This window comes from Acomys minous (genome assembly GCF_964271855.1).
Source record: "Acomys minous genome assembly, chromosome: 12".
In the NCBI taxonomy this organism is placed as follows: domain Eukaryota; kingdom Metazoa; phylum Chordata; class Mammalia; order Rodentia; family Muridae; genus Acomys; species Acomys minous.
In genome coordinates this window covers 91,157,235-91,289,891 of record NC_140493.1, presented here as the reverse complement: position 1 = coordinate 91,289,891, position 132,657 = coordinate 91,157,235, and the positions used below count along the sequence as shown (strand labels likewise).

The window sequence follows — 132,657 nt, the reverse complement described above, 5'->3', positions numbered from 1 at the left end:
AGAAGAGAGTGACGTCCCTGAGGAGCTGGCACTTAAGGGGCCAGGCCACAAAGCTGCCTCCAAGAAAAACATCCAGGTGGCAAGTGCCAAAACCCTGAGGAGGAGATGTGCCAAGGCCAACAAGGAGTAGTGTGGCTGGAGTTGAGCGAGCAACGGGGGTGTGTGCTAGGGAGTAACCTACAACCTAGAAACCCTTGTACCTTTCTTAATTGCTCCATCCCATTACTGCCTCCTCCATCCCGAGTGGCCACCTCTGCCAGCTGTTGTCCTGCCCACCTACAGACCACGTTCTACAATTCAACACTCACTCACACCTGCTCCGGCTACCCTCCGCCGAGGCCCCGAAGCCTCACCTTCTCCATATTCACTCACAACCAGACTTGAGCTGCTGAAAAGTTCTGACCATGAGCTGGGTATGGTGGCCCACGCCTTTAATCACAGCACCCGGGAGGCAGAGGCAGGCGGATCGCTGTGAGTTCGAGGCCAGCCTAGTCTACAAAGCAAGTCTAGGACAGCCAAGGAAGGCTACACAGAGAAACTTTGTCTTTAAATATATATATACAGGGCTGGAGAGATGGCTCAGAGGTTAAGAGCACTGGCTGCTCTTCCTAAAGGTCCTGAGTTCAATTCCCAGAGCCTACGTGGTGGCTCACAGCCATCTATAATGAGATCTGCTGCCCTCTTCTGGCCTGAAGGTGTACATGCAGGCAGAGCCCTGTGTATATAATTTAAAAGAATTTTTTTTTTAATGCGAAAATTCCAACCATGACAAACCCCCTAATTACTCCCACAGTCCTGGGGGAGGAGCAGCTCATCCACAAAGATCCCTGAATCTCGATGGGGAAATGCCTCTGACTTGGATCCAGTAGGATCCTCTGAGTCCCCTTTTATAGATGATGAGTCTTGTCACAGTACAGAGCTCAGCTAGGGGGGTGTGTCTGCCCCCACGGCGTATTACCACAGCCTTCGAGGAGGCATTCTGAACATCCAAAGAGTGAGGCTGGCAGGTGGAATTCATTCTGGTGGCGTGCTTGTCAAACCCACAGAAGACCGTGGGTTTGATCCCCAGGCATGGGGGGCAATTGGCTGTTTATCCTAGCACTTGGGGTGGGGGGCGAGGATTAGGATTTCAAGATTATCCTTACTTGTATGGTGAGTTTAAGGTCATCCTGGGATACCCTGTCTGGGAACCATAGAAGTAGGTGGGGTGAAGTGAACTTGATGTGGAGGCACACAACTGTAACCTCCGAATTTGAGCCTGGCATGGTGGCGCATGCCTTTAATCCCAGTACTCGGGAGGCAGAGGCAGGCAGATCGCTGTGAGTTCGAGGCCAACCTGGTCTACAAAGCGAGTCCAAGACAGGCAAGGCTACACAGAGAAACCCTGTCTCAAAAAACAAAGACAAACAAAAAACAAAAAAGAAAAATTTGAGAGGCCACAGCAGGAGAATCTCAAATTCCAGGCTCGCCTAGGCTACACAGCAAGACCAACATAGATCAGGAATGCTATTACCATCATGAGGGCTCCAGATGAACTCTCATGGCAAAAAAAAAAAAAAAAAAAATTATCCCACTCAAAATGTCACCACTAGGACTGGAGAAATGGCTCAGAGGTTATGAGCGCTGCCTACTCTCTCAAAAGTTCAATTCCCAGCAACCACTTGGTAACTCAAAACCATCTATAGTGAGATCTGGTGCCCTCTTCTGACGTGCAGGTGTACATGCAGACAGAACACTGTAAACATAAATAAATGTTAAAAAAAAAAAAAAAAAAAAAAAGGTCACCACTAGACCTGGGTTACATAAAGAGACAATGTCTTAAAATAAAATTAGGCCAGAGGTGGTGATGCACACCTTTAATGCCAGAATTTAGGAGACACCGCTCCATACACAACATCTAAACCAGTCAGGACTCTGTAGCGAAAGCCTGTCTTGAAAGAAAGAGAAAGAAAGAAAGAAAAGAAAGAAAAGGGGGGCTGGAGAGATGGCTCAGAGGTTAAGAGCACTGTCTGCTCTTCCAGAGGTCCTGAGTTCAATCCCCAGCAACCACATGGTGGCTCATAGCCATCTACAATGAGATCTGATGATGCCCTCTTCTGGTGGGCAGGTGTACATGCAAGCAGAGCGCTGTATACAAAATAAATAAATATAAACCAATCTTTAAAAAAAAGAAAGAAAGAAAGAAAGAAAAGAAGGAAGGGGCTGGAGAGATGGCTCAGAGGTTAAGAGCACTGTCTATTCTTCCAGAGGTCTTGAGTTCAATTTCCAGCAACCACATGGTGGCTCACATCCATCTATAATGTGATCTGGTGCCCTCTTCTGGACTGTAGGCACATATGCAGGCAGAGCACTATATATAATAAATCTAAAGAAAAAAGAAAAAAAGGATGTCACAGCTTGAGCAAATGCTTCACAGTGATAACTGTGAACAGCGAAGACAGCTCATGCCCAGGGATTCACCACAGGAAAGACACTCTGTCCGTCAAGAGTAGGAGCCTCAGCCAGGCATGGTGGTGCAAGCCTTTAATCCCAGCACTCGGGAGGCAGAGGCAGGCAGATTGCTGTGGTCTACAAATTGAGTCCAGGAAAGCCACGGCTAACACAGAGAGACCCTGACTCGAAAAAATAATTAAATAAATAAAAATTAAAAGAGTAGGAGCCTCTACAATATAGAAGCCTCTTCGACATAGGGCCTCGGTTAGGTTGCCATAATAATGACATCCTGTCAGCATTCTGTGGAAAGAGACTATAAACCTCACTGTATCATCCCAAAGTTAAATTTTTTTTTTTTTTTTTTTTTACGTTCGAGGAGCCTGGGGAGGCAGTGTAGTCTGTGGTAATATGTTTGCCTCGAGGGCACAAGAGCCTGAATTCAGCTCCTTAGCATCCACCTAGAAATGCTGGGCCCACTGAGGCCCACTCTAATCCTAGAGCTGGGATACAGAGGCAGGGGAATTCATGTGGCTTGTTGGCCAGCCAGTCTGGCTGCATTTGTGAGCTCCAGGCTCAGTGACAGAGCCTGCCTAAAATATAAGGTAGACAAACCACCACAGTCCCAGCATGGGTCAGAGACGGGGTCACCACATCCCATCCCCGCTGCTAAGGAGTGAGTTTTCTTTGGGGATACCCCAGCAGGTGGCCCCATACCCACGAAGGCAGCACAAAGTAGGCTCAGTGGGTTTTTAAAAGGGTACATAGGGCTGGAGAGATGGCTCAGAGGTTAAGGGCACTGACTCCTCTTGCAGAGGTCCTGAGTTCAATTCCCAGCAACCACATCGTGGCTCACAACCATCTATAATGTGACTTGGTGCCCTCTTCTGGCCTGCAGACAGAGCACTGTATACATAATAATAATAAATAAATAAATATTTTAAAGGGGCACATAAAGGTGGGGGAGAGATGGGGGAGGAGCTGAAAGAGTAGGAAGGGAACTGGGGTGGATTTGATCAAAATTCATTATACGCAAGTATGAAATTCTCAAGAGAAAAGATAGTGGAAGGCTTCAAATACACATAAGTTGTCATATAAACTTGAAAAAATATTTCATCACCTGTTTGTGTATGCAGGTGAATTGTGTGTCCACAATGTGGATGTGGAGGCTGGGGGGCAACTTTTTGTGGGAGTTGGTTCTCTCTTTCCACCGCGTGTGTCAGGCTCGCTCCTTCCCTGCTGAGCTGTCTCACTAACTCACACACAAGTTTTGGCATGCACCCCTGGACATTTACACAGTGGAGACGCACTCACTCTGAGGGCCGGGGATGGCTGAGCAGCTCAGAACGCACCCTCCCCTTCCAGAGTGCTCCAGTTCGGTTTCCAGCACCCATGTCACATGACTCACAGCTAACTTCATCTCCAGGGGATCTGCCACCCTCGTCTAGTTCCTGACGTTATCTGCACCTGCACGTGCACATGTGCTCACACACACACACAAATTGTATTGAGTTGTCAGTTTACCTATTTTGTCTGTGAAACACTGTTCCCTATTTTGTATTTTGGACATTGGATGTGTCAGGGTTTTGTTTTTTTTTTTTTTAGATTTTTAAAATTTTTGTTATTTATACAGCATGCCAGAAGAGGGCGCCAACTCTCATTATAAATGATTGTGAGCTGGGAACTGAACTCAGGACCTTTGGAAGAGCAGCCAGTGCTCTTAACTTCTGAGCCATCTCTCCAGCCCCCAGCTTTTACATCTACCCAGTCTTTAATTTCCCTGGTTTGTTGTTTGTTTGGTTGCTTGGTTTGTTGGTTGGTTTTTCAAGACAGGGTTTCTCTGTGTAACAGCCCTGGCTGTCCTGGACTTGCTCTGTAGATCAGGCTGACCTCGAACTCAGAGATCCGCCTGCCTCTGCCTCCCGAGTGCTGGGATTAAAGGCATAATTCCCCTGGTTTTTGTTTTGTGCTGGGACAGACTCCAAGACCTACAAATGCTGGACAAATACTCTGCCATTGTTAACCCAGTCACCTTGCTGAGCTTCTCTCTCTCTCTCTCTCTCTCTCTCTCTCTCAAGACTTTCTTATTTATGTCTATAAGCACTCTATTTGCAAGTATGACCACATGACAGAAGAGAGCATCAGACAGAAGAGGGCACCATATCAATCTCACACAAGTGATTGTGAGTCATCAAAGCGGTTGCTGGGAATTGAACTCAGGACCTCTGGAGAAGCAGCCAGGGCTCTTAACCTCTGAGCCATCTCTCCAGCCAAGTTTCTTCTCTCTCTCTCTCTCTCTCTCTCTCTCTCTCTCTCTCTCTCTCTCTCTCTCTTTTCCCCCTCTTTTTTTGTTTTTGGTGGTGGTTTGGTTTGGTTTGCTTGTTTGTTTTTCAAGATAGAGTTTCTCTATGGGTAGCCCTAGCTGTCCTGGACTCACAGAGAACTGCTTGCCTCTGCCTCACTAAGTGTGTGTGCTCCTCCCCTCCCCCTTGCAAGTTGGGTTTCTTCTGTTTTTCAAAACATGTTCTTTTTGTTGGTTTGGTTTGGTTTGGTTTTTCTGAGACAGGGTTTTGTAGTAGATGTACCCACATTTTTGTTTTGATCCCAAGCGTGGGATGGGGAACGGACTTGTGAGAGAACAGGTGATGTTTATCCACTAGAAGACGAACCGCCTTGTGTGGGGGCTTGGCTTTTGCCAGCTGAAACACATCTTAATACAGACTCTGAGAGGAGATTATATATATGAGCCCAAAACAGGAGGCGGGGCTTTTGGGTCTTGGTGGTGTTTGGCTGTTTATCGTTTCACTTTGAGAGAACTGCTCCAGAGAATACTTCGGGGCTCCGAGTTTTGGCTGCTGTTCCAGGTTCCAGCAGCAACTTTGGTTGAATTGCTGGTCTGCTGAAATCCTGCCAATACACCAGAGGACTTGTTCCCAGGAACTAAGGTCAAAAAAGGTCTACTTCTCCTGTTCCCATTAACCTCTTTTCTCTCCTATCTAGGGTAGGTAGGTTGGAAGGGAGGTCTAAGAATTAAAGAATCGGGGGATGGAGAGATGGCTCAGTGATTAAGAGCACCGTCTGCTCTTCTGAAGGACCCGGGTTCAATTCCGAGCACCCACATGGCAGCTCACAACTGTCTGTAACTCCAATTCCAAGGGATCTGACACCCCATACCAATATACATAAAATAAAATTAATTAAAAAAAAAGAATTAAAGAATCAGGCCAGGTGTGGTGGTGCACGCCTTTAATCCCAGCACTCGGGAGGCAGAGGCAGGCAGATCACTGTGAATTCGAGGCCAGCCTAGCCTACAAATCGAGTCCAGGACAGCCAAGGCTACACAGAAAAACCCCGTCTTGGGGAAAAAAAAAGAAAAAAAAAGCTCCATCTGCTCTTCCAGAGGTCCTAAGTTCAATTCCCAGCAATCACAGGTGGCTTACAACCATCTATAATGAGATCTGGTGCCCTCTTCTGGTGTGCAGGTGCACATGCACAGAAAATACTGTATAAATAACAAATAATAAATATTTTTAAAAAGAATTAAAGAACCTCAAATAAAGTAGGTTTGGGAAAAGTCAAGGCCTACAGGTAGTGTCCCATGTGCTTTGGGCACAATGGGTAGCTCCTAATGTGGAAGAAGATGCAGATTTTGAGTTCATAGAGATATTGTTTCAGGGTATCAGCAAAATTGCGGCTGCTGTGGCAAAGTTCTTTCCTGTTTTCTTTCTTTCTTTCTTTTTTCTTTTCTTTTTTTTCTTTTTTTCTTTTTTCTTTCTTTCTTTCTTTCTTTTTTTTTTTTTTTTTTTTTTTTTTTTTTGAGACAGGGTTTCTCAGTGTTTCCCTGGCTATAGACCAGGCTGGCCTTGAACTCACAGCAATGCACCTGCCTCTGCCTCCCAAGTGCTGGGATTAAAGAGTCACCACGCCTAGCTCTTTTCTGCTTCATATCCAGAGGGAATTTTTTTCCTTTGTCTTTTTACTGTATCACATTTTTAAAAAGATCGGAAGAAAGGCCAATAAGATACAAAGACCGCCAGGTGGTAGTGGCGCACACCTTTGATCCCAGCACTTGGAAGGCAAGAGTCAGCGGATCCCCGTGAGTTCAAGGCCAGCCTGGTCTACAAAGCAAATCCAGTGTAGCCAAGGCTACACAGAGAAACTCTGTCTCAAAAAACCAAAATAAATAAGTAATAAAAATAAGATTCAAAGACCAGAAGGGTCACTAAATTCTATTGTTCTGGAAAGGATCCTTGCAGAGTTGGCTGTACGACTAGAGAATTTGCGGGTAGAGGTTGAAGCATTTGGAAAGCAAAAAGCACCGCTGGTAAAGGGAAAACATCTGGTAACACAGCCAGTGCTTGCCCCACTGCTGCCCCGCCCTGCCCCACGCGCCAGGTGCTCAGAGCACCAGCGTGAGGAAGGGGGCAGAGAAAAACGGGAAGCCAGAGAGGCTGTAAAGATTCTAGAGGAGGGCTGGAGAGATGGCTCAGTAGTTAAGAGCACCGTCTGCTCTTCCAGAGGTCCTGAGTTCAAGTCCCAGCAACCACATGGTGGCTCACAACCTTCTATCATGAGATCTGGTGCCCTCTTCTGGTGTGCAGGTGTATATGCAGATAGAACATTGTATATATAGTAAAATAAAAATCTTAAAAAAAAAAAAAAAAAAAAAAGATTCTAGAGGAATGGGAAAGCAGACAGGCCAAAAGGGCTTTGGCGATAAGTGCTCCCATAGAGGAATTCTCTAGGACTACGCAGACACCATCAGCTTTTCCCGTCTTTGTGCAGCATATCCCTGCTAATGATGGTGGTGAGGCTCATGATGAGATGGCGCGGCGTCCAGTACAGATGCTAGATTTAAAGCATTTTAAAGAGGCTGTTGTACGGCATAGAATGTGTTCATCTTTTTTTTTTTTTAAACAAAAGTTAAGTAACCGGGCTACGCAAGCATACATTTATTCCCCAAGATTGGAAGGGATTGGTGTCAGCTGTGTTAGAAGCTGTTCAACACTTACAGTGGTTATCATGATGGAGAAATGAAGCCACGAGAATAACACAACAAAATATAACAAGGGGGATAAATGTTGTTAAAGAACAATTGCTTGGGGGAGCTGGAGAGATGGCTCAGAGGTTAAGAGCACTGGCTGTTCTCCCAAAGGTCGTGAGTTTAGTTCCCAGCAACCACATGGTGGCGCACAACCATCTATAATGAGATCTGGCGCCCTCTTCTGGTGTGGAGGTACACATGCAGGCAGAATATATATACATAATAAATCTATTTTTGTTTGGTTGGTTTTTTTTTTGTTTTTGTTTTTGTTTTGTTTTCTGTTTTTGGAGACAAGGTCTCACTCACTGTGTATCTTTCGCTGTCTTGGACTAGACCAGGCTGGCCTCGAACTCACAGTGATCCGCCAGCCTCTGCCTCCCGAGTGCTGGGATTAAAGGTGTGTCCCATCATGCCAGACTAAATAAATAAATCCTTTTAAAAAAGAGAGAGAGAGAGAGAGCTCAATCGGTTGGCGAAGGGCATTATGCTCACTTAAGAGAACAAACCCGATTTGAAGATGTAGTAATTAAACAGTGTCATGTTGCAGCCTTCACAGCTTGGGACATGGTTGAGGACCCTGGTAAAACAACCACTTCATTTACTTAGGTATTTCAAGGCCCTTTGGAAAAGTCTTCACAGAAATTTTTACCTTTTTTTTGGTTTTTAGAAACAGGGTTTCTCTGTGTAGCCTTGACTGTCCTGGACTCGCTTTGTAGACCAGGCTGGCCTCGAACTCACAGAGATCCACCTGCTTCTGCCTCCTGAGTGCTGGGATTAAAGGCGTGCGCCACCACCGCCCAACTTCTTCACAGAATTCTTACAGAGATTGGGTTCCACTCTAGATAGAGCCGCCACACCAGATCCTGCGACCAGACAGGCATTGACACTGATCATGGCATATGAGAATGCAAATACAGAATGTGAGAGAGCAATTAGACCATTAAAAAACACAAGGAAGCCGGGCGTGGTGGCGCACGCCTTTAATCCCAGCACTCGGGAGGCAGAGGCAGGTGGATCCCTGTGAGTTCGAGGCCAGCCTGGTCTACAAAGTGAGTCTAGGACAGCCAAGGCTACACAGAGAAACCCAGTCTCAAAAAACAAAAACAAAAACAAACAAACAAACAAACAAAAAACACAAGGAAAAGGCTGGAGAGATGGCTCAGCGGTTAAGAGCACTGTCTGCTCTTCCAAAGGTCATGAGTTCAATTCCCAGCAACCACATGGTGGCTCACAACCATCTATAATGAGATCTGATGCCCTCTTCTGGTGTGCAGGTATACGTGCAGGCAGAGCAATGTATACATTAAAAAAAAATTGTAAAAACACAAGGAGCCCCATTAGATGAATGGGTAAGAGAGACAGTTCACATTAGCTCTCAGGAGCATCAAAACAGTACCATAGGACAAGCTGTAGCTAGAGGTATATCAAATATAGAGGTATATCAGATATCAAAACACTTGGTGCTTTAATTGTGGTAAATTGGGCCATTTACGAAGAAACTGTAAGGCTAACAGTTCCAGACCTCAGTCGGGTGGGCGTGATGGCACACACCTTAAATCCCAGCACTCCAGAGGCAGAGGCAGGCAGATCACTGTGAGTTTGAGGCCAGCCTGGTCTACAAAGTGAGTCTAGGATAGCCATGGCTACAGAGAAACCCTTTCTCAGGGGAAAAAAAAACAAAACAAAAACAACAAAAAACAACAAGGGGGCTGGAGAGATGGCTCAGAGATTAAAAGCACTGTCCACTTTTTCAGAGATCCTGAGTTCGATTCCCAACAACCACATGGTGGCTCACAACCATCTGAAATGAGATCTGGTGGGCAGTGACACACACAGGCAGAACATTGTATACATAATAAATAAATCTTAAAAAAAAAAACAAGAAAAAATGCAAACCTCAAAATAACAGGTGTTTGGAGTAAATGGTGCTTGTAGAAGAGAACAAGGAATTTCTGGCCCTGAGGGTGATGATATCCCACGACTTGCAGGGTATTGTAGCCTCTGTGGGAAGGGAAAACATTGGTCTAGGCATTGTCTAGGATTGGTCTAGAGTCAATCCAAGAGAGATGTACAAGGTAATCTCTTGCCATCAGGAAACAAAAGGAGGGGCCTGTTAGCTTGAGGCCCCCCAGCAAACAACACAAGCCATCTTTCTTTGGTCAGCCGGGAGGTAACAAACTTGCAGGAAAACGAAGACAAGGTATCCATGATTTATGCATGCCACTGAAGGCAGTGCAGCTTTGGATCTGGCCTCAGATAAATCTCTTACATTATCCCCACAGGTTGAATGCTACAAAATAGCCACTGGTGTTTACAGTGGTCTTTTACCTTCAGGGACAGTAGGAATAATCTTGGGAAGAAGTGGATTAACTTCTCAAGGCTTTACTGTGCATCCTGGTATTATAGATGGGGATTGTAAGGAAGAAATTAAAATCATGGCATATGTAAAGAAGGCGATGCAAATTACTGTTAGGAATAGAATTGCTCAGCCGTTACTGTTTCCTTACATCAAGGGCAAAGCTGCTCCAGTAGAAAGAACAGGTGCATTTGGGAATACTGGGAGACACGTGTTCTGGCAAACAATGGTTAATGATCAGAGACCTAAATTAATGGTACAAATTAATGGTGTTGAAATAGAAGGTTTGGTGGATACAGAAGCAGATGTCATAATCCTATCTCAAAAGTACTAGAAGCCAGATTAGCCACTTCAGAAGATTTATTTACAGTTTATGGGAACTGATAAATTATCTCAAATAAGACAGTGTACGGTGGATAAGTGTGTGGGACCAAAAGGCAAGACAGGGATGCTGAGACCCTATGTGGCTGACATACCCATAAATCTATGGGGAAGGGATCTTTTACAACAATGGGGGTATTCAAATTACTATTCCTGCAACCACAGAGGCAGACAATGATGAAATTAGGGGTGAGATGGTAGATGCTCCTGGGGAAGGTATTTTCCCCCCCCTGGGGAAGGTATTGACATGTATAATCAGGAATAATCACAAGCTGTGCCCATTGTCCAAACACAGAACTTCACAGGTGTTGAGTTTCCAAATTTATAAAAAGGACCACTAATATACCAACAGCCTTGCCCCTAACATGGATATCAACCAGGCAAGAGCAGTGGCCCAGAACAAAAGAAAAACTGCAGGCACTTCAACAACTGGCACAAGAGCAGCTGGGGTCTCACTGTGTAGACGAGTCTACCAGCCCGTGGAATTCCCCTGTGTTTGTTGTAAAAAAAAGAAATCAGGAAAATGGAGGATAGTAATGCATCTAAGAGCAATGAATAGAGTAAGTCAGCCAGTGGGTCCTTTACGGCCTAGAATTCCTTTACCTTCCTTGTTACATAGGTCATGGCCTATAATAGCAATTGACTTAAAAGATTGTTTTTAGCCAGGTATGGTGGCACATACTTTTTTTTTTTTTTTCAAGACAGGGTCAGGATCCTAGAAACCTACAAGAAGAAAATTATGATAGGCAGATTTGGGCCCAGGGGTCCCGCTCAAACTATGGCACCAGCCGAGGACAATACAGGCCGTAAACTTCAAACCCCTGTCCAAATCTAGCCAATGGACAGGACATTCTCCACAGCTGAGTGGAGAGTAGGATATGACTTTCACATGTACTCTGGTGCCTCATATTTGACCATGTCCCCTGGAGGGGGAGACCTGGTGGCACTCAGAGGAAGGAAAGCAGGCTACCAAGAAGAGACTTGATACCCTATGAGCATATACAGGGGGAGGAGGTCCCCCCTCAGTCACAGTCATAGGGGAGGGGAGTAAGGGGAAAATGGGAGGGAGGAGAATGGGAGGATACAAGGGAGGGGATAACCATTAAGATGTAATATGAATAAATTAAAAAAAAAAAGACAGGGTTTTTCTGTGTAGCCTTGGCTGTCCTGGACTCGCTTTGTAGACCAGGCTGGCCTCGAACTCACAGTGATCTGCCTGCCTTTGCCTCCCAAGTGCTGGGATTCACACTTTTAATCCCAGCACACAGAGAAACCCTGTCTCAAAAAAAAAAAATGTTTTTTTTCATACCTTTGCATGTGCAGGATAGGGAAAGGTTTGCTTTCTCAGTACCTACTCTGAACAGTAGTGGTCCAATGAAGGGATACCATTGGAAGGTACTTCCACAGGGAATGTAGACTAGTCCAACTTTATGTCAATGTTTTATGTGACAATGATTAGAAACAATTTGTAGGCAGTTTCCTCAATCTACCATTTTACCACTATGTGGATGATATTTTGTTGGCTGATTCTGATGCAGATGCTTTAGAGAAAATGTTTAAGGAAACACAAAGAATTCTACCATGCTGGGGGTTACAGGTTGCTCCAGAAAAAAATACAATAGAAGATTCAATTACCTATTTGGGCTATAAAATAACTCAACAAAAAATTTGACCACAATGCCAGGCAGTGGTGGCGCATGTCTTTAATCCCAGCACTCAGGAGGTAGAGCCAGGCGGATTGCTGTGAGTTCGAGGCCAGCCTGGTCTACAAAGCGAGTCCAGGACAGCCAAGGCTACACAGAGAAACTGTCTCTCGAAAAATCAAAAACAAGGGGCTGGAGAGATGGCTCAGTGGTTAAGAGCACTGCTTGCTCTTCGAAAGGACCCGGGTTCAATTCCCAGCACCCACATGGCAGCTAATAACTGTAACTCCGAGACCTGACACCCTCACACCAACACACATAAATTAAAATTAAATAAAAAATATTTACAAAAAAATAAAAAACAAAACAAACAAACAAAAACCCAACTCGACCACAAAAGGTACAGATCTGTAGAGACCAAGTGGCAAGCTGTTAATGATTTTCAAAAATTGATGGGAGATATTAACTGGCTGAGGCCTAGCTAATTATGGACTAGCTAATTATGAGTGAAGTAACTTGCTTCAAACATTACAAGGGGGTTCAGATGTAAACAGTCCAAGGTGTCTAACGGCTGAAGCAGAAAAAGAGTAAATTCTGGTAGAGCGAAGACCACAAGTTGCATATGTGTATAGAATTGATCCTGAGCTCGGTTGTATTTTGGTTATTTTGCCTTCAATTCATTCTCCTACTGGGCTCATTAGGCAAAAGGGAGATGAGATCATGGAATGGGTTTTCTTAGCACATAAACAAAGTAAAAAATCGAAGACATAGATAGAAAATTTTCTGAATTAATTATAAAAGGTAGAATAAGACTGCATCAACTGTCAGGAACAGATCCGGCAGCTGAGATTATGTCGTTATGGGTGATCAATGAAGATTGGCAAAGAGCTTGCAGTAACTACTTGGGAGAAATTAATACCCAAATACCCCAAAAGCAAATGTATACATTTTTTGTTTTTGCTTTTTTTTTTCCCCCCAGACCGAGTCTCTCTGTGTAGCCTTGGCTGTCTTGGACTCACTTTGTAGACCAGGCTGGCCTCGAACTCACAGCGATCCACCTGCCTCTGCTTCCTGAATACTGGGATTACAAGTGTGCACCACCACCGCCTGGCTTTATGTGTTTATGTGTTTTAATTTACCTTTATTTTAAATGCATTGGTGTTATGCTTGCATGTATCTCTATGTGAGAGTGTTGGAGTTAAGTTACTCCCACAGCTGCCATGTAGATGCTGGGATTTGAACCTGGGTCCTTCAGAAGAGCAGTCAGTGCCCTTAACCATCTCTCTCCAGCCCAAGTTTCCTCTCTCTCTCTCTCTCTCTCTCTTTCTGATACAGGGTTGCTCTGTGTAGCCTTAGCTGGCTGTCCTAGACTCACTTTGTAGACCAGGCTGGCCTCGAACTCACAGAGATCCACCTGCCTCTGCCTCCCAAGTGCTAGGACTAAAGGCGTGCGCCACCACCGCCCCACTCAAGTTTCTTCTCTTAAAGTACCTATCTATTACTGTACTGAAACTGACCTTCTCTGTCTTCTGCTCTATGTCATGTGCTAGCATCTGGTTTTTTTGAGCTTTAGGGCAAGATTTTACTAGGTAGCCCAAGCTAACTTGGAAGTTGTTGTTATAGGGCAGGCTGGCCTTGAACTTGTAGTAATCCCCCTGCCTCTGCCTCCCAAGCACGTATTGGATCTTGGAGGCCTGTTAGAGCCAAGTAGTGGTGGTGCTTGCCTTTAATCCCAGCACCGGGGAGGCAGATCTGTGAGATCAAGGCCAGCCTGGTCTACAAACTAGTCTAGGAAAGCCAGGGCTGTTACATAGAGAAACTGTTGTAGGTCTCAAAAAGCATTAAAACAAACAAACAAACAAACACAAAAAAAAGTTAGAAAATCACTAGTAAAGAAAGAGGTAGCTTCTCAAGGCCCCTATGAGACAGTGAGTTAAGTGAGCAGCTGCTGCCACCTAGTGGCTGATCTAGAAACGGCTAGCGCCTCCAGGGATCAGGAACCCTTTGTCTCTCTCCTCCAAGCACCATCACCTTGGGGTATGATGTGATGCTTCTAGGGTCTCAAGAACCCAAGAAAGAGAGCCAGGAGAGATGGCGCACTCGGGAGGCAGAGGCAGGTGGATCCCTGTGAGTTCGAGGCCAGCCTGGTCTACAAAGCCAGTCCAGGACAGCCAGGGATACACACAGAGAAACCTTGTCTCGGAAAAAAAAAAAAAAACAAACCAAACCAAACCAAACCAAGAACCCAAGAAAGAGCCCTGGGCTGAGAAGGAACTCTGAGCGCTGACTGCGCACCTGCCACTGTGTGTGTGACCACGGGGCAAGGACACTGGCCTCTCTGGGCTCAGAAGTGTGTAACAGTAAGGAAACAGGCAGCTAAACTAAACTCCAGGCTCAGCAGCTGCCTGGCAGAGCCTTTGAGTGGGCAGGACAGTCTTTTCTGATAAGCTGCTTACAAGGCTCCCTACTTGCCTGTTACTGGGGTGCCATGAGCCCTGCTCCAGGAATTTTGTGAACAAGTTTGTAGCCACTGTCACTGGGTTAACTTTCAAGGCCAGAGGCTCTGAGACCAAGGGCTGGCAAACTCTCTCCGATTGTGGCAAGAGTCATTTCTCCTCCTGCTCCCCTTCCCCAGCCAGAGCTCCCCTGCTGTGGGTGACAGACTCTCCCTGCCCCCAGTTTGTGGGCACTACCAGGTGAGACCTATGTCAGCTCTCAGGGGCTTTGAGACCTTGACCCTGGCCGAGGGCAAATTGGAGAGACACTGGCCAAGCCCTGGACACTTAGTGCTTGTGTTCAGCCACTGTGGCCCAGAGCCTGAGGAAAGCCCTCCCCCCCCCCATCTCAAGTGCCCCGCCCAGACACGGAGAGGATAGGGTGGAGGCAGAGAGGCAGAGGCGTTGTAGAATAAATAGAACTTTATTCTTTCTCCAGTAGATCTCAGTGGAAACCCAGCAGTAACAGATGCACCAGTGGGCTCCGGGGTGAGACTCCACCCAGGCAGGAGGGCAGGGTAGAGCCTGCTCCCCCTTGAGCCCAGGGGTGTAGCGGGGAGGGAGGAGACCCCCTGGAGTCCCGTCCTGCGGGGCAAGGAGGGGGCCGTTGGTGGGGGCAGGGGTGAGAGGGGTTGTGGGTGGGCCAGGGAATTGGAGGAATTCAGGCTGTGTGTGTGTGTGTGTGTGTGTGTGTGTGTGTGTGTGTGTGTGTGTGTGTGTGTGTCTGTCTGTCTCTGTGTGTGTGTGTGTGTGTGTGTGTGTGTGTGTGTGTGTGTGTTTTGAAGGGCCCCATGGGGTGCTGCTGGTGGCTATGAGGCTGGGGGTGGGGCTAACTTGGACCCCTTAGCCGGCCCCTTCACAGTGGGGCTTGGATGAAGCGAGCTCTGATGGGCATTGGCCAGTTAACACCTTACTCTTCCCAGGGGCCCTACACTTCACCCTGACCCTGCAAAAGCCAGGATCCCCCCCCCTCCCAGGGGTAGCTGCTCAAGACGCCCACAGCAATGCCGGGCGGAGGGAGAAGGGGAGGCTGCTTTCTGCACGGGGTGGGGGGAGGTGGCCTTGAAAGTTAGTATTTCACAGTATTAGAGAAAACTGAGGAGGAAAGACTGGGGGTGGGGAGTATCCACGGGGACTTGGGGGGGGGGAGGGGAGCCCTTCTGAGCCCTGCCCACCCCCAGGACCCACCCCTTCAGCTCTGGATCCAGCCCCTCCCCCCCATACACAGCACAAATTCCTTCAGTATAAAATGTGCTTAAAATGAAAATTCTTATTAAAAAAAAAACCAAAACAAAAAAATTAAAATAAAAACAAAACCAGCGAGAATTAATATGGGGGGGGTGGGGGGGGTTGGTACGCAGGATATGTACAGGGGGTCTCCCCCACCCTGGACACCCCTCTGTCACCATCCGAAGCAGGGGGGCGGGTGGTTCCCCTGACTGGGGAGCGATGGCTTTGAGTTCGGAGGACAGGGAGCCAGGTCCCGGCATTTGCTGGTGATGAAGACGTGGCAAGGTGGATAGAGAGGCTGAGGCCCAGGTCCTCACGTGGCTCAACGCCTGGACCCTGATGCCAGCCCAGGTTGCTGGAAGAGGGCAGTCCATCTTGGGGTCCAGGCCTCTGTCCGCAGAGTCACTGCCTCCTCCGTCCTAACCCCCCCCCTAGAAGGTCCCCAGTTCTGTCTGGGAGGACAAGGCGGGGCTGGGCTGATGGGTCGCACGTGGCCAGTAGGAAGGCAGACAAAGCCAGGGCAGGGGTGAGGGCCGTCCATGTGGCGAGGCGGTCATGGGGATTGGGTGGCTGGGCTGCTTCTGTGGGAGCTGGGGCTGAGGCTGGGGCTACAGCTACCCGGCGGGGCAGCCAGGCCACCCCCATCTCGTGTTCCGCCCCCCGACTGTCCGCTTAGAGTGTCCAAGCCTTCAGAGTTCTCTAGCATTTCCTGGATCAGTGGTGGCATGGAGCCAGGGATCTCCATTTTCAGCGTGATAACCCGCTCGGCTCCTGTGGGGGAAGAAGGCAGAGGTCAGAGACCCAGCCCAGAACGGGGGGGAGTCACATGGTGACCGGCCCAGTGCCACCCACATGAGCATCTCTACCATGCACTGCACCCGGGGCTCAGTTACTTGACACAGGCCAGAGCTGTCTTGAGGCCGCAGCGTGGCAACTAGGTAAAGTATTCTGAATTCAAGCTTCTCTACTTGTCTGCTTGGGCCCTGGGTTGTCCCTTGTGCCTCATGTCATGGGTTAATCCAGCGGACACTTCTGAACACAATCACGGTGCTCTTCCTCGCGGGAAACTGAGGCTCAGAGCTGGCCAAGCGGCCTGTTCATAGACGATACCTCCAGAGGCATGTCTTGAACTACCATGGAAAAGTGACAGCATGAGTGCCATAGCCTGGACACTGACAGGGACAAAGCCAGGTTCCGATGACGAAGACACCAGGAGGAAGCCAAGACATGAGGTGCCAGGTAGGCTGTGGGCAGCAGGTCCCAAGCCAGTGCCGGGTGGGTTTCCCTGAACCTTTCATTTTTGCTACCGTGATGAAGGTGACCCCTGTGAAAGGGTCATGTGACCCACATGTTGGGGACCCCTTCTCCAGGTGAAGGAGCCTCACCCTTGGCGCTGATGCTCCGAAGGTCCGTGATCTTCATCAGCATCTTCGGGAACATGTGGGGACGGCTGGGCCTCCGTTTCCGGACGTAGACTTTCAGTGCCTCCAGCAGCGGCTCCTGTAGCATGTCCACCTTGTCTGGCTGCTCCAGGTCCTGTCGGTCTGAGCGCAAAATTGCCCCTGAGCAGGAGGCGCCGCCCCCTCCCCCCTTTCTAACTCCACCAACCAGGAATACAGCTGCACTCCCAGATGTGGCCACTTGGGGGCGGGTCTGCCCAAGCCAGAGAGGGCAGGCAGCTGCTTCCACACACCTGGCCAGGGGGTCGGCCAAGGAGGGTCTCTGGGTTGGTAGGCAAGTACAGAGGCTTTATACTCTAAAAAGTGGGGTGTGGGCTTCTCAAAGCTTTCCACAGAAGCTGTGTTGGGAGACAGGACACACGCATGCCCGACATGGGCAGCTCTCCTCATACAAAGCGGGGAATTCCAGCAGGTCTCCCTCCCAGCCATCACTACTATGACAAGACTGCAGCAGTGTGACACGGCAAAAAAAGAACAATAAATAACCACTGACGCTGACTGGGTCTTATTCTTAACCCCATAGAAGAGTGTGTGTTGCCTGGGAGAGAGGCAGCACCGAGACCCTTGCCTTGTGTGCCCAGAGCTCAGACCTGCCCCTCCGGGGCCACCTGCACCTCACCCACCTCCACAGATGAGGCAGATAGCACTGAGCAGTCCAGTCTCAGCATCGTCCATCTCCAGGGGCAGCAGCTGGTTGGCGAAGGCAAAGACCAAGTCGGTGAGGGGGCCAAAACCAGCGTTGTGCATCTGCGTCCGATTCAGGGTCAGCCCATCTGAGAAGGTCATTGTGTCTTGCTCAGGCGTGTACCGCGTGCAGATTCGCAGAATCTTGGGTGCAGAGGATGTACAGGTTCAGAGACTGGCACACCCCCTTCCCTGACCCCGGGCCCCCCCCCCCAAATCTCCTGCCCCAGCCCCTGGCACCAGCTCCAGCATCCCCAGAGGCCTCCCTGGCAAGCAGCCAGAGCATGGCTGTCTGACAGAATTTGCTCCAGTGATGGAAAGGTTCTGTCTGCAGCAGCCAGAGCAGTAGCCACCAGCCCCATGTGGCTCCTGAGCACTTGAGATGTGGCTAATGCAACCCAGGGACTGAACTGAGTCTAACTGTAATTAAATTTAAATAGACGCACGAGTGTCTGTCACTATTGCACTGGGCAGCAGATCTAGGCCATGCTGCCGCCTCAAAGAGAAATCGGGAGGGAAACGGGTCTCCAGGCAGCAAGAAACAAGGCAGATCTCGTCCCAGGACCGTCCCACTCAGCCTCAACCGTTTGCTCCCAACGGTGCCTCCCATATCTGTGCGCTGGGGACGCGGGCACATGATACGATGCCCATCCCAGCAGACTCTCTCCAGGGCCCTGGTTCTCAACCCAGGGTGTGTCTCTCAAGGAAGAGATGCACTGAACCCTGGCGAGGGATTACTGCCAGCACCTCACAACTCAGGCCACCAAGTGCTACAGCACTGTGTCGCAGCAGTAGGCCTTTTTTAACTTCCTGCTCCCAGGAAACGCCACCTTCCCATGATGCCCCTCTACCAAGTATTAGAGGTGCGTCTTCAACAGGGGGACCCTAGTAGTTACAGAGCTCTTCTCAGGGAGCTCTCACCCCACCTCCAGCCAGCATCAGCTTGCAACATCCGTTTAGGCCCCCTCAGGGGAGAGGCTGGTGGTGTGTCCACCTCTGGGCTCTCGACGACCAGCTCAGAGGGGCCTAGGGAAATCTATGGGCTAAGCGGACAGGGAGGGGTATGAGTGGACCCGTGGATGACCACGCCTGGGTGCTAAGTGGACAAGTGTGTACGAGGGAGAGAAAGAAAAGGGGCCCATGGGAGCCGTGAGCGTTTGAATTCTGGGAACGGTTCAGGAAAAGTGGCTGTTTGGCTGAGACTAGATCCTACGAGGGCAGGGGCTGACTCTCACCAGGATATCGAGGCAGGCAGCCTTGAGGAGGGTGATCTGGTCGGCAATGGTGAGGGTGGTGAAGCCGGGAAGCTGCTTGGCAAACTCCACCGTCTTAATGATGCACTTGGTGGAGAGTTCGCTGAACTTGTCCCAGAGGTCAATGTCCAGAGAGACGCGTTGTTCTGAGCTGTTATTCTGGGGGAGGCAGGGAGAAGTCAGGGCCTCGGCCATGGCACCCGCTCCAGCCTGGCCCCTGCCTGGCCTCCACCCGGCCTTTGCTTCCTGGAGGTGCAGGAAGAGACAGACGAAGGGCGGCAGAGGGGGCCGCCCTGGGGCGCGTAGCACCCGCCCTGGCTGGCATACCGTAGTGTACTTGCCCAGCTGGCAGAGCGCCGGGAAGGTCTCCTGGTGCGCTTTGCGCACCTTCTCAATGAGCTCCCCGACCTCCGGCGTCAGCGTGTAGCTCTCCGAGCACTCGGGCTTTGGTATCTCTTTCTTCTTTTTGTTCCGATCGTTTCGCACGGCTGTGGGGGAACATGGGTGCGTTAAGAGAGCGACTGCTGTGGCTCCGGGCCAGGCCCAGCCCAGCCCAGCCCGTACTGACCACCACCTGGACAGACAGACACACAAGTGTGCATGCACACACACAAGTGCGCCACACTCGCCCCTCCATGTGTCCACCTGACTCACATCCTAAGTCCTATTCCAGGCCCCATGACTGCAGCTGAGGTCACACATGCGCACACATGCCCTTGGCCAGTATGGAGTACCCTGTCATGCACCTAACTCCAGCCCACACTCTAAGAACATATGCCCAGGTTGGCAGCCACGCAAACCGACTCCCTCATCTGTGCCTGCCAGGAATCCTTGGTGTCCCAGCTCTCCTGGCAGCAATCTCCCTGGGGGATTCCTAAGACTGGCTCGAAGCAGCTCCCTGGGGCTGGCAGGGAATAGGGCTCCAAAACCAGAGAATGGGGGGCCCCCTGGCAGAAGAATCTCTTGGCCCATTAGCTTGGGGGAGCTGACAAATCACCGGGGGCGCTGAGCCGCACACACCACTCGGCTTTAAAGAAGCGATGGGGTCGTTACCAGCCGATTATCCCAGACACACAATCACTCACAAGGCCTCGGTGGTGGCGGCTGCTGACGCGGGAGGAAGGAAGGGTGGGGGTGGGGTCCAGGGAGGGGACTTGGGGGGGGGGGGAGAGCTGGCATAATTTGGAGATCACTCATGTCGATTCTGCAAATTCAATAAAGTGCAGGGGAGAGGACGGGAGAGGGAGAGGCAGAGTGGGGGGATAATTTGGGAAGAGAAAATTGCAGCTGTGACAAGACGTTTATCATTCGGAAGCTTTAATTCTATTGAAATGGCAGCTGCTCAGCTCCGGGGCACAGAGCAGCCCGGGAGAGGGGAAGGAGGGAGAGAAAGGGGGAGTTGTCGTGGGAAGGAGAAGGGGGTCCCCACCCTCATCCTGTCCTTCTGCAGTGAAAAGAAGGAAGGTGGACCAACGGGAGAAGGAAGTGACAGCCCTTTAGGAAAAGGCCTTAGTTTCTGCACGTCCCAAGTTGTCCTAGACCCTGCGGAGGACAGTCATCACTTCCTGAGTGCAGGACCAGCACTCAGCAGCCTCTGGTGACAGGAGGCAGCAGGATACGTAGCCGCCCCCCCCCCCCACTGGTATATTAGTTCCAACCATCTTCCCCTGCACCCCTCCCCACAAAAGGCTGGAGGGGGTCCTGTGGCCCCCTCCCCCAACCTCATCCCCCAAGGCTCAGGCTCCATGGCAACGGCCACGCAGACAAGGAGGCGTCTGTCAGCGTCATTTATCTCTGACATCATCAATCACTGGTCACCAAGGCAACACCCATGATTCAACCCAAGAGGGGTCTCCCTGTCCAGCCCTCCCTCTGTCAGGGCCTCAGCTGGGCTCAAACTGGAAACCCGGTTCCTTTGGGATCTGAGAAGCCCAATTCTCTTCCAACTCTGGGTTCCGGGCTTATCCAGACAATGGCTTCAGGGGTCCTATGTCAGCCCCCCCTCCCCCATACCAACTTCACACTCTCTGGAATTCAGGCCCCTCCCCTAAGATTCGCTGGGGACCGGAGCCACACCCCAAAGCCAAGCAAAGCAGGGACGAAGGAACGCTATCCTGGGGGTAGGCCCCCATGCACAAGCACGCAGGCACACAACCAGACGTGCTAACGGGATGGATGGGGTCTGTGCGCTCTGTGCGTTTATAAAAGACTAAACAACACACACGGCCACAGAGCCCGCCAGTCTCACACAGACAGGTTTGTGTAGTTATCTACAAAGCACCCTTAACTGGAAGCCTGCCTGCCTGCCTGCCACAGCACACATGTCCCCACTTGTGCACACAGGCACACAGCACCCCCACCCCCAGCCTTCAGAAGCACTGCAGGCCCCACCTTGGGCGGGGCTTGGCCCCTGGCCCTGTAACACTCACACTCCTTGGACATGCCCACTTCGAAGCATTTCTGCAGCCGGCAGTACTGGCAGCGGTTCCGGGTCACCTTGTTGATGATGCAGTTCTTGTCTCGGTGACACGTATACACCATGTTCTTTTGGATACTGCGCCGGAAGAAGCCCTGGGCACAGAGGAGAAGGAGCCCGGTTATCCACACCCCACACATAGCTGCCCTTTCCGCCATAGCCTACTTAAGAAGGCAGGAAAAGGGGGGGGGGGGTCAGGTGACTCTCTGGACTTGAGGACAGAGCAGGCCTGTCTCTATCCCACAGGCTTGGCCCCAGAGCCTTCTCCGAGCTACGTCCCTGTACCTGACTTTTGTCTTTCAGAGAACAGGACTCAGGGCTGAGTCAGACACACACGGCTGGAGACAGGAGAGGAGGTGTCTGGAACTCACAGCCTGGGACTCAGGACACAGCGAGAAAACGACCATGGGAGGAGCTGGGTGTGGTGGAGCATGCCTTTTAATGCCAGCGCTTGGGAGGCTGAAGCAAGCAGATGGCTGAGAGTTTGAGTCTAGCCTGGTCTATAGAGAGTTCCAGGACAACCAGAGCAACAAAGTAAGAGGGACCCTGTCTCAAAAAGACCAATAAAGTAAAATAAAAACAGAGGCCCAAGTGAACTATCATGAGCCACGGATTTCACACATGGAACTGGAGGGTTTGGTTTGCCCTGATTTTGCATTCTGTTTTGCCTCAATCAGGTTTGTTTTGTTTTGTTATTCTCCATTATTATTTTTTGGCATGGGAACATTTACTCTGTGCAATAAATACTGAAAGTATGAAAAAATAAAAATAAAAAATTAAATTAAAAAAAGAAGGAAGAAAGCAAACAGGAGGAAGCTGAAAAGGGACAGTGCGCACAGCCACACACACACACACACACACACCTGTAAGGCACATCCGTGTGCACTCAGTCACTCACACTTGTGAGCAAGACAACAGGACATTCGTCAGCTAGACATACACACTGGACAGTTAGCAGAAAAGCCAGGTTGTCCAGGGTTCTCTGCAAGACAGGTTAAATTATCACAGAAACAGAATGACTAGGCAGCAACAAGACAGGACAAACCAGACAGGACCAGCGCACACAGAGTCTACACTACCCTTGACCTTGACCTCACTCCTGGAGATGACTACTCCAGGCTGAGGTTGCAGGGCCAAAGTAACAAGTTCTGATGATGCACAGCTCCTAGGCAGAGTGGCCACAGCATCCGAGTGTCTAGAGACCAGCATAATTAAGATGGCAGGAAACCCAGTGGCCACTGGGGAGCCCACAGCCTGGACACCTGAAGGGAGGCCAAGCCAGGGCGTCTGCTACTAGCTGTCTCCTGCAAAGATGCCATGGAAAGCTTCAGGCGAGGAGGCCACTGGGGGCAGGCCTCCTGGGTTCCTAGCCAAGAGCCAGGCAGCAGCCAGCTCACCATGACAACCTGGGCAACAGTGGCAAGGCCGGTTCATACCCTGCCAGCCCGAGCAACAGAGACCAGGAGAGCATGGCAGGAGGGGAGCTTCTGGTCTGAGCGAACACTGCTCATTCACGGAGGAGGCCGGGCTATAGGAATCCTCCTCCACAGCTGCTGAAGAAGCAAAAGTGGGCGGCGGCCTTCACTAGCGGTCCCGCCAACCGCATAATAAGGACCCAAGCGTGGGGACATCCCATGCATCTGACCCCACACGTCCCTCCACTCACCTTGCAGCCCTCACAGGCGCTGACCCCATAGTGGTAGCCGGATGACTTGTCTTGACAAACAAAGCAAGGCTTGTAGATGCGGGGCAGGGGTGGCGGCGAGGGGGGGCTGGGCACTATCTCTTCCGAACTGCTGCTCTGGGTCTCGATGGCTAAGGGAGAAGAACAAGGGAGGACTTAGACCCAAGGGCCCATCTCCTCAGCAACCCTGTCCACCTTGTCTGCGGTAATCCTAGCCTGACCACCTGAGGGCAGGAGTCAAAGCCTGGACAGAGGTGCTCCCTGCAAACTTGGTGCTCCCCAGACAGACAGGACAAGGAGGACTGACAGTTCAATACTGAGGCCCCATCGCTCCTGTCGATGTTTCCAGAGATCTACCTCCAATTGCAGATCTGTGTGTGAACACACAAACGCAGAGACACAGCTATGGTTGGCGGGGCTGGGAGGCTGGGGGTTGGCTAAGCTTGACTTCAAAGCTCTAACAACAAACAGTACCCTAGCCAGGGCTCCCCCCCCACCCCCAAGTTCAGAAGGGAGGGAAGGACACAGACTAGAAACAGAGGAAACTGGGGTCAACAGGATATTCAAAGCTGGCCACTCCCTGGCCCCTTGAGCTTCCGTTCTCCTCCGTTCTCCCTCCTCCACCCCCACCCACCCCGCTCCAACAGCAGCCACAGCCCCTCCCCCACCCAAACAATCCCCTGGCTAAGGTGGGGTCTAAGGCAGCATTGGAGACTCACCCAGGACAGGGCCAAGCAGGAGGGCAGTCCCCGAGATAGATGGGGGAGGGGTGGGGGTGAGGGTGGGGGGTCGGGGTACTCCTGAAGACAATTGGAAGAGTCCCCCCCCCCGGGGGCCCCCTAGAAGCCTATCACTTTGGATGCTCCCTGTCTGCTGGGAGACAGTGTTACAAAAGGGGTCCTGTTCTATCAATGCTCTGTCTGTCTGGCCTAAATACTATGTCCGGGTTCCTACCCCCTCCGCTCCTGTCATTAAACTCCGAGAGAGGGCAGCCAGGAGGGGGTGACCCAGCCAGCGGGAGTGGGGGGTGGGGGGTGGGTGAGGGGGCAGTCCCTGTCCCCCCCCACCCCCCCGGCCAAGCAAAACCTCTGTGCCTGGCTCTCTATGCCCATCACCCCAGACAGAACATGGCTACTTGAGTCAGAGGTGACCGTGCCCAGAGCCTGGGCAACTAGGCATGCCCTGTGAAAGATAACCACAGCAGAGACTATCCCAACTCCCCAGAGGGCCCTCCAGCATCCTCCTTTGCCACATCCATCTGTAGAGTCAAGGATGGGTGAGAGAGTCTGCTTTGTTGCAGGCTCAGGGCCCCACCCCGCGCCCCAGCTCCATGGATACCCAGCGAGCGAGCGCACGGGGGATATACATGGTTCGTGAGCTCAAGCACCCAACAGTTCCTGTCGTGTGTGTTGCGAATGACTTCTGTGGCTGTGAGGCCCAGGCAGAGAGGTAGGACACTTGGGGACACTGGAGCCAGGCTGCGTAATACTACCACTTTCCCTCATTACCTGCAAACACGCCAGGGAATCACGCCAACGGCCTTGGCTGGGCTTTCCTGGCTCCTACGCGGGCCTGGCCATCCAGCATGGCTGGGACCCATGCACCCCGCCCCCCCCCCTTCCCTAACCCGAGACCATCCTGCAGGAAAAGGACTGATCTGTGCCTATACGCCGGGGTGGGGGCATGTCCAGAGGGCTGACCTACTAATACCCTGCCCCTCATACCTACACAGAACTGCCCTGCCCTGGTTTTTCACCCCACTTCCTTCTCAGGAGGCCTGACAAGCAAATCAAACAGGCAGGAAGGCCGGGAGAACAGCTGCTGGGGGGCGGGGTTGGGGGGGCCTGGGTGAGGCCAGGAGGCAAAGGGGTGAGTGACAAAGGAACCCTTTGTTGTGCTAACTTTTTCCAAGACGTAAAAGCAGTAACAATAGACAATCCAGACTTGGGGGTTGGGGGGGGCGTCAGAGAGAGGGGGTCGCTGGCCTCCAATCCTGGTTAGCATTCCAACAAGCACAGGAAGAAAGCACTGACCCCCCCCTTTCCTCCTTCTAACCCACCCTCTGCCCTAGACCTGCCTCCCCCTCCCCCCCCCAAGTCCCAACCTCCAAACTCAGCCAGACTGGGAAGGAGAGGATGACTGAAGGAGTTCTGGGGGTGCAGGGCCGAGGGGGGGGGGAGGGAGGGAGGCAGGCATGGCACAGGGAGGTGCCATGGATGGATAACCAGGATGAAGAGCCAAGGACAGACCAGAGGGGGCAAAGGCTCAGGGAAATTTAGAGTTAAGGCAAAGTCCAGAGAGTTGTTTATGGAGATGAAAGAGCTGTGCTTTTTTTTTTTTAAAGTGTTTTTGGCAAGATGGCGTCCATGACCCTGGGGAAGGGCTGGGGGCTGAGTGAGGCCTCTTTTCAAACCACCCCCAGCAGCTGGCTGGCGGGTTACCTCTGAGGCCGTAGCTCTGTCTGCACCCTACCCTCGGTATTATCCCCACCTGTCACCCAGGTAACTCAACCTCTGAGGGTTCCAGCTCAGCATTTTGAACTTCCATCCCAAGGCCCACTCCCCCCGCTCCCGCCTCACCTCCCAACCCCCACCCCCGGCCGCCTGGCAGCAGCCCAGGGAGGCCAGTGTCAGCACCCAGCCAGAAGTGTAGGTCTTCTCAGCCTTCGCTGAGTTAGAACAGTTACAGTGTAGCACAGGCAGGTGGGGGGGGGGGGGGAGAGGGCCTACCCTGCCCTGGCCCCACCCCACAGGCCACCCTCCCTAGAGGCCCCAGCCCACAAATCTCTCCACTTCCTGCAGAAGAAGGACCAGACCTCAGCTCAAAGTTCCAGTGAGCAGCCAAGGGCTGGAAGCAGCCCAGGAAGCCCGGTGTCCCCTCTCGCGACTGCTGCCAGGATGCCCCTCCCCCGCTCCTCTCCTGGGCGGGCGGGCGCACACGGCTCGGGTCCCCACGCCCGCCCCAGAGCCGTTCGCAGGCTCGCGCAAGGGGCCAGTTTCCTGGAGGAGATCGGCAGGAAATCAGCTGGGCCCCTGGCCAGCGGCTCCCCTCCCAATCCAGCTGGCGCCCTCTTTGCAGCTCCCTTCACAGCCCCCTAGAGAGGCATAGGGAGGGGATGTGGAGCCCCCCACCCCTGATGTCCTCCCTCATTACAAGGAGACCGTGAGGATAGCTCTGGGTGCAGCCTAGCCAGGGAGCTTGGGCGCAAGGCCCGAACCATGGCATCGGTCACTGATAAGCATCTCCCCCCCCCATCCCCCATCCCACTACGGGCAGCCACGTGCTTCACATTCTTGGATGTCTGGGAGCCGGCGGAGGCGTGAGCTGCGGAGACTGGTGGGGGACAGATGGGGAGTCAGATCCTGTGTACCCCTTGTCCTCTAGTGCACTGAGATGGGGGCCGTGGGAGGGAAGCAGTCTCCAAGGGCTTCGCAGTACCCAGCAGGTCTCCACCCACAGCCAACCTGCTCTCTTCCCTCAGTCGCTTGGAGGTAGTAGTCTCCGAGACAAACTAGAGGTGACTCCCGGGAACCAGATCGCCTCCACACAGGTAACGCAGGCTCCACTACCAGAAAGAAGTCCAGTAGCCACCCTGATTTCAGCTCCTTGCTGGATGCCCCGGAGCAACTCTAGAGCCTCCAGGAGACACGGTGAAGGCTGGTGAACATACACAGCCCTTGTGTGTGCAGACAGGTCTCCAGTTCCCCATGGCCTGTGGTGGGAGGAAGGCGGGAACAGGGGGGCTCCTGCATGGGCTGTCTCTCTCCAGTTCTCTACTAGCCTTCCTCCCTTTAAGTTCCGGGCCAAGAAGAGCTCAGCTGCCCTAGAGAGAGTGGGACCCTAGGGGGCTTAGATCCCAGCTTCCAGCCGTGCTACGGAGAGGGAAGCCTCGAGGCTCAGCTCAATTATACCCCCTAAGGGTGGTTCCTTCCAAACAGCGCTGGGATAGGGAAAGGTCAAGGCGCTTACCTCTCACCTCTTTTTTGCAAAGCCAATGATCACCCACCCCTCTTGATCAGAAACCTCACAGCTGAACTTGCCTTGGAGGCAAAGGTCAGGGGGCAGGACAATAGGAAAGGCCAGACTGAGGTGTCCCTGGAAGGGCAGGGGTGGGCTGTCATTAACCTCAAGTCTCTCTAATGCTAAAGGGAGGGTTGTGGGTCGGCAAATCCTTTCTACTCCCCGCCTTCCTAATGCTGCGGCCCTTTAATACAGTTCCATGTTGTGGTGATTCCTCCAGTCATAAAATTATTTTTTATTAGCCGGGCAGTGGGGGCGCAGGCCTTTAATCCTAGCACTCGGGAGGCAGAGGCAGGTAGATCTCTGTGAGTTCGAGGACAGCCAAGGAAGGCTACACAGAGAAACCCTGTCTCGAAAAACCAAAAAGAAAAAAAAAATATTTTTGTTGCTATGTAATTTTGCTACGAACCGTAATGTAATTTATCCGATGATACCCAAGATACCTGATTTATGACCCCTGTGACGACCCCCAAGGGTCACCGTGCCAGGCCTTAAGAGTCCCAGTCTTCCCTTGCTCCCTGGCTTGCAGAAGGGTGGCAGCAGGCATGGGAAGGTGGGGGAGCCTCCAGGGAAGAGCAGATTCCCACAGCAGAGTGGGGGGTGGGGGGTGGGGGATGAAACCCGAGCCACTTAACAATGACACCCTAGCACGGAGCCGGTGTCACTACCTCACAGCCAGGCATAAACATGCCCAGGTGTGCACCCTGGGGCACGCGCATCCCTGGGTGTGAACAGAGGCCTCTCTCCCAGCACAGCCTGAACCCGCTTGAACCACGCTGGCTGCTGAGGGTGCTCAGCTGCCAGGATAGCAAGGTTTCAACATCAGTTGTCTCTCTTAACACAAGGTCTGGCCCTATGTCCCCCGACGGGGTAACAAAAGGGACCCATTAACGGTGGAGGTGCACTCTCACTGCCAGAAGACCCCCCCCCCAAAAGCCTTAAATACCAAACACCCTCTCGAGAACAACAGATTGATGAGGACTAGAAAGATCTACACACCAGCTTCTCCCATGCCCCCAGCATGGAAGCCTCCAGGATGGCAGCCTAGGCACCTTTCCCCCAAGACGGAATAGGTGCCTCTCAAAGTGTTAAGGGGTGGCCAGCACAGCAACTTGTCTGTGACACCCCACTATCAACACCAGAGACAGGGAACAGTTCCCTGCCACCCGCAGGGCGGACACACAGGAGAGAGCTCTCCCTGGGCCTTGGGTAGGGGTGGGATCTGGGGAGGTGGCCCCTCCTCTTCGGGACAGACAAGCCCACAGCCAGGACCTTTACCCCACCCTCCAGCGGGATCCTAACCAAAATGCGAATGGGCGCTCCCCCTCCCCCCATGGAGGGGCCTGGGATTTCATGTCTCCTGTTCAAAGTTACTGAGCCCTAACATGGTAACGTGCCAGGGTCACTGGGTGGAGGGCAACCAAGTTACAGCGCGACAGACTGCTAGAAAGTGAGGGGTTAGAGGCCCTCACGGCCACCCCCACCCCAAGTCCTATGGTAGCACAGTGGAGACCGGTACGTACAGTGGTTTGAGCCGTTCCAAAGAGGTGTCCGGAGTGGGGTGTTGTAGGGACCCGGGGCAGGGAGCCCCTTCTCCGGGAGCAAACAGGCCCGGTTCTGGTTATAAAAGTCCACCACTAGGAAGGGGTTAGGCGTGGGGGCGAGCCCCCCGACTTCCACACTCTCATACATCTTGCCCCACGAAGGTCGGAGATCCAGGAGGGCAAGTCCTGGAAGAGGCTCCCGTCACTCAGTTGGAGGCGCCATCCCGAGCTAAACACCTGGGGGAGGCAAAGGGACAAGTCCCCTCGCCCCGACGGACGGCCCCCTCGGTGGGGCGCCCTGCCCAGAACTGCCCGCGCCTAAGTCCGTAGGTCGCTCCGTGTCCCCAGGTGAAAAGCGGGAAGTTGTGCGGGTTGGGAGGAGGTTGCTCGGCGCTAGCTCACAGGGAACACTCGGCGGCCCGAGAACTCGAGGCTCCGGTGTCCCAGGCAGAGTCCAGCGGTTCCCCAAGTCCGCCGGCTCAGGGCGGGATCAGGGCGGAGACGGGGGTCACTAAGCACTTCCTTCTGCCGGCCGGGGCTCCTAGGCTTCTCCGTGGCTTAGATTCCGGGTGCGGGTAGGGGATCCCCCATACGGCCCCGCCTCCGCCCGGCCCGGCGGCGGACCACTTGCTTGGTCACCGGTGTGCGCGCCCCCCCACCCCCCAGCCCGCGCGCCCCTTCTCTCTGGGATCCCAGCCCCTTTTGCCTCCGCCCCGCCCCGGGCCAGGCACCACCCCTGGCTTAACCCTTTCTCTGCGGGTCCCGTTGCGTCGGGCAAAATACAGGGAAGCGAGGGCCAGAGGCTGTTTGTTGACCTCAAGTAGGGGAACCTGGCGGGAAATGTGCCAAGCACAGAACCAGGATGAGCATGGAGAGCAAGGTGCACCAGGAGGCAGGACCGAAGAGTACAAGGCATCCTCCCCATCCCAGTTCGAGCTCCAAGCCTCCCCAGTGCTTTTGGTCAATCCCAGGCCAGGCGATGCTGCAGCAGGGAGGTGAGGTGGTCCTGGTGTCCTCCCCCTAAACACACACTCACCGAGCCCCGGCTTCATTTGCCTAATGCAATGCGGCTGAACTCTCCCTGAACTCGCCTGGCGGCGCCTCACCTCCGGGTGACCCACCCATCGCTGCCCGTGACATCACCCGCTCGCCAAACCGCCCTCGGGGCTCGCCCACCGGCCCCCTTTTCGGCCCCGTCCGGCCCCAGACTCCAAACACGCCGGCAGTGGGCACAGAGCCCAGATGCAGGTGGCCCCCGCGTTAGAGCCACGAATGCGGCATGCTGGGTGTCCCGGGTGTGACATTGTGCAGCTTGGACGCTGTGTAGGAATGAGACATCCAGCTTGTGTCACTGTCTGTGACATCATGTGAGACTCCGGCTGCCGGCTCACCCGCCGGAATCCGACTGAGCTGTTAGCACAAACACAAGCGAGGAGCTCTCCTCCCACACACTGCGTGCTTCCGGTGAGCAAAGCTCCGCCCAGGGTGTCTCCCAGCCTGGGGAACTGGGATGGGCCAGCACAAGACAGATAAAAGGAGACACTGGTACCTTCAAGCTGACCACTTCCTCCCTAGCATGTGGGTTTCAGTGGAAGAAACGCTGAGGTTAGGTAGCTCCCTAGAAAGGAAGCATACCCAGGAAAGACCAGGGTAGTCTACGGTCCATCCTGCTCTCTTAAAAGAAGAGTAAGGACGCACGTTAATCTTCTAGAAGCCAGGTTTTGTTCATATGTGAAGTCCAGAGGTCCTCACGCCAGCACAGCAAACACAGACGAGCTATCTTCTGCCCAAAGCTAAATTAACAGTATGCTGCCATTTAACCCTCACAGCAACTGTAAGAACCTTTACAGGCTGGCCTGAGGGAACAAGTCTGTTACCCCCGCTACTCAGGAGACAGAGGCAAAAGGCTCACAAGTTCAAGGCCAGCCTAGGCTACAGAATGAATCGACATTATATGCATGCAACACAGTGAAATGGTGTCTCAAGTTAAAAAAATAAAAATAAATAAAAATTAGCCAGGCATGGTGGCGCACGCCTTTAATCCCAGCACTCGGGAGGCAGAGGCAGGTGGATTGCTGTGAGTTCGAGGCCAGCCTGGTCTACAAAATGAGTCCAGGACAGCCACGGCTACACAGAGAAACCCTGTCTCGAAAACCCAAAATAAATTAATTAATTAATTTAATTAAATAAAAAATAAAAACAAATAAAAAGAGCTTAGGAGGGGGCGCTGGAGATTTAGAGGAGTTGATACAGAAGCATTGTAGGTACATGCCTAAAATCCCAGCCCTGGGGATGCGGAGTCAGGAGAATCAAGGTCTAGGGTCCCTGGGTGGTGGTGGTGCAGGCAGTGGCAGTGATGTTGCGTACACCTTTATCCAGCACTTGGGAGGCAAAGGGATGCCAAGCTCTATGTGTTCAAGGTCAGCCTAGTCTACATACAGTTTGAGTTCCAGGACAAGCAAGGCTATAAAGAGAAACCCTGTCTCTTAAAAAAAAACCAAAGAAGTAAAACGGAACTCTATCACCAAAACCCATGCTCCCATCAAACCAGGCCAACTCAAGATAAGTTGTATTTTCTGAGTGCCTTGCATATGGCTGTCCTGGTGAGCACAGCTTTAAAAGACTTCACGAAGTGTCAGAAAGCAGGCAAATAATTACATCATCCCAAATATGTATTCACATATGCAGACTGGGAATTGACAAGTGGTATTATGACACACACAGTGTGTGCTCTTAGGGAAAGTTAAATCCAAGGGTCAGAACTCGAGGCAGAGGCCCAAGAAAGGAGAAGTCCAGAGAGAAGCAAAGAGGAAGCCAGTGAGGGTTGAGTTCTGCAAAGATCCTACAGCCACGGATGTTCATCCTGCCAATCGGAAACAGACCAGAAAGGATGAATAATAAAGTTCTAAATGACGCGGGGGGGGGGGGGACACACACGACGGGACGGGGGGAGGCAGTGCTGGAGAGACGGCTCAGTGGTTAAGAGCGCCGCCTGCTCTTCCAGAGGTCCTGAGTTCAATTCCCAGCGACCACATGGTGGCTCACAACCATCTATACTGTAATCTGATACCCTCTTCTGCAGATAAAGCATCCATATGCAATAAATAAAGTAAATAATAAATCTTAAAAAAAAAAAAAGTTCTAAATGAGGCCGGGCAGTGGTGGTGCATACCTTCTAACCCCCAGCCCTAGGTGGGGAGGCAGAGGTAGGCGGATATCTAAGGATACCCAGGGCTACACAAAGTAATCTTGTCTTCAATTAAAAAAAAAAAACAAAACCCAAAGGAGTACAAAAAAAAAAAAAAACCAGGCCAGAGCCTGGTGTGGTGGCACAGGCACTCAGGAGGGGGCAGAGGCAGGCAGATCTCTGAGTTCGAAGCCAGCCTGGTCTACAGGACAGCCAGGACTAAGCCAGGAAACCCTGTCTTGAAAAAACAAAAGAAAGAAAAAGGATGTGGAGCAGACAGGGTCGGCTTAGCCCAGGCAACGGTCACAGAGGTAGAAGACTCCCAAGACATTTTCAATAATATCTTATTTATTCTACATGTGTACGTGTGCTGTGGCGTGCGCATGGGTATCAGAGGGCCTCTTTCAAGGGTGTATGGCGGTGCGCACCTTCAATCCCGCCCTCAGGAGGTAGATGCTGACAGGTATCTGTGAATTCCACGCCAGCAAGGGACACACGGGTGACTCAGCAAAGGGTGTATGTTTGTGAGGGAGGAAAGCTGGAGAGAAGGATCAGCAATTAAAATTAATGGCTGCTCTTCCAGACGACCCTGTTTTGACTCCCAGCCCCCACCTGCTGCCTCACAACCCATTCCTAATCTCAGTTCTAGAGGGTCCAACACCCTCTTCTGACCTCTGGAGGCGCCAGGTGCACATATGGTGGTGGATGGTCATGCATGAATAGAAAATACCCACAATCACATAATCAGAAAGTAAAGACAGCTGTGAGGTCACACACCTTTAATCCCAGCACTCAGGAGGCAGAGGCAAGTGGATCTCTGTGAGTTCGAGGCCAGCTTGGTCTACAGAGTCCAGGACAGCCCGGGCTGTTACACAGAGAAAACCCTGTCTTGAAAAACCAAATAAACAAACAAACAGATAAATAAATAAAATTTGTTCGGTTTTCTTTTTTTCTCTTTTGAGAGAGGGTGTCTCTGTTTAGCCCTGGCTGCCCTAAAACTCTGTAGACCAGGCTGGTCTCAAATTCAGAGGTCCACCTGCCCCTGCCTCCTGAGTGCAGGGATTAAAGATGTGTGCCACCGCCGCCTAGCTTAAAAATTAATTCCTCTTAAGAGAAAAAGACAGAGAGAGACTTTCAGGAACTGGCTTACTTTCACTGTGTGGGCCCCCAGGATCAAACTCAGATCGTCAAGCCTGGTGGCAAGTGCCTTTACCTACCCAGCCATCTTCCTGGCCCTCTCAGGAAATGTGCAAAGCTGGGGAGCTGGAGGGAGTGTATAGCTTTTGGGTTCCCTGAGGCAGCAGAAAGTCTTACTTGCAGCAGGTCAGAAAGCTGTGGGACTCCCAGGAGAGGGCGGGGGCTTGCAAATGGAATGGTGGGGCCCAGAGCAAGTGTCAGGTCTTGGCATGGATGCTCTCCATATTTTTTTCTTTCTTTCTCTCTCTTTTTTTGTTTTGTTTTTTGTTTGTTTGTTTGTTTGTTTGTTTTGGTTTTTTTTCAAGACAGAGTCTCTCTGTCTTGGCTGCCCTGGACTAACTTTGTAGACCAGGCTGACCTTGAACTCACAGATCCGCCTGCCTCTGCCTCCTGAGTGTTGGGATTAAAGGGGTGTGCCACTACTGCCCAGCTACTCTCTCCATATTTTATTTATTTATTTTATTTTTTAGCTCACTGCGCAGTTCCTGGTACTAGAGATGTGGCAGGCTTTGTGCTCACTGCTTCAAGATGCTAAGGGGACCTGAAATGCGTGTCCCTCACGGTCAGGCAAAGGTCTCCCCAAAAACGACTGGCACTAATGTCACCGTCACCGTGGAGAGATGAGTGAGAGTGTGAGCCACAGGCACACAAAAGGTGGGAGGAGACTGTGATGAGAAAGGGACATCTGAGGATGTTTTAGAAGACACCACATTCAAGATCTCTAACTTATTTAAAAAAAAAAAAAGGCCCTTGAAGGATGTACAGGATTTCTGAAGCTACACAGAAAAGCTGGGGTGAGATGTCTGCTCTGGCACCCATAAGGTCAAGAAGCAGGTCAAGGAGGAATGCAGTGTCCTGGGGCAGCATGGAGCAGGGAAGGAGGGAGGGAGGGGAGGAGGGAGGGAGGGGAGGAGGGAGAGAGGGGAGGAGGGAAGGACAGGCTCGGCCTGCAGTAGGGGCTGGGATACTGGGTGGCAGCTGCCTGCAGGTTGTAGCCTCACCCTGCTCGTTCTCACTTCCCATCCTTAGCTCCCCCAGGACTTAGAGCCCTCCCTCTGCTCACCCTCACCTGGAAGGGACCTGGAAGGGTCCTAACACAGGGTGGCCATCCCCAAGACAATACCCAGCTCCACCTCTCCCCTTGTCCTCACTGCTCTTCAGGGTACTTGAAGCTGTTGGAGGCCATAACCAGCACACAGGTCACTGTGGCCTCACGGCCGGCCGGGCGAGCGAGCAGCCTGCCAGAGGCACAGCAGAAGGGCACAGAGATTCAGAGAAAGGCTCAATTGGCCTGCCCAAGGTTGCACAGGAAAAACTGACATGAAAAGCTATCTATCTGTGGAATCAGTAAGGAGAACGGGCATTAGCCCTCAGACTGGCTGACATTTTCAGCAACTTGGGGTCCAGCTGGGAGGGGAAGACCTGGATTTACTGATGCTACCAGGGCAAAGGGACCCCCAGTCCGTCCTGACTACAGAGGGCGAGAAAGCTCTGTCCCAACATTATTTGGAGGTTGCTATTTCCTCTTTTTACTGATGCTACCCTACACACACACACACACACACACACACACACACACACACACACACACACACACACACACACACACACACCACATATAAAGGCAGCTCTGGGCTGCCCTGGCACAGCCCCACAGCACACAGCCCTTGGCCAGAGGTAGCTACAATGCCTGAGGCCCTGACTGGCCTAAGAGGAAGACAGGCTTCCTTCCCCGTGTCCCCTCCCCCACCCCACGCTGGGATCCTACACTGTGAGAGCCTGTACATTCATCCCTCCAGGAAGATAAACGACCACGAGGGGCCCCGTTTTTCAATGAAAACCCCCAAGTGAAGGTCTTTTTGGCTGACTCTGCATTTTGGACCCCAAAGAAGGCATAGCTAGGCGGCACCCCACCCCGCCCCCTCCCCCGCCCCCAGCCGTCTTTTCTATTGTCCTGGGAAAAGTGGGGAAGAAGCAAGGGGTTGGGGGTGGGGGGCGGCGATGTACAAATCTACGAACCCCAGGAAGGAACAGAGCGGGGGACGAGGAGAAAGGTACACCCCCTTTTCCTTCCTCTGGGTCTCCTTCCCAGGCTCCCCTAGACCTGAGCTCCTAGAGACAGGGAGGCGGAGGTTAACCACGTCCCATATCTAGACGTGTGGAAGGAAAAGCTGTAGCCACCCTTTCAGGTTCCTCTCCCAACTCCTCTACAGATTGCTCCCAACTTCCCTCCCCTCCCCCACCTCAGAAATTGCAACAAAATATGAATAACAGCTACGGCTTTTACACTCTGTTCTTTCAGAGTCTGTCTGGGATGGGAGGAGGCGGCGGCGGCGGCGGCGGCTGCTGAGTTCGGCAAGCTCCCGGGCAAAGCTCCGAGGCTCCAAGAGGGCAGAGCAGGGTTGAGTGGGGGCGTGAACAGATTGCATCCACAGCCTCCAGGACAGGATGGCGATCTTCCCCGCCGCCGCCTCTTATCTTTGCTCTCTAGTCTCAAGATCCAAACCCGTGAAAGGGGCGGGGGGGGGGAAGGAGGTGGGGGGGATTGGCGGGGGCAGCTGAGGGGTGGAGAGGTGTCCTTCCCTGCGCCCCCTACTGGGGGAAGTCAAAGGCAGGGACTCTATAAACCAGGACAAGAGTCAACAATGCAGGTCAGCGAGGCCCCAAAAATCTTTGCCCACCTCCAGAATGCCCGCCTCCTCCGCACAGTCTCCTCCTAAAGGCATCTGCATGGTGGGAAACAGGCCTGCTCTAGAGGTCCCAGGTTGGTTCCGCCATACTTTGACCTCTCTCATCTTCTGCCCTCCCTCCCTACTCATTTGTGAGCGGGAGGTGCCTCTATTCAACTGTCCAGATGATTTCTCTGTGTAGCCTTGGCTGGCCTCGAACTCACAGCGATCTGCCTGCCTCTTCAGATGATTTTCTAAGGCACAGAGAATGCCCGTCCCACCCTAGGTGCTCGGCAGCCTCTCATTCTACTGGGTCACACACCAAGCGCACACCAAGTGTATTCCCTGGATGAGCTCGCCTAACTTGGCCCTCTTAGGTATCTGGCAATGTCCCTGCGTTGCCAAGAAGGGAACAATGCCAAGAGAGCCACGCATAAGTGACACAGGTGTCTTAAGGTTTTAACCTGGAAGCCTAAGGGATTCTGAGGGTGCACATGGCAACAAGGTCCACCCTTGTCCCTCGGGCAATGAGAGACAGAACCCTTCTTTTCCCAAACACATTCTGAAAGTCAACCCCCCACCCCACCCCACCCCACCCCACCCCTGAAAGGCCTCAAACCAGGATACCTCTGCCCTAAATGGTGCCTGCCTGCTCCCCAGGCCCAGCATACAAGCTGACATTCCCTTCCCCCGCTCTGGATTAGATTCTCTGCAAACACACTGAACCCTAGAACCCTCTTGCCTCGTATACACAAGCCATTAATCCCCCTTTCTCAACATACTCAGCCATGACCTCCTGCCTCCTAGAAAACACACAACCCTGACCCTCCTCACACTGCACACAGAAGCCTAAACCGCCACGGGTAAACACTAGAGCCTCCGGGGCCAAGCACCAGCGAGACAGGACTCTTGTGCTATCTCTGGGGCCCCCACCTTGGTTCCCTGGGAGACTCACAATAGGACAATCCCTAGCTCTCTCCACTGTGACCAGGAGAGGCCTTGGTCCTCCCAACAGGTCACCCACTCTCTGAAGAGTAACATGTAAGACCCCTAAGGTGTAACCTGGCAAGAGGGCCAGGAAGGGGAGGCCATCTCACTGCTATGTGATGTGGGAGGGGGGGGGGCAGGGAACCCAGAAGGTCACCTACCAGGCCATAATCACCACTGCGCCATGCAGAAATGGGGGAGGGAGGATGTGTATATGTATATATGTATATATGTGTGTGTGTGTATATATATACATACATATACATACATACATACATATATGTGTACACACACACACACACACCTTCTCATCTTCAGGAAATACCTGACCTAGTCCCAAGGGGAAACTAAAGGTATAAAGCTTTTAGCTTTGCAGGTACCATGAGCACTGCAGGAGAGCATTAGGATGCCTGGCTGTCTCAAGACACCAGACCAGGCCACTGACTGGTCCCTGATCCTAGAAGGAGCTCCTCAGAGGCTGAGGCGTAGGGAGGAAGAGACAGTTGTTGTCTGCTAGGCGAGGGGGAGGGGTGGGAAACCCACAGGCTCACAGAGGAGTTGGGGGGGGGGCAGGAAGAGAGCGTTGCCTAACCTGGGTGGAGAAAGGCGAACAAGGCTGCCATTTGCCCAAAATATGGGCACCCCACCCTGGGAGTAGGTTAGCAGAGTGGGGGCTCTCCCCACCCACCTCTAAGAAAGAGGAAGGCACTTGCAACACTCAGGGGAGGGTAGAGGATTTACTTTCTCTAGCAGGGGCCCCCTTCTCAGCTCTCCAGTGAGTCCAGGTTCATCTGTCCAGCCCCCTGTTGCATCACCTGTAAGGACAAGAGGTCCACAGGTGCCAGCTTGCAGGACACCTGAGCTCCTTCTCTCTTTCGCTTTATGTTTTTCGAGACAGAGTTTTTCTCTGTGTAACCCTGGCTGTCCTGGAACTCACTCTGTAGACCAGGCTGGCCTCGAACACACAGAGAGAGATCCGTTTGCCTCTGCCTCCCAAGCGCTGGGATCAAAGGCCTGGGCCACCACTGCCCAGCTTCCTTTCCTCTTTAAAGATTCTTCTGGTGCTGGAGAGATGGCTCAGTGGTTAAGAGCGCCGCCTGCCCTTCCAGAGGTCCTGAGTTCAATCCCAGCAACCACATGGTGGCTCACAACCATCTATAATGTGATCTGATGCCCTCTCCTGCAGATAAAGCACTCATATACAATAAAGATTCTTCCGGTTCCTCAGATGGACGACAGCGTGAACGCTCACTCCCTTCTAACATAGGAGCATTTTTGTTTGTTTGTTTGTTTGTTTTACATAGGTATATTTGCCCAAATCTGCAGCAATTCGGAGCCCCAGACGTTGGTCTCCTCAGCAAAAACTAGAAAATTGGAATGGAGTGGGGGGGTTTAAAAGATGGGGAGAAGAGAAGACAGAAATAAAAGGGTAGAGGTTCGAGGAGTGGCTAGCAGGAAGAAACTGAAGTAGCACTTGTCAGCTCCCTAATCCCATAGCATAAAGAGACCAAAAACTTAAAGGAATATGGGCCTAGACTATTTGCTCCAGAAGACTGATGGGGCCTGGAAGGGAGGGGGCTCCGACAAAGCTAAAGGCGGCTGATCCAGGAAGCAGTGGTGGCTGTGGGCAGACAGCCAGTTGTGGGCAGTGAGGCGCCCAGCCAGAGCCTGCCCCAGGGACAAAGAGACTCCCTGGCTCCAGGGATAGCGCTGCCCCCACACCAAGAAGGGGGCACTGACCCAGCCCAGTCGGGCACACAGGGCAGTGGTGCCAGGCAGCTTGCCAATGGCTGTGGGAGGGGCAGTGGGTGCCGAGCAGGGGTGCTCAGTCCCTGCCAACCAGGAGAGGTGGGACACGTTTCCCAGGTCAGCAGCTGACCAGCCAGCCAGCCATGGCCTGCTCGGCTTCTACTCCCTCCAGCCCCAGGCCAGGCCCAGCTCCCTCCTCCTAGGCCCTGGCCTGGAGCCCAGCTGGGCCCTGGGGGCCAGAGTTACTGTAAGCGGCCTGGCAGGCCCCAAGCCCAGACCTTGCCAGCTGGCCATCGCCACCGCCACCTCCCACTACCTGGCTTGGCCAGCTAGGGGAGGGCACCGAGACCCCCGCCCAGCCAACGTGTGACCCTCATGGCAGAGGGTAGGAGGCAGAAAACACTGGCCCTGCCAAGCCTGTGCATGTGTCCAAGGCCAGAGTCCAGGCAGAAAGCCCCCACGGACTCCCTCCCTGTCCTCCTAGGGCGGGGGAGTTGGCAGGGGGGGGAGAGTCAGAGCTCCAGCTGTGTTGAGCTGCCCTGGGCTGTCGTCTCTTGAAGGCCCTTTCTCTCAAGAGTACTAGAAGGGGTTGGCATGGAGGGGTGGGGGGGTGGGGGGGGTCCACTCTCCCTGCGTAGAGATGCCGTTTCCACAAAATGTCGAGAGGGTTGTTTATCCGCCTCAGCCTCTGCATCCATCCCTCCTCAGAGCTATTTGGTAAGGCCCTCGATAGCATAGCACCAGGGACACAGGGACAAAGCGGGACAACATCGTAGGAAGGGACAAAAAAACGCTTTCAATCTCTCTTCTCCCACCTCCAATAGCAAACAACCACTGACTGGCTTACAGCAAAGGGACCATCTGCAATCGCGCGCGACCCGGCCCCCCCCCCCATACACAATGGTCCCCCCTAGACTAGGAATGACTTCGTCACTCATTGTACCTCCAACAGATGTGTCCAGGATCCCAAATCCTGAGGCCTGCCACCACCCCCATCACTCCTCCACTCCCAAGCCTCCCCGCACCTACACTTACTGGCTGGAGATGGTGTGCTGTAACCACTAACTGGAAGCTGGTGCTGGAGACTGGAGAGAGCGCCTGGCGGGGAGAGTCCACCCAGCATAGGGGGGAAGAAGAAGGCATAGGGGGGTACTGGGTACCCATTGAGGTGCCCACCCCCAGGCGTCGGGCAGGAACTGCTATTGCTGGCCATACCAAGAGGCCACAGTCAGATGGGCAGGCAAACAGTCTGGCAGGCAACTGTGACGGGCTTCACGCAGTCTCTCCTCCTCCGGGCATGGGGCCTGGGTTCAGTGGGGGTTCGGGTGGTTGGCCCACCCCCACCCCCTTCTGTCCCTGGAGCTGCCGTCCGAAGAAGCTAGTGAGTCAATTTCAGCCTGCCCCTCCCTAGCCAGGGGCCAGGTGGACTTGGGGGGGCGGAGGGGAATGTCCCAAGAGTCCGTCCTTGGTTAAGCAGTTTGGTGAGCTGACACTTTTGTAGGATGGTCCAGGGCTGGTCTTCAGGATATCAAAAAAGATGTCACTCCCAGAAGGGCCCCAGCTAGGCTGCTGGGAGGTGGCATGTCCTGTGATGCTGCAGAAAGAGGAAAGACAGGTGAGTGAGAGCACTGAGCAGGCACACGGGATTCCCCACAGCGCTCCCCAACCTGGGCGGCCAGAGATTTTCCTGTGGCACCCAGCTGAGCAGACACCTGGCACTGTGCCTGGCTGGCAGGGCCAGCCTAGGACCAGGGCCCAGACGCTGCTGGGGGCGGCAGGCTAGCACAGCCAGCAGGCTGGGAATACAGGGACCGGGCCTGGAGTACAAGAGGGCCTCTCACCCAGAACGCTTGGGAAAGGGTCCACAGTGCCACCCCCAAAGATCACTACAGCTGAGGAGGCAGGCAGCTGGCTCTTCTTCCTCCCTAGTGTGGGTTACCTGAGGTCAAGATACAGAGAACGTGTCCTGGCGGGGGGCGGGGGGGGGGGCGTGGAGAAGCCGCTTCCCTAAAGCATTGGCACTTCTCAGAAAAATGACTGTGCTGGGGGGTGGGGTGGGGTGGGGGGCTCTCTTGCATCATTTCCCTGATAAACCTAAGACCCAGCACATCCCAGATCAGTGCGCCCCTCAAGGAGACCACCCAATTCCACACACTCGGGGAAGTGGGTCTTGGGTCTCTTAGGCAACATCTCCGATACAGAACAGTGCAGGTGGCCCCAGGAAGCCCTAGGTCAGGAAGGCAAGGCTTGTCCAGGATGGACAGCCCCTGCCCCTAAACAGCACAAGAGACTGAGTTCAGACTTCATCATACTGCGACCTGCAAAAGGGGACCAACACACAGGGCCCGGGACGGGGGGGGGGGGACTTGAGGGGGGTGCTGGGGGGGTAGGTGGACAGGAGATGAGAGACCAGATGATGCCCTCGCCAGTGCAAACACCTATCCGCACTCTATTTGAACAGCTGAGGCAAGAGGGTATTTACAGCTAACACCTTGGGCGACAGACACAGCCGTGACCCCCAGATTCCCTGACGCAGCCAGACAGGCAACAGCAGAGCAAAGAGAAAAAAGGCAAAACAGAGCTAAGAATTCTTCAAGTCCATTTGAGTGTAGATTAGACGTAAATACATATACATGTACAGGCATGCATGATGAAATACATATGTGTGTGTATGTATATCTATATATATACACACACACACACACACACACACACACACACACACATATGATAGAAGAAACACAAAAATAATCACAGCCAATCACAACCAGCTCCTGCTTCCTTCTTGAATGTCCACACACGACGGCCACGACTAAAAGATTAGGTAACAGAGACTACAGATTTGGCTCTGTTGGTAAACTGCTTGCTATACAAGCACCAGGCCTGATTTTGGATACTGGCAACCCCGTAAAAAGCCAGGCACAGTGGCACACGCCAGTAATCTCAGTGCTGGAGAGGCAAAGGCAGGAGGATCCCGGAGGTCTGCTGGCCAGCCAGCCTAACTGAATCAGAGAGCTCCAGGTTTGCTCAGAGTCCCTGTCTCAAAAACTAAGATGGAGTGCGCCTTTAGTCCCAGCACTAGGAAAGCAGAGGCAGGTGGATTGCTGTGAGTTTCGAGGCTAGCCTGGTCTACAAAGCAAGTCCAGGACAGCCAAGGCTTCACAGAGAAACCCTGACTAGAAAACCCAAAACCAACCAACCAAAACAAACAAAAAACAAAAAAAAAGAAACCCTGTGGTGCTGGGGGGGGGGCTGGAGGGGGGACAGGAAAAAACAACAACAAAACAACACCGGGCGTGGTAGTGCATGCCTTTAATCCCAGCACTCTGGAGGCAGAGGCAGGTGGATCGCTGTGAGTTTGAGGCCAGCCTGGTCTACAAAGTGAGTCTAAGACAGCCAAGGCTACACAGAGAAACCTTGTCTCGAAAAAAAACCAAAACCAAACCAAAAAAACTCTAAGATGGAGGGCTATTGAGATAAGACACCCAATGCTGGCCTCTGGCCACCACACAGACTCACATATACTTGAGCACACATACAAGTCAGATAGGAAGTACTGGTTGAGATTATGCAGAAATGAATCCACACCCTGCTGGTGGAAGTGTCAAACACTACAACTGCTCCGTAGAACAGTTGAGCAGTTCCTCAAAACCTCCAACATGGCGCTAGTGCACATAGCAAGTCGGCTCCTAGGGGTTCTACACAAGAAACAATGGAAGTCATGTGCAAAAATGCTTGTGTGTGAATGTTCAGAGCAGGAGTGCAAATCATAGCCGAGCAGTGAAACCAACCCGAATGTCTGTCACTGGTAAGCAGATAAGAAAACGCTGGGGGACCTGATACACTAGAATATTTCTGAGCTCCCCCCCCCCAAAAAAAAGGGAACAAAGAGCTGACACAATAACACGGCCAAACTCTTGAGAACAATAAAGTTGCCAAAGACCATACGTTGTATGATTCGATTTCTAAGAATGCCCAGGAGAAGCAGATCTGTGTGCATAGATTTGTGGTTACCAGGAACTAGGGTGTGGAAGCGAGGGAAAGGAGAAGTAACTGCTGATGGGCACCGGAACTTTCTGGGGTGGCTGGAAATGTTTTGAAAAAAAAAAAAATTTGATGGTGGCAGCAGCTACATGACTCTGAATGCGTGAAAATAGTGCAACTGTACACTCTTCGTCTCTCTGGCTTCTTTCTGAAAAGGGTCTCACTCCCTAAATGACTCGGGCTGGCTCTGAACTTCCAATCCTCCTGCCTCAACCTCCAGCGTGCTGAGATTTCTGTACATCACCCATGCTGGCCTTAAACCGGCTACTTTAATGGATACATTTTGTTGTCAGTTGATATCGCACAGTAAAGCTCTTTCTTCAAAAGGGAAGAGAGAGAGAGAGAGAGCGCTAGACACTGAAGATAAGAATTGTCCCTTTCCAGCCAGGCGGTGGTGGCACATGCCTTTAATCCCAGCAATCCAGAGGCAGAGGCAGGTGGATCTCTGTGAGTTCGAGGCCAGCCTGGTCTACAAAGTGAGTCCAGGACAGTCAAGGCTACACAGAGAAACCTTGTCTCAAAAAAAAAAAAAAGAAAAAAAGAAAAAAAGAAAAACAAACAAACAACAACAAAAAGAATTTTCCCTTTCCAACATTCTCCCTCCATCCCTACACCCCAATATACCAGGTTCCAAGCTCCGAGCTCCAGGCTTAAACCTGGAGGTTGGGAGATGCATACATAACCAGCATTTGGCTGGGGACCAGGATGGGGATGGGTGAGTCCTTGCCAAGGCCACTGTGGAAGAGCACTGAGTCCTCTGCCTACTGTCCCAGCCTGTGTCTTCTGGCAACTGAGGAAGACAGGGAGAAAGGGGACAGGTAGCAGCCAGCAGGTAGTAGAAGCAACATCTGCCACCACAGGAGTGAAATGTGCACTGTGCTGAAGACCAACATCCGTACCACTGCAATCCCCGACACTACACGCTGGGCCCCCTCACTCCTAAACGCAGCGTTTCCCTTCCCTTCACAAGTTGATGACTGGTTGGGAAGGGGGGGGCGCCTACAGGGCCAGTTGACATTCTGTCCCCACTCTCTCATGGGGTCCCCTACAACAGGGGCACGAGCTGGCAAAAAGCCAGGAGTAAGGAGGAGGGCTGGCTGACCTCATCGGCAATGGTCTATACACTTGGACCCTCAAACAGAAACTCGTACACGCTTGCAGAAACTCACGCGTTGCAGGCAGGCATCCAGAAAACGTCTGGGTGGGCAAGAGCACGCTTACTACCCCAGCCTGAGTACAGGCAAGCACGTGAGCAGAGGCAGCCTAAAGATGGCATCTCCCAACCACACAGAGTGCAGCTCAGGACTTGTGTGCGTGGCGCTGTGCAAGACATACCGACTTGTCACCTTACAGTCTCCCGAACTGCACATTTTGTTCCCAGCCCTCACACACCCTACCTGATCCCTGGACCTGCTTCCCATGCCAGGAGCTCTTCCAATGTCCTCTCTGTGGGCCATCCCCAACACCAACGTGACAGCAGGATTCCCAAACCCTCGGGTGGATTCATGCCTACACAGAGGCTTCCCTCCCTACAGGTGAGGTCTAGGAGGCAGCTGACCAAAGAGAGGCCAAGCCAGAGCAATGGCTGAAGGCAGAAAGCCACTCCCTACAAACCCAAGGCATTGTGACCTTGCATTTGGGAGTGGGTAACACCTCTAGGATCCACAGAGCCCACTAGTGATATCTACCTTAGAACAAACACTCAACTCTGTCCCTAAAGAGGTTAAAATTGGGACGGACTTCAAAGCACCAGTCTACCCCAAACACACACCTCCAGGGAGAGAGTTCTGGAGGCCTCAAAGCCTCTTGTAGCCTAACCCAGCTGGGGGGTGGGGGTGGGGGTGGGGGCAAACTTCTTCAATGCTCCCTGAGAGAGGAGGGAGGGTGCTCCAATGAGGGCGGGGACAAAGGTCACAGAAATGGGCCAAGGGCCAGGCTGACCAGGGAACAGGGATAGGCAAGGGCAAAGATGATGAGGGCGGAGCTTCGAAGGTCCTCTGGGAGCCATGACCCTCACAGAGATGCCTTGGCCCTGGCTCCTTGTACCCAGGCCAGAGAATTTAAGCCAGCACCACAGAGGGAAAAACAAGAAGCTACCCACATCTAGCCTCCACCCTCTGCCAGCGACCCCCCACCGTTCACAGGCACCCTGCCCTGAGAAAGAAAACCACCACGGGGACCTGTACCTCCAATCCACTGAGCCCAACAGAAAAGGGGGTCGGAGGCAAGAATGCTGCCACCAGCCACGCACCCCTTCCTTACCAGGCCTTTTAATCCCTAAAAGGTTATCAGGACCGCTTGCCATCTTCAGACTCGGATACATGGCCAAGTGCCCATGTGCACACACACACACACACACCCAATCGTGCACACCACTGCAGAGTCTGTCTCACACTTTAGAAGGAAAAAAAAAAAGGTGAGATCTGCGGCAGCCATGAAGACGGGGGAAAAACAAAGCAAAACAGACGTTGTCTGAAGGGTCAAATCTCTGCTCTGCCACTCTGGGTGACCTTAGGCGAGTGGCTTAACCTCTCTAAGAAGTTTACTTGCCTGTGAACTGCCTTCCATTGACAAACGAGGTCCTGGAAAGCACCTAGCACCGCCTGGCGCGGGGAAAGCACGCAGTCTTCCTCCTCCTCCCCGCCCCATCTCTCACCGTCACCCGGTCCCTGGGCTCTTTTGCCTCCTCTCCCTCTCTCTCTCTCCCTCTCTCTCTCTCTCTCTCTCTCTCTCTCTCTCTCTCTCTCTCCCCCCCACCCCCCCTCCCTCTCTCCCTCGCCTTGCCCCAACCAGAGCCAGCTTCTGTGGACAAGGCGAGCAGGGAACAGTACCCGCATTTCTGGATCTACTTCCTTCCAGACAGAAGGGAGGGTTGTGGGGAGAAGGGCTATCAGGGGTGTGGGCAGAGGCCTGACCGCAAACCTTTTCCCAAACTCCCTTCTTGCATTTCATAAACCAAAAAAGGGAAATCTTTGGATTTGGGGAGGGAAGAAAGGGAAGAGAAATAGGTCATTTCCTCCCGTGGCCTGGGGAGAGAGAAGCTAGAGGCCCCCCCCAAACGTAGCTGAGCTACAACCCCCACCCCCCAGCCTCGCTTCATTCATCCCCTCCACTCTGCTCCTTCAAAACAAGGGTCCCCCAGGGACAGGCGTCAAGCTGTTCCCTGTTTTTTTTTTCTTTCTTTCTTTCTTTCTTTCTTTCTTTCTTTCTTTCTTTCTTTCTTTCTTTTGACACAGGGTCTGCTGCCCAGGCTGGCCTCCAACTAGCTGACGACCTCGAGTTTCTGATTCTCCAGCCTCTGCTTCCAGAATCCTGGGGGTGGTGGGTAGGCACCACCCCGTGACAGGTTTACGTGGTGCTATGGATGGACCGCAGGGCTTCACCGCACCGCGCATGCGCACAGGCGCGCAGGCGCGCATGGCAAGCGATTTGCCAAAAACGAGTTACAAACCCAGCCCCAAATGCTTCCTCTGAAGGGGCTGAGTGAAGGGGCAAAGACTGGGGAGCTTAAAACAAGGGGAGACGGGAGTTTCCTAAGCATTCTAGACAGCTAATGAATCATATGCAAATGTTACACGCAGCTCAGACACAACTTGGGTGGGAGGGGCCTCAGGCCTGGCAAAGAGGGAGCCCTTCACCCTCTGGACCCCTTTACCAAGCAAGCCCTAGGGGGTTGGTTGAGCTGGGCCAAGCAGGAACAGGGCAGGACCAATTTCAAACCAGATCAGTGGGCTACAAACTATTTATAAGCTTTCCAGGAAAAATGCTTGTACACACAAAGCCACAACCCCTTCCCTCCCCAACACAGATTCATGGGCGGACCAGCAGGGGTGGGGGGGGTGGGGGAAGAGAAGTGGTTGTGGCCGTTACTCTTTTCTCCAAGGGTCCTCCCCAGACATGGCACTCATTATGCTCCTCAGAGGCAAGCTGCTCAGCCTCACTGAGGAAAAGACTACCCAAAGGCAAGGCCAGGTGGAAGGGTCTATCTTTTCCAGCAGCCAGCCCTACACACTGCCGGCATGTGTCTCTACAGCTAGGCCTGGCTGGCCAACCTGGCCCAGGATGTGAAGGCAGGCACTCAGCATGTCCTCAGAGGGTTAGCAAGGGGGAAATACAGGTGTTTTGCTGTTCGGTGCCAATGCTGCCCACAGCTCTAAGACACAGCACTTTGTCCCACAAGAATGGTTCTGATCTGTCTCCAATTTACATTCGACAACATCCCAAATTCTGTCCCAGCTCCCAGATGCCACATGTCAGCTGTGACTGACTAGCAACCATGAGGGTCAATCAGACCAATTATTAGCCCAGGACAAGTCGGGTCACAAGAAAAAGGAGAAAGGGCTCTGAGCCGTACCTCCGGGGACCACACCTCAACAGTTCCTGAGGTACACATTTAGTCAGGATGCCCCACGCCCAGGGTGGCTGAGGGGGGCCCATCCAGAACCAGGGCCGTAATTGACTCTTCCATGGAAGCCGAGAGTAGGTGAAAGGGCAGGGGGCAGCCCAGGCCTACAGGAAAAGAGGGGGGCCAACCCATGAGGAAGGAAGAAAACAGGAAGAGGAAGAAATGAGACTGCCTTGGCCACAGCCAGACCACAGGAGTGTGTGGACAGTACAACAGCAACTCTGTAGGGGACCAAAGGGGCACAAAGGGGACCCCCCAGCTTGGAAACCACCCGACGTGCAAACCCAGCCTGGCATGGGGCTTTCCCCACCCTCACCTTGGCAGCTGCCCCCCCCCCAACCTCCTCTCCACCATGCAGGATGCACAATTCGGTCATAAGTAGGGGAAGGTGTACGTGGGGTGGGGGGGTGGGGGGTAGGTGAGCAGAAAAACACACAGGGCAAAGGGGTGGGCCACTCAATGCCACTTGTCTTCCTCTGCTTGGCCCCAGCCCGCTGCGCTCTGAGTCCTAGGGCACACTGCCAAAGAACTAGATGCTACGAGTCCCCTCCCATCACCCCTCCCTGGGGACCCAAGCTGCAGGGAAGCCAGGAACACCCCCTACCTCAGGATATCCTTTTGGCTCTGACCCCAGACCAGGCCTGAGTCAGAGTGTTCCCCACCCCACAAGCCCACACCCTAGGACCAACCCCCCCCCAGGAACTTCCTACTCCACAGGGAGCCCCTCAGTCCAGCAAGAACCAGGGGGACCCTCTAGTGAGCAGAGAAGCCTACATCAGGTGTGGGAAATCTAGTCACTGAGCCCTTCCCTGCAAGAACAGGGCTTGCTGCACCAGAGAGAAGCCTGCGCGCTGTGTGTAGAACAAACCGGCTGGCTGCACAGCCAACTCACTCTCTTCCCCACCCATAAAATAACCAGGGACCCAGTGGCCCAAGAAGCGACAAACTCCCCAGGAAGGAATGCAAGGGTCTATCAAGTGAGGTGAGAGGTCTGGAGGGGCAGAGGGACCCAGACTAAGGGGATGTGGCTACTACATCAGTCTCACAGTCATGGCCACAAGTCAATCTTCACAACACAGTCTGAGTAGGTGGCTGTGACGAGTCCTTCCCACAGACAGAAGTCTGAGGGCCCTAAGGGACCTGAGTCGTCAGAGACCACACACATACAGACTCAGATGGAAAGGGCCCCCTTAGTCAGGCCTCCCAAGTGCCCCCCCTCCCAATTGTGGGCCTTGAAGGGAGGGGCAGGTCCCTCCCCACAAAAACCAGGGGTAGTGCCTACGGGCGGCCGTCACCATGGCAACCAACAACAAACATCCCAGGAACCACAGTGGGACAGGAAGTGGTGGGCACGTGACAGGAAGACATTTTTTTTTCTCTCTCCCTCACTGTTGGGGGGAGGGGGTGCTGACAGGAGAGTTTGCAGCCCTTGGGGGAAATCTCAGCTGTCCTCCCCACAACATTCCCTATACCTGGAGCTGGAGAGGAAAGGGAGACGGCAGAGGAGTGGCTACTCCCCACCACTGTGTGCACACGGTCAGTTCATACAGGGCCCTCCTTCTCCACCTGCCACTCAAGGGTGCCCCCCCCCACTCCCCCCTCCTCTCCACTTCCTGCCGTGACTGGAGATCAGAGAACTCCATACCACAGCTTCCCCTTCTCAAGTCTCAATTCCTGGGCCGAAGGTTTCGCTCTGGGGCAAGGGACAGAAGGGTTGGGGACCTGCAGCAGGGCCCCAAGGGGGCAAATGCTCCAGGAGGAGGGGCAGGGAGGGGCCACCCAACGGGTAATGCACTCACAGGCACACAGTGAGTAGTAGGTCACCGTGACACACTGAGACTGCCTGACCTTAGGCAACTTTGGGGAAGAGGGAGCCAGGCCCTGAAGACCAAACCAGGACACTACGTTATCCTTAGTTCATTCTGATTTTCTGCCGGCCTCCCAGCAGCCTAATTCCCAAAACGCCCGGCCCCTACTACCACCACCCTCCTGCCTTTTGTGCTGAGGAATCCCCATGCCTGCTCCAAGGTGCCCGCCCAGACGAGGGCACCTTGGCTGAGGTGAGGGGGAGCGGATGGAACCTCCCTCCCCCTCCCCTCCCCTTCTCTGCAGATGTCCCAGGCTATATTTAGCTCAAACTGGGCGGCCAGCCAGCCCCAGACTCCCCACCGGCCGAGAGCTGAGCTCCCAGTTTTTATGCAATTAAAACATTAGGAGAACCACCCCATCCCCATCTGCCCCCCCTATACACACACACACACACACAGAGAGAGAGAGAGAGAGAGAGAGAGAGAGAGAGAGAGAGAGAGAGAGAGAGAGAGAGAGCGCCCCGCCAAGGCAGCAGAGCTCTAAGAACTTGAAGGGCTGCCTAACTCTATAGCAGCCAAAGACAGGGTGCTAAAGGGGTCCTCAGGCTGGATAGGAACATCAAGGCTCAGATTAGATTGACTCTCGGGGAGGTGGGGGATGGGCTTTCCGAGTTCCAGCCAGAAGGGAAAGGCATATCCAGTGGAGGTTGGGGGCTGGCTGCCGAAATCCACCTGTCATTTTGCAGCCCCTCACTGGCCAGCTCCAGTTACAAGGCTGGGGTTTGGCAACAGGTGCTGGCCAGACTGGCAACAGCCTAATCCCCCCCCACCAGCTCCTGGGACTAAGTGTGGAGCCTGGAGGTCCAGCTTGGAAGCTTTTGGGGCCAGGATGCTAAATGGAGGGAGGTATCCCAGGGCAGTCTAGGGACCTCTGCAGGAGGCAGCCCCCCCATGTGATGGAAGAACCAGTGAAGCCAGGCAAAACCTACCAGAACACCTATTTCATCGTCCCTATGATGCCAGGCCGGCGGGCGAACTAGCGTGTGGGAGGTCTGTCTGCCTGCCTGCCTCTTCCTCCTTACTAAATTCCTGGAACAGGCAAGGGAGGTTCCAGTTGCAGGGAGAGCGAGCAGGCAGGCAGTCCCATCTTGGGAGGGGGGAGGAAAGGGGGGGGAGATCCAAGGAGTGGGTGAGGACCAGAGAGGGAGGCAAGATCCAGACAAGATCCAGACGAAGCAAGAGACACCCACACCCACAGCAGACTAGGGACACACACACACACTGACAGATTCTCACACTCTGGGCCAGGTCCCCTCATGCCGCCCACCCTGCAGGGACACCCAGACACCCTCCACCAACCTTGCCAATTCCCAGAACGCTCCTGGACACACAAGGAGATCCACCCTGCCCGCCCCACCCCCCACATCCCACAGAAAGCAGTGAGGGCTCCAGACAAGCAGCAGGAGGGTGGAGGGAAACACCGGGTGGGAAGGCAGCAGGCGTCAGCTAGGATGCATGGAGCCAAAGCCTTTGCAAGCTAAGGGCATATCAGTGGCTACACTTCTTTCCCAAGACTTGGTAAGTCAAGACCTCGGTCATCTTGCCCAGAGGCTCTGCCAGCTTCCCACACTCCTAAAACCAACCAGCCAGCAGACAGGGGTGTGGGGTGCTGGGAGGGGAATTCTTCAGCTTACTTGTCAAGGGGATAGGATTACCTTCCTTATCCTAGAGAGAAGACAGTGCTCCCCAGCAGACCCTACTGAGGGCTCAGCTCACCTCCCCAACAACTGAGAAGAGGTCCTTTTCCAGCATCCCACGGGACAGGGATCTGGGCATTAAAGGTCATCATGGTCCCACCTACCCTCCTATCACACCTCTCTGAGGACCATCCATCTAAAACCTGTTTCTGAGCAGGTGAGGAAGATCTTAGCAGAGCCAGCTTCAGAGAGCAACCGGTTAAATGGAAAGGCAGCTCCTCAGGGTCTGTGCCAGTGTACCCCGAAGCAGACCGACCTGAAGGCCACTCACAATCTCCTCACCACCACCACCCCCCCCCCACACACACACACACTAGACAGGCTGACAGGAACAGCCAGCCAACGTCATGGCATTGTGTGGGTGACTGTGCCCATCAGAGGAGGCGGCGCAGGGGTGATCAGGATGCGACTGCCTACAGCTAGCTTCCTGCCGGGCTGCCACATGGTTAGGAGTAAGAGGTGAACTAGAGAGGCGTCCCAGGGTGGCAGCAGGTGCATCCAGGGACAGCCTGAAATATTCAGGAGTTGCTGTGGTCAGGACAGGCAAGTTCTCAGCCCAGGGTCTTCTCAGAACCGCCACTAGATCTGAGGAACCCCTGCAGTGACAGCCTTACACATGAGTGCATCTGTGCGCGCACACACCCACACACACCCCACAGGCTCCCACACTCCCAGTGCCTGCACATCCATATCCGAGGCTCCCGGTTCCCAAGGGCCTACTTGACTCTGACCCTACTGACCTCTCTGCTTCTGGCCCCCCGACTCCCAGGCAGGGCGGATGGGCCAGCCCCTCCCTGTGTAACCATCTTTGACAGCCACAAACTCTGTGACTCCGTGACATCCCACCTCTTCCACAGATCTAACTGCAAAAACTCTTCTTGTCCCCTCCGCCAGACTCATTTCCACCGCTCCCAGGGGAGTCCTCAAGGCTCCAGGCCACACCCACTCCAAACTGGGGCCTTCCTGCCCCCCACCTCCCTAATCTCCATACAGAGTCCTGGAGGTGCTGGAGAAGTTTGGGAGCCTGAGCCCTAATTCCATAGCGGGACACAGGGGTCCTTACTGGATAATTCTTCCCTCGAGGTTTCACCTTATGGACCCTTCAGACAGACAAAAGAGGTGGCACCCTTGAGTCCCCAGGCTCAATCAATGGGGGTGATCGAGAGCAGAACTGAGAGGGGAAAGAGCAAAGAGTAGGGGAAACAATTGTGTTGGAAAGCGTACACATATACATGTGCACGCGGCCTGCAGGCAGAAGGTAGCAATCTGGTTGCAAAATCCGGAGCTGGCACCAGGTAGAAGGGATACCACCATCCCTTTCATGCTAACATGCTGGGCATCCTATCCAAGGCAGTGGGAGGTGGGGGGAAACGAGAAACTTCTCAAGACCGAAGAGTTTGTTGTTTGTTGTTGTTGCTGCTGCTGCTGCTTTTAAAATTATTTCCATATGAGTTGGCCCCCACCCCCCAGCCTAGCACACTGGGAGAGCTGTCCCCCTTTCCCACGAACGGTCTGACAGCAGGGGCAGTGCCCAGAAAGGAAAGGGGACACAGTTAAACTGATTTGCCAACCACCCCTCAACATACACACATCTGGCTAGCAGCTTCCAAGCCTCGTGGGTGGCACGAAATCCCAGACATCCTCAGTGAGGCAAGGTCGGCCAGTCTACTCTGTCCTTCCCTCACCCCGAAAGCCTCCCACAACCCCCGAGTAACGCAAGGCTAGGGCGCCTCTCACCCAACTGCACTGGCTCCCCGCACCCAATTCTGACGGCTCCCCCCCCACACACACTCCGACCGAGACACCAGCTGAGCGGGCCCCGCCCCCCCAGCCAGTTCCCTCGGGTGGGGGTGGGCCCCTGGCTGATTCTCCCCAAACCACGGGCGGCTCAGGTAACAGGAGAAAGAGTAGGAGGGGGCTAGTCCGTTGGGCATATGATCTCTCCCCAAACAGGTTTCAAGAAGTCTTTTTGTTTGGGTTGGTCTTGAGAGAAAGAGAGTTCCCAGCGGTGGATCCGCCACGGCTGGAGCGCTGGGGACACGCGCCGCAGATGGCCGCAAAAGCCTCAAGGCTGTGCGCGCGGAAGACAAGGCGCAGACGGGGCTCCCCAACCCCGGACACGCCAGCGGCAGGCTGGGAAGCCCAGGAAATCCCAGGTCCCCGTCGAAACCGCCCGGCACCCAGTCCCCGCCCGCAGCTCCCATCCAGAGCAGGCCACCGGGCCCCGATACCCGAGAGAGCGGAGAGTTCCCCAGGATGCCAAGGGAGAGGTTACCTCGAAGCGAGGGGGGGGGATGCAACCCGTCTGGGTGTCCGCGGGCACAGGGTCTGCCCGAAGCAGGCGCCTTGGCGCTGCCCGGCGTCAGGGGTGTGAGGTCCTCGGAGAGGAGCCGTCCGGGGGGCCGCAGCTCAGGGGCGCGGGGCGACGGCAGCGGCCATGGCGAGTCACGTGCAGAGGCTGAAACTTTACCCGGAGCCCTAGACTGGAGTGGGGGGGGCGGAGGGTATGGAACTGGGGTGGGAGGGGAGGCCCCCCCCCCCTGCCGCAGGTCCGCCCCTGCCTGCCACAGGGCCAATCACTAGCCGGGGGCGGGTTCTCAGGCTCACACCCGCCCCTCTCTCCTTAATAGACCTAGGGAAGGGCGAGTCTTAAAGGAGACGCATCCAGCCTACGCCTGGAGCGTGGGAATCTGGGAGAATCCCTCCCTCAAAAACCGCCAGGAAGAGATTCAGAGCGAGAAGGGTGTGTGTGTGTGTGTGCGCGTAGTTCAGAGAAAAGAATAAAAATAAGACTCGGCAGAGAAAGAACCTCAGTGTGCGGTATCCTACACGGCCCCTTCCCCCAGCTACACGCCCACACTCACAGGGACACACACACATCACACACACCTACTAAACCTGGGAAGAGAGGAGGTGGTGTAATGTGGAGGAGAACACACTGACTCCTGCCCCAGCTGTCAAGTCTTTCTCTCCTAATTGCAATCCTCCGGGGCCAGCTGAAACCGAAAGCTCTCTGACCTTGAGCAAAGCCACTTCCCTCCTCTGGACCTTAACTATTTTTCACCTGCAAATCCGAAATTCAAAGAGTAGGAAGAATAAACCATCTTTCCCCCCCAAAACACCTTTCCAACTCCAGCGGGCTAGAGGAAACTTCTAGCTCAACTGAATTCCTCCAAGTAGCTTTAAGTATCAGTATCGTCACCCCAAAAAACAGCTCTATTAACAGCCCTCCCTCACCAAGGTCCTGGACAGAGAAGTGGCAAGTGCCCCCACAGGACATCCCACTGGAAAAGGAAATGCCACACACCCGCCCAAGGATCTACCCTAGAGAAGAGACTCTCAGTCTGACCCGGTGGCCTGGTTTTCAGACTAGGAACAAGCACTCCAAGGCCCCACATGGAATTTTGTCCAGAGTTGCAGCGGTGGCTGATCTGGGCTTAGAACTGAGGTCTCTGCTTGTCCTGTGGCCTTGGAAGATAACACAGGTCAGGTCGGTGGCAAGCTCTGCCCAGAGGTCCGATGCACAGGGAAAACTCAGCAAAGGGGAGCAGCGCTTCCCCCAGACCCTTCCCGCCCCGCTGGGCTAGAGCAGTCTCCGGCTCCCGTCTGGATTTCCGCCTTGCGAATCACACGCCCAGCCCCTCCCTCCCCATCCCGTTCTGTCCCGTCCAGATTCATCCACAAACATGCGCTCAGCAGGCAAGAATGCGTCAATGGCTCCCAGATGTGGAGGCCGTCACTTAACCCATTCCCCTCCACGTCCGCCGCCCCCACCCCAAGCCTCCATCAATCCTTCCAGCCCGCCCTCCAGCATCAACAGGAGCCTCCATCCAGGAGAGGAACTTGGCTAAGAGGGGGCCTAAGGCCAGGCCATCTCTAGCTCTCACAGGCTCCTCCCAGCCTAGATCCTACCAGGCCAAAAGGGAAGGTGCATGCGCTGTCCTGGAACTCACTCTGTAGACCAGGCTGGCCTCAAAACTCAGAACTCACAGAGACCCGCCTGACTCTGCCTCCCAAGTGCTGGGATGAAAGGCAGGCGTGCACCGACACCACCCTCAAAGGTACAGTCTCCTTGCACACACACACCCTTGCACAAATGCATAACCTCACACACATGATACACGGGCATGAAACAGAGTAGAGTGTGCTTCTGAACTGACAGATCCATATGGAGATGACAGAGGAAATCCATGCTCACAGAAACCACTTCCTACAGGGGTCAGACACACATACAAGGCTGGACACATAGCCTACACACCTTTGGGACAGTTCCTTCATGCCCAGGACACTCAGTGCCACTGGTCCAAAATCCAGCTCTTACCTAAGCATGGCTGTGGAATCAAAAGAGATCCCTAGGTTAGGGGGCCAGGAGCCAGGAGTCCACAGCAGCAATGTTGGTCTCAAAACAGGGTTCCCAAGCAACTTCTGCCAGGACCTCGTTTCAGGAGAAGGGAAGAGTACAGGAATACAGCAAGAGTCTATCAAGGAAGAGAAGAGCCTCGGGGCTCTGTAGGAAAAGACTGCTAGGGTCTCCACTGTCCCTGCCTACAGAAGATAAGCAGTGGGGATGGGAAAATACTCCTTTTCCAAGACAAGAGTCCCCCCTTCACACTAGAAGCCAGAGAGGGCTCAGATAGGTAATGGCAACTGTCCGGTGACAGCTCCTAGTCAGTTGCAGCCTGTGGAAACTTCTGAAGAACAGCATTAAGCCAGGTGTGTGGTAGCACACACCTGTGACCTATAACACCATATACATTCATGGTGTGATGTGTACAGCCCCAAGACAGATACACACCTAGCACACACACAAAAAAAGCACCTACATACATGTCTGCACGCCCGGCTGCAACAGGAGCATTGCCGGAGTGAGTGCAAGGCCAGTCTGGGCTATGTAGTAAGTTTTGGGCCAGCTGCGGCTACAGAAGTGAGACCTTGTTTCAAAACAGAACAACCAAGCTGGGCATCATGGTACATGCCTTTAATCCCAGCACTCAGAGAACCAGGGGCAGAGGGATTGCTGTGAGTTTGAGGCCAGCCTAGTCTACAAAGTGAGTCCAAGATAGCCGAGGCTACACAGAGAGACCCTGTTTTAAAAAATCAAACCATCAAATCAAACCAACCAACCAAGTAAAAAGAAAAGAAAAAAAACAGCAAAACCAGAACCACCAAAGATCACCTAAGTCTGGCCTGGTGGTGCACCTAGCACTCCACTCCGGAAACGGAAGCAGGTGGATCAGAAGTTTGAGAAACGCAGGCATGGTGGTGCACATCCTTACTCCCAGCACTAGGGAGCCAGAGACAGTTGGATCTCTGTGAGTTCGAGGCCAGCCTGGTCTACAAAGTGATTCCAGAACAGCCAGGGTGACACAAAGAAACCTTGTCTCAGAAAACAAAAAACCAAAACCAAAAACAATTAGAAAAAAGGGAGGGGGACTGGAGAGATGGCTCAGAGGTTAAGAGCACTGTCTGCTCTTCCAGAGGTCCTGAGTTCAATTCCCAGCAAGCACCATAGGTGGCTCACAACCATCTATAATGAGATCTGGTGCCCCCTTCTGGTGTGCAGGTATACATGCAGGCAGAACATTGTATACATAAATCTAAAATAAAATAAAACAATTCAAAACAAAACAAAAAAAACCCTCGTAAGTTTGAGGACAGCCTAAAGATGGAGAGGAGAGAGAAAACACACACACACACATACATGCAAGCACTAAGAAAGGCCTGAAGTAAGCGTGGGGAAAGAATGTCTTGCTCCCAGACCACCTGGACGTGGGTAAGGCAAGAGGTACCTCCTAGGACCAGCCTCAACTTCCTCCTCCCCAGCCTCCCAGCGTATTTATCCAAAAGGTGGTCTCCCAGCACGTGTCGTATGCTGGAGCCACTTACGTGTCTAACAGGGGTCCTATTGCCACCAACTGGAATAGGAAACTGAGGCTAAAAAGAAATTGCCAATCAACTGGATGTAGTAGTTTCTGCTTATAGTCCCCAGCTCTTGGGAGACTGAGGCAGGGGAATGGCCATGAACTCCTGGCAAGCCAGAGCTACACAGTAAGTTCCAGGCTAGCCTTCCTGGGTTACAGAGTAAGAACCTGTTGTTGGGGGGTGGGGTGGGGTGGGGTGGGGAAGTAGCACACACCTTTAATCCCAGAACTCAGGAGGCAGAGGCAGGCAGATCGGTGTGAGTTCGAGGCCAGCCTGGTCTGCAAAGTGAGTTTAGGACAGCCAAGGCTACACAGAGAAACCCTGTCTTGAAAAACTAAAAAATAAGCCGGCGTGGTGGCGCACACCTATAATCCCAGCACTCGGGAGGCAGAGGCAGGCGGATCGCTGTGAGTTCGAGGCCAGCCTGGTCTACAAAGCAGGTCCAGGACAGCCAAGGCTACGTAGAGAAACCCTGTCTCAAAAAACAAACAAACAAAAAACCCAAAAAATAAAAGAATAAAAAAAAGAACCCATCTTAAATAAAACAAAACAAAACAAAAAAGGAAGTGCTTTGCCAACGTCATACAGTTTGTCAATGCAGATCTGGGACTCAAAACTCACAGCTGTCTGCTCCACTCTCTTGTCATCACCAATGCCACCACTCCCGATTCCCTCCAAATCAAACATACCCTAGTCTAGACTCAAGCCTGCTACTTCTTCCTTTACCTCCTCAACAGAGCCTGTGGGGGAAGAATCTCTGGTGCTTTTCTGGCTCTGCAGGTGTGTGGGTAGGGCTAGGAGATGAAAGAGTTGAAGAGCCTAGAGAAAGCTCTTGAGGGGGGGGGATACACATGTAACCCCCCCCACCCTAACTCTAGCATGATGCCCACCTACCAGGCGGGCATGGCCGGTGGTGACTCAGCCGCATCCGGGGAAGATGCCAGGGCAGTGACTCACCTACCGAGAAGAGCTGAGTCTGGTACTTTGCCAGCCCCGCGACAGAAGCGACTTAGTCACTACCAGGGCTGTGCTGCCCAGCAGGCATGGCCTAAGGATCAGGGACAGGGGCCAGCTACGTCCTTCCTGGTTACATGCGCCCCCTGGTGAAGGCAGGCTTGGCTTCAGCATCCAGGATTGTGGCTCAGCTGGCCCCTACCCAGTGCCTCCCTCACTACTGCCCAGCTCAGTGACACACCAGCTCTGCTCTAGGGCCAATAAGTTTAGTGAGACCCTTGGGCTGGGCTGCCCTGGCCCCTCTGCGGCCTGCCCCCCCCTGCCCCCCCCCCCCCCCCCCGTGCCCATCACTCACTCACCACCCACTCTCTGACTTGCTCTACCTCTTCCTGCCACCCAAGTTGTACCCAGGCTATGAGTCTCCTTTAAACATGTCCTGGCAGCACCCCTGCCCCGACAGCCCCTCTCACACTCCCCACTGACACACACACACACACATACACACACACACACACACTCTCTCTCTCTCTCTCTCTCTCTCTCTCTCTCTCTCTCTCTCCCTCCCTCCCTCCCTCCCTTCTTCCCTCCCTCCCTCCCTCCCTCTCTCCTGCCAGCAGCTGCTGAAGTTGTTCAGCAGGAGGAGAGAAATCTTGAGGGTGGGTCCAGGGATTGAGTTACCAAAGCCAACGGGGGTGGGCCCCGTCACCCAATCCCTCCTTTAACTCATTTCCCGGTCTCTCTCACCCACCTGCCTCCCTCCCTCCCTCTGGCTGGCAGCCCACTGCCCTTTGAGCCCCTCCGCCCCACTCCACCCAAACTAGGAAATAAATGTTGAAGAGTAGTTGTCAAGCTAAGACCAGCGCCCAGTGTATGTGAGAGAGAGGGGGGGGGGGGGGGGGAAGAGATGGAGGGAGTTCCTGTGCTCCGTCTTTGGGCTGCAAACCACTAGGTGTGTCTATGACTGGGTTAAGCCTGAAAGGAACAAAGTAACTAACTCACCGGGTCCCAGTGGAGTTGGAGGGACCCAAAGGGAGTTGACAGGCTGAACAGCCTCAATCCATTTGCACTATTGATTTCTCACACACTGCAGCAGACTTGATGGGGGGGGGGGGGCATGATAAATCAGGACCCCAGAGACAGGGAAAAACTGAGTGGAGGGGGGGAGGGGCTCCTGCACCATAATCTGTGGCCCACTCAGATCTGCTTGGTGAGGAGGTGACCAGGCAGGGGATGGGAGTTGGGGGGGGGGCAGGTGGGAAAGTAGGTGGATTAAGGGCCCATCTGCAACAACTTCCAGCTTGCAACGCAGATAGGTTCTGGAACAACTCTAGAGGGCGCCATTCCCCTCGCCATCCAAAGAATGGCCTTCCCGGCACCGGTAAAACATGGAGTCCCTGGGGAGACTGAATACAAATGGAACCCCAAGAGATGGCTACTCTTTACCAAACTGTCTCCCCATATCAGCCCCTGCTCCTAGGCCTCAGAGGACCCCCCTCCCCCACCGCACCCCCCACAATCTGAGACCTCTGCTAATTGTTCTGCTCCTGTTTGGTGCTGAGGACAATGGCATGTGTCATGGGCCATGGGCAGGGCAGCAAGGAGCTCAGGAGGGCTCTGGAGAGGCTGAAGATCTGGACCCTTGTCCCCTCCACCTGTCCCCAACTCACCTGGCAACTGTGGACAAATCCCCTGGCCCTCTCTAGGTCTCTAAAAAAAACGAAAACAGCTGGACAGGACGTCCCTTCCGAAAGGTGGCTCCAAGCCCCACAGCTCGCCAGCCCCGGGGAATGTGTTGGAAGCTGTCCAGCACCTCCACTCACACCAGTGGCCACAGGCCCGCCCAAACGAACCAAGACCCTGCACAGACAAGCAGGGAGAGACATTGCCCTCACTCCGTGGCCCTGGCCTGAGGTTCTCCTTGCTGCAAAAAGGGGTGGGGTGGGGGCGTGGGAGGGGAGGAGGAAGGAAGCATAAACTGTGTGGTAGAGACCAGAGAAGAGTGGTGCAAGCCCCTTGGGCTCCAGGCCCAGCATAACCAGTGACCGGCTGAGAGTTCTAGGGCAAAACATATTTTTCTTTGGTTCCCCTCTGTGAGGCGGAGGGGGCTGTCTAGGCTGCAAAAGTCCCTTTCAGATCTGAGGGAAATTGGGCCTAGAAACCTAAGGGGTCCCCAGAATTCTCCTGCTCGTCTGGGCTGGCCTAAGCTTCTCTCAGCAAGGTATTGCCCTGGGCTAGCATAGTCCCTTGTCCTGTCTACTGCCCCTGTCCCCTCCTCACACCTCTGTCTGTCTTTTTACCCTCACCTTGGCTAGCCCCTTTGCCTGCCCCGTGCTTTTCTGCACGTCCCTCCTGCCAGGGGACAGACCAACTAAAAATAGTCTCACAGCCTTTCTCGCCCACAGCTGCCCAAAGAGCAGGAAACGATGGGGGGGGGGGGGGAACAGGCGGTCAGGGAGGCCTGTGCCCTGGCCTCACCCACCAACTCTTAACTCAGAAAGGTGTCCAGCACTCTAGCCTGGCCCTACTGCCAACTTGGCCATCTCAGGGACACCCCCACACCCCTTCCCTAGGGGTAAAGGCCTGCAATCACAGGGCTGCCCCTGGCCTGTGGGAGAAGAAAGGAGGCAATTGGTCTGGTGGGAACCCTTCCCAATTCCTGACAAATCAATGCCAACCACATTGTGGGCACAGAGAGGGAAGGAAGGCCTGGCTCTACCCACTGGTCTTCTGAGGGCAGAGGGACATGGCATTGGGAAAGTGTCTCTCGGCTTCTTTTATCCTATCTCAACTAAGAAGGAAAAACAAACTAGTACCCCGGCCCCAATTACGCTAGTCCTCAAAATATACATGGCTCAGATATAGGGGTTTCAATAGTACCCCTAATGCCAGGCATGATGGCGCACACCTTTAATCTCAGCACTCAGGAGGCAGAGGCAGGCGGATCGATGTGAATTCAAGGCCAGCCTGGTCTACAAAGTGAGCCTAGGACAGCCAAGGCTACACAGAGAAACCCTGTCTTGAGGAAAAAAAAAGTGTCCCTAAGATACCATAGCCAAAAGGGCAACAGAAAGCAGGCTACGCTGGGCGGTGGTGGCACACGCCTTTACTCCCAGCACTCAGGAGGTAGAAGCAGGTCGATCGCTGTGAGTTTGAGGACAGCCTGGTCTACAAAGCAAGTCCAGGACAACCAAGGCTACACAGAGAAACCTTGTGTCGAGAAACTGAAAGAAAGAAAGAAAGAAAGAAGGAAGGAAAGAAGGAAAGCAGGCTGTGACCACCAAGCTGGGGATGCACTGTCCCTAAGCTGAATCAGGTCACAAGGGAAAAGTCTCCCATTGGCCACAAGCTATATTGTATACAGTACCTGTTCTCTATCCCATCTGGGATTTCTGGCACCTCCCAACCCTAGGGAAAGGCCCTTTCAGCACAGGAGGCAGGGAACCAGTTCGGAGACTCTCTGGAGGCCAGCAAGGGAGCCCTGTGCTGTGAGGCAGGCGGGAAACCCAGGCATCCTGGCCTCCAGCCCAGAAAGTGAATGAGAAAAAGATCTCCAAGGGGAGAAAAGGAAATAGGCTTGATAAGGACGTACACGCACACACGCACGCACGCATGCGCACACATACACGTACACACACACACACACACACACACATGCTCAAGCACACAGACACACATACACACACATGCCTGCCCTACTCCTGCAGCTCCCAGAAGTGACCCATAGGAAGGTTCTGGCCAAAAGGATTGGATTGGAGAAGCAAATACTATTGTGAACAGAAAAAGAGGAAGTGAAGACACCACAGGGTTGGAGGAGACAGCCTGGCTTGCACCTGCTGTATCTTCTCCTCACAGTAGTAAGGTGCCCGCATCTTAAGGCCAAGTAGTAACCAGGGCCTCAGATATGGGAGCCACACCAAGCTCCGGTACCCAGACCCTAACCATTCATTCCTGGGCTCCCTCTGGCTCCCCTTCCCTGGAACCAAGCCAGGAGTCAGCAAGCCCAAGGTGGTGCTCTTGGGAGCCAGGGCAGTGCCAGGGGGCAGCCCTCACCCCATCCTCCCACTGGCTTCCCTCCCGCCTGCTTTCAGCCACGACACATATCTCAGCTGTCCAATCCGATTAGGGCTCTTGCCCAGTGAGCTGGAGAAGGAGGCCACTGGGCAGGGAAGACACAGACAAGGACGCAGGCAGCCGGGGATGGCAAAAGGGAGGTGTCGGAGAGGCTCCTGAAGTGAAGCTGTGTAGTTTCTGAGGGGGAAAAAAAAAGGAACCTGGTGCTATGTGACAAGCATCCTGGTGACAGGGAAAGCTGCTCTTCTCAGGAAGTCCTGCATCCTCGGGGCAACAGCCCTGCAAGGCGGCAGCGGCTGCCTCTGTCCCCTGGGTAGCGGTGGAAGGAAACCAATGGAAGGCGCAGAGACTGACCCAGATTTAAAGAGGGTTCCCATTCTAGAACTCTGCCTCTGCCGTCATAAGCAGGGTTGACTTGGGTTTCAGCATCCTTTATCTCCCGGGGACCTTTTATGGCAGGGTCACTGTCAGGGAAGCCCAGGCAGCTATCCATAGAAGGTTTACAAATGAAGAAACTAACGGAGAGGCTTAGCTGGAGAGAAGACTGTGTGTGGTTAAGAGTCTCAAATTAAGGCTGTGCTCACACCCAGGGTCCCCACGTTGCTTTTTGTAATGAGAGCAGAACTAAGTCTAGACTCCATTCCATTACTGACCCTTTCTTCCAAAGCCAGTCCTCAGGGGGACCTTGGAAAACATGAAGGAGGATAGAACACACACACACACACACATACACACCCCACACCACACACATACCCTACCACGAACACACACATGCACACACTATACACACTACTCACACACACACACCACACACACCACACAACCACATACACCATACACACACACCACACACATACTCTACCACTCACATACACACACACCACACCTCATACACACACACCCTACCACACACACACCACACACATACTCCACCACTCACATACACACACAACCACATACACCATATACACACTATTCAAACACACATACCACACCACACACACACACACACACACACACACACACACACACACACACACACACACGGACACCACACACAGCAAGTTTCCAAATTGGTACACGTCACCCACCCTCACAACATCCTGAGAGACTAACTGTGGTGGGTTAGGGTCTCTTCTAGGTCCCTCCCCATTTGGATACCCTCAGAGGCAAGACATACTAGTTACTCAGACAAGCCACCTGCCCTTCGTATAAACCCACCAGACTATAATGAGATCCCCCCTGCCCCCTCCCACTTCAGCACGCACGGCCTATCAGCCCACCACTGGAGAGGAAAAGCCGCCAGTGTAAACAGTAGGTGCCATCCAGCTCTCTCCCAGAGAGCCTGCAGGAGAGCTGAGGCTTGGGGACCTCCCAGCTCTGGAGTAACACGAGGAGCCGGGAGGCTCTGAAAGCCAAGGAGTGCAGGGAAACTGGCATGGCTGATCAGCCTTCCAGATCTGGTCCACACCCCCTTCCCCAGCCATCTGGGCTGAGCCCGGGTTTGGGCCTCACTCTGATCTCTCCCCTTGGATGCGTGCAGGGACCTTTATCCAAAATGTGTAGGTCTCACAACCACACACTCCACACGCAGGCGCTCAAGGGAGGGGGCTTCGGCACTAGGCGCGAGGTGTGGGCAGGTGGGATGTGTGTTCCCATTGAGAACAAGGTCAGCAAACAGTGTAACCACAACCACCTTTCTGCAAAGCCCTTGGGCACCCAAGTGTGTCAAGCACCTGGAAGGAGACCCGCCCCCCCCCCCCCCCCGGGGCTCCCTAACATAAGTAGGGAGGGAGCCGAGGCAAAGTCCTGAGCCTGACAAGCCACGAGGCAGCAAAGGAGAAATCCCTCAGGGGCAGTAAGGGTCCCCTTCACGTCCCTTTCCACTTTTTCAGTTAGGCCACCTCTTCCCAATTCTCCAGTCTAGGTGAGGTGGGGGTGGGGAGTTCAGGCAACACTGCAAAGGAGGGGTGCAAGGGCGTGGGGCCTGGGCAGGCGGTCTCTTACTTTCCATTCTTAGCTAGAGAATGAAGAAAGCCTGAGGGGGGCGAATGGCAGGAGGGGCGTTCGGTGGTGGTGGGGGGCGGTCTAGAGCGCAGAGCTTTCCAGCGCCCTAGGGTTGCCAGGCTTCCACCTCCCTGGACTACTGTGAGCAATGGGGGTGCGGGGGGAGGGGGGGAGGAGGGATGGGGAAAGCCTGAACTGCCAAAGAAGGAAGCGGCCGGATCAGAAGCAGAGAGGCCTCGGCGGAAAGGAGACCTAGGGAGAATTGGGAGGGGGCATGCACGATCCTACCTGCTCAGGTGTGTGCCGGCAGGGGGGCAATGGGGTTCCCCCGGAGAACCGGGGAAGCCCTCTCGGCTCGATTCAGGATTCCCCCCAGCTTCTGGGTTAGGCTGCTGCAAGAGGCACGGTTCCCGTTGGGTCCTAAAGCCCACTCTTCAGCTTGTAGTCAGTCTCTCTCTCTCTCTCTCTCTCTCTCTCTCTCTCTCTCTCTCTCTCTCTCTCTCTCTCTCTCTCTCTCTCTCTCTCTCTCTCTCTCTCTCTCTCTCTCTCGTGCAGCTCTGAGGACTGATGGTGGAGAACTAGCCCGCTGGAAAGATGGAGGGCCAGGAGCCGTATGGCATCCCAACACAGACCACACAGACAAATTGACCTTTCTTTCTGCTTCTCCTGAGCCTACGGGTTTGGCCTTGGGTCCTAGGGATGGGGCTAAGGCCTATTCCCTACCATTCCCAATGGGCTATTTAGCTATCAGCTATCAGGAATGCAAGGAAAGCAACTTTCCTTTTAGACACCTGCTTCTGTCCTCTTTTTCAGACGACAGCAGTCTCTTCACTCCACCCCATCATCCCCTAAGTGCCAAAGAGGTCATCCCGGGAGAAAATGCTGGTCTTCAGGAAGAGAGATGTACCGATGTCTCAGTGGCAGCTGGAGACCACTGCGGATTGGGGAGCCTGTGGTGTGCACTCACGTATAGGAGTGTCTGAGCAGGTGGGGCTGGGGAGAAGCTTTGGATCCCGTCCTAGGGGTGGCAATTAGCTGGGAACGCATAGGACACAGAACCTACAGGTCAAGCAGCAGTGGAGCCCCTGCTCAGCCCTCAAAAGGATCTTGAGTCTTTATCACTGTACCGAACATGGGAAAGTGGGGGGGGGGGGTTCCCCACCCCCTCTTACAGGTATTCTGGGGACAGTAGACCTAGTAGACCAACTTCAAGGTCACTGGCTCTGTAGTATGGGATAAGCAGCTTTCTCAAAGGTCCTCTTTCTCTCTGGTCACCCTGAAAGAAAAATTCAGGCGTGGTGGGCCAGGTGGGCAGCAGCGGGGAGGTGGCTGAGGAGTCTGTCTGAGAGTGCTGGACTGCGGACATCTTGTGAGGAGTGTTGCATAGGATTTCCAGGAGCGGAGGCGGGGTGGGGTGGGGTGGGTTGGGGTGGGCTGGAGGATGTCATGGGGTAAAGGGCTAGCAGACCAGGCTATACTGAAAGGAGAGAGGGTAAGAGTGGAGCCTCCAACCTCCAACCCACAGTCTTGCAGGAAGAACTAGAAAGGAGCTAGGCAGCTAGCTAGCTAGGATAGAAGCCCGGGGAGGAGTCTATGGGGTGAGCTCAGGTCAAGCCTTTCACCCTAACGTGCCTCAGTTCTCTCCCAGCTGTTAAACAGGACTCCGGATTCTTCCCAGGCAGTTAATGAGTGTTTACCAAAGGGCTTGGAGCTCCTCAGATCTCAGCTGGGCCACCACTACAGTTATAAACCTCAATGAGGGCTGAGTGTTATTTGGAGGGGTTGGGGGTGAAAGGGGGGGGGTGTAGAAGAGCAGAGTACGAGGGGACCAGACTGCTCTCTCACAAGCGGTCCCGGAGAAGCGCAGGCCCAGCTGCCACAGGATATCCTTGTACCCAGGAATGGAGGTCACCCTCCCCCTCCCCCTAACCACCACCACCACCGAACACTGGCCTCCAGCTAGCTGTAGGCAGAACCCAGCCGGGCAGCTGGCCTTCATTAACTCCAGCTTTTTCGCCCCCCACTGTGAACCCACAGCTTCTACAGGCCTAGGCTACAGGGGGCTGCCCTAGTCTGACCTTGCAGCTGACACTGGAATGGGGGGGGGGGGGATTGCCACAGCAAAGGCCAAGTTACCAGCTGAAAAGAAAGTCAAGCGAGACTCCTTCTTTTTCCCACTGGGAACAAGCAGAGAGGAAAGGAGTGTGGGGGTGAGAGGGTGGAGGTGGGGGAATTTAGGGCAAACAGCAGGCAGTGAAGTCAGCTGGATTGAGGCCCAGAAACCCCCACACCCTGAGGCCAAGTCTTACTCTAGCTTTGCTTTCAGCTAGAGTCTTGGCGAGGCCCCAAACTAGGGAAGGCCCTGGCTGCCCCTTTCCGCCTCCCTGCCCCCACCCTTATTAAATACACATTTTATCTCTCAGCATCTTCATTATCTTAACTGAAGGAGACAAGCAGTGGATGGCGGCAGCAGAGAGCGTCAGGGGAGGGGGGGGTGTGGGGAGCAAGGCGCACCCTTGTTACAAAGTGCTGATCTGGCTCTTTCAGGCAGTGTGGGAAACAGGAGGGATCAAAGCAAGTGGGGCTGATTCAGAACTCAATTAGAAATTAAACAACAACAACAACAACAAAAAAAACCCACCCCAAAACAAACAATAACAACAAAAAACCGGGAGCCGGCTCTCCTTTTGCCAGCCTTCAAGCCTTCACCCAGCTCCTTGCACCCAGCTCTCCTCTCCTGGCAGTGTCTGAATTGGTGGAATTGGAACATGAAACGGAAGGACGCACATATGCCACATACACCTTCCTCTGTGGCCGGGTAGACACCAGGAGGAGACTGAGATAAACACTAAAAAGTAGGACGTCAAAGGTGGGTTCCTCTCCCGTCCCTTACCAGCTGGAGGCAGTTTTCTGGGCAATCTCTGGGGGCGTGGAGGTAACTTCTTGACAGACCCACTTCTCTTCCTAGCCTGTGGGCAAGTCTCCAGCCAAAGCCTCTCTGAAGCAAATTATTAGGACATCCATCCTAAGGGCTGATGCCTGTGAGCAGCGCCTCCTCTCGCAGGGGCTCAGCCCATCTGAGTCGTGTCGTCCGTCCCCCCCCCCCGTCCCCCCCCCAAGTTTACCTCCAGCTGAGGACTGTTTTCAAGATGGGGGCGGGGGAGGGGTGGAGGAGAGGGAAGGCAGTAGTCTCTTCCTTGGACTGTTCACTGAATGGTAGTTAATGAGTAGCTACCAGAGTAAGTGCTGGAGATGGATACAAATGTAAATAAAATCTCACTCAGGGTTGTTCAACCCTCTACACCTTAAACAACAAAACTCACATGTGCTTCCCCCCCCCCCCTCCTTTCCCTCCTATTTTTGTGCTCTGTAGGCTAAAGGTCAACTGTTAGGTGTCATTCCTCAGGAGCCGTCTGCTTTGTTTTTTAACTATAGAGGCGGCTCTTACTTTACCTGAATTGACCTCAGATGCTGACCAGCCAACATGCCCCAGAGACCTGCCTGTCTCAGCACTTCCAGGGCTGGAGTTAAAGTACTTGCGTATATATGGGTGTGTGGCAGGGCATCCCGGAGATTTGAGTTTGGGTGCTCATGCCTACACAGCAAGCAACTGGGCTATCTCCCCAGCCCTAGTAAAGGTTTTTTAGGGGTTTTTTTTTTGTTTTTGTTTTTTTTGAGACATGGTTTCTCTGCGTAGCCTTGGCTGTCCTGGACTCGCATTGTAGACCAGGCTGGCCTCGAACTCACAGTGATCCACCTGCCTCTGCCTCCCGAGTGCTGGGATTAAAGGCGTGCGCCACCACTGCCCGGCTAGTCAAGGTATTTTTACAAACATGGCTAACTGCCCCTTATCATCATCTCTTTCCTTTCCACTGAGGATGGAACCCAGGGCCTTGCATGTCTCAGGCCAGCTCCTTTTACACTTTATTCTGAGATAAGGAGTTTTGTTAAATTGTCCGGGTTGGACTTGAACTCACTGTTGTTCAGGTAGCCCTTGGCCTCGTGATCCTATGTAACTGGCATTGCAGACCTACTGTACCACCAGGGCCAGTCTCCTGGGTATCTTTAGAGGGTACTTACAAGGCCCGGAGGGCCGGGGAAGCAGTTCAGTGGCAAAGTTCCTGTATAAGGGAGTGGGGGTGGGGCAGTGGGCAGGGAGGGAAGGAAAGGGGCTCTGCCAAGTTTCCTGATTTCTGGGTAGCTATCCTGGACCTCACACACTCTTGGAGTCAGCTAGCCACAGGCAAGTCTTCACTGAGCCAGAAGTGTCCGAGGCATTTTGGGGTGGGAATTCATACCAACTTTATTGAGTCTATGTTCTTTCCACAGCAATACCCAATACTATGGAGGCTTAATCTGGTTCATTAATAATAATAATAATAATAATAATAATAATAATAATAATAATAATAATAATAATAATAAAAACAACGACAGATCAGGATATAGGTCCACACCCCACTGTCTTCAAAAGGAGAAAATGTAGGTCAACATCTTTTGCCACTACTCCATGTGGCCTAAGATCCTGGCAAAAACTCGTTAACCACAGGCCCATCCCATCCTACTTAAACTCCCACAACCTTCCCATAGCTCTCAGCTTCAGTGAGAAAAACCCGGCAAGGAAGACACTCTCTTCCTCTCTGCCCCGGCTGTCTGAATTACACTTAAGGCTTTACTGACAAACATACATCAGCCGCTGCTCCCACAAGGGCAGCGGAAGCTGGGGAGGGGGTGGGGTACGGGACTCTAAAGTCTGCTTCACGCATCATTGACACAACCAACCCCGTTCCAATCGCTGGAGTCTTAAGAGCAGCAATGACCTAGAAATTGACAGTGGGGGGAAGAGCCAAAGGAAACTAACAAAACAGTACACATAAAGCCCTATTTCCAAATACGGGGCAAGGGAAGAGAGAAGAGGTGCAAGCAACTTGGCCTCTGAATCTGCAAATGCAGGCTTGGCTAGAAGCCAGGGAGGATACAGCAGCAGCAGCAGCAGCAGCGGCGGCGGCGGCGCGGTTCCACTGAGAGTGAAGCCATGTTCCAGACCCAAGCCCTACGGTTAGAGGAAGGCGCCAAGCCTCAAATACATGGAGGTGGGGAGGCCGCTCCTTTTTGGGCAGGATCCTACTGTGGACACAGAACAGACAGCAGCTGCCCACAGTGTGGAAACAAACTGTAAAGCAGTCACGTCTCTTAAGGCTGCAGCATCCAATAAAATGTAATTTAAATCAAGCCCCACATCTGTTCCCAATCCCATTCCGTCTCTCTGCTTTCCATCAGTCTTCGGACAATCTTTACAATTATGCTCGTTAACCCTTGTAGTTCCGGACACTTTCCAAACTGCTCCATTTGTACATTGCCCCAGAGGGAAGGAACACTCTAGTGTGAGTGTGCGACATCCAAACTCCTATCTCCAGACTCTTCTGCCACACACACGCGCGCGCACACACACACACACACCCCGGCGGCAGGTAGTGTGCATTTCAGAGGGCTCACTGCCCTTCTATCCCATCCTGTACCACCTGCTGTAGCGCAGATCACTTTACAAGGATACAGAATGAATGAAACAGTGGCCAACAGATCTGTTTGAATATCAAATTCCCAAAACCCGAGGCCTGATCAGACAAGGAAGCAGCAGCCTTGCCCAGAGAAAAACAAAGGCCCAGACCATTCCTTCCATCCGCCGGCTGGTTTCCAAGCATTTGCTGAGGCAGTAAAGGAACAGCAACCTCCAACAAGTCAGACTCAGGCACCTTTGGGGGTGGGGTGGGGACCCTTTCTTGAAAAACCACTCTGGCCCAAGCCCACACTTGGGATAAGCAGTGTTATCATGGTGCCCTCTGGTGTCCCTGTCATAAATTGCCATTTTATGCCACTGGAAATCAAACCCAGAAGTCTCAGCAACCATGTGGATGAACTTATCTAGGGAGACCAGAAAAATGTGCTCAGATGAAAATCCAAGCTTGAACCCAGTCATCCTGAAACAGTGGCTAACACTGTGGGACACTATGAGAAGGCATCTTCATTTGTTTGATTTTGTTGTTGTTGTTTGTTTTTGAATTTCACTGTATAGCCCTGGCTGTCCTGAATCACACTTTATGGACCAGGCTGGCCTCGAACTCAGAGATCGACCTGTCTCTGCCTACCTAGTGCTGGCATGGCCCGCACCACAACTTCCTGGTGAGAAGTTTTGTTTGTTTCTGAGACAGGGTTTCTCTGTGTGGTTACCATGGACTCTCTTTGTAGACCTGGCTGAATTCACAGTGACACAGCTCCCCGCCGCCCCCCTGCCTCCCAAGTGCTGGGATTAAAGGCGTGTGCCATCACCTCTGGCTGAGAAGGTATTTTTGTATTAACCCCTGAAAGCTTAAGCCCTCATGGAAGGTGACTGCTTAAAAAGACAACAAGGTAGGTTGGTGAAATGACTCAGAGGGTAAAGGACAACCTGAGTTCCTTCCCTGTTGATTCCCATGTGACCGCTGGGGCGCCTGTGTGACCACAAACAAGTAATTAAAAAAAAAAAAAAAAAGACAACAAATGCAGCCCAAACAAATGAAACCTGAAAATAAATATATTCACAATCTGTAGGTACATTCTCCTTATCGCCCCCACATTGTTTGGGAGCACCGGCGAAACAACGCATCAGCCCTTAAAAAGTCCAGCGCAGCGGCGGCACATGCCACGCGAACGTAGAAAGAACCCTTTGAACAAAAGGTCCTCCAAATTTCCAGGTAGGCTTGTGTATTTGTCTGGATCATTGTTTCGTCCTTCTAAACCTCAAAGTTCTTTAAAAAAATACATTGTTTGTAGACAGAAGTAAATATATACAAATTCTTCAACCCAAGGCACACTGGTTAGAAACGTAAAGCGGGAAAGGCTCTGAATATTGCTTTAACAGGGGTCATTGGCTTTGTTTTTTAAAGAGTATCACATAGTCGTGGCCAGCCTCAAGCTCACCAGGCAGTAAAGGATGGCCTTGACATTGTGATACTGCTGCCTCTATTTCCCAAGTGCTGGGATCACAGGCACATGCCATCACTCCCAGCTATTTGGTCATCTTTATGGGTAAAAACAGCAAGAGCCAGAGTGAACACTCAGGAACTCTTACACTAAAATTTACTGGTGCCGGAGTAAAAAAGGTCGGAATGGTTTCCAAACGACCTTATTAAAATGAAGACTCTCTGGCCCGGACACGCGGGCAGCTGCAGGAAGAGAGGCGCTCAGGGCAGACCAGCAGCGAGGATGTTACCAAGGAAAGCTTTGCCTCTCAGGACATGCTCTATTTCCTTCTCTTCAATCTTCAGGGACACCTGGAAAGAGAAAGGGACTTTTCATGATGAAGAACGTGTGCAACGCCGCGTGTGCTCGCAGGCACAGGCCATTACCCTCCCCATCATATCCCACTTTCCTCACACCAGCAAGTTAACCGCGCGGCTGTCGTCAATGGCCCACAGCACATCACTCCACCCTCGCATCTTAAAACCCTAGCTGGCAGAAAAAACAAACTGCCCGCTAGTCGGTCCTAATCTTTACTCTGGCAAAGGACAGGCTCTCCAAAACAGGACAATTAAAAGCGGGGACACACACACACACAAGCGCGCCGCATTATTTGTACCTTGGTGAGGCGACTCTCCTTATTTTTCTTTAGTCCTAAAATGCCTCTGGATTCCAGGAGTCCCGAAAGGGACAAACACTCAGACTGGTCCACAGCTGCCACCTGCTGTTTGCGACAGATGCTACTGTAGGCTTCGTATAACTGGGAGGAAATGAGGGGGAACAAGGGTCACTTAAAAGCCACATTTCGGAACCTTACAGAGTTTTAAAAAAATAAAAAATAAAAAGGCCCAGAATCCCTGTCTTAAAGTTATCTGAGTATCCCATTTTCCTCCTGAATAGGCAATAACCTGCTGCAGCCCCTTTCCTATACTTTAGGATTTCTTTTAAAAAAGGTTTACTTTTCATTTCGTGTGTTTGGCTGCTGTTTTGATGCATGTGCACCATACTCATTGCCTGATGCCCACAGAGAGCAGAAGAGCCGTCGGGTCCCCTGGAACTAAAGTTACAGGAAGTTGTGATGCACCGCGTGGGCGCCGGGAACGGAACCCGGGTCCCCTGCAGCTAGCAGGATTGCTCTTGACTGTAAAACATGTAGAATTAGGAGCAGAGCTTTATGCTAAGATCAGAGGGAAACCCAGAAACGAAGGGAAAGATGCCCTGGCTGGCCTCCTCCTAAGTAGTAGGATTGCAGGCATCACTATATCCGGTTAATAGTTAGCTTAGTTTTTAAATTTTGGGTGGTGGTGGTGAGATAGGGTCTTTCTCTCTTTTTGGTTTTTCAAGACAGGGTTTCTCTGTGTTGGCCTTGGCTGTCCTGGACTCACTTTGTAGACCAGGCTGGCCTCGAACTCACAGAGATCCCCTTGCCTCTGCCTCCTAAGTGCTGGGATTAAAGGTGTGTGCCATCACACCCAGCTGAGACAGGGTCTTTCTACACAGCCCTGGCTGTCCTGTAAACTATGTAGATTAGACTGTCCTGGAGTTCAGAGATCCCCTGCCTCTGCCTCCCAGAGTTTTGGGATTAATGGCATGTGCCGCCACCACCTGGCCTTGACTCATGGTTTTGAGATAAGGTCTCACTACTGTGTAGTCCTGGATAGCCCCTAAAACTCACTATGTAGACAAGGCTAGCTCAAATAGACAAGAGATCTACAAGCTCTGCCTCCTCAATGCAGCGAATTGCCTGGAGTAGACAGGCTTTGGAAAATGGCCTCACTTTAGCCCGAGCTCCACCCGCTGAGACTCTCTAGCTTACCTTCCCCAGAGTGACCTCTTTGATTTTCAGCCGCCTGGTCAAGAGCAGCAAAGAGCAAACCAAGATCTTCTGCTGGAGAGGGAGGGAGTCTTGGGTTTTTTCTTGGCTCAAGGTCACCTTGTTAGCATCCACTTCCGAAATGACTTGGGATATGTGAGCAAGACTAACACGCTTGGGAACCAACGACTCGGAGGGTGATTGACCTGAAAAGAAGTCAGCCAAGCTTGATTCGTCGTCTTTCTTTCTTTCTTTCTTTCTTTTTTGAGACAGGGTTTCCCTGTGTAGTCCCAACTGTCCCAGAACTCACTCTGTAGACTAGACTGGCCTCGAACTCACCCATCTGCCTGCCTCTGCCTTCTGAGAGCTGGGATTAAGGGCCTGCGCCACGACCACCTGGCACGTTAATTGATATTTAAAATACTGCCTGTGTATGTGTGAAGACACATAATGCAGGTTTTAGCTAAAAGAAGCCCACACGCTGTAAAGTAAGGGCAAAGCAGAGGCTCCACCTCTGAGGTGAAAAGATGCGAGGAAAAGGTCTCGAGACGATTTCGTCCTTTAGGGTGTAGTTTGACGTTGAGAAGGCAACTAAGATCCCCACAGAGCGGGCGAGAACCCCACAGATGGATGCCACTGAATATGACTAACTACCTCAGAGGCTGGCCGGGGACAAAAACTGGTGCAATAGCGCTTGCCTTGTACAAAGTCCCCAGTTTGAGCCTCAGCACAAAACCCCAGAAGGAAGCAGAGACGACTGTGTCTGCCTGGTGGCTAAGAAATAGTTGGAGAAATTATCTAATATTTTGAGTCAAACGAGTGGGTTAAGTATGGACAGTAAAGTCGACCCCACCTGGGTCCCCACACCCAAGATGGCTTCCCCACAGGACTTCTGGAGCTTGTTCACTCGGGCAAGCTGACCTGCAAGGCGGCAGCAACACTCGAGCAGACAGAATCCTCCCCAGAGCCAGGGGCTGGGGACGGTGGAGAATACACAGGCAAGGGGCCCCACTGTTTGGAGAAGCATGCCTGTGCGATAAAGGCGGGATTTGCTCTCTGACAGCCTGTGCGGGCAGTTACTTCCTGAGCCCAGCCGCAGTTGCCCCACAGCAATCTGCTTCTATTGCTTTACCACAAGCAGGAAGCTGCCAAGGGCTAATAGAGAAACCAGAGCTCACAGATCAAGTAGCACGGAGCCCCACGATGAAAGGAACTTGGAAATCCATCCTTGCTCCCGACCCAGTGGCCAAGTCCTCCCTTCTAAGGCGAGCCCAGCACAACACCTACCCAGTCTCTCTGTTGTTTCGGTAGTTTAATAGTCTTTCTATGTAGGCCGAGCTGGCCTTGGACTTGCAGCGATCCCCCTGCTTTGGCCTACAGTGTTGGGATCACAGGCATGGCGCACCATGCTATGCATCTAGCCAACTTTTGTTTGCCCAACTTCAATGCTAGAACCTATTTTGTTTCTTTCTTTCTTCTCAAGATAGGGGTTCTTTGTGTAGCCTTTGCCATCCTGGACTCGCTTTGTAGACCAGGCTGGCCTCGAAATCACAGCAATCCACCCTGCCTCTGCCTCTCAAGTACTGGGATTAAAGGCGTGACCCACCATGCCCAGCAAAAAACCTATCTCTATGCAGTAGGAAATTCCTTATACTTCGTTGAAGTCACTGCCTCTGAAGTTTTCTATGCAGCTAGGTCGTTGAAACTAGCCCCACATGGGGGCTGGAGAGACAGCTCACAGGTTAAGGGCACTGGCTGCTCTCGCAAAGGTCCTGAGTTCAATTCCCAGCAACCACATGGTGGCTCACAACCATCTGTAATGAGATCTGGTGCCCTCTTCTGGCCTGAAGGTGTACGTGCAGGCAGAGCGCTGTATAAGTAATCACTAAATCTTTATTAAAAACAAAACAAAAACCCAAAACACAACTAGCCCCAAACATATCACAAGCAAAAGATAGGAATTAGGTTACTCTAATTTACACCAGGAGCTTGGAGCTCTTTTAGCAACATGCACTAGTGATGATCCCAAAGCCACTGACAAGCAATGAGCTGTGCTAGGGGGAAAGGTCCAGTAAGGAAAAGCAATCTAAAGAGACAGCGAAACGACCTAAGCCCGCAGACTGGTATGTATATACTGCCCACGCACAGCCAAAGCACTAATTTAGGTTACTTCTGAAACCTTCTTAAATTGTTCATCTAAATAAATGCTGATGGGAAAGAGAGAGCTTTTTATTTTGAACTCCCAACCAGGGCAGGAATGAAGGAGGAAACAAGTTGGTCCACCCTGTTTCTAAAGATGAACACCGACTCGACTTCTGGTAAGTTCACAGCCATGTGACATCTGCCAGCGAAAAAAACAGGGTTGAGGCAATCAAACTCATTCGTGACAGCCGCTGGTTTCCTGTAGGCACGGGATCTCTGTACTGCCCTCACAGGCTGCCCTGGGATGAACTCAGGACGTGTTCATCTTTTTCCTTTCTCTCCTTTATGTACCAGGCATCACCTCCTCCTACATAAATACCTAACAGGCACTCAATGTATGTACCCAGAAAAGGGCCACTTAACCTTGCATCCTCATTTTATTTTCTTCTCTCCTGACCCCCCATTTTAATTTTATGTATGGGTATTCTATCTGCACACCAGAAGGAGGCATCAGACCTCAGTATAGATGGTTGTAAGCCACCACGTGGTTGCCGGGAACTGAACTCAGGACCTCTGGAAGAGCGGACAGTGCTCTTAACCACTGAGCTCTCTCTCCAGCGCCGAAAACCTCATTTTCATCTGAGAGCCTTGAAGGAAACCTTACTGCTTGAGCCCCACCATTTACAAACACTCCCAGGAACTCATTTCCAGTAACACACAGACTGAAACAAACCAGATGAAACTACACCCCCTCCTTCTCGTGTGTGTGTGTGTGTGTGTGTGTGTGTGTGTGTGTGTGCGCGCGCGCGCGCATGGCCTTAACGGCATCCATTCATCTTTCTCTTTCCTCCGTTTATAAAAGCAGACAGGGAACAGGTAAACTACTCACATTCAGACAGGGGCCTGAGGATTGTCTGGCTTTTGACATCCGACTCCACAATTTCAATAGCTCGCCTATAAAAAAATATTTCCAAAATTAAATTAGTCTCTGGGTCAAACCAAACACATCAAGCCAGCCTCCCCAAAGCATGCACATTAACTAAAAACAAGCTTTAAAAAAATTAAGGTTCCCCACCAAAAAATAAATAAATAAAAAGAAAGAAAAAAAAAATTAAGGTCCCACCGGGGCATGGTGGCATGTCTTTAATCCCAGCACTCAGGAGGCAGAGGCAGGTGTACCTCTGTGAGTTTTAAGGCCAGCCTGGTCTACAGAGTACAGGAATGCCAGGGCTACACACAGAGAAACCCTGTCTCGGGGGTAGGGGTGGGGTGGGGTGGGGAAAGCAAAATCAGAAAACAAAAACAAAAAAATTTTTAAGGTCCCTTCCAAGTTTCCAGGACCAGGTGATTTGACACCCTCTTCTGGTCTCCACAGGCACTGCGCGCGTGCGCACACACACCGAAAACGTACATAAATCTTAAGATGTTAACCTGGTCTACATAGTGAGTGCCTAAAAGTAAAATTAAGGGCCCTAAACAAATTGGGTTATGTTACAGCTTAGGGGAGACTTATCTGCTTTTAAAATAAAGACCGAGAATTTTGATAAACGGCACTTTTCTTCCTTTTTACAGACGTCAAGTAGGGCAACTGTCCTGGGTGGAAGGGATATGCAGCGTGGGGATGGACTAGGGGAGCCGACAGCACCCCCACACAGCCTATCCAAAGGGGAGGGGGTCCTCAGTTATACATAGGACCTGCGGAGGCTAATCTTGCCGGCCTGCGTGTCTATTACTCACAGCTGTAGTCTTTATTCAAACGGTTTTGCTGACTAGGGGGAACTTCCACATTCCAGATCATGCAATCTGGCAGCAGGAAGAGAGCCCTCTCCCACTGTTCTCTCTAAAGTGCTTTGTCCACAGGAGGCCACAGACAGACCTGGATCTTCTGTGTGGCCATAGGGGGAAGTTGGACCAGCGGGGCCAGCACAGCGAGGATCATTTTAATGGACCCAGTGCCCCTGCTGGGAGGGAGAACCGTCCATCAGTCAGCACACAGGCTTTCCCCAGCAGGAGGGGCACAGGGATGGCAGAGAGAAAGAGGTCCAGGGTAGGACTTGGGGGGACCACCAACTGGAAGGAGGAAGGGGTGCCCACAAAAAGGAAAGGAAGAAGAAAGTCTTAAAGGCAAAGCCGGTTCAGGTCCATAAATAAACCTGCTTGAGACCAGCAAATGGAAAAGCAAACTGGCGTCTTTTTTTAATACAAATGTAATTAACCAATCTATAATCACCACGGGGAGTGCCAGCGACGTCTCATTTGTTTCCTCCTCTGTAGGTAATGGACTGATAATGTTTCAGACATTAACACGGTGGAAACTCAGAGCTCCCCACTGAGAAACAACTCCTCTTTTCCAGAGCATAAAAAGTAACACAATGGGGCCTCTTAAGTCACATTCATTTTGAGTTCCACAAGACAACTGACAGCCACTTCCTCTTTTTAATAAAAATAGTTAACAGTGCCATAACTCACCTGCAAACATCCAGAGCTTTACGGATGTCTCCAGAAACAGCAGACACCTTCCGGGCACAGAACTGAATCGCAGCACTGTCCAGAACCTGGTCGCTTGACACCTTCAGACAAGGCCCAGAAGACATGAGTGAGTCAGGTCTAGTGACATAGACCCATAATCCTAACTACTGGGAGACTGCAGCAAGGGAATCTAAAGCCAAGTCGATACAGAGACTCAGTCTCAAATAAATATATAATAAATATAAATACAAAGCAAGTACAGCTCAGCATAGAGCACGTTACTAGCACGGGAAGCCTTGTCAATCCCAGGACTGGCAATAAATAAATAATAAAAAGACACCTTGAAGCCGGGCGTGGTGGCGCACGCCTTTAATCCCAGCACTCAGGAGGCAGAGGCAGGCGGATCGCTGTGAGTTCAAGGCCAGCCTGTCTACAAAGTGAGTCCAGGATGGCCAAGGCTACACAGAGAAGCCCTGTCTGAGAGCTTCTCTTAGCAATTTAGATGCTAAATATATTTTGTCAGGTTCAGTCTAATTTTGGGACCAGGGGTGCACGCTCAGGGCTCTGAGTTTAACACTCAGTATTGCAAAGGTCTTAACCCAAATGGCCACCTTCTAAGTCTAAGGGACATATTGCTCATATTTAAGACTTTTATAGATATAGAGGTTCATGAATAGAATTTTTTAAAAAAAGCAATTGAAACCACAAATTATTTTCCATAGACCCTTTGTCTTTTTTTTTTTTTAACTGTTTCTCTCTATGTAGCCCCGCCTGGCCTCAAACTCACAATCATCTGCCCGCCTCTGTTTCCCAAGTGCTGGGACTAAAGGCACACAGCACTGTGCCCAGCATGGGCCCTATTTTTTAAAATTACATTTGTTTATTTTTGTTTGGAGCGAAAGTGGGTAGTGCTGCAGCCGTGGAGGTCAGAGGACAGGTCCAGGTACCAGTTTTCTCCCTCTGCCATGTGGGTCTCAGGGACTGAACTCAGGTTGGTAGAGCTAGCAACCAGAGCCTTGACCTGCTGAGCCACCTCACTGGCCCAGGCCTACCGCTATAGGCCTTTAAGGAAGCATTCGAGTCCCCTAATTCCTGCTTTTATTTCAGTAGTGAAACAGCCAATAAATGAAAAGCACGTGCAGAAATTCACATAAAAGGCCTGGGTGTGGTTGCTCACGCCTTTAATCCCAGCACTTGGGAGGCAGAGGCAGGTGGATCGCTGTGAGTTCGAGGCCAGCCTGTTCTACAAAGCGAGTCCAGGACAGCAAAGGCTACACAGAGAGACCCTGTCTCAAAAAACCAAAAAACCAAACAAACAAACCAAAAACCCCCCAAAAAAAGAAAAAGAAAAGAAAAGAAAAACAGAAATTCACACACATAAAAAACACGTTCTTCCTCATTATGGCCCACAGGAGCTTGCAGCACTGTTAATAAAGCAATCAAATGGAAGTATTTCAAACCTACTGTTAGCAGCAGAACCCGGCACGACGGTTGGCGCTCACCTGATTAAGTCTATCCTGCAAGATCGTAGCGATCTGATTCCTGGTGTAAGGGGGAAAGTTCAGTAGCCGTGGCTTACACTTTTCCCTAGCTTCCAGTCTCGGCAGAATTCTGTCTGTGAGGTCTAGGGTGTTAGCAATGCCTGAGAAGATAAAGACCAATCCCGGTCAGCAGTGGCATCGTCCTAAAAGGAAGCCAAACGCTCCGAAAACATAAGGCTCCCCAGGCCCAGCTCAGCATCTCAGCTGCGGCTTCCCCTTGTCCGCCCCCTCACACTCCAGATGACACACCAGGTAAGGCGCAGTGCTTACACAGGTACAGTGGAGCACGCACACAGGGGTGCTGGGGGCTACCCTGAGCTAGAGGCCTTGTCTCCAGGAAGAAGGGGTGAGAAAAGAGGGTGGGCAGGCAGATTTCTGTTGAGCTTCAGGCCAGCCAGGGCTCACGAGTGAGACTCTTGACTCAAAAACCGAATCTATTGTGCTAGAGAGATGGCTCAGAGGTTAAGAGCACTGACTGTTGTTCCAGAGGTCCTGGGTTCAATTCCCAACAACCACATGGTGGCTCACAGCTACCTATAAGTGACCTGATGCCCTCTTCTGGCCTGCAGGCGTACATGCAGGCAGAGCACTGTCTACAAAATAAGTAAATAAATCAATCCTTTTGGAAAACAAAAACAAAACAACCAGGGGCTGGAGAGATGGCTCAGAGGTTAAGAGCACCGCCTGCTCTTCCAGAGGTCCTGAGTTCAATTCCCAGCACCCACATGGTGGCTCATAACCATCTATAATGTAATGCAGGCCCTCTTCTGTCCTGCAGGCCTACATTTGGGCAGAGCACTGTATACATAATAATTAAATAAATCTTAAGGAAAAAAAAAGAAAAAAGAAAAAAACCAAAACAAAACAAACCTAGTGAACCAGATATGGCGGTATGCCACTTTGGTCCCAGCTCTCCAGAGGCAGGTGGCTCTCTGAGTTCAAGGCCAGCCTGGGCTACACAAGAGAAACGCAGACTTGAAAGCCAAAATCAACCAGAAAGCAAATCTATTGTTTCAAACCGAAGCATTATGCTCTTTTCTGGAGCGTGCATGTGAGAACTGAAGCCAGGGCTTTGTGCATGCTAAACACACGTTCTACTAGCAACTCGCACCACCTATGTCAGTTTGCATGACTACACGCAGTGGATGTACACATTCCTGTGTATGCACTTCTCTGAGTGTAGGAGGAGCCCGAGTTGATGCCTTATGTTTTCCTCTAAGGTTTTACGCCAGAGCCAGGGTTTCTCTGTGTGACAGAGCCCTGGTTTGCCTGGACTCACTGCACAGATCAGGCTGGTCTCAAATTCACTGAAATGAGCCTGCCTCTGCCTCTTGAGTGAGTGCTGGGATTAAAGGTGTGTGCCACCAAGCCAAGCTCTAAAAAAAAAAAAAAAAAAAAAAAAAAAAGATTTATTATTTATTTCTTATTATGTATACAGTCCCCTGCCTGCCTGCACACCTGCAGACCAGAAGAGGGCATCAGATCACATTATAGATGGTTGTAAGCCACCATCTATAGGAATTGAACTCAGGACTTTTGGAAGAGCGGCTCCAGCCTACTCCCCCTTTAAAAAAGCATTTATTTATTTTTAGTTTTAAGTACACTGGTGTTCTGCCTGCATGTCTGTTGTCTGTGTGAAGGTGTCAGATCCCCTGCAACTGGAGTTACAGACAGGTATGAGCTGTCAGGTGGTTGCTGGGAATTGAACCCTTTGCAAAGAGCCATCTCTTCAGCTCTGCCTTTTTGTTTCTTTTTTTTTTTTTTTTTTTTTTTGAGACAGGATCTCTCAAGCTTAAGCAACAAGCACCTTGCTCAATGAGTCATCTGCCCAGCAGCACCCCGCTACTTTGTAGTAGTAATAATAAGTTTTCCTGCCTCATCCTCACAAATAGCTGGGATCACAGGAATACAATACGGTGTCTGGCTCTTTTGCCTCTTTTTGTTGTTGTTTTTTTGAGACAGGGTTTCTCTGTGTAGCCTTGGTCATCCTGGACTCACTTTGTAGACCAGGCTGGCCTCGAACTCACAGAGATCCGCCTGCCTCTACCTCCCGAGTGCTGGGATTAAAGGCGTGCGCCATCACTGCCCGGCCCTCCTTTGTCATTTTTATTCAGACCCAACAAAAGCAACGGGCCTTATATTAAAATCGCTATCATAGCAATTTTCTTAAAGCAATCTGGCTTAAGATAAAATAGCATGGACAAAGCACTGGCCATGCAAGCACGAGGAGTTGGGTTCAGACCCTCAGAAGCCACGTCAAAGGCAGGGTGGCCCCACCTGCAATCCCAGCATTGGGGGGAAGGGGGCGGGCTCCCAGGGACAAGCTGGCTAGCTAGACTAACTGAATCAAGCTCAGCGAAAGCCTCTGCCTCAGTAAATACAAAGCTAACCTCCGACGTCAACCTCTGCCTCTACACATACACGCGCACCCACATACTTGACACACGCAAGTTGAACAGATTTTTAACAACACTTCAAATTCACCACAGTGACAGTAGTAGCCGAGCACTAACCAATGAGCACCAATCGGGAATTGCTTAGCCACGGCCATTCAAAAAGTGTGTATAACACATCCTGCCCTCTGCTGTCCAGCTGATCCATCTCGTCCAACACCAGCACGCTACATACAAAGAGAGATAATTAGTACCGGTCCCATCTTCAATCCCCCAGTGTTTGGTCCGAGCTAACCTTAGGCTGCTTGTCTTACCAGGAGTCATTGTCAGAATGACATCTCCCATCACTAACAAGCATCATTCAATTGTTCTCAAGGAACTAGTTTAAAAAGCTAAAATCTTTCTGGAGAAATAGGTCAGTGGTTAAGAGCACTGCCTGCTCTTCCAAAGGACCCGGGTTCAATTCCCAGCATCCACATGGGCAGCTCACAACTGTCTGTAACTCCAAGATCTGACACCCTCACACCAGTGCACATAAATTATAATTAAATAAAATATATTTAAAAAAAAAAAGTTAAATCTTAAACCAGGCCTGCCAGCGATGACACACGCCTTTAATCCCAGCACTTTGGGAGGCAGAGGCAGGCAGATCTCTGTAAGTTCAAGGCCAGCCTGGTCTATGTACAGTGTAGTCCCAGGGCAGCCAAGGATACACAAAAGAAACCCTTTCAAGAAGACACCCCTCCCCCCAAACCCAACCAACCACACAACCAGTTAATATTTAAACAAAACAAACAAAAATTTTAAACTTGCCGGGCGTGGTGGTGCACGCCTTTAATCCCAGCACTCGGGAGGCAGAGGCAGGCGGATCGCTGTGAGTTCGAGGCCAGCCTGGTCTACAAAGTGAGTCCAGAACAGCCAAGGCTACACAGAGAGACCTTGTCTCGAAAAAAAAAAAAAAAAAAAAATTTTTAAACTCAAAAATCAGAACGCATAGGGGCTATGGGTGTGACTTCAGTTGTAGAGTGACTTAACAAATATACACAGGGACCCGAGTGTGAGTCGCAGCACCACCAAGAAATTTAATCCCCCCCTGCCCTCTCCCACCAGACAGGGTTTCTCTGTGTAGCCTTGGCTGTCCTAGACTCGCTTTGTAGACCAGGCTGGCCTTGAACTCACAGCGATCCGCCTGCCTCTGCCTCCCAAGGACTGGGAGTAAAGGCGTGCGCCACCACACCGGGACTAGTAAAGTATTTTTAAAAATCACAAAATTATTATCTTTCTATTCCTCAAGTGCGTGTAACTACCTCTCAGAGCCAAGTTCTTTTTGGGAGATAACACCCCACAGGGCAGGGCTTCGCCGAGCAACAGGAAGCAGAGAAAATACTTACATCATGGGGCCCTTCTCAGCAGTCATACGCTTTTCCAATTTTCTCATCAAGTCCTTCCCAGCTGGTCTGCACATTTCCTCCTGCCCAATCTCTTGAGCGATGGCTGGGAACACAGCCTGAGCACTCCTCAAAGACATGCAATTCAGCATGATAGTCTGAAAGCCTTTCATTTCCTTCTAGGTTAAAAAAAACAAACAACAACAACAAAGATGTAAACATGGAGGTCGAGCTAGCTTCAGACAAAGCTTTCCTGAAACCCGATCAGGTCTCTGAGAGCTAACAGGACACAGGAGCAAAGCTTTACTTTCTTTGGAAAGATCTATATTGTGAAACTACAAAAATTCTTTTTCTCTTAAGAATCAAATGTTGGGGGGCCGGAGAGATAGCTCAGCAGTGGCTGCTCTTCCAAAGTACCCGGGGTTCAAATCCCAGCACCAACATTCTCGCACAGACATATACGCAGGCAGAACACCAGTGCTATACGTACATGCACACCATATCTATATATGAGTTATTTGTTGTAGCAATAGCACTCATAACTCAGATTCTCAGGGTACCTTCAAGTCTTGCAGAATCCGGCTTAAGCAGGCGGTTTTTCCAGTTCCGGGAGCACCAGAAAGGTACAGACTTCCAGCTTTTTTCCCACAGATATGCTCCTTCAGGAACTCCCTGATGACAGTCATCTCCTGCTCTCTGGCAGGCAGCCGATCCGGGACAGCTGTGTTCAGGACAAGCTTCGCTTGCTGGTAACAAGTGCCTGAGCCAGAAATAAAAGGACCGTCAAGACACAGCCGAAGGTGACTGGGTTTCACCAGGACCCCCTGCATGGTGCCAGATGGCTGCACCACTGCTGCCACCAAAGGCCTCACCTTCTTGCTTGAAGAGTCTAATACATGCAGAGTCCTTCTCCGGTGGACATTTCTGCTCAGGGTTTGTTTGGCTCTCTTGACCTTTTGGCGCTGAGGGAACTATTTGGTTCTGGTGAAGTCTGTCTTGTTCCTTTTGGCCTGAGGACTTAACCATCGGCTCATCATCAAATACCAGTCTGCATCCCTTCCGTGTATGTGAGCGCGGGGGCCCGTTTTCTTTCCGGCCTAGCTTTGGCGGAGAACAGGGAGATAAACGGGGCGTGTTGCACAGGTTGTCATCCCCTGAAATGTTAAAAGAGAGCACGGTCATTCACAGGGGCACTGCCAAACCACTAAATGCAAAACGGGGTCATTCACAGTGGAAGGCTGTAACAGAAACTTTGATTTTTTGGGTTTTTGTTTTGTTTTGTTTTTCGAGACAGGGTTTCTCTATGTAGCCTTGGGTGTCCTGGACTCGCTTTGTAGACCAGGCTGGCCTCGAACTCACAGCGATCCACCTGCCTCTGCCTCCCGAGTGCTGGGAGTAAAGGCGTGTGCCACCATGCCCAGCAGTAACAGAAACTTTGAAGCCTTTGATTTCTTTCTAAGACAGGATTTCTCAGTGTAGCCCTGGGTGTCCTGGTACTCGACTTGTAGACCAAGCTGGCCTTGAACTCACAGAGATTCTCTTGCTTCTTCTGCTTCCTGAGTGCTGGGATGAAAGGCCTGGCACCACTACCACCACCACTGTTGGCAGGAGGTAAATTTCTACCACAAAAGAACCAATTTCTCAGCCGGGCATGGTGGCGCACGCCTTTAATCCTAGCACTCGGGAGGCAGAGGCAGACGGATCGCTGTGAGTTCGAGGCCAGCCTGGTCTACAGAGTGAGTCTAGGACAGCCAAGGCTACGTAGAGAAACCTTGTCTCAAAAAATTAAAAAAAAAAAAAAAAAAAAAAAAACTCACGAAGGAGCAAATGTGGCCACCAGATGGCGCCACCTAATCTCATCATTGGTAGAAACCAAGTGAGTTGTAGTGGGGTGAAATTGTAAGGCTGTTCCTAGCAGCAGCACCATCACCACATAGACAGCCAAGTATGGCTATGGGAGAAGGGCCTCAAATTTGAGGCAATCTTGGGCTACTCTGTAGACCAGGCTGGCCTCCTCAAACTCAGATCTGCATGCCTCTGCCTCCTGCGTGCTGGGGTCAAAAAAGGGGTGCTCCACCACAGCCTGGCTTGTTTGTTTCTTCCCAAGTATGTAGGCAAATTTCACAATACTATGTAAAACTTCAAGGTAGAGCTAGAGAGATGGCTCAGAGCTTAAGAGCAATGGCTGCTCTTCCCAGAGGTCCTGAGTTCAGCTCCCAGCAACCACATGGTGGCTCAAAACCATCTATAATGGAATCTGATTCTCTCTTCTGTTGTCCATGAAAACAGAGCACTCATATACATAAAATAAATAAACCAATCTTAAAAAAAGAAAAACACCAAAAAACAAAAACAAAACACTTGTAGGTAAAATCTATGGTTTTAACCGGGGCATCTGGGAATCAAGGAAAGAAAGGCCGAAGAGGGCTCAGTCACAAAATTGCACTCACGGAAGAAAACTTACCCAAGCGTTTCCTGGGACTGAGAGGCAAAAGTTTTGTGTCCACACATGGAGTAGAGGGTACAACCTGTATGTTTTTAAGTTTTACTTTAGTATCACCAGAGTTCGTTTTGTTCAGTGTCTTAGATAGCTTCTTTTTTGGAAAACTGATGGTAGCTTGTGTCTGGGATCGGGTTTGGGGCATGACGGCCACACAGCTGGACACAAAAGAAAACCAGCAAAGCCTACAACATAGGAAAGCGAAGAGAAACACACAGGGCTTATTTGTACCGGTGACCAACACTCACTTCATAAATTACGTTAACATAGTATCTTCAACATCTAGTTTCTATCCAAATCTATGTTAACAGATCTGCCTGCCTTGTAACATTCCGTTAAACATACGATTACACACTTCAGTCTTACTGTACCTCCGACGTAGGAACTGTCACAGAAAAACACGGCTATCACCCTAGACTTCCTGGGACCAGAACCCAAGTTCTTCCACTTGGACGATGCCAGAAGTTTATCTCCAGTCGTTTTTACGATACTTCCATCTCCTTCACTCCAGACCCTCGAGACCTCTTTATAGAACTAGTTTAGCTTCCAGACTTAGGTTCCCCCAAGCCCAGGGGGTACGCAGCTCCGTCCTTCTCTGCCCAGGACTAGCCCGGCACTCCACGCAGCTCTCAAGCCCAGCCTACACCCTTTCCTCCCAGACTCAGAGATCACAACCCCCTCCCTGACCTCAGGCGATCTCCGCTCTCCACGGCCCTCGCTCGAACCAGCTCCGCCCCCAACTCTCTGGGCCTCGGACCTCAGGGAGCAATCCGCTGCTTTCCACTCTTCAGGGTTGTGTCGCCGCAGTGCACGCTCCTCGTGTCTGGATCACAACCGCAAGGGCTCTCTCGCCGCACGGACCGCCACCAGGAGCCACAGCTGCAGCGAAGTTAACTCGCGCCAAATCTGCACTGCCTCAGCGTTCCCGTCTCGCGCCAAAGTCCAGCCACGCTTCTGATTAGTTGTCACTAAGCTCCACGCCTTCGCCGGTGACGGCCGGCAGCCAATAAGACAGCCCCAGGTCTCAGCGCCCAGCGTAAAGTCACACCCACTCGCCGGGGAGGGCGTTTACATCCGAGGCTGCCGAGGAAAGGCGCGCTCTTGAGACTCATTAGGAGAGCATGCCTCGCCGCAAGGCACGGCGGGAAGTGTAGTTTTTTTTTTTTGCCTCCACTTGTCTATTTCCGCAATTTTATTTCTACTCGGGTATCTTTGTTCCTCCATTCTGCCAGACTCACTCTACTGGAATATCCCTGCCCCTCTTCTCTGCCAAACGTAACTATTTTCTTTTTTTTTGTTTGTTTTGGTTTTTTTCTTTTTTCTTTTGTAACTATTTTCATTATTCTGGTGGGCTAGATTTTTAAGAGGGCCTACCGGGCTGGAGAGATGGCTCAAGAGTTAAGAACACTGGCTGCTCTTCCAAAGGTCCTGAGTTCAATTCCCAGCATCCACATGGTGGCTCACAACCATCTATAAAAGGTTGAGATGCTCTCTTCTGGCATGCAGGTGTACATGCAGGCAAAGTAAACACAAAAATAAAAAAACTTTAAAAAAAAAAAAAGGGGGCCTACCTACTATTTGAGGACAGTCCTGTACGGCATGAGGCATCTGAATGCATAAGGCCACAGTGTCCTCGCTGGTGAAGGACCGATGACTGGAACCAGGGCTTTTTGGGGGGCAAGTTCTATACTTAAATAAGCAAACTGACATCACCCCACCATTTGTTGACTTGTACTTTTAACAGTGAGAAGCAAGAAACCCAGCGTACAATTCCACGAGTGTTAACATCAGCACATTGTAGGGAATAAAATTATGTCCCTTTAATTTGAAAATCTTTTATGGCCAAGCACTAGGGTTTCAGGGCTAGGAAGACGGTTACAGGAGAGGCAAGCCGAGCATTTAATGAAAAATATAAATTAGAGGTGTCGTTTGCAGCCATGTTCCAAGGTTAATAACCTTGGGGGGTTTTTTTTGTTTGGTTTGGTTTTGGTTTTTGGTTTTTGGAGACAGGGTTTCTCTGTGCAGCCTTGACTGCCCTGGACTCACTTTGTAGACCAAGCTGACCTCGAACTCACCGAGATCCACCTGCCTCTGCCTCTCAAGTGCTGGGATTAAAGGCGTGCGCCACCACCACCTGGCTAACCTTGGATTATTCTAAGTACTGGTAAAAATTCTGGAATATTTATTTATTTATTTAGGTAGGGGTTGAGCTCAGAATTTTAGCTGTGTCGCCTTAATTACTCTTTACTGGCACCTTAGGAAGTTCAGAGGGAAACCAAAGCTGAGGGGACTGAGTAAATTTGCTCTAGGTCAAACAAGTTAAGCGGAAAAGCTGGTATTTGTATTCTGAAGTCTGACAGAAGACTAAACCCCTGACAACTTGTGGAGAAGGATGAAAGAGGGGTGGGTTCTCAGCAGGGCAAGATGGAGAAGGGGTTTTGTGAGGGTTTCCTAGCAGCTAAGAACTCTTAAGGAAACAAGCTGAGAGAAAACATCACCGGAGGGAGGCTTTCCGCTAAGATGCTGTTTCCGCTTAGTAGGACCACGGGACCTAAGAGACCAATTTTACCTCTCACATTTCTATAACCTGAGGACCTAAAACCTGCCCACATCTGAAACAGCCCAGTTTAGGAGATGGTGGTACACGACCTACCTCAGTTAGAGGGGAGGCTGTGTTCCATATGCAGGTTACAGCCTACAAAATCACTCACCAGGTTAATTAAACAAACACACACACAAAGAAAAAGACTGGCGTGGTGGTGCACGCCTTTAATCCCAGCACTAGGGAGGCAGAGGCAGGTGGATAGCTGTGAGTTCAAGGTAACCTGGTCTACAAAGTGAGTCCAGGACAGCCAAGGCTACACAGAGAAACCCTGTCGGGGGGTGGGGGGGCTTTAAAAAAGGCACCAGTTCAAGAGAAGTCTGAAGAGTAAGTGAGCACTGTGCAGACAGAAGCTCAGGACTGAACTGTAAAAGGTTATCTGCTGGAGGCTTTTCCTCTAGTAACCTCGTAACACGTTCATTTCTGTACCTTTGTACCCATTTCCTGGCTGGAACCTGTTACTTACTTCCCTTCCTGGTCAAGCCCTACTCAAGTCTTTCAACACTCTGCATTGGTTCCTCCTGCTCACTATGATCTACTTTGAAGGCGAAGATCATGTTATCTTCATGTTTAGATTTCTGCCATCAAGTACATGACAGCTGCTCTCCAACCTGGTGCCTGTAATCCCAGCACAGCAGGAGGCAGAGGCACGCAGATCTCTGTGAGTCTGAAGCCAGCCTGGTCTACAAAGAGAGTTCAAGACAGTCAAGGCTACACAGAGCAACCCTGACTCGGGGAGGAAGGAGGGGGCAGAGCTCTCCAAATAAAAAGGGCATTCTGTCAGGCTGACGTCACTGTGGGATACGGTTGGATAGCACACACAGTCCTTTTAAACAGAGCCATAAACCTGGAAGAGTAAGTTTAATTATGTGTAAAAACAGTTCCGACTGGGTATCGGTGATGTCAAAGGTGACACCTCTTTCTTCTCTGGAGTGGTCAGGGTCCAGAGACTGTCCTTTACCATGCACAGAGCACTGAGAAGGAAGAGAACGGCAGCTTCCTTCCCGTAGGTGCGGCACATTCACAGCACGTCCAGCTGCGCTTGAGTAACCACCAGAGCAAGCTGGTGTTCTTATCACTTAACTCACTCAGGGTCACGGAGCAGGAATCAAGTCACACTGGAAAGACCTGTCTGGCGTCTTTCTGACCATGTGCAAGGGTACACACACTCAGAGGAGCAAGACTATCTCAGTTAGAGAGCCTAGGGGTTTGGAAGTTGAGGGTCATTTAAGGAAGTGCCATATGCAGGCTAGTAAGTCAGGAAGAACAACAAAATCAATAAATAGTTTATTAATCATATTAATAACAATAATGGGTCAAATAATCAGGAATGCAGCCACTCTGGTATCTGGATTACGTGAGCGTGAGAGTGATCCATACAGACACCCACTACAAATCAGTAGTGAAGAGCTTGTCACTAGCAGTGGCAGGCTCAGTGGACTCCCTGTTATTGTCAGCTGAGCACAGAGAGGCCTGGTTGAACTTTAACACCTAAAGTCAATGTTCAAGGAAACCAGCTATGATTTAGCTTAAAAAGCAATGAAGATGTGATGTCGCACACCTCTGATCCCAGCACAAACAGAGGCAGGTGGGTCCCTGAGTTCTAGGCCAGCCTGGTTTACAGAGTGAGTTCTGGATCAGCCAGGAATACACAGAGAAACCCTGTCTCAGAAAACAAACAAACAAACAAACAAGCAAAGAAGTGAAGAGAAATAAACAGCACACACATAAATATGGATTCACAAGATCCCAAGGGCCCTGCCTCCATCTTTTCTTCTACTGTCTGGTGGAGGATTGGCCTCGAAGCACTGCCCGGGTAGATAGAAATATACATCATTTCCTTGTTTGTTTGTTTGGTTTTTGTTTTTAAGGTTTAATTAAACTGCACAGAAAGACATGTACCAAGAAATCCAACCTGAGACCAGATAATACACTTTCTGTCATGGGGAGGGAGGGGCCCATGCTATTGTGGAGCAGCACTTGTAACCAGGATAAAAACTCGAAAATAAATCATACAATAAATTATTTTTTTAAAGAAACGGATCCACGTGCAGATGATGGACACACACACGCACACGCACGCACATGCACACATCGCTCTGGTCTTTTATTCAGTGTTGACTAACTTCCAGGCTGGAAACTGTGAGAAAAGACAAAAGTTAGACATGAAATAAGAGGGTGTGCTGAACCCCTCTGCCACAAGGAGAGCAAGACTTAAGACAATCAGAGAAGAAACCCACCGAGTTGTAAGAAACAGGAGCAGAAAGGAAACAGCGGGTTATCAAGGAAGATTTTAATCACTTCAGCGAGGGGAGGAAGAAAGCAGAGAGCTAACACAAGTAAAGGCACAATGAACTGCGGAGCTGGGTGGAACGAACCCTTCCTTCCATTAGATGGTTGCTGTTTTTGTTTGGTTTTGCATGTGATTGAAGGTGGTTATCTTTCTTTCTTTCTTTTTTTTTTTTTAATTTCATTTTGTTTTCAAGAAATGCGTCTTGAAGGCAGAGTTACAATGGCCTCATCTCTTCCCTCTCATTCCCGATACCTGGGTAACAGAATCACCTTGACCACACAGCTAGGGACTGAGAGTCACAGGGAAAGATCACACCTGGAATGTGAACAATCTCATCTGCAGCTGACTGTAGGTTGGGTTTCCGGAAGGGCAGACAGCACAGTACAGTGCTATCCAAGGGCCTCGGAGGCCGTACACTCCACCGCCAGAGCCTCACAGGACGAAGGACCCTGGAGCCACACTTCTCCCACACTCCCATAAGCGGTCAGCCTACAGATAATTTCAAGTGATCAGGAGAATTCAAACATAGCCCAACCCTGAGTTGCTCTGTAGCAAGTCTATTTACAGTTACTTTTTCCTCCTCAGCTCTCTCTGGAGGTAAATCTAGGTTTCAAGCTGGGAAGTTACTGGGTGAGGGGATTCCCACAGGGCAATGGCCTAGGACTTGTTTCCTTGTCTTTGCTAGGAAAGGGGGCAGAGGGATGGCAGCCTCACATCCATCAGCTGGGAGAGCCTTAGCTGCTCACACAATTGGCCTAGGCTGTGACAAGGGCAGGCTCTGCAGCTGCAGCAAATCCCCAGGAGAGAGCAAACCACGCCTGGAATAGCGAAGTACTTTGGTCCAGGTTTGGTCACTGGAGAATGGGAAAGAGGAGCATCTAGCTCATTTGGAAATCAGAGACCACTGCCCGGCTCCAGGCAGGGCAGTAGGAAACAACCACTGAGTGTTTCCCACTAGGGAAAAATACCACAAACCCCACTGTTGACAAAGCTTCTTGCTGCTTAGCTGGGCAACGTCTCTTCCCTTTGGGAGGGAACAAGGGAATCAAAGGGACTAGGCAGTAGCCTCAACATGAGACCACCCAATAGTTACTGAGGAGACAACATTCCCATGAGGAGATGAAAGACAGCTCGGCCACCTTAAACCTGTATTACAAGCTTTGTACAACATACAAAATAGACCGACAATTTTGAGGATCACATTCCCATCTTCAATAGCAAATATACATGGTAACAAATCTATTAACAGTGGGACCAAGTGACGTATAAGGCAAAGGCATTTAAATTAGGTGTTGTGTCACCAACATGCCCCATCAGCTGGAGAGCAAACCCTTTCCTTTTCCTTAGGTCTAAAGCCAGGCCTTTTTTGGGGGGGCTTTGTTCCATCAGGTAAAGACAATGAAAATATAATCAATACCCACACAGCACAGTCCAAATCTGGGGACTATAAAGGATGGCAGGTCATGTCGAGGAAGTATCAGCCCCATGGAAAAGCTGGGGTTCAGCTTTATTTGTGAGATTTTATATATATATGTTCTATGTTTCAGTAAGGGGAACTCTTTACACACTCTGATAACATTGTACAAAAGGCATCAACTCCCATTTCAAAAACAAATGGGAAGACTTCACAGTCAAGGTTCAGTAACTAGTCAGCATCTACCCTGGAACTTGTGCAGTGTCAGCTCTTCTCCTTCTCTTAGCTCTGTTCACCTAGGATGCTGGGGATCCTCCTGGGAGGTAACTGCTGACACAGTTGAGGAGGAGGAGAAATAGTGACCAATTAGAAGTCTGGTGAAATCTAATCATTGTGTGTCCCAAGAGTCAATGTGGTAGGAGATGGCAAAGGGTGAGACCAATAAATAGATGACCAATGCCACGCTCACCAACGCGGGAAGATGTGGTTTCACCTGGCATTACACAGATCCTTAGGCTACGTTCTATTAAATCTGAAAGGTCCCTATAAGCCGGGTGTGGTGCACACGATACAAAGCCCAGCACCAGGAGGCAGAGGCAGGCAGATCTAAGAGTTCAAGGCCAGCCTGGTCTATAGAGTGAGTTCCAGAACATGGAGAAACCCTGTCTCAGAAAAATAAAATAAAATAAAATAAAATAAAAAGTAAAGAATGGTCCCAATGACAGTTTAACTCTGTGGTGTATCTGGAAGTTTTTAAGTAGCTTCCCAATCCAATTTAATGAACAGCCTGGTCTTCCTACAGTCACGGAAGATTTGAGCAGCCGGTGCCCATGGCAACAACTGTAGGAAAACAACTTATCCAGTGCCCTAGACTGCTGCTACAGAAGGGCCACCAGACCAACCTCAGTTGGAACATCCATTTCCTGTGCTGTTCACCTACAACTTGGAAGACAAACAATGTATTGCTGGCTGCCAAGGAAGAGCTAGCACTGTACTGCGGCACACCTCCCTAAGTGTTTGTGCTTCTCGGTTCTGAATATCCCCCGCTCCTACAGATGTCCTTCCCTTTTCTACACTGCCGCCTTAACCCTGCAGCCTTGAGAAGGTAGGGGCGGCAAAGAAAACAGAAAGAGCCTGCTTTGTCAGCTGGGTAGGAACAGGCTGTCAGGACCGCTGGCCAGGAGAGCTTCCTGGGGCATTCCCCACAGGCTGCAGGACGCTCAGGGCTGCTGACCACCTCAGGGTTAATCAGACAAAACTGAGGCAATCTCGAGGTTTGAGGTTAAGGCCCTGGGACCTCTCTTTTCATCTCCTATAAGAAGTTTCTGGGGTTTGTGAAATTAGGAATGAATAATGCCTTCAAAAAAAAGTGACTCTTCTCTCAAGAGGCTGGGAAAGGACACCCTTCAGCCTAGCACCCTGAGGACGGGGCAGGAGGTCCCGGAGCCGACAGCCTTGGCCGTGGTGGCAGAAGAGCTGCCTAGCTCTTAGATGCTCCCCGGGTTACTTCACCTCGTTTATGGTTTAGTTCAGCTGATTAGTACTTGGTGTATGTACAAGTTACCCCTGGGGACGGGGAGACGATGAGAGCAAAGCCAAACACTCTTAGAAACGAAGACGATCCTTGTCCTTGTCCTTTCGGTAACCTGACCTTTAAAACAGATCACTTGTCTGCACCCCCCTTCGTGCTGCACGAAAAGTACCCTTTCTTCCCAAGTCCTGCCCACACCAACCCCCACCTATGGAATGCAGTGTGCATACCACACTTCGCCCCTGGTGAGCAACAGCAGACAGGGGATCCATTTTCCACCTTGCCCAATTTGAGTCCATTCACTGCAACAAGGCACCTTTCCCTGGAAGAAAGTAGGCGACATGGAGGCTTTCTCCTCTTCCAGCTAGCAGGGCTCCTGGAAGAGGTGGGTACCGGGCTTGAGACCCTACTGCCAGTAGAAAGAATCCAATCACCAAGTCCAGAGAGGAGATGCATAGATGGAGCTGGGCTGGGAGGATGCTCGGACTCTATGGTTGGTTGCACTGGAGAAACACTGGAGGAGCTCTCATGCAGGTTTCAGGGGTTGGGAGACCATCTGAGAAGAGGAGTTCCATCCTTTTCCTGAGGAGCAGGACCAAGCCAGGCTTCACCTGAGAATGGGTGGCAGAGGGGGGGCTCCACGTGCAGCTGGAGAAGACAAAAAAAAGTTACACATAGTCAGCTCACATACCAGACCCTAAAATGTTTATGTATGTATATGTATGTATGTATGCACATACATATGTATATATGTATATGGATTTTTGTCTGCATGTACATCTACCTGTACACCAGAAGAGGTCATCTGATCCCATGAGACTACAGTTATAGATGGTTGTGAGCCACCATATGATTGCTGGGAATTGAACTCAGGATTTCTGGAAGAACAGCCATGCTCTTAACTGCTGAGCCCATCTCTCCAGTCCAGGACAGACTCTCTTTAAGTCAATTTCTTTCTTTCTTTCTTTCTTTCTTTCTTTCTTTCTTTCTTTCTTTCTTTTTTAAAATTAATTTATTATATATATAGTGTTCTGTCTGCATGTACACCTGCAGGCCAGAAGAGGGCACCAGATTTCACTATAAGATGGTTGTGAGCCACCATGTGATTGCTGGGAATTGAACTCAGGACCTTTGGAAAAGCAGCCAGTGCTCTTAACCACTGAGCCATCTCTCCAGCCCTTTAAGTCAATTTCTAAAATCAAGGGATTAGGGCTGGAGAGATGGCTGGGTAAGTAGGTGCTTGCTGCCAAGCCTGTTGGCCTGAGTTTAATCTCCAGGATCCACTTGGTGGAAGAAAACCAACTCCTGCTGACATCTACATGTGTGGAAGCACACTTGACCTCAGAGTTAACACACAAACCATGCAGCAGACAGTCATGGAGCCTCCTTCGCTGGCCTCTCACCTCGGTTTGTCTTGCTGGGGTATACTCTTTGAAGATGTTTATACTCTTCTGGAGCAGGAAAGTCCTCCACTGGATGGAAGGAGTACTTGGACTCAAAATCATCTGTGAAAAGAGCAGAGTATTGAGTCGCCTCTCCCACAGACTTCTGACCTCCTTTGTTGTTTTGTTTTTGTTTTTTGAGACAGGGTTTCTCTGTGTAGCCCTGGCTGTCCTCAACTAGTTTTGTGGACCAGGCTGGCCTTGAATTCATAGCAATCTGCCTCCCAAGTGCTGGGATTAAAGGTATGCGTCACTATGCATGGCCCTCTTTTTTTTTTTTAAAGATCTATTTACTTATTTATTATTTATTTATCTATATAGTATTCTGCCTGCATGTGTGCCTGCATGAGGGCACCAGATCTCATAGATGGTTGTGAGCAACCACCTGGCTGCTGAGAATTAAACTCAGGACCTTTGGAAGAGCAGCCAGTGCTCTTAACCACTGAGCCATCTCTGCAGCCCCAACTTCTGACCTCTTAAGACCTTCCCTATTTAGCAGGGCGTGGTGGCGCACGCCTTTAATTCCAGCACTCGGGAGGCAGAGGCAGGCGGATCGCTGTGAGTTCGAGGTCAGCCTGGTGTACAAAGTGAGTCCAGGATGGCCAAGGCTACACAGAGAAACCCTGTCTCGAAAAAAACAAAACAACAAAAAAAGACCTTCCCTATTTACTCATCTATAAGTTCTGCTAAATGAAGAAATCCTACCCACCAAACCAAAGTGCCCAAGGCAGCAGAAGCATTGCCTTGGGTGCATCTCACGTACAATGGATATCCAAAGACAGTTTATCTGGGAGCCGCGGAGGTGGCACTGTCTTTAATTCAGTGCTTGCCCTGCAAGTCATGCAAGTATAAGGACCTCAGTTTGGTTCCCCAGTGCCCATGTAAAAGGCTGGGCATGGTGACCGGAGCCTGTAACCCAGGGCTGTGGAAGCAAAGAGATGGGGGAATCACTGGGTCCCTGGGTCAGTCAGCCAGGCCAACCGAGGAGCTCCAGGTTCAGTCAGAAAAACAGATCTCAGAAATTTATGGTGGAAAAGAGTGATTAAGGAAAACACCTAATGGTGACCTTTGGTCTCCATACCCAACAATACACATACACAGGCACAGATACATATACACACAGAAACATATACATACAGAGAAAAATGTAATTTTTCTTTTTTCCAGACAGGGTTTCTATGTAGTCTTGGCTGCCCTGGACTTGCTTTATAGACCGGCTGGCCTCAAACTCACAGCAATCCACCTGCCTCTGCCTCCAGAGTGCTAGGATTAAAGGTATGCGCCACCACCTCCTGGCCATAATTCATTTTTAAAATTGTGTGCCTGTACTTTGCCTACATGTGTGTCTGTTCATCATGTGCATTCAGTGCCCACAGAGGACAGAGGAAGGCATCAAATTTCCTGAGACACAAGTTCCAGATGGTTGAACCTCATGTGGATGCTGAGAATTGAACCTGGGTCCTTTAAAGAATAATCAATACTCTTAACCACTATGCTATCTCTCCATTCTCTTTATTTATGTACTGAATAGCTTTATGTCAACTTGACACAAGCTAGAGTTATCTGAAAGGAGGGACCCTCAATTGAGAAAATGCTTGTAAGACCCAGCTATAAGGAATTTTCTTAATTAGTGACTTTTGGGGGAGGGCCCAGCCCACTATGGGTGGTCCCATCCCTTCACTGGTGGTCCTGGGGTCTGTAAGAAAGCAGGCTGAACAAGCCACGGGGAGCAAGCAAATAAGCAGCACCCTTCCATGGCCTCTGCATCAGCTCCTGCTCCCAGGTTCCCGCCCTCAATTCCTCCAATGATAAACAGTGATGTGGAAGTGTAAGCCAAATAAATGATGATGATGACGGTGTTTGTTCTTAGACAGGGTCTCACTAATGGAGCCTCGGCTAGTCTGGAACTATATACATTGCCACCACATCTGGCTTTAGTGAGAGGTTTTTTGTTGTTGTTGTTGTTGTTTGTTTTTTTGAGACAAGGTCTCTCTGTGTTAGCCTTGGCTGTCCTGGAGTCACTTTGTAGACCAGGCTGGCCTCGAACTCACAGCGATCCGCCTGCCTCTGCCTCCCAAGTGCTGGGATTATAGGCGTGTGCCACCACGCCCGGCTTAGTAAGAGTTTTTTAACCAGAAAAAATTTCAACCTAGCCGGGCGTGGTGGCGCACGCCTTTAATCCCAGCACTTGGGAGGCAGAGGCAGGCGGATCGCTGTGAGTTCGAGGCCAGCCTGGACTACAAAGTGAGTCCAGGACAGTCAAGGCTACACAGGGAAACCCTGTCTCGAAAAACCAAAAAAAAAAAAAAAATTTCAACCTAGGTTACCCTATGCTGCTCTGCAACACAGTTCAGACAGTGATGTCCTGCCCCACTCCTACTTCCTGTGACCCCGTCAGAACAGTCACAAGTTTTATGGGTACAGCCTGATCACAAGCCTCAAAGTCTCTTTTTTGCTTCAAAGCTTTCTTTTTTTGGTTAGATAGGGTCTTGCAGAGCTGGAGAGATGGCTCAGTGGTTAAGAGCACTGGTTGCTCTTCCAAAGGTCCTGAGTTCAATTCCCAGCAACCACATGGTGGCTCACAGCCATCTATACTGAGATCAGATAGAGTAGTCATATATATAAAATAAAATTAAAAAAAAAATCTTTAGATAGGGTCCTGCTATGTATTATAGGCTGGTTTTGAATTTAAGATTCTCCTGCCAAACACCTTTAATCCCAGCACTTGAGAGACAGAGGCAGGTGGATTGCTGTGAGTTCAAGGCCAGCCTGATCTATAAGGTGCGTCTAGGACAGTCAAGGGTACACAGAGAAAGCCTGTCTCAAAAAACAAAAACAGCTGGGCGGTGGTTGCACACGCCTTTAATCCCAGCACTCGGGAGGCAGAGGCAGGCAGATCGCTGTGAGTTTGAGGCCAGCCTGGTCTACAAAGCGAGTCCAGGACAGCCAAGGCTACACAGAGAAACCCTGTCTCGAAAAACCAAAAATCAAACAAAAAAATCTCCTGACTCAGCTAAACTCTGTGCGCTGGGATTAGACACGTGCCCCTGTGGGGAGCCACAGAGCCCTTTGTGGACCCCCGCCTCCACATGGCGCCTGGCATGCAGCCGGAGCTGCCTCGATTTAAACAAACAACCCCTTATTTGAAAAAGGCCCGCTGCTCGCGAGCTTATCAGCGCGTGAGACGCTGGGATTAGACACGTGCTCCCATACCACACTACATTTCAAAGAGTTCTGCAATATGGATGGATGTATGTTCAAAGCAAAATCCTGGAGCTTCTGCTCAGAACAGACTGGGACCGTGTTAGGGAGATAGTGACAGAGGAGCAACCTCATTTTAGAGCCTAGAGTGTTAAGAGTTGAAAGAGACCGTCAGGCCTGACAACTCATCCGGGCACCTCTACTTATGGCTCCATTCCTGACCACAAGGTGAACTCCCTTAATTTATAAGCTTGGGGAAGTTGATCGCTACAATACTTCTCTAGTCAGTTTCCTGGTTCTGTAGATAGTGAAAGTGTAGGCCAAAGAAATAAAATTACTTCCTCAAAGACCCACTAGGCTGGTTCGCCACTGGCCTCTGTATATTTTGTTTTTGTAGTGCTAGGCTCAACCAAGGGCCCCAGTAAGCTAAGCTTATTTAGCTTTTCCTGCTTTTTCTGAACCCAGGACCACGGACACATTAGGCCAGCGCTACACCACCGAGCTTCTTCCTGAGTAACCAAGAAGACACTTCCCTCCTTGGATACAGAATTCTAGGATTTATATGAAGAAAAAGCATAGCCTGCTGGGAAGCCTAACCAGTGGTGCTCTGGGGCTGGGGAGCAGCTGCAGAGCCAGCCTGTACACGTAAGGAAAGGGATGTCAATGGAGCAGAACTCCATGTCGGGAGAGGAGCTGCTGTGAACAGCGGCTGCAGCTCTAGGCCGTCCTCTATCTCCAGAGGCCATGTGGCCACTAAGGCACAGGAGTCAGGGACATCACCACCAGAACTGTGAGACAAAAATCACTACTTACCCAAGAAGGAGCGGACAGTGGTGATGGAGTCTCTATGGCCATTCCTCAGGGGCGGTGGTGGAGGAGGCGGTGGCCCAGCTGGTGTCCTTGAGGGTGGCGGTGGGGGCTTTCCTCTGCTCGGTGGTTCTGACCCATGCATTCGGTAAGGTGGTGGGGGAGGGGGAGCATCCCTGGCACCATTTCGGATCATGGGTGGTGGGGGTGGAGGAGCTGCAATTAAAATTCAAAGCAGTTAGGGCTGGGCTAGAACTGGCAAAGGAGAGAGGGGTTTGAGAGACATGAACTAAGAAAGTAGAGCCTGGAAGGCTCTGTGTTCTTCCGGAGAAGCTGGGTTCAATTCCCAGCACCCACACAGCAGTTCACAACTGTCTGTAATTCCAGTTCCAGAGGATCTGACAGCCTCACACAGATATGCATGCAGTCAAAAGACCAATGCACATAAAATAAAAACTCATCTTTCAGCCGGGCGTGGTGGCACACGCCTTTAATCCCAGCACTCGGGAGGCAGAGGCAGGCGGATCACTCTGAGTTCGAGGCCAGCCTGGTCTACAAAGCGAGTCCAGGACAGCCAAGGCTACACAGAGAAACCCTGTCTCAAAAAACCAAAAAAAAAAAAAAAAAAAAAATCATCTTCCTTTGGATTTCTCTGTGGAGCCCTGGCTGTCCTAGAACTCACTCTGTAGACCAGGCTGGCCTCAAAGATCACAAAAATCACAAAGATCAGCCTGCCTCTGCTTCCTGAGTGCTGGGATTAAAGGTGTACGACACCCCCACTCAGCTAATTCAATCTTTAAAAATAAAGTAAGCAGCCTGGGGGAGGCTAGTGAGGGAGTGAATATGAGAAATTTATAGAAATGAAAGTCATTGTTTTGTATACCAACTTAAAAATTTAGAGTGCCAGGCAGTGGTGGTACATCATGCTTTTCAGTACTCAGGAGGCAGAGGCAGGCAGAGCTCTGAGTTCCAGGCTACCCTGGTCTACAGAGCAAATTCCAGGACAGCCAGGGATATGTAGAAAACCCCGTCTTAAAAAACAAAACGGGCTGGAGAGATGGCTCAATGGTTAAGAGCACTGCCTGCTCTTCCAAAGGACCCAGGTTCAATTCCCAGCAACCACATGGCAGCTCACAACTATCTGTAACTCGAGTATCTGATACTCTCACACTAACGCACATAAATTAAAATTAAATATTAAAAAGAAAAAGAAAAAACCAAAAGAGACAAACCATAGAAAATAAAAGAGAGAATTAGGCTCTAAGAGGAGCCTTAGGGTGGTTGAGTCTCAGATCACCTTTCCCATCCAGAGCTGCTGCCACCCCTCTCTCCACCCCTGACACCCCTTCATTTAGTTGTTTAGTTTTGATCTGTTAGGAGTTTTGTGTTTTTAAGATTGATCTCATTTCTCCCCCACCCTCTGTGTGGTCCTGGCCCTTGATCTGCAGACCAGGCTGACCTTGAACTCACAGAGCCTCTGCCTCCTGAGTGCTGGGATTAAACGCATATGCAACCAGCACAGCAATGAGTCTCATCTTGATCTAGGCTTGACTCAGACTTGCTATTCAGCCCAGGCTGGTCTGGAACTTGCTGCTGCCGGCTCAGCCTAAACATGCATTTTCATACAGTAACGTAATTTAACAGAAGTCAGTTCGTGAACTACTCAGGTGCCCTTTACATACAACTTTATCAGTGCACTACATTTTCACATATCCCTCTAGCTTACAAATGAAAAACAAACTCAAAAGAATCAAAAAAACCTGCCCAATGTCGCACAACAAATACAGCTACGATACAAAAGACTATGGGCTGCTCGGGAACCGCGGCTCTGGTTACTGACGGGGGCAGCAGGCTGAGGCCTCGCCGTGGCTCATGTTGCTCGTGGCTTACAGACAGAATACGACTCGTAGACTGTGAAAAGCAAGAAGTCTGCAGACACTTGACACTACTCACCTAACCCACACATCAATTTATTTTCTCTGCTTTTATTACAGAATGGGATGAGAAAGATATGGGACTTACTCACACTGTCTTTTTTTTTTTTAAAGATGTATTTATGTGTATGCATGTTTGCCTGCATGTGTGTGTGGACCATGTGCACGCTTGCTATCAGCAGAGGTCAGAAAAGAGTGTCCTCCAGCTTCTCCAGGAACTAAGTGACTGTGAGCTGCCATTTGGGTGTAGGGAACTGAACTCGGGTTCTCTGGAAAGAGCAGCCAGCGCTCTTAACTACTGAGCCATCTCTCTAGCTTTATCCCTAACCTCTGTATGTTTTTTAAAAGAAACCTGAATGTTACAGACTCCTGAGCTACCTTGTGGTTGCAGGAAGGCTGTGTGGGGTGCCCTCTAGAAGCCTGCTCGGGAGTGTGTGAATCTACACGCAGCCTAACCAAGCAGCAGGACACGATAATGGCCTTTTTACTAAGTTATTTAAGTTTTTGTTTTTAGAGACAGGGTTTCTGTGTAACAGCCCTGGCTGTCCGGGACTCGCTTTGTAGACCAGGCTGGCCTCGAACTCACAGAGTCTGCCTGCCTCTGCCTCTCCAGTGCTGGGATTAAGGGACTGCACCACCAGGCCCAGCTTACTTTTTAGCTTATTTTTACTTACTTATGCATATGTGCGTGTGCTTGCATGTCTGTATGTGCACCCTGTATGCACAGGTGCCCATGGAGGCTAGAAGAAGGCAGCAGATGCCCTGGAACTGTAGTTACAGGAGTTGTGAGCTGCTGGGAACCAAGCCCAGGACCTCAGGGAGAGCAGCAGGTGCTCCAGCGACCGTTCTATCTGTGAACACAGACACACTCAACTAGGCCTTCACAAAGCTTCCTATATGCTTTCTTACACGTTCCTTTCTCATTCTGGTCACACATAGTTTCCCTATGTTGCCCAGGCTAGCCTCAAAACTCCTATGGCTCAAGTCAGCCTCTTGCTTCAGCCTCCTTCCTATACAGCTGGTGCCCTAAATTCCTGAACCCACCCCAATCTGCCTCCTCCTTCACCTCCCACTTCTCTCCTGATGCTGCACAGAAGGGTTGCCTATTGCTTTGTCTTCTACAGTTAACACTTTGTGTGTATGGGTGCCCTGCTTACATCTGTACCTGGGCACCAGGCACGCTTGATGCCCTCAGAGACCAGAAGAGGGCGTCAGAGCTCTTACAACTGATGCTACAGACAGCTGTAAGCCGACGTGTGGACGCTGGGAAACTAACCCAGGTGCTCGGGAGGATGCTCTTAAATCATTGAGCCATCTCTCCAACCACCAAGCATTATTTTCTTACTATTATTATTTTAATGAAAATTTATTTAGAACCAGGTGTGCTAGTGCACGCCTTTAATCCCAACATTCAGGAGGCAGAGGCAGGTGGATCTCTGCATTCAAGATCAGCCTGATCTATATAACAAGTTCCAGGAGAGCCAAGGATACAGAGACTCTGTCTCAAAAGCCACAGGATGCCTTGGCTGTGGGACGGGCTCAGCTCCAAGTCTTCGCAGTCTCCCCCGAGTCTCCCTAACTTCCCCACTCTCACTCCCGCCACCCTTGCCCTCATTTTCAGTGACCTCCCTGCTGTCCCAAGTGCTATAAACACTCCTACTCGGGTCTTTCCCACACTGTCACCACACAGGTTAAGGCTTGTCTACTTTAACCTCTTCCCTAGTGGATCTTCTTGCCTGGTGTGTATTCCTCTAAAGCATACTACACACCATTGTCATACGGATTTACTAGGTTGTCCACGACACTGAGTTCTTTAATCTTTTCCCTAACAATTACCAACACATAAAAAGGCACCAATAGCTGGGCATGGTGGCGCACGCCTTTAATCCCAGCACGTGGAAGGCAGAGCAGGTGGATCTACAGAGCGAGTCCAGGACAGCCAAGAATACACAGAGAAACCCTGTTTCCAAAAAAAAAAAAAAAAAATGGCACCAATAAACCAGGTACTTGAATTCGTATTCTAATTACTGCAGAGATGCTCACTCTGTGAAAAAGCCAAGAGAGAGAGAGAGAGAGTTTCTAAGCACTTACCTGCTCCCCTACTGGGCGGGTCTCGGGCTGGGGGAGGTGGCCTGTTACTCAACAAGGAGGGGGTGGCAGAGGTGGGTGGAGGAGGTGCAAGGCCTCTGACAGGCCCTGGAGTTTTCCTATGCAAAGAATTGTGTCTCTGTGGCAGCTCAGGGGCTGACTCATTGGTGGGGCTTGAAGGCCCATTGGGGACCCCAGGAGGCTGGCGGTAAGGTGGTGGGGGAGGAGCCAGAGACTGGCCACTGGGTCCCGTTCTGACATTCACAGGAGAAGGAGGTGGCTTTACAGGGGGTGGAATAGGATGTCCTTCTCGACCAGGGTGCAGCCTCTGTCCTGGTGTTGGAGGCAACGGTTTCTCCCTGTTGTAGGCTTGGGTTTTGCTGCTGTGCAGGGGCAGAGCAGCAGGGGGCGCGTTGGCACGCCGCCCTGGAGGCGGTGGAGGAGGAGCAGAGGAGCTGTGCTTCATGCCGGTACCGCTGGTAGTGTTGGGGCGGGAGAGGTCCGGTAAGGAGGGTCTCTGCATCCGGGGCAGTTCTGGGAGGGAGGCTCGACTGCTCTCGGTATCATCGTGAGGACGCCCACTGGCTGCTGACACTGGAGGCCTTGGAGCAGCAGCTCGGGAACTGGGGACTTGCAGGCCTGGCTTACCAGCTGGAGTCTCTACAATACACCCGACAGCACAGCGTTAACAGTTCAAGTCTAAAGTGTGGTAGCCTTTAATGCCAGCACTTGGGAGGCAGAGACAGACGAATCGCTGTGAGTCCGAGGCCAGCCTGGTCTACAAAGCGAGTCCAGGGCAGCCAAGGCTACACAGAGAAACCCTGTCACAAAAAACCAAAAACCCAAACAAAACAAAACAAAAACAGTTCAAGTCTATCAGTCAGTATGTAGCTGATCAGTCTCCTCAGTGGGACCTGCACAGCAGCGAGGGTAGCACAGTCCTTCGAGTTCTGTGGCCTGGGACCAAACCCAGAGCCCCAAGCATGCTCTCTCCGTGCTGGCCTACATCTCTAGCCCTAGTTCTGAGAGGTTTTTGTTTTTCAAGACAGGGTTTCTCTGTGTAGCCCTGGCTGTCCTGGTACTCACAGAGATTAGCCTGCCTCTGCCTCCCAAATGCTGGAAATAAGGCATGTGTATTCACACCTTGCAAGTTCTGAGTTTTAATCAGGTTTAAACAGACTCAGGGTCTGTTAATAAATATTATTGACATAAGTTGATTTTGTTTTTTGTTTTTGTTTTTGTTTTTTGTTTTTTTGAGACAAGGTCTCTCTATGTTAGCCCTTGCTGTCCTGGAGTCACTTTGTAGACCAGGCTGGCCTCGAACTCACGGCAATCCGCCTGCCTCTGCCTCCTGAGTGCTGGGATTACAGGCGTGCGCCACCACGCCCGGCTTTTGTTTTTTGTTGTTGTTGTTGTTGTTTTGGTTTTTCGAAACAGGGTTTCTCTGCGCAGCCTTGGCTGTCCTGGACTCACTTTGTAGACTAGGCTGGCCTCGAACTCACAGGGATCCGCCTGCCTCTGCCTCCCGAGTGCTGGGATTACAGGCGTGCGCCACCACCGCCCAGTTTACTGACATAAGTTGAACACACTGAAATTGAATTGTATTTCTTTTATCCTTTTTTCAGGGAGGAGGGGCTTTGTGCAGCCCTGGCTGTCCTGGAACTCACTCTGTAGACCAGGCCTCCACAGGCATGTCCCATCATAGCTCGGCTTATTTGTCTTTCTGTTCCTTATTTCACTCAACACAATGTCCTCTAGGTCTGTCCACATTGTTACAAATAACATTAATTTTCTTCTTAAGGGCCAAATAATAAATCTATTCTTTGGGTGTATACGTGTGTGTGTGTGTGTGTGTGTGTGTGTGTGTGTGTGTGTGTAACTTAGGCTAGCCTCAGACTCAATATATAGCCAAGAATGGCCTTGAATGTCTGAGAGTCTCCTGCCTCTATCTCCCAAGTTCTGGGATTACATATGTCCACCTAGCCTGGTTTATGCGGTGCAGGGGGGGGTCTGGACTCAAGTCTTCATACACACTAGCAAGCCTTCAACTCGCTGAGCTATAACCCAGCACTTAAAATCTGTTTTGTTTCTTTAAGGCAGACTCTCACCCTTGTGGGTCAGGCTGGCCTCCAGCTCTCCTGTGGTGATTCTCCTGCTTCAGCCTCCCGAGCAGGACTGCAGCACGCACGCTCACACCGTCTTTACCCCTGAGCTTTGCTTTACAGTGTGGCTCCTACTTCTTTTTCCTCCCACCCTCGACCCCAGTTCTCAACCTAAGACAGCACACTGGGAACAAGTTTTAAAAAAAACAAAAACAAAAAACCACCACCAGGTGGACATAATCCCAGCACTCGGAAGGCAGAGGCAGGTGGATCGCTGTGAGTTTGAGGCCAGCCTGGTCTACAAAGTGACTCCAGGACAGCCAAGGCTAACACAGAGAGACCTTGTCTCAAAAAAACAAAAAACAAAAACAACAACAACAAAAAACCACCACTACCACCACCAAAAACCAGGCGTGATTGAGAGATAAAAGTCGTTTCTCAGATTCTCAGATACCTGAAGCATCCTTGGCTCCCACAGGTCGGAGCTTCGGCACTCCTCCTTGAAAGAGGCCCCCCTTGGGCTGCAGTGCAGCAGCTCCAGGGCCAGGACTGTAGCCACCACCGCTCCCTTTGGGCTCTGTAAGGCAGAGGTACGGGTTTCACTTCAACTGCTCTGAGCTGCTGACCAAGTCAGCCGGGAAGAGAGCATTCCTCTAGCGAGGCTTTCCTTTACAAACATACCAGTCTTGCTTTGCCTCTCTATCAGGAGGCAGCACAGCACCTCCAAGCACGCAAACAAACCCAAGAACACAGAGGCCTCACAGCTGAGCACCTTTATGTGGTGACTACTAACACAACCCAAAAGAACAAAGGGAAGGAGGGGCCCTCTTTACTTAGGGTGAAGGAAAATAACTCAGTTGAAGATTCCTTTAAGCAGAGCTCTCTGGGCTCAGGGGATGGAGTGTGAATGACTCTCCTGAGGCCTGCGAGAACGGGCATGTACAGCAACTGGAAAAGCAGCCTTGGTTTCTGCCAAGAGGCTTCCAGGAATGTGGTGGTCTCCAGAGAGAAGAGCCAAGGATGTGCCATGACAAACACTAGCAGCAGGGGGGGAGGAGGTTTAACCCTGAGAGAATCAAAAAGAACTTTTATGGTCTTCAACTCTGCAGCTCAAAGGGCAGCTAAGACACCCAGGACACCATTTTCCCACAGACGCTCCAGAGAAGTCTTCCAGGCCTGGATGCTAGGAAGAAAGCTTAGACTCACTCTCAATGACAGGAGCGCTCCGATCATTGACATTGGTCACCTTCTTCAGTTTGGTCCCTTTACAAATGTCTTGTAGGAGGGCGCCTCGGTTCCGCTGCTCATCTCTGCTGAGTTTGGGCTGCTCTGTGTTTGCCTGGAGGAAGAAGGGAAATGCTAAGTCTACCCTAAAGAGCCCTTCTATTACAGGACTGATGTAAGTGGCTTAAGCCAAGGGGTCCCGTAAGGTGCTGGTGCAGCACACTCAGATATTTGTGCCAGTGTGCATCATCAATCACTCTTAACTCCCCACTTTCTTCTGCAAAGGGCGCAGACCTCCCTCCCGCTCACAAGCTTCTGAGGGAAGAACCAGCCATGACTTTGCGTCTTGGATGTGTTAACAGAGCAGCATCGAGAACACACGCTCTACCTGAGGCACCAGGCCTCGGGCACTGTGCTTACGAGTACTTAGATTACCTCGCTTACAATTTGAAATATTCCTACAGAAAGGTGTGATTCCCGTGATCCACATTTCAAAGTGTGGCTCAGAAGCTGAAGAGTGTCCATGGTCATGAATCAGTCACTGGTAAAAGCGAGAAGCCACACCTCAGCACTGACTCTGCAGGATTTTATCCCAGCTTATCCGTTACCTTCCTACTCCTTTGTCTTCTATACAATGTTACACAGTAGACCTGGACAGTCCTACCCCAAAACTGAGGAAAGAATGGTTCTAGAAAGTTAAGAGCACCTTATTAGCAGACACCAAGCCAATTTTTCAAACTTTAAAATGTTATTTGTCATTTCTACATGTGCCCTGCTGAACATGCAGAGGACAGTTTTCTGGAGCTGGTTCTCTGCTTCCACTTTGGGTTCTAAAGACTGAATTTGGGTTACCAGGTTTGCAGAGAAAGAGCCTGTACCTGTCAGATGGGAGCCAAGTTTGCTTATTTTTTTCGAGAGAGGGTCCCCCCTTTTTTGTTTTTGTTTGTTTGTTTGTTTTAAGACAGGGTCTCTCTGTGTAGCCTTGGCTGTCCTGGACTTGCTTTGTAGACCAGGCTGGCCTCGAACTCAGTGATCCACCTGTTTCTGCCTCCCAAATGCTGGGATTACAGGCTGCACCACCACTGCCCAGCTTTACTTCATTTTTTGTATTTGTTCTTATTTTATTTTTGAGACCACACCTCACTACTTAGCCCTGGCTGACCTGAATGCATAGAGAGCCACTCACCTCTATGTCCTGCTACACTTAGCTTTTTTGTTTGTTTCCTTATTTTTCTTTTTTGTTTTTGGTTTTGGTTTTTTCGAGACAGAGTTTCTCTGTGTAGCCTTGGCCAACCTGGACTCACTTTGTAGACCAGGCTGGCCTCAAACTCACAGCAATCCACCTGCCTCTGCCTCCGGAGTGCTGGAATTAAAGGTGTGCGCCACAACGCCCAGCTCTGTTTGCTTATTTTTCAAGACAGGGTTTCTCTGTGGTCCTGGCTATCCTGAAACTCAGTCTGTAGACCATGCTGACCTCGAACTCACAGAGATCAGCTGACCTCTGCCTCCTGAGTGCTGGGGTTACAGGTGTGCACCACCTCAGCTGGTTAGATTTCATTTTTTAATATATGTGCTAGAATAAACTGAGGACCTCACCCTTGTGACGCAAGCACTTTACCTAGTGAGCCATCTCCCCTCATGTCTGACCTAAGCTTCACATACACAACAGCAAGTACAGTAGACCTCCAAATGAATGTCCTACACACACCTGAACTGTAACACAGCACTGATACGGGGTCTGGATGCACTTGGTGTGCCTGTGTGCGTGTGTGTGCATGTGTGTGTGTGCACACGCACTTAGCCAGGAAGGTCAAAGCTAAGTTTCAGAGGTTCTCTCCATCTACCATGGAGTCAAGCTCAGGCTGCCAGACGTTAGCAACCATTTCCACCTGCCAGCCCACATGTAGAGCTTTTTAGGGTCTCAATGAAGCCATTAAAAATCAAAACCAGGCCGGGTGTGGTGGCACATGCCTTTAATCCCAGTACTCAGGAGGCAGAGGCAGGTGGATCGCTGTGAGTTTAAGGCCAGCCTGGTCTACAGAGTCCAGGACAGCCAAGACTACACAGAGAAACCCTGTCTTGAAAAACAAAAACCAAGCCGAGCGTGGTGGTGCACGCCTTTAATCCCAGCACTCGGGAGGCAGAGGCTGGTGGATCGCTGTGAGTTCGAGGCCAGCCTGGTCTACAAAGTGAGTCCAGGACAGCCAAGGCTACACAGAGAAACCCTGTCTCAAAAAAAAAAAAAAAAAAAAAAAAAAAAAGAAAAGAAAAAAAAGAAAAACCAAAACCAAAACCAAAACCAAAACCAAAACCAAAAAAAACCCCAAAACCATTCTGAAGCTGAATGCGGTGGAACACTCCTGATCACCGTGGCTAGCTGAGATGGCAGCATCTAGAGTTCAAAGGTGAGTAGATTATGAGCGGGGCTCATGGTTTCTACAACTAAAGCACAGGGAAAGACTGAAATCTACAGAATTGTAACAGACAAAGAAAGAGGTTTTACAAACCAACAGTTAAATAATCAAAGGGCATGACCACTGCACAAAAGAAATTAAACAGCATGCAAATATTTAGAAAGTCCAGCAACACTTAGAATTAAAAAGAAGGCAGGGTCTGAAGAAATGGCTCAGAGGTAAAGAACATCTGCTGTTCCTACAGAGGACCTGGGTTCAGTTCCCAGTACCCACATTAGTCAACTCACAACCACTCCTAACTCCTGTTCCAGAGCTAACATTCCGCTCTGGCCTCCTCTGTGGACACCAGGCATGCACACTGCGCACATACATACAGGCAAGCAAAACCACTCGTACACATAAGTCCTTGTTCTTTCTATTTAAAAGTAAATATTTTGGGCTGGGCGTGGTGGCACACGCCTTTAATCCCAGCACTTGGGAGGCAGAGGCAGGCGGATCGCTGTGAGTTCAAGGCCAGCCTGGTCTACAAAGTGAGTCCAGGACAGTCAAGGCTACACAGAGAAACCCTGTCTCAAAAAACCAAAAAAACAAACAAACAAAAAAAAGTAAATATTTTAGGGCTGGAGAGATGGCTCAGAGGGTAAGAGCACTGACTACTCTTCCAGAGATCCTGAGTTCAATTCCTAACACCACATGGTGGCTCACAACCATCTATAATGTGATCCGATGCCCTCTTCTGGCCTGCACGTGTACATGCAGACAGGCCACTGTATACATAATAATAAATAAATAAAATTTATATTTTAAAAATAGAAAGCAGGCTAAAATATAATATATTCTCTCTATTAAGTTAGTATAGTTTATAACTATTTGACTGTACGCATCATGACAACAGGACCACTGCTCACTGGTCTACAGTGCCTGGCACATGGAGGAAAATCGCAAACTGTTAAGATGAAAGCTAGGTATGGTGGGAGGTTGAGCCAGGAGGACTACTTACATTGAGACTAGCTTAGGCCGCACAATAGGACCCTGTCTTAAACACCAGACAACAAAGGCTGAGCATGGTGACACGCACCTTTGATCCCAGCACTTGGGAGGCAGATCTCTGTGAGTTCAAGGCCAGCTTTGCCTACAAAATGAGTTCCACACCAGCCATCACTACACAGTAAAACCTGTCTCAACAAAACAAAAACAGGGTGCTGGAAAGATGGCTCAGTGGTTAAGAATGCTGGCTGATCTTCCAGAGGACCTTGGTTCAATTCTTAGCACCTACGTGTTCTGTCTCCCTACACTGCCTGCTGTTAAGTGTGTCTATGCAGGGAACTCCTAGGTATCTGGTGGCCTATGATCTGGAAGGCATGAAGAAGACCGAGAAAGAAGGATCATACTGTAAGTCAGAGACCAGTCACATAGTGAGAGCCTGTCTCAAAATGCTAGGGAAGAGAATTTTAGTTAAAATTCAAATATATGGTGGGGCGTGGTAGCACATGTCTTTAATCCCAGCACTCGGAAGGCAGAGGCAGGCGGACTGCTGCGAGTTTGAGGCCAGCCTGGTCTACAAAGCGAATCCAGGACAGCCAAAGCTACACAGAGACCCTGTCTCTAAAAACAAAACAAAACAAAATTCAAATATATATTAAAATTATAGATAGTGCCGGGCATGGTGGCACACACCTTTAACCCCGGCACTCTGGAGGCAGAGGCAGGTGATTCACTGTGAGTCCGAGGCCAGCCTGGTCTACAGAGCAAGTCTAGGACAGCCAAGGCTACACAGAGAAACCTTGTCTAGAAGAAAAAAAAGATTATAGATGGTATTAAAAATGATTAATGGGGGCTGAAGAGATGGCTCAGAAGTTAAGAGCACTGTCTGTTCTTCCAAAGTCCTGAGTTCAATTCCCAGCAACCACATGGTGGCTCACAACCATGTACAGTGAGATCTGGGGCCCCCTTCTGGTATGTAGGTGTGCATGCAGGCAGAATATATATAAATAACAATAAAATAAATCTTTAAAAAATGATTAATGGATGTGGTTATCTTATATCTGTAATCCCAGTACTTGGGGGAATGAGGAAAAAGCACTTAAAAGTTTAAGGCTAGCCTGGACTACATAGCAAGATCCTAATACAAACAAAACCACAAGAGGTGTGGGTGAGTTCAGGGGAGATGGCTCAGTGGTTAAGAACATTTGCTGCTCTTGCAGAGAGGACCCAAGTTCAGTTCCCAGCAACTTTGTCTGGTGGTACACAGCTGCTTGTAACCATGGCTCCTGAGGACCCTGCAGCCCTCTCCTGCCTCCTGGGGCACCAAGCATGGATATGGTGCATATACACACATGCAGGCAAAACACTCATCCATGTAAAGTACATATAAAAGACATAAAAATACAACTGAAGAGCAAGCTCAGAGAGAAAGAGTGGTCAGGTAAGAAAATTTGTAAATATTAAACAAGTAGGATTGAAAAGAAAAAGAACAGAACAGCATGAGAAGTTCACCAATTTACTTAAAACTTTGAAAACAGCCTAGTGGAGAGATTACCTACCTGATTAAAGGTGGGAGGTGGGGGAGGACCGGGCGGGGGTGGAGGGGGAGGAGGAATTGGCATCTTTGCCCTACTCCCAGTTGGCACCGTTCTCTCTCCGTCTTTATTTGCAGCTTTAGGTCACTCATATACCTGTAAACAAAACCAAAATTCAAAACAACAGCTTTCTAATTAGAGGCCCTGATTGCCCAGGAGGTCTAGAGATTGGACAGGGGCCAGAGACCCCGAGCACTTCGTCCCCTCCATAGACGCTCTGTAAAACACCAACATACAGCCTCCTTTTATAAAGTATTTTCTTTTGTGGTACTGGGAATCAAACCCAGGGCCTCACGTGTGCTAAGCATGGGCTTCACCACCAATCTCTACTCTCAGCGCAATTAAAAACAAACAAGCCCACTATATTTTACAAGTTTTAGGTTCACGGCAAAACTGAGCAAGAATCACCAACAGTTTTTCTGTAACTCTGTCCCTATGCAGGCATCTCAGTCCAGTGTGGTTGCTGACCATACACTAAGAGTATGTCAGAAGAGCTGACAAACTTCTTCAAAAGCGGCTATACCAATTTTGGATTTGCACCAGCACTGAAGAATTCCTGTTGCTCCACATCTCTGCCAGCTCTTGGTGCTGCCGGTTTGGATTTTGGCCACTCTAGTAAGCACGTACTGTATCTTGCCCAAAGAACCTGAAGTTGATTGTGTTTTCATAAGCCTGCTTGCATTTGTGTATCTTCTTGGCTGAGGTGGTTTAAGTCCTTAGGTTTTGGGGGGGATGGTGCTAGCGCCTGAAGGTGTGGTAAGCCTATATTCTACCAGTAAGCTGTTCAAAACCCTAGCCTTACGTTTTTTTCTTTTTAACTAGACATTTCATTTTACTGTTGGGTCTTTAAAGTTCTATGTCTCTGTGAAGTATTTTCTCCTAGTTTGTGGCCTACCTTCTCATTCTTTTGATTTTTTTACAGCCTTTTAAGAATATACTATCACTGGTGGTGGTGGCGCATGGCTTTAATCCCAGCACTAGGGAGGCAGAAGCAAAGAGAACTCTGAATTCAAGGCCAGCCTGGTCTACACAACATGTTCCAGAACAGCCAGGTCTTCACAGAAAAACCTAATATAACAGACACACACACACACACACACACACACACACACACACACACACACTCATTCTCAGTTTAGAGGCATTCAAAAACAAGCTAGTGACCAGATTTGACTCATAGGCCACAGTTCACCTGTACCTCAGAATAGTCACACCCATGGAACTTGATTAGAGAATAAATACCACATGAGAAATTACCTACCTACTTGGTCATAAACACTTGGCATCTGGAACCTACATCTAACTGCCCGCCACAGTTTGCTTCATCTCAGATAGGACTGCAATGAGGGGACTGACTGACGTAGGTCAGTAAACTGACTAAAGATCAAACAAGAGCTTAAGAACAACACGTCCTCCGAAGTTTGGTCCCAAGAAAAATCTCTTTTCTTGATCTCCAAAATGGAAGCCAAAATAACATAGGCCCCATGAATACAAACTCATATAAGAAAGCTGCTAAATAAAGGGCCGGAAAGATGGCTCACCAGTTAGAGAGCCTGCTGCTTTTGCAGCTCTCACACCAGGGGACTCGGTGCCCTCTCTGGCCTCCACAGGCACCCACCCACATGAGGCACACAGACACACAGAAACAGAAGCAAGCACAAATCTTAAAAACATTCAAAATAAGGTCAACTAATCAGCTCACAGAGGAACCGCCTATAAACAAAGCAATGAATGTGATTTGGGCAGAGGGAGATTTGCAGTAGCGTAGCCGACAGTACAGATGAGAGCATGTGTGCCAAGCCAAGCCTAAAAGTCAAGCTAGCAAGACAAGCCACAGGAAGGCCTGCTTTTGAACTCCGCACAGGGATATCCATAATCCACTGTGGATAAGGAGTAGTTTTGAGCTGGAGAGATGGCTCAGAGGTTAGAACACTGGCTGCTCTTCCAAAGGTCAATTCCCTGTAAGCACATGGTAGCTCACAACCATCATGATGAGATCTGGTGCCCTCTTCTGGCCTGCAGGTGTTACATGCAGATAGAACACCATACACATTAAATAAATAATCTTTTTTTTTTTTTTAAAGTGGTTTTAATAGTCTCAAAGTCTTGGAGTGGAGAAAGGAAAGAGGAGCTATCCCACAGGTTGTCTAAGGCCAGGAGCTGTTGCAGGAGAATAGAATTGACCAGAAACTTGACTGACAAATCTCCAACCCCAACTCCTGCCAGTGTGATGTCCCACACAGCTGGACAGCACCTGGATGGTGTTCTCATGAAGGCTGCCACCTCAACTCACTTCAGAACCAAGCAGTGGGAGGTGAGATGGCTCAAGGCCTCCAAGCCTGACAGCCTGAGTTCAATCCTTAGGGCCAATACAGTAAGGAAAAAAACCTCTAACAAATTGTCTTCTGACTTCCACAAACATCCAAGCAGGAACTGGGGGATAGCTCAGTTGGTAATTGCACAGAGTTCAATCCCCAGAACCAACATTTTAAACAGCTGGGTATGCTGGGATGTGGTGGCGCACACCTTTGATCCCAGTACTTGGGAGGCAGAGGCAGGCAGATCTCTGAGTCCAAGGCCAGCCTGGTTTAAACAGCAAGTTCCTGGACAGCCAGCGCTACACACAAAAAATCCTGTCTCAAAAAAAAAAAAAAAAAAGCCGGACAGTGGTGGCACGCGCCTTTAGTCGCAGCAATTGGGAAGCAGAGACAGGCAGATTGCTGTGAGTTTGAGGTCAGCCTGGTCTACAAAGTGACTCCAGGACAGCCAAGGCTACACAGAGAAACCCTGTCTCAAAAAAACAAGAAAAAAATAAAAATAAAAACAAAGCAATTTTGTTATTGCTGTGAGTCTGGCATCGCTGTCATTACTATGAAAAACAAAGCAATGTAATAATTTTATAGTTGGGGTCACCACAGCATGAGGAACTGTATTAAAGGACTAGAGCATTAGGAAGGCTGAGAACAACCACTTCAGTCTTTTTTATCAAAACACGCTCAGAGAGCCAACGCTCAACGCCTGTGGTGTCAGCTACTTGGAAAGCTGAGGTGGGAAGATCACCTGAACCCAAAAGGTCAAGACCCCATCCCACTCAGTGCCCCAGACAGACTCTTAGCATCACTAAAATATTAACCAAAGTAGTAAATCTTCACACCCAGAAACCCTATCACCAAGGGGGTAAGTTTAAAATAAAATTGAAAGGTCATTCTCCACATCCAGAAGTGTCCTTCTTTAGCCAAATTGCCCATGACACCAAATAAGGCAGAGTGGGGCAACGGCTTCCTCCTCACAGTGCACAGAGCACGGTGAGCTCCCCAAGCCCACACAGACACAATCTCTTACTGTACGGATGCTGGAGACTTACATACTACTTGGAAACCTTCCTGGGTTAAAAGTCAACACATGGGCTGGGCATGGTGGTGACGCCTTTAATCCCAGCACTTGGAAGGCAGAGGCAGGTGAATCACTGTGAGTTTGAGACCAGACTGGTCTACACAGAGAAATCCTGTCTCAAAAAAGAAAAAACAACAACAACAACAACAAAAAATCAACACATGGGCTCGGTGTGGTGGCATACACTTTTAATCCCAGCACTTGGGAGGCAAAGGCAGGCGAATTGCTCTGAGTTCGGCAGGCAGATTGCTGTGAGTTCGAGGCCAGCCTGGGCTGAGTCCAGAACAGCCAAGGCTGTACAGAGAAACCCTATTTCAGACCTCCCCCGCCAAAAAATATCGCTCCTAAAAAATAATAAAGGCGGGGCTGGAGAGGTGACTCAGAGGTTAAGAGCACTGGCTGCTCTTCCCAAGGTCCTGAGTTCAATTCCCAGCAACCACATGGTAGCTCACAGCCATCTATAATGAGATCTGGTGCCCTCTTCTGGTGTGCAGGTATTACATGTGAACACAACATTGTTTACATAATAAATAAATAAATCTTTAAAAAAATAATAATAAAGGCCTGATATGGTGGCATGTGTCTTTATCCTCAGCACTCAAGGCAGGGTCAGGTGGATCTCCAGGTGAGGCCAGCCTGCTCAGAACAGCAACTTCAGGTAAGCCAGGACTGCAGAGTGAAACTATGTCTCAAAAACAAACCACACACAAAAGACAACAACAAAACAACCCAGAAGAACAACAGCGAAACAACAAGAAAGCTGGAAAATCAGGGGTTCCTTAGCACAGTGGTCCCCAGGACCAAGAACCTCAACAGAGGAAGAGGAAAAGCTGCCCAAGAGCACGGCACACTTGTCCAGGAGGCTACCCAACAGCAGGAGCCAAGCAGCTTCCTGCACTTACTAGGGAACTGACGTCCACACAGAATCAAGCACATGCATGTCTGTGTTCTAGGTCAGATAGAATGCATTTCTTGTGTCTCTAAAATCCAACACCGAAAAAAAAATCCAACACAACAGTCAAGAGCAACTTTCATATTACACTTATTTTTCCATCACCACTTCATTAAAAGGGTTATACAATTCAGAGCTCTCCTCTCTCAAAACAAAAGGAACCAAGTCTTTTCTGAAATTCTGCTCCGTCAAACATCTAGTAAGATAGATTTCTATCATATGCAAAGATGGAGATAAAACTCCAAGAAGACTTCATTAAGGGAATTTATTTTCCAACTATAGGCATCCCCCTGACCCCCTACCCCAGGACAGAGTTTCTCTGTGTAACAGTCCTGGCTATCTTGGGCTCATTTTGTAGACTAGGCTGGCCTCGAACTCACAGAGATCCGCCTGCCTCTACCTCCCAAGTGTTAGGATTAAAGGCATGTGCCACCATGCCCAGCTATGACTTTTTTTTTTTTTTTTTTTTGGTTTTTCAAGACTAGGTCTCTCTGCGTAGCCTTGGCTGTCCTGGACTCACTCTGTAGACCAGGCTGGCCTCGAACTCACAGCAATCCACTAGCTTCTGCCTCCCAAGTGCTGGGATTAAAGGCGTGCGCCACCACGCCCGGCGCTATGACAATTTTTTATCATATAAGTTTAATTGTGTAGGAAGCCTGATTGGCCCAGAAAAAAAAATTTTTTTTAAAAGGCACACACTTTATTTTTAGATTTATTTATTTATTTATTATGTATACAGTGCTGCACCTGTATCTACACCTGCAGGCCAGAAGAGGGCGCCAGATCTCATTATAGATGGTTGTGAGCCGCCATATGGTTGCTGGGAATTGAACTCAGGACCTCTGGAAGAGCAGCCAGTGCTCTTAACCACTGAGCCACCTCTCCAGCCCCATCCAGAAAAAAATTAAAATAAAATACTTACCATAAATGGTTTTTAAAGATTTAATTTATTATTTATTCTGCCTGCACGTGTGCCAGCTGGCCAGAAGAGGGCACCAGATCTCATTAGCAACGGTTGTGAGCCACCATGTAGTTACTGGGAATTGAACTCAGGACCTTTGGAAGAATAGAAGAGCTCTCTTTTGGGGGGGGGGGGTTCGAGACAGGGTTTCTCTAGGTAGCCTTGGTTGTCCTAGAATCACTCTGTAGACCAGGCTGGCCTTGAACTCACAGAGATTCGCCTGCTCTGCCTCCCAAGTGCTCTTAACCTCATCCCTAGCCTAAAAATAAATGTTTAAACTAAGAAGCCCTAGGTTTTCTAAAACAGACTATGTATGGGTAGGTTTTTTGTTGTTATTATTGTTGTTTTTAAGCAAAATTCTAGCAGGAGTGTTAGCATACACTTTTTTTTGTTTTTGTTTTTGTTCTGTTTCCGAGTCAGGGTTTCTCTGTGTAGCCCTGGACTTGCTGTCCTGGACTTGTCTGGTGTGTTGGCACACAATTTAATCTCAGCACCCAGAGACAGAGGCAGATGAATTTCTTTTGAGTTCTAGGCCAGCCAGAGCTATCTAGAGAAGAGTGACTCAAAAAGCAATAGATAGATGGAAGAATTAGCAAAGTCTCACACAGGTGGGGCTAGCTCTGAACTCTCTACGTAGCCAAGGATCTCTTTGAGTTCGAGGCCAGCCTGGTCAACAAAGTGAGTATAGGGCAGCCAGTGCTACAAGAGAAACCCTGTCTCGAAAAACCAAAAACCAAACCAAAACAAAACAAAACAAAAGAGCAGCACAGAAGCTGGGCACGCAGCACACCTGTAACTTCAGCGTGTGGAAGGCCAAGGTAGATAGTGATACCTAAAAACAAAACCAGATACAGCCAACCACCCCCACCTCCACCCCAATAAGGAGCTTTCTCCTCTTGCCCTGGATTATTTTGAAGCTCTAAAATGTAAATGCAGACATTTACTTATTCTCTATGTGTAAGTATTTTTCCCGACACAGGAAAGCCCAGAAGGCAAGACTTCTTATCTACAGTGATGACAGACAAGGAGACGTCCACCTCAAACTCAATTAAGTTACTAGAGTGAACTAATGCAAGAGGGATTGCAAATTAAAGCCTGACGAACACCCCAAACTCCTCCAGCCCTGCCACGTTCCCCATCAAGGCAAAGGGGCAATCTAGTTCTGCAGCAGAGAGGCCCAAAATACCATGTTATCAACAATAAACCAGTGACACTTAAGACAGCCAGGGATGCAGAACCGCAAGACAGTCACACTTTCATTCAATGGTAGCTTTTCAGCCTTATATATAACTGCTTAAACAGAATTTAAAGAGAACTTGTGAAAGCATTTCACAAAGGATCTAGGATGGGGTGGGCCCAGGAGATGGCTTAGCAGGCCAAAGTACTTGGTACAAAAGCCTGACGACCTGAGTTCAGTCCCTGGGACCCACAGTGGAAAGAGGAAATTGACTCCTAAAAATGGCCCTCTGGGCTCCACATATATGCCTGCACTTGCACACACACCGCACACACACACATACACAATCAGAATTAAAATTTCAGAAAAGATGGGACCAAGGGGTGTGGTTCAGTGGTAGAGTATGCACGTGGTACGCACAAAGCCTCGGGTTTACTCATCAGCAAGAGCTAAGGTGCACAAAAGAAAGCTGTTTCTACAAAGCTACTCACCAGAGAATGCAAACACACTCCATGCCAGCATCAACCAACGTGGCTTAACTAACAGACAAAGGGATTTCCAAGAACGGGCTACCATGGTGCTACACTCAGCCTTCGCAACATTAACCACAAGTACTTTGTGGCTCTGACCTCCAGGCAATTGACAGCACCCAAGGTGTAGCTGGCTGCAAGCACATCCATTTCCAGATGCTTTGCTGGCTAGCGGTAAAGGACAGAACTGCTTTCTTTTCTAAGCCTGTGAATCTATCATCTAAAGGAGGGATGTGAATATACCCTTCATATATCATGGTTAAAAACTGGCCTCAAAGCCAGGCTTGATGGCATTTGGGAGGTAGAGGCAGAAGGTCTAGGAGTTTGAGAGCAGCTTGGGTTACTTGAGACCCTGTCCCCAAAACTAAAAACCCAACTTCAGAAGCTCATGTGGGCTGCAGAGATGGCTCAGAGGTTAAGAGCACTGGCTGCTCTTCCAAAGGTCCTGAGTTCAGTTCCCAGCAACCACACGGTGGCTCACAACCACCTTTAATGAGATCTGGTGCCCTCTTCTGGCCAGCAGGTGGACATGCAGGCAGAATACTGTATACATAATAAATAAATCTTAAAAAAAAAAAAAAAAGATGGAAAGGTAAAATGAAACCAACCCCAAGGAGATTCCCAAGAAACAGCAGTCACATGGTCAGGAATGAAAAGGCCAGAGAGGAACAGGAAAAACAAAAGCTCAGTGCATTACCATCTTAAAAAGGACTCTGAAAATCCAGAGCAGATGATTTACGTGTGATTTCAAAGACAGCATCCACTTCGCACTTCACCAGAGACATTAATAGGCTCCTGAATTTTGACAGTTAAATGATAGAGTAGCTCAATGTTCATAATTGATATTTCCTCCCCACCCACAAACTCCAGCAACCAGGGAGCTTAAGAGCACATTGGCAAGAAAAATGGAGTCACACAGCTAAAATTTACCACCATCGGCCAGCTTTAGTACTAGGGAAGGGGAGGCTTTAGGACGCTGACTTTACTGAAGAGAAAGGTCAATCAGATAAAAGACACGTATTCTAATTTAGAAAACCAGACCAAAAGGCCAAAGTTGGCCAGACTCAAACTGAATGTAAAGGAATCCTAAGGAAAGTGAGGGCGCTTGCCCGGAGATGGAAGAGGGCAGCAATGTCTACTGCAAGTTGGGCTTCTGAGCTCACCTGTAACAAACCACACCTACATTTGCTTAAGAAACAAATGCGAACACAAGGCCCTAACCCAAACCCACCTGACCAGAAACCTTCTATTCAAGAAGCTCTGTACGGGACACTGGGGACACTCGTGTGGAGGAGCAGGGAAGCACTAGGAATCGACGCTGGCATCGGAATGGAATGAGTGCTGGTTCAGTAGGGCAGAAGCATGTATTTTCAATAGTCCCTCATAAAACATTAAAACCACAATAAAAGGGGATTCATTTTCTAAAGGTACAGCCAAAAATCCAAACAACAATGAGGCTGGAAAACAGCTCAGCTGCAGAAGAGGTACTTAGCAAACACAAAGCCCTACGTTTAATACCTAGCATTAAACTAATCAAAAACAACGACAATGACAAAGAAAGAGATGGGGAGGGGGTGATCACCAACTACACAGAAAGAAAAAGGAGACTAAACATTTGACAGTGGAGAGAAGGGTGTTCCTGCGGAAAACCAGGCTGGCAGTGGTGGAGCAAGCCTGGTCTACCAGCAAGTCTAGGATAGCCAGAGATGTTACACAAAGAAATCTTGTCTCGGAAAAAACTACAGGGGGAACTTTAGCTCCTATAACACTGATTCAGAATACACAAGGTATAAAAATTAAGAAGTAGGCTGGGCGGTGGTGGCACACGCCTTTAATCCCAGCACTTGGGAGGCAGAGGCAGGTGGATCACTGTGAGTTCAAGGCCAGTCTGGTCTACAAAAGCCAGTCCAGAACAGTCAAGGATACACAGAGAAACCTGTCTCAAAAAACCAAAAATACAAAACAAAAACAAATTAAGAAGTAGAGTATGATGCCAGGTATAAGGCACACCACTTAATCCCAGCACTCAGGGCAAGAGTGGATCTCTGTGAATTCAAAGCCAACTTGATCTATTTTCACAGCAAGCTCCAGAGCAACCACTACTACATAGTAAGATCCTGTGTCAAAAAGCAAACAAATAAAAAAACAAAACAAGGGTCAGGAGTGCACGCCTTTAATCCCAGCACTCGGGAGGCAGAGGCAGGTGGATCGCTGTGAGTCCAAGGCCAGCCTGGTCTACAAAGCAAGTCCAGGACAGCCAAGGCTACACAGAGAAACCCTGTCTTGGAAAAAAAAAAAAGGAAATGGTGGTATAAGCATGCTAGAAATATAAAGACAATATGTAATTCAGAAAAATGTTGATTGAAAGTAATTGAAGGAGACTGGACATAAGGTCTTCTCAGTTAAAACACAGACTGGTTTGCAGGGGCCAATCCAAGTTAAGTTTCCACTCTCTGTTGGATGGCTCATAACTGCCTGTAACTCCAACCCCAGGAATCCAATACCCTCTTCTGAATGAGGGCACCTGCATACACACATGCACATTCACCAGCATGCACACACACGTGCAAACAAGACACAGACACACAGACACACTTCAAATAAATCTTAAGGGCTGGAGAGATGGCTCAGAGGTTAAGAGCACTGGTTGCTCTTGCAAAGGTTCTGAGTTCAATTCCCAGCAACCACATGGTGGCTCACAACCATTTATAATGAGATCTGGTGCCCTCTTCTGGTGTGCAGGCAAAACATTGTGTATGTAATAAATAAATAAATCTTAAAAACTCCAGAAGCCAAGGCAGGCAAATCTCTGTGAGTTCGAGGCCAGCCTGGTCTACAGAGAGAGTTCCAGGACAGCCAGGATTACTTTACACAGAAAAACCCTGTCTAAAAAAAACCATTAAAAAAAAAAAAAAAAAAACAAAACAAAAAAAAAAAACCAAACAGGTGGCGGTGGTGTGTGCCTTTAATCCCAGCACTTGAGAGGCAGAGGCAGGCAGACCTCTGTGACTTCGAGGCCAGCCTGGTCTACAGAGTGACTCCAGGACAGCCAAAGCTACACAGAGAAACCCTGTTTCGAAAAACAAAGGAAAAAAAACAAAAACTCCCCCAAGTTGTATCCCTATACACACCCATATACATATACCAATAGATAAATAAATAGATCTGGTGGCATAATTTTGTTCTGTTTTGTTTTTAACACAGAAATATCCCAGGCGTGGTGGCGTGCCCTTTAATCCTAGGTGTTGTGGGGTTGCTTCGAACTGCCCACAGCGAACTGCCCACAGCGGCTGACTATGATTTGCCTCCTGCTCTAGCAGAAACATGGTTTTGCTAGCTGCAGAGAGGGATTCTGGGAACTTTTCAGAGGACATATAAATGCTAGTGCCCCATAGGAGGGGGTGTTTGCTGGTTGTTTAGAAAGGTTGCTTGCAGCCTGGTGTGGTGCCACATGCCTGTAATCCCAGCAATCAGGAGGCAGAGGCAGGTGGATCGCTGTTTGTAGCCAAGGCTACACAGAGAAACCCTGTCTCAAAAAACAACAACAAAAAAGGAAGGTGCCTTGCAGTTTGTTAGTACAATGGTCTGACAAAAGGAAAGAAATCAGATTGAGGAGTTCTCCTAATTCCTCTCTCGCCTCTATCCTTGTTTCTATATAGCACTGGGGGGTGAAGGGGGGGAGGAGACAAGGACCACCCACAGGGAACAGGAGAACTGACGCCACAAAGCTGTCCCGACTGCTCATGAGCACCTACACCCACCACACATCATGCACACACACAATGATAATAATTTTTTGTTAGTGTCTCACTATGTAGCTTTGGCTGTCCTGGAACTCATTAAATAGACCAGGCTGGCCTCAAACTCACAGAAATCCATCTGTCTCTGCCTTCTGAGTGCTGGGATTAAAGGCGTACAGCAGCACATCTGGCAATAAATACAGTGTGTGTGTGTGTGTGTGTGTGTGTGTGTGTGTGTGTGTGTGTATGAAAGGGCTGAGAGAGGGCTCAGCGGTTAAGATACTTCTTTGTTCCTGTGGAGACCTGAGTTCAACTTGCAGCACCCACACACGGTTCACAACCATCCACAACTCAAGTTCCAGGGCATCTGACACCCTCCTCTTCTAACCTCCAAGGGCGCCAGGCACGCATGTGGTGTACAGACAGATACAGGCAAACACCCATATACTAAATAAGCCTTGGAAGGAAGGAAGGAAGGAAGGGAGGGAGGGAGGGAGGGAGGGAGGGAGGGAGGGAGGAAGGATGGAAGGGAGGGAGGAAGGAAAGGGATGGAGAGATGGCTCAAGACCCAGGTTTGACACCCAGCACTGACATGGTGGCTCAAAACCATTGTAACTCTAATCCCAGGAGATCCAGTGCCCTGATCTGGCCTAGAGGACACTGCATGCACATAGTGCACAGATCTACATCCAACTAAAAAACCCATATACATAAAAAGAAACAAACAAAAACATTTTGAAATTTTACAAGTCATTGAGAACCAGCAAGAAGACATGAAGTAACTATTTATATTTATCTGGCTGGTGTGGATGTGCAGCTGTACGCACATGCGGCTATGTGCGCCTGTCACTCTCCACCTAATCCTGTTGAGTCTCAGGGTTAGGGTTAGCCGCCATGCTGGGGCTTGGATTTTTCCGAGAGCTCCAGTGAGCCTACCTGCCCCCCAGCTCAGGGTTGGGGTTACAGGCAAGTGCAAGATGCCAGGTTGCTGAGATCCAAACCTGTCCTCATGGCTCCACAGCTCTTAACCACTGGGCCAATTCTGTAGCCACAACAGGTAGTCCTGGCTATCCTGGAACTCAGTCTACAGACCAGGCTGTCTCCAACTCAGCCTCTGCCTCCCAAGTGCTGGGATTGAGGGTGTGGACCACCACACCCAGCCCTAGCTGACTGTGTACCCTTCCTTACTGTTTCAATAAAGACAAGCTGGGTGTGGCGGCTCTTGCCTGTAATCTAGGCCTCAAGAGGCTGAGGTACGAGTGCTTCCAATTCAAGGCTGGTTTGGCCTACATAATGCAATCATATCTTGGAAAAAAATAAACCCGGACATAGATGAGTGTGATCCTAACACCTGGGAAGTAGAGGCAAGGAGACCAGAAGTTTAAGGCCTTCCTCAGTTACAAGGCAAGATGGAGGCCAGCCCAGGTCGCATAATGAGACACTGTCTTGCTGCCCCCCACCGTAATTTATTTACTTATGTGTGTGTATGTCTGTGCTCCACCGTGTGCAGCTAGGGGATCAGAAGACAACTCTGCGGAGTTGGTTCTCTCAGGACACCTTTATGTGGGTTCCAGACTCATGTGTCACCAGGGTTGAGTGGCAAGTGCCTTTACTATATGTGCCATCTCACCAGGCCCTGTTGTTTGTTTGTTTTACTTTGGGGGGGGGCAGGGAAGGGAAAGGAAGGGCATGTGTGTGCCATGGTGCGCTTGTGAAGGACAGAGGACAACCTGGAGAAGCCCTGTCACTCCTCCTATGTAGGTCCTAGGAACTAAGCTCAGGCTGTGAGGCTTGGCGTGAGCACCTTTACCCACTGAGACAGCTTTTTTTTTTCCTTTAAAGATTTATTTCATTTTTAATTATGTGTATATGTGTGACGCTCTTTTTTTGTTTGTTTTGTTTGTTTTTTAAGATTTATTTATTTATTATGTATACAATGTTCTGCCTAAACACCAGAAGAGGGCACCATATCCTATTACAGATGGTTGTGAGCCACCATATGGTTGCTGGGAATTGAACTCAGGACCTCTGGGAGAGCAGCCAGTGCTTTTGCCTCTGAGCTATCTCTCCAGCCTGTGACCCTGTTTTAAAAAGAAAGGGTATAAGCCGGGCATAGTGGCACACACTGTTCAAGGCCAGCCTGGTCTACAAAGGGAGTCTAGGACAGCCAAGGCTACACAGAAACCCTGCGTGGAAAACAAAAACAAAAATCAAACAAACAAACAAAAAGAAATAATACCAAGGATTCAAGTCAATGTTGGACCTGTTACCAAAGCAAAGTAAACAACTTTATCCATTCCCCTGTAGCCTCCAAACAACTTAAGAGCCAGAAAAATGGCTCTGCAGGTGACAGTGCTTGACCTTCAAGCTTAACATCCTAAGTGATAACCTGGAATCCAAGTAAAGGCAGACAAAGCAACACCATAAAAACACCCTCTGACCTCTACAGGAACACCTCCACATATCCACCCGCACACGCTCACCTGAGCACACCCACACCTCTGACCTCCCCAAGAGCACCTTGGACCAGCGCACACTCACCTGGGCATACCCATTGCTCACCTGTGCACACCCACCCACAGTAAAGAATTTAAAGGACATTCAAGGCCGGGTCTTGCTTGAACCTCTACTGGAATCAGGCTGCCTCCAGTGACCTGGATCTCTGTTGTAGTCTGGGTGTAACCACTGGTGATCAGTGGCCTCAGCGCTTACTCTATCAGAGTCCAAATATGTGAGCAACCTCCAGGACACTGAAAGAAACCATGACCAAACTGGGTGTGGTAACACGACCACAATCTCAGCTATTCAGGAGGCTGAAGCAGGAAATGGCTTGAGCCTAGGAATGTGGAGCCAGGAATAGGTAACAACAGGATCCATTTCTTTACATAAATAAAAAAAAAAAAAAAACTAACCAAACAACCAACCAAACGTAAGTGCAAAGGTAAACGCAAGAAGAGGCTAAGCGGAGCACAGTGGAGACTGACTGGACCCCACAGCTCACAAGGCTGAGGTGGGGGTCACACGACGGAGACCTACCACTTCCTTTACCATTTTTAGGATCTCCTTTCTTTTTCTTTTGACATAGGGTCTCCTTACTATGTAGTCCTCACTGGCCTGGAACTCACTATGTAGACCAGGCTAGCCTTGGGCTCACAGAGATCATCCGCCTCTGCCTCCTTCAAGACTGGATTAAAGGTGCACCAGCTGCCATTTGGTTTTTTATCAATAGCATTGCACTGACCAGACCCACAGTTTTCAGGCCAGCCAAAGCTACAGAGTGAGACTCTGTCTCAAAAACAAAAATATAAACAACAACAAAAAAGAAATGTTACAAACAAGAAAAGCAGGCTGGGTGTGGTGGCGCACGCCTTTAATGCCAGCACTCGGGAGGCAGAGGCAGGCGGATTGATGTTCCAGGCCAGCCTGGTCTACAGAGTGAGTGCAGGACAGCCAAGGCTACACAGAGAAACCCTGCCTTGAAAACCCAAAACAAATAAACAAACAAGAATGGCAGAAACCTAGTCATTGATGGCAAATCAGGCTATTGTCACTGTAAGCTGGCCACCTCTCTTCTAAGTGGCTGCGCACCTCCATCAGAGCATCCTCTTGTGCACACGCCAAGTGCAGAGCTTTTAGAAAAGCACATACAGACAGAGAAGGCGCCAGGGACAGGCCCCAAAAGGACAGGACTGAAGGAAACTCTAAGGAGACGCTCCAAGCCCCACTGATGAGCCTTCACACAGAGGGAGAGGGGTCAGGCTTCCTTTCAAACACCTGTACTTCCTCCCAACTCACCACAGCGCCGTGCCTGCTTGTTGAAGTCTCTTCTCTCACACTCTAATGCCCTTGAGCCACCAGAAATGCAGACACTTCTTGCTGAAATGCTAGAAGACCTCGCACATTGTCACTCCTTGGTCACCAGCAATAGGGCTAAATCAAGAGTCTACTGGAAGTTATGAAAGCAAAGCAGGCTGATCCAATTACATAAGGAAAGTGCTCCACACAGGCCCAGCTGGGCTTTGCATGCTGTGATTTCTGAACAGAAGTCGGTAGATACAGCCGCTTTTCCACTGTTCTAATGCTGTCGTGCACTCTTGCTCATGACAGCCTTCCCCTCAGGGTACTCTTTCACTTGCAAGCCCAACAAGACCTGTGAAGAAATACCGCCCAGATGACTGGAAGCCAGAACTATTCTTACCAGCTCACGTGAGAACATCTGTATTCTCTCCTTGGCCCCAGGAAGACTCTGAAAAGCTGTCAAAATTTCCTACAACTACAGATCCTTTGTCTCCTCAGTAACAAACTAATAACCCCATGATCTAAGGACCAGTCCCCAGTAATCGTAAAAGCAAATCAGGCCAACCACTTTAACTTACAAGACTGGGGAGAAGTTGAGTCTAAAGGGACAGGCTTTCTCTGTGTAGCCTTGGCTGTCCTGGACTCCCTTTGTAGACCAGGCTGGCCTTGAACTCAGTGATCCACCTGCCTCTGCCTCCAGAGTGCTAGGATTAAAGGTGTAAGGCACCACACCCGGCCCGGGACAGGCTTTCTTATAGGACATTCTGGTAGAAATAAGACCCAAAGGCGATGCAGACAACTTCAGCATCCACAGCAGTAAACTAGTACCGTGGAAGGGGTTACCCCGAAGTTTCCTGATGCCGAGCTCAGAATTCCCTGCAGCTGCAGCTGGGGACAGAGCTCAGAGGCAGAGACAAGCCCCGCCGGCTTGAGGGGCTGAGAATGGTCTTTCATATCACAAACATTAACTAGTTAGCTAACTGAAGTACCTACCTCATTTTTCAGGAAACCCGCATTCTCTTGCCCCTGACTTGTCTGCTTCCCACCCTGGTGCTAACTTTGAGAGTCTTCTTTCCTCAAAACACACTCCTTCCTGAGGATGACCTTAGGACCTTCCCCTTAAGTCCCCCTTGACTCCTCCCCCTCACTCAGCCTTGGCTCCCCAATCTGCTGCCTGTACAGGGAAGAACAGCAACAGTTCATCATTTCTTTAATGGAGGTCTTTCTACCAGCCCACAAGCGTCACAAGGGCAAAAGCTCAAGCCATATCTCTGGCATCCAGCAAGGTGCTCGGCTCATTTCCCATGAACTTTAGAGTAACTTCAAAAGAGCACACACGAACACACACATGCACACACACAAACACACAAACACACACACACACACACACACACACACACACACACACACGGTGCTGAACATGGTGGCACATACACAAGGCCAGCCTGAGCTACAAGGCCCTGCCTCAAGAAAACAAAGCAAGGGCTCTCTTACTCTTCCTCTCTCTCCCATCTCTGTCTGTCTGTCTCTGTCTCTCTCTGGGGTGCCCCTCCCTCCTTTCCTTCTCCCCCACGCTCACTTAATAAACCTCATATAGTCTTTTAAAAAAAAAAAAGAAAACAAAACAAGGGGCTAGAGAGATGGCTTCACTGTTAAGAGCACTTGTGGTCCTTCCATATGACCCAAGTTTAATTTCCAGTGTCCCTACCTGCTGGCTCACAACCGCCTGTGTAACTCCAGCTCGGTGCAATCTGACACCCTCTCCTGTCCTCCACAGGCACGAGTGAGCAATCATGCACACACTCGTAATTTCTTTTTAATGAGATAAGGGTTGAGTTATAGTTCAGGTGGTAGAAAATGAAGAAGACTGGGCAAAAACACCCTAAAAACAACTTGTGGTAAATTTTTGAAGCATAGCTTGTAAAAGATTGGGAAGTTTGAATCTGTATCAGGACAGGACAAATCTATTTATTGCTAATGGGGAATATTAAAAAACAAAAGATGAAGCTGGGTGGCGGTGGCGCACGCCTTTAATCCCAGCACTTGGGAAGCAGAGGCAGGTGGATCTCTGTGAGTTTGAGGCCAGCTTGGTCTACAAGGAAAAAGAAAAAAAAAAAAGAACACTCCAGGCTGGTGAGATGGCTCCATGGTTAATGGCACTTGTAGGTAGTAAGCCTGGCAACCTCACTTCAATCCCAGAACACAGAGGTGGACGGGGAGAACCAATTCCACACAGTAGGTGCTCCCTCCAGCACAACACACATGCCACATACCTTGCTCCCCAACACACACCATGCATATATACAAAAAAGTAACACTTTAAAAATATTCTAATGATGAGAAATTTGGATTCAAAGTCAAAGCGGGGGTTCACTTTGGGGCTATTTCCAATGCTATGAGAGCTACTGCCATATACTCAAAAAAACAGCTTCATAATCCATCCCAAGATCCAGCACAGACAATGTTATCTGCAACTACCTACCTCCTGAAAAGCATAAGGCTGTTTACTAAGTACAACCCAAGTAGACAACCTAAAAAGCCAGGTTGGCCAATGGCTGGCTCTGCTCTCTGATAACCTTGAAAAACAAGGAAAACAAAACAAAATAAGACAGGGTTCCTCTGTGTAGTCTTGACTGTCCTCGACTCACTTTGTAGACTAGGCTGGCCTCACATTCCAAGCGATCAACCTGCCTCTGCCTCTCACATGCTGAGATTAAAGGCCTGGCTTAAGCCAAAACTCTTAAATTGGTTTAGGCTGACTTAAATATTAACACAGTTTTCTCTAATATCTTTAAGTTCTTTAGATTCCACCCACTTTGGGTTTTAAGATGGGCTCTTGGGGGCTGGAGAGATGGCTCAGAGGTTAAGAGCACTGCCTGCTCTTCCAAAGGTCCTGAGTTCAATTCCCAGCAACCACACGGTGGCTCACAACCATCTATAGTGAGATCTGGTGCCCTCTTCTGGTATGCAGGCATATATGAAGGTGAAACACTGTATACTCAAATAAATAAATCTTAAAAAAAAAAAAGTTGGGCTCTTACTCTGTAGCCCCACTGGCCTTGAATCTGCAGCCAGCCTCAGCCTCCCAGGTGCTGGGACTCCAGGCATGAAGCACCATGCCTGGCTTCTATTTTATGTTTCAGTATCTTGTCATAGATCATTCCAGTAAACACTTCCTGGGACTGGAGGTGTAGAGGTGCAGTTCAGTGGTGGAGCACTTGCCTAGGACATGTGAAGCCCTGGATTCCATCCCAAGCATGGTGTGACTGGGGGGAAGGATGCACGCGCACACCCAAATGTGGCAGTGTTGTGGGGGTGGAAATGGGTCCTAACTTTAGCCTATAACGCTCTTCGGGCTCAAAGATTTGAAATGAGAACTCGAGTAAACTTGAAACACTGTTTTCCTCAATGTCCTGGTCTTACAAAGTCAGGCAAACACGATGGCTCTGCATTCAATCACTAGATGAATAAGAAACAGATTTGATTTGAATTTAGGAGAAAAGGACAGCCGAGACATTGAGCGAAGAGTTCTGCCTCTGTCTCCTTGCAGAGAGGCCCTTGCAATCTAGCAGTGGACTTCATTTGCCACGGACAGCCCCATTCGCTCTAATCCAGGCCATGGCCCTCAGGAGGCAGTCAGGCAGTCAAGCAGAACTCTGCTTGCTCCTGCTTGGGAGCTGTGTGGACAACAGCTAACAAGAGCTTACTTTGAGAAAGAGATCAACATTCACACTCTTTAAGAAAAGAAGTTATTTGGCAAAGGGATAAGGGATGCCAAAATGTCAGTCACAGCTTCAGGGTCCCAGTCTGTGTCTCTGCAACTATTCTCTGCTTTGACAGAGTCCTTTCTCTCTGCTCGGCTTCTGTCACCCTCCCCATCTGAAGCAGTCAAGAATCCTTTCCTTTCGGTGGTATCAAGCTGTGACACAGACAAGATGCCCACCAGAGGAAAGGGGGAGGGGAGGTGACTTGCCACTTTCTACTTGGGACTAGTTGAAGCAGAGCAACGGGAAAATGTGACAGGACAGGAAAAACTGAAAATCACTGTGCTAAAGAAATAGGCCACTGCAACTTAACAGAGTCTCTATAAGTCAAAACACTCTTAAAAATAAACCAAAAAAGTTGGGCATTGTGGAACACGCCTTTACTTAAACAGCACTCTGGCGGCAGAGGCAGGCAGATCTCTGAGTTCTACAGACCGAATTCCAGAACAGCCAAAGCTAGACAGAGAAACCTCGTCTCAAAAAAAGCCCCACCAACCAACCAAACCCCAGCAGCACAATATCATACAAGTTTTTATCTCCAGATACGAGCATTTACTCGGCTGCCTGCAGCTCTTCCTGAGTGGGTATGAAGCCTAGGGTTTGCTAGAGCAGCCTGAACTAACAGACTTATTTACTTATATCTATGAGTGTTCCGCCTTCCTCTACGTCTGCAGGCCAGAAGAGGGCGCCAGATCCCATTATAGATGGTTGTGGGCCACCATGTGGTTGCTAGGAATTGAACTCAGGACCTTTGGAAGAACAGGCAGTGTTCTTAACCTCTGAGCCATCTCTCCAGCCCCCAAAGCAAAACTAAAAGCTATTCTGTTCCCAAGAGCCTTCACCTCCCGACTCTCACCTCTGTGTCCACACAACCAATCAGCACCAACTAATGTAAACACCATTTCTGATATCAAGAGAGAGAATTAAAACTGCCCAATCTTGAGCAAATCCACGTCAGGGCTCAGAAATGCCAAGACTTTCAGAAACACTTCTAGGCTAAACAAGTTCACTGGCGTGTCCAGTGTCCAGAGTGGCCTAGCCAAAGAAAAAGCCAAAACAGACTTCCAAACGACTGACAAGAAAACATCCAATCCAGTCTACAGCATGGTCCCTACCAGTGACAGCAAAGCCACAGAGACTGAACCAAGGCATAAGGCTCAACTCTCTACAATACTTGGGGAGTTAGAAAATAAAAGTGCATTCTCCGAGTCACTAAGTGCTGAGCTCATTCATTTCTGACGTTAATGTCCATATCTTCCTCTTGGTGGTAACCAACATAGTAACATAAAAATTTTGACTATTAAAAATATTAAGATAGGGGCTGGAGAGATGGCTCAGTGGTTAAGAGCATTGCTTGCTCTTCCAAAGGACCCGGGTTCAATTCCCAGCACCCACATGGCAGCTCGCAACTGTCTGTAACTCCAAGATCTGACATCCCTACACCAATGCACATAAATTAAAATTAAATAAAATATATTTTAAAAAAATTAAGATAGCCAGGTGCACGCCTGGTGGTGCACGCCTTTAACCCCAGCACTCCAGAGACAGAGGCAGGTGGATCTCTGGGTTCAAGGCCAGCCTGGTCTACAGAGTGAGTTCCAGGACAGCCAGGGCTACAACATATAAACTATACCTCAGAAAAAACAAATAAATACAGAAACATCTTAATCCTGTTTCTCTTTACAACCACCTCGAAGATCTAATTGGTTAACACAATCTTAATTGGTCAACAGAAAGGTCAGACCTGTACTACAAAGGAGGAAGAGAATGAGAGTTTAACGATCTGTCTCAACGTCACACGTAAATCCATACGTGAGCTAGTTCTTTTCACTCCCTAAAGTTCTCTTCTGATTCATGAAAAGAAAAAAAGCGCAGACAAAAACATGCAGCAAGCCATTCAGAAGACAGAACTCTAAAGCAAAAGTAATAGCAAAGGAAAAAAAAGAAAGAAAGAAAAAGAAAGGATGAGCCCGGGAGAGATCAACCTAGTACAATTCAAATTGCTGCAGATCGGACAGTGGTGGCGGTGCACGTCTTTAATCCCAACACTCGGGAGGCAGAGGCAAGTGGATCTCTGTGAATTCGAGGCTAGCCTGGTCTACAGAGTGAGTTCCAAGACAGCCAGGGCTACACAGAGAAACTGTCTCGAATTTTCCAACAGAGAAAATAAATAAATAAATAATTTCAGGGATGGGGTGTAGCTTATAGGTAGAGTCTTGCCCAGCATGCAGGTGGACACGGAGTCAGTCAATCCCGAGCAAGGAGGGGCGGGGGTGGGGAAGGAGGGTAGATTCCTCCAGCTCCTCGGTCCAATATTATCCTTCCAGAATATGCTTTCCCAATCATTCATAATCAGGAGCTCAAACACACACAAACACACACACACACAATCAGGAGCTCAAACACACACACAAACACACACACACACACACACACACACACACACACACACACACACACACACACACACGGCCTACGTTCGGCGCCTTCAGATTTCCATCTTCCCTCGTTTCACCCGGCTCCAACAGGGACCTTCAACTCCAGGTGCTTCCAAGCGCACCTCAGCCATCTCTCCCTCTCACCCAACACTCAAGATTGCCTCCAGTGTAAACAACCTTCCCTCTCAACCATCCCTTCCCACCTCAATCAATTCCGAAATGTCACCGGACTCCTCAACTCAGAGCATCCTACTGATAATTACCTTTCCCAACAGGTCCTCCCTTCTCCATCTCCTCCCCCCCGCCCCCCCCCCCGCCTCTGCGCACGGTTCCCCCTCCTTCCTCACCCAGAGTTGCCGTCTTACTCACCTCACCCAACCCTTCAGGATCTCTAATTTCCTGTCTCTCAAAAACCTCCCCCCAGCCCATTCGCTCAGTCCCTACCCGCTGCACACCCCCAACCTCCACTCGGATGGCCCACGCCCCCTCTCCAGGGTCTCCGGGCCCCGCCCCCAGGCTCCCTCTCCGCCTCAGGCCCCTCCTCCGGTGTCCCCTCCCCCCGCTCCCGACCCCCCTCCTCGGCTCTCCTTCCCACTCAGGTCCTCAGGTCACCTCAGCGACGGACTCAGCCGCCTCGGCGTCTTTCCCACCTGGCCGGGGCTGCTCCGAGAGCGATTCCTCGGTCACCTCTGTCCCGGTTTAGTCCTGCCCGTTCGCCCCGCAGCAAGCTCTCCTTCTCGCCGCCGCCCCTTTTACCAACCCGGAAATGGATCTGCTCCCACCGTCCCCAGCGTCCGCGAACAAAATGGAGGCGGGGGAAAAAAAAAAAGGAGGAGGTAGCTGAGAGCCAAGAGGACCCGGGACGCATGCGCACTGGGAGACCTGCCCTCTACCGGCGCACGTGGGGGCGGAGCGACACCATCTTGAGAAGGTCGCAAGCACGAGTTCCGCTGTTAAAAGCCGGCTTTGCATCTTAGTCTGCAGCTGAGACTGCCTGCGAGGCTTTCAGCAACTAGTGATGCCAGGGCTCAGCCCAGGAGATGCTTATTTAATTGGTCAACTGCGGCCTGAGCATCTAAAACTTTTCCTCAGGTAAAGAACCACTGAGCTAACCGATGTTTCTCAAATATGTTTCTTTCGTGTTTATTCCACTGTACACGCGCCCTTTCCCCTCCCACACACACCATAGGCCCTTATATGGTCTTCAGTTATGGAGGAATACGACTCTGCTACCCTTGCAGAGGCCCAGAAGACAAGCTCCGGTTGTCATAGCAACAGAGAGGCAAGCTTCTGCACACCAGCCACCTAGTCTGAACATCATCCTCAGCAAGGGGGGGATCCCCAGCTCACTGAGCTAAGGGATGGTGTTGTGAACTCCTCTAAGTGCTTGGAGGAGAGAGGGGAATCCTTGTCCTTTGCTGGCTTCATTGTTAATTCTGTGGCAGATGACTGAAGGATCTCGGTCACTACTCCAGGCAACTCCATTTGCTGAAACCCCATAAATTTCTCTGCTCCTCAAGTCAAACCAATGACCAGAGCTAAACCTCAAGTAAAAGAACAATACTGGAAAGCCA

General features: G+C 50.5%; 3 protein-coding genes across 13 annotated transcripts; all 3 read right to left on the bottom strand.

Annotated features, from left to right (window-relative positions):
- Window positions 1–14,754: 14,754 nt before the first annotated feature.
- RARA (retinoic acid receptor alpha) lies at window positions 14,755–66,525 on the bottom strand. Of its 6 annotated transcripts, none has more exons than XM_084749363.1 (9): window positions 66,351–66,525; window positions 39,525–40,083; window positions 23,119–23,267; window positions 21,406–21,547; window positions 19,304–19,464; window positions 18,959–19,135; window positions 17,663–17,867; window positions 16,965–17,123; window positions 14,755–16,350 (listed from the first exon to the last, which is right to left on the bottom strand). In XM_084749363.1, exons 2-9 carry the CDS (start codon window positions 39,700–39,702, stop codon window positions 16,133–16,135), a joined length of 1,389 nt encoding a protein of 462 aa, XP_084605489.1. In that variant the 5' UTR covers window positions 39,703–40,083; window positions 66,351–66,525; the 3' UTR covers window positions 14,755–16,132. The 6 variants fall into 6 exon arrangements, with proteins under 6 accessions (XP_084605489.1, XP_084605490.1, XP_084605491.1 ...); XM_084749364.1 differs by lacking the exon at window positions 66,351–66,525 and adding an exon at window positions 63,746–63,862; XM_084749365.1 differs by lacking the exon at window positions 66,351–66,525 and adding an exon at window positions 59,047–59,265.
- Window positions 66,526–70,012: 3,487 nt separating this feature from the next.
- Window positions 70,013–85,700, bottom strand: CDC6 (cell division cycle 6). Of its 3 annotated transcripts, none has more exons than XM_084749360.1 (12): window positions 85,387–85,700; window positions 84,664–84,884; window positions 83,072–83,353; window positions 82,760–82,959; window positions 82,203–82,378; window positions 80,932–81,038; window positions 78,380–78,519; window positions 76,878–76,978; window positions 75,298–75,362; window positions 72,270–72,472; window positions 71,073–71,213; window positions 70,013–70,767 (listed from the first exon to the last, which is right to left on the bottom strand). In XM_084749360.1, the coding sequence occupies exons 2-12, from the start codon at window positions 84,842–84,844 to the stop codon at window positions 70,678–70,680; spliced, it is 1,686 nt and encodes a 561-aa protein (XP_084605486.1). In that variant the 5' UTR covers window positions 84,845–84,884; window positions 85,387–85,700; the 3' UTR covers window positions 70,013–70,677. The 3 variants fall into 3 exon arrangements, with proteins under 3 accessions (XP_084605486.1, XP_084605485.1, XP_084605487.1); XM_084749359.1 differs by having other exon boundaries at window positions 85,457–85,700; XM_084749361.1 differs by having other exon boundaries at window positions 82,203–82,375; window positions 85,457–85,700.
- Window positions 85,701–92,879: 7,179 nt separating this feature from the next.
- WIPF2 (WAS/WASL interacting protein family member 2) lies at window positions 92,880–131,914 on the bottom strand. Of its 4 annotated transcripts, none has more exons than XM_084749369.1 (8): window positions 131,696–131,914; window positions 110,295–110,426; window positions 105,320–105,452; window positions 104,568–104,690; window positions 102,015–102,671; window positions 97,996–98,205; window positions 93,943–94,044; window positions 92,880–93,187 (listed from the first exon to the last, which is right to left on the bottom strand). In XM_084749369.1, the coding sequence occupies exons 2-8, from the start codon at window positions 110,355–110,357 to the stop codon at window positions 93,147–93,149; spliced, it is 1,329 nt and encodes a 442-aa protein (XP_084605495.1). In that variant the 5' UTR covers window positions 110,358–110,426; window positions 131,696–131,914; the 3' UTR covers window positions 92,880–93,146. The 4 variants fall into 4 exon arrangements, with proteins under 4 accessions (XP_084605495.1, XP_084605494.1, XP_084605497.1 ...); XM_084749368.1 differs by having other exon boundaries at window positions 131,734–131,913; XM_084749371.1 differs by having other exon boundaries at window positions 131,844–131,874.
- Between the last annotated feature and the right edge of the window lie 743 nt (window positions 131,915–132,657).

What these genes read in the sequence shown, in the direction of transcription:
- RARA (XM_084749363.1), bottom strand. Translation starts at nt 39,702, where the DNA reads ATGGCCAGCAATAGCAGTTCCTGCCCGACGCCTGGGGGTGGGCACCTC. An exon ending in CTGCCTGCCTCGATATCCTG is followed by an intron (nt 17,868 to 18,958) that starts GTGAGAGTCAGC and finishes TCTGCACCCAAG; the next exon opens with ATTCTGCGAATCTGCACGCG. An exon ending in TATCTGCCTCATCTGTGGAG is followed by an intron (nt 17,124 to 17,662) that starts GTGGGTGAGGTG and finishes TTTTGCGCTCAG; the next exon opens with ACCGACAGGACCTGGAGCAG.
- CDC6 (XM_084749360.1), bottom strand. Translation starts at nt 84,844, where the DNA reads ATGCCCCAAACCCGATCCCAGACACAAGCTACCATCAGTTTTCCAAAA. An exon ending in GCTGAGAAGGGCCCCATGAT is followed by an intron (nt 81,039 to 82,202) that starts GTAAGTATTTTC and finishes CTTTGTATGTAG; the next exon opens with CGTGCTGGTGTTGGACGAGA. An exon ending in AAAGCTCTGGATGTTTGCAG is followed by an intron (nt 75,363 to 76,877) that starts GTGAGTTATGGC and finishes ATTTTTTTATAG; the next exon opens with GCGAGCTATTGAAATTGTGG.
- WIPF2 (XM_084749369.1), bottom strand. Translation starts at nt 110,357, where the DNA reads ATGCCAATTCCTCCTCCCCCTCCACCCCCGCCCGGTCCTCCCCCACCT. An exon ending in CCCGCCCAGTAGGGGAGCAG is followed by an intron (nt 98,206 to 102,014) that starts GTAAGTGCTTAG and finishes TTTTAATTGCAG; the next exon opens with CTCCTCCACCCCCACCACCC. An exon ending in CACTGTCCGCTCCTTCTTGG is followed by an intron (nt 94,045 to 97,995) that starts GTAAGTAGTGAT and finishes CTCTTTTCACAG; the next exon opens with ATGATTTTGAGTCCAAGTAC.